Below are 144,179 nucleotides of genomic sequence, written 5' to 3' on the forward strand. Positions count from 1 at the left end.
TTCTATCCAAAGCCAATAATTATATGCATATTCTAGTTACTGGGCAGGAGTAGTAACCAGATTAAATCGGGTACGTTTTTTATCCAGCCGTGAAAATACTGCCCCCTAGCCATAACAGGTTAACCCACTGTATGCCATCATTGTAAAAAGGGTTTGTTCTTAAATAAAGGTTAAATACATTTTTTTACATAAAATTCTCCCACCCCTATGCAGCGTACTCACGAGTACCACATTTTTGCTTTTCTTTGGCGGTAGCACACTAGGGACATGTCGGCCGTGAACACAAACTTAGAGGAATTGATAGGCCTGTTCCATTTATTCAACTGCTGAGGTGGGAGCTCTGGCTTGTTTTTTCATACTGTTCCTACCATCGTCAGCTTCCTCTTGAGGAGCTCCTGTCCCATCTTTTGGGAAATAAAGAAGTTATTGCATGTGATGTTGGGGCCACTGTGTCCCTGTGTCACGTCCAGGACAACCTGCATGCCTTGGTTCTTCTCAGGGGCTCCTCCATCTGGCTTCCCTGTATACACTTGCAAGTTCCACGCATATGATGAAGCAGCATCACAGGCAGCCCAGATCTTGATTCCATATTTTGCGGGTTTAGACGGAATGAACTGTCTGAAGGGGCAGCGGACCCTAAATGGCATAAACTGCTCATCAACAGTAATGTTGGGCCCAGGGTTTTAAAACAGGGGAAAGCAGTCCACCTACTTGTCCCACACTGACCTGATTGCAGCTAGCTTGTCTCTCTGCCGCCGAGCTAGTCTGGTGTCTCGGTTATCGAAGCGGATAATCCTGGAAACAAAGTGGAAATTTTCCAGAGACATTGTTGCACAGAAAAGTTCTCTGTCAGTTTCTGAATCCCACAGGGATTCTGTAGATTCACATTGGATCTGAAAACACCAGCAAGGATAAGACCCCCAAAGTATGCATGTAAATGAGTTTGGTCCATCTCCTTCCATCTCTTTCCAAAAACACGCCTTCCCTCCAAGTTTGTGCAGTCCAGAATTATTTTTTTGGATGGTGTCTGGGATGAACAGTTCAAAAGAAGACTTTATGTTGTGTACATAAGGAACCTCCATCCACGTCGGCCCTGGTTACATCCTTATCACATTGGCAACCGGGGTGTCTTAAGCCTTGTCCAAGAAGACCATTCATTTTCAAACATTTTTAACATCCATATTTCTCCAGCCTGACGGGCTGGTCCTGGGGCTGGCGGCTGACGGGCTGGTCATGGGGCTGGCTGCTGACGGGCTGGTCCTGGGGCTGGCTGCTGATGGGCTGGTCCTGGGGCTGGCTGCTGACGGGCTGGTCCTGGGGCTGGCTGCTGACGGGCTGGTCCTGGGGCTGGCTGCTGATGGGCTGGTCCTGGGGCTGGCTGCTGACGGGCTGGTCATGGGGCTGGCGGCTGATGGGCTGGTCATGGGGATGGCGGCTGATGGGCTGGTCCTGGGGCTGGCTGCTAACGGGCTGGTCCTGGGGCTGGTTGCTGACGGGCTGGTCCTGGGGCTTGTTGCTGACGGGCAGGTTCAGGGGCTGGCGCCTGAAGGGCTGGTCCTGGGGCTGGCTGCTGAAGGGCTGGTCCTGGGGCTGGCCGCTGAAGGGCTGGTCCTGGGGCTGGCTGCTGAAGGGCTGGTCCTGGAGTTAGCTGAGGGTCAATCTCATCCTCTTCGTCCAACTCACTGTCAGACTCCGAATTGACAGAGACATGATCATCATATTCATAAAATGCTTAATGTTGCAAGGTGGAAGGCGCTCCTTCCACACTAGCTTCTCTATCTTCAAAAATCTTTCTAAGGCCCTCTGAGCAGAGATTATTTTTGCCATACTGATTGATTGTGGTAATGAGCCACACATGCAAAGCTATTTATTTGTTGTTTCCTTCCTCCAAGTTGCACCTGGCTGGGGTAGAGAGTTTTACAATGTATTGGAATAATGTATTGAAGTAATGTATTGTAATAACATTGAAAAGGTTCCTGCAAGACATTGTGTAGTTTCACACGCTACAAAGGGTTAAGAGTATGAGATAAACGGGAGACGGGCAGACAAGGCAGGGAGACAAACAGGTTTTGGTGCTATATTGAAACAGCAGGCCCAGGGAAGACGAAGACAGAGTGTAGGCACACAACAAACATTTGTTTCATTTGTAATTGTTTTCACCTACACACACACACACACACACACACACACACACACACACACACACACACACACACACACACACACACACACACACACACACACACACACACACTTCAACACTTTTATTACCCTCTGGTCCAGTGGACCAGAACACCACATATGTAATTTAAATGTGTAGGGGGGTCCAGTGGACCAGAACACCACATATGTAATTTAAATGTGTAGGGGGGTCCAGTGGACCAGAACACCACATATGTAATATAAATGTGTATGGGGGTCCAGTGGACCAGAACACCACATATGTAATATAAATGTGTAGGGGGGGGTCCAGTGGACCAGAACACCACATATGTAATATAAATGTGTAGGGGGGGGGTCCAGAGGACCAGAACACCACCTATGTAATATAAATGTGTAGGGGGTGCACAATTTGCACACAATGAAAATGTGTTATTTGTCACAGAAAATGACCAAAAAATTATAATTGTATAATTTTTCTTTTAGTAAACATTGAAAATGGGTTCAACAGACCTGAACACCACACAAGGGTGAAGCATCCTCACACCAGCTCTACACACCCTGCTGGCTTGCTAACTTCAACTGTGGTCTCAACCACATGGAATGCAGCCTAGCAGATACTGTTGTGGGAATCTACCTCTACGTTGTTATTATCAGAACATTAAAGTCTTTCCCTACTATTGTAAGTGAGATAGAAAGGCCTTGCTGGGTGCAACGTACTTCAACATCTTTACATACTCTTATAATTGAGATAGAAAGGCCTGGGCGGGTGCAACTTGTCAAGAAGGTAAATGCCTGGGCAACACCCTATCATGCAGTGGCATGCAAATATAACACTGGTATCTATCTATCTATCTATCTATCTATCTATCTATCTATCTATCTATCTATCTATCTATCTATCTATCTATCTATCTATCTATCTATCTATCTATCTATCTATCTATATGTATGAGCAGTACTCACTGACAATACTTCCTGAAACAGGAGGTAAAAATGTATAACATAGTTTCACAATATTAACATTCAGTGTATCAAAATATATGATCATACACAGAGAATGTGATCAATATTTAGTAATATACACACACAACTTTCAATCAGTATAAAAAAAATTTTTTTTAGAATTATTGATACTATAAGAAAGTTTTCTTTGTCTTTATCCATGGTGATGGATCACTAATGGGTTTTACAAGTGTGTTACCTTATTTTTATACCCCAGTGAAACAGGAAGCCATGAAAGGTCACAATACAGTTCCTTAGACTGAGATTAAAAGTAGAATGTTAATCCAGATAACATTTTGTTGGATTTAATTTATAAGAATTGTTAGGACTGCCAATATTTTCAGATCTGACTGTAATTTATTAAGGTCCCAGCTAGCACATTTGGTTCCTTGTAAGTTGTGGGAACGTTTGTTTTTGTATTGGTTGTGAGAAGGAAGCCATACGTTTCCTGACTGGAAAAACAGAACGTTTTTATGCGTTCTGAGAACAGAAGCGAACATATCACCTGTTCTGGAAATGTTTCTTTTTAGGATGCAGGGAGGTTCTGAGAACGTCTTACTATGGTTCCAGGGAGGTTCTGAGAACGTCTTACTATGGTTCCAGGGAGGTTCTGAGAACGTCTTACTATGGTTCCAGGGAGGTTCTGAGAACGTCTTACTATGGTTCCTTGAAAGTTTTCGTGGGAGGTTTTATTAACGCTCAGAGAATACACATTTTAGATCATTTTGAGATTTTTGAGTTTCCCCACTTGCGCCAGCGAATAGCTAGCTTTTCGCGTGGCGCCGACTGGTAAGACAATTTAGGAGGGCGGTCACATGTGCTAGCAAGGCAGAGGTACTCGCCAAGCAAGCAGCGTGACGTCCTTAAGGGCTGAGACACAACATTGTTGTTGGAATGCAGTGGGAATTTACCATTCCCTTGTTATTCAACATCTGTTTCCTCATTTCATTACTATTATTACTGAGGTAAAAAGGCCTAGGGCGCTGCAACTGGGCACGAAGATACTATTATTACTGAGGTAAAAAGGCCTAGGAGGGTGCAACTCAGCAAGAAGATAAATGCCTATAGGCCACACCCTCTCATGCAATGCCATGCAAATATAACACTGGCTTACAAACTTCTACATGCCAACTTCAACATGAAGAGGACCAGAGTGTCACAGTATCTAACGAAGGTGGCGCCCCTCCTCGGTCGGGCGGCGCTTGGCGGTCGTCGTCGCCGGCCTATTAGCTGCCACCGATCGTTGTTTCTGTGTCTTTTGGTTTTGTCTGTCTATCCCGCACCTGTTTTGTGTTTGTCATTAGTGGGGTGTTATTTAGTGTGTATTTTCAGTTGGGGTTCTCGTGCGGGATTGTTTATTGTCCACTCAGGACAGTTGCGAGTGTAAACTGTTATTGTCCATTATATTGCCGGGCTGCGCCCCGTGCGCTTTTTTTTCAGTGCGCTTATTTTGGGAAGGTGTTTTCCCCTGGCGGACTTCGCCACGCGCCCTGTGCCCTACGGCTATTGCGTTTTGCTATTATTATTAAAACACAGTTGCTCCGGCCCTCTGTCTCCTGCTCCTGATTCCACATCTCCACTGGTCCTAGACAGCCGTGACAGAATCCCGCACCCGAATGGAGTCAGCAGGAGCAGAAGCGCCGTCCATGGCTGAGCAGTGTCTCTCAACACGCCAGCCTCCTCCACCGCCTAGGCTCGGCCATGGACCAGGTGTTGGCCCGGTTGTAGAACTGGGAGAGAGGTGCTTCCCCAGCTGGACCAGCTCCGGTCCCTCGCCCTGCGCCCCTACACACACACCCTGAAGCGGGCGCCGGTGGTATCCGGATTACTCCTCCCCGGGAGTTCGATGGGACGGCCGCTGGGTGCAAGGGGTTCTTGCTCCAATTGGAACTATACCTGGCGACCGTCCGCCCCCCCCTCCGACGAAGAGAGGGTGAGCGTCCTCGTCTCCTGTCTCACGGGTCGAGCCCTGGAATGGGCCAATGCGGTCTGGGATGGCCCAGACTCGGCTCGGGCCGACTACCCTGAGTTCACCCGCCGCTTCCGGGCGGTTTTCGATCATCCCCCGGAGGGCAGGGCGGCGGGTGAGCGGCTATTCCATTTGAGACAGGAGACGAGGAGCGATCAGGATTTCGCCCTGGAATTCCGGACACTCGCCGCTGGATCGGGGTGGAACGAGCGGGCCTTGATAGACCACTATAGGTGTAGCCTTCGCGAGGACGTCCGCCAGGAGCTGGCCTGTAGGGACAACGCCTCCACCCTAGACCAACTGGTGGATTTGTCCATTAGACTGGACAACCTGCTGGCTTCCCGGGGACGTTCCAGTCGGGGCCTGTTCGTTCCGCCTCCCAGTCCCCCCGCTCCACAGCCCATGGAGATAGGGGGGGCTGCGTCGAGGAGGACCGGAGGGGGGGGGGGGGTCTCTCCTGCACCCGATGTGGACGCAGAGGATACACTGTGGACCGGTGCTGGAGTGGTCCCCCCGGGAGTTCGGAGGGCAGGCAGAGCACTACTTCGACCCCCCAGGTGAGTCCGCACCAGCCACACCCAGAGCCCCCTGTCGACCACATGTACACCTCTGTTTGTTTTCCTGATTTTTCCCCTCACTTCCAGTATAAGGCACTAGTCGATTCAGGTGCAGCTGGGAGTTTTATGGATCGTGGGTTAGCGAAGAGGTTAAGGATTCCCCTGGTTCAGCTGGACCACCCCTTCCCCGTGCACGCCCTAGATAGTCGACCGCTAGGGTCAGGCCAAGTAGAGGAGGTCACAGTGCCACTGGTTATGCAGACGTGGGGGGGTCATGAGGAGCGTATCAGCCTGTTCCGCATTGACTCCCCAGCGTTTCCGGTGGTACTGGGAATCCCCTGGCTAGCCACACACAACCCTCAGATTTCATGGAGACAGAGGGCTCTAACGGGGTGGTCGAGGGAGTGCTCAGGTAGGTGCATAGGAGTTTCCATCGGTGCGACTACGGTGGAGAGTCCAGACCAAGTCTCCACCGTGCACATTCCCTCAGAGTATGCCGATTTGGCTATCGCCTTCAGTAAGACGAAGGCGACTATATTACCCCCCCATCGACGAGGGGATTGTGCGATAAACCTCCAGGCCGACGCGGTTCTTCCTAGGAGTCACGTGTATCCTCTGTCTCAGGAGGAGACAGTGGCTATGGATACATACGTCACTGAGTCCTTGAGACAGGGATACATTCGGCCATCTAAGTCCCCCGTCTCCTCAAGCTTTTTTTTCGTGAAGAAGAAGGAGGGAGGTCTGCGCCCGTGCATTGACTATAGAGGTCTAAATGCTATCACAGTGGGTTTCAGTTACCCGCTACCTCTCATTGCTACGGCAGTGGAGTCATTTCACGGGGCGCGCTTCTTCACGAAATTAGATATCTGGAGCGCATATAACCTGGTACGTATCCGAGATGGAGACGAGTGGAAAACCGCATTTAGTACCACATCGGGCCATTATGAGTACCGCGTCATGCCGTATGGATTAAAGAACGCTCCCGCTGTCTTCCAATCCTTTGTGGACGAGGTCCTTCGGGACATGCTCGGGCAGGGTGTGGTGGTGTACATCGATGACATCCTGATTTGCTCCGCCACACGCGCCGAGCATGTGTCCCTGGTGCGTAAAGTGCTTGGGCGGCTGCTGGAGCATAACCTATACGTCAAGGCTGAGAAATGTGAGTTCTCCAAACGAGCTGTCTCATTTCTAGGATATCGCATTTCCACCTCGGGGGTGGAGGTGGAGTTTGACCGCGTGACGGCTGTGCGTAATTGGCCAACCCCAACCACTGTGAAGGAAGTGCAGCGGTTCTTGGGGTTCGCTAATTATTATCGGAGGTTTATCCGGGGTTTTGGCCAGGTGGCAGCTCCCATTACCTCACTGATGAAGGGGGGGCCGGTGCGGCTACGATGGTCAGCAGAGGCGGACAGAGCCTTCCATCGTCTGAAGGTTCTGTTTACCAACGCACCTGTCCTGGCGCATCCGGACCCCTCTTTGCCATTCATAGTGGAGGTGGACGCGCCCGAGGCTGGGGTAGGAGCTGTGCTATCGCAGCGCTCGGGCGTTCCTCCGAAGCTCCGCCCATGTGCCTTCTTTTCTAAGAAGCTGAGCCTGGCGGAGCGCAACTATGATGTGGGGGACCGGGAGCTGTTAGCCGTGGTCAGGGCTTTGACGGTGTGGAGACATTGGCTTGAGGGGGCACGTCACCCTTTTCTCATCTGGACCGACCACCGTAACCTGGAGTATATTCGGGCAGCGAGGAGGCTTAATCCCCGTCAGGCGAGGTGGGCCATGTTTTTTACGAGGTTTAACTTCACTCTCTCGTACATTCCAGGTTCCCGGAACCGGAAGGCTGACGCACTGTCGCGTCTCTACGACACCGAGGAGCGGACCATCGATCCTACTCCCATACTCCCTGCTTCCTGTCTGGTGGCACCGGTGGAATGGGAGGTGGATGCGGACATCGAGTGGGCGGGTCGGTCAGAACCCACTCCACCTCAGTGTCCCGTGGGCCTGAAATATGTTCCGCTTGGTGTTCGCGATCGCCTGATCCGATGGTCCCACACTCTACCCTCCTCGGGTCATCCTGGGGTGGAACGGACAGTGCGGGGCCTGAAGGGAAGGTACTGGTGGCCCACCTTGGCTGAGGATGTTCGGCGTTATGTCTCTTCCTGTTTGGTATGCGCTCAGTGCAAGGCTCCTAGGCACCTGCCTCGAGGGAAATTACAGCCCCTCCCCATCCACAGCGGCCTTGGTCTCACCTCTCGGTGGATATCCTCACGGATCTCCCGCCGTCCCAGGGGAATACGGCGATCCTGGTCGTTGTGGACAGGTTCTCTAAGTCCTGCCGTCTGCTCCCAGGGTGCATTTCAGATATAAATATACATTTTGGATCTTCGTGATTTGGACAGTTCTAATCTTACCGTGATCAAGTATAGAGGAAAACACATATTATGACTTTAAATGGAGGGGATATATTGTATAACATAAATACAATGTAACTTCAATATCCTTGTTGTAGGAAGTGCATGATTTTGGGAGTGGGAATGCTGCACAACAACATTTTGTCATTCGGAAAGTATTCAGCCCCCTTGACTTTTTCCACATTTTGTTACATTACAGCCTTATTCTAAAATGGATGTGATTAATGTTTTTCCACATCAATCTACACACTATACCCCATAATGACATCACAATACTTCATAATGACATCACAATACCCCATAATGACATCACAATACCCAATAATGACATCACAATACCCCATAATGACATCACAATACCCCATAATGACAAAGCGAAAACTGGTTTTTAGAAATGTTAGCAAATGTATAAAAATATATATATACACATGTATTTACATAAAGCTCCTGTCAAAAGTTTGGGACACACCTACTCATTCAAGGGTTTTTCTTTATTGGTACTATTTTCTACATTGTAGAAAGATAGTGACGACATCACAACTTTGAAATAACTCATATAGAATCATGTAGTAACCCATAAAATTGTTAAACAAATCAAAATACATTTAACATTTGAGATTATTCAAAGTAGCCACCCTTTGCCTTGATGACAGCTTTGATCAGTCTTGGCATTTTATCAACAAGTTTCACCTGTAACACTTTTCCAACAGTCTTGAAGGAGTTCCCACATATGCTGATAACTTGTTGGCTGATTTTACTTCACTCTGCGGTCCAACTAACCCTAAACGATCTCAATTGGTTGAGTGATTGTGGAGGCCAGGTCATCTGATGCAGCACTCCATCACTCTCATTCTTGGTCAAATAGTCCTTACACAGCCTGGAGGTGTGTTGGGTCTCTGTCCTGTTGAAAAACAAATTATAGTCCCACTAAACACAAACCAGATGGGATGGCGTATCGCTGTATAATGCTGTGGTAGCCATGCTGGTTAAGTGTGCCTTGAATTCTAAATAAATCACCAACAGTGGCACCAGCAAAGCACCCCCACAGCATAACACCTCCTCCTCCATGCTTCACGGTGGGAACCACACATGTGGAGATCATCCGTTCACCTACTCTGCGTTTCACAAAGACACGCCGTTTGCAACCAAAAGGACAGACTTCCACCGGTCTAATGTCCATTGATTGTGTTTCATGGCCCAAGCAAGTCTCTTCTTTTTGGTGTCCTTTAGTTAAATAAAGGTTAAATAAATAAATAGAAAATGTAATTTGTGTCCTTTAGTAGTGGTTTCTTTGTAGCAATTCGACCATGAAGGCCTGATTCATGCAGTCTCCTCTGAACAGTTGATGTTGAGATGTGTCTGTTACTTGAACTCCGTGAAGCATTTATTTGGGCTGCAATTTCTGAGGCTGGTAACTCTAATGAACTTATCCTCTGAAGCAGAGGTAACTCTGGGTCTTCCTTTCCTGTGGTGGTACTCATGAAAGCCAGTTTCATCATAGCGCTTGATGGTTTTTGCGACTGTACTTGAAGAAACTTTCAACGTTTTTGAAATTGTCCCGGTTGACCGACCTTCATGTCTTAAAGTAATGATGGACTGTTGTTTCTCTTTGCTTATTTGAGCTGTTGTTGCCATAATATGGACTTGGCTAAAACACATTTATTATTGGTAGCGCAACCTCAACCTCTAAATGTGTGTGTGTGTGTGTGTGTGTGTGTAAGCATGTAAGGTTAATGTTTGAATTTGTGCGTGTGTGTGTCTGTACAGTGTCTTCTTTCCTTAGCGCTGCTCTGTTCCTGTATTACTGAGTGGTAGATGGACAGTTCTCTGTTTCCCTCTCTCCCTCTAGGACAGGTGATCATTCGATATAAGAAAAATGTATAAAAATAATTTCAATAAAAACATGTGAATGAGTAAATTAATTGATTTAATCCTTCCACCAGATCATCCACTAACTGTACACATACTGAGTTGCTCCCCCCTTTTTCCCTCAGAACAGCCTACAATTTTTGGGGCATGGACTCTACAAGGTGTCAAAAGCGTTCCACGGGGATGCTGGCTCATGTTGACTCCAATGTTTCGCACAGTTATATCAAGTTGGCTGGATGTCCTTTGGGTGGTGGATCATTCTTGATATATACACAAAACTGTTCATCAGAATTTTCTGTCAGTGCAACAGGTCAAAATAACAATGGTTACAAGGTGGGTTTTTTACTTTAGAAGGTGCCTATTCAGCATGATGGAATACTGTATCATCTGATGTGTCTGAAGGAGAATTCTTTATAGGACTGATGGAATGTCCGCTACCAAGTTTTTTTCCCCTCATGTTTATCAATTATAGTGTATCTCTCCATTTGAGGCAAGTGCCTTAGGAGAGCAGTTAAAGTTACCCGGATCCAGCTGTTAAGGGAGCTCCCAAATTAAGTGAGGCCTGCCATTTTGTTTGACTTACCCTAACATTTTTACAATATACACACCAGCTCCTAGATACAACCCACCTCAAGCGTCCCACCCTAGTCAACAGCCAGTGGAATCGCGTGGCGCGAAATACAAATACCTCAAAAATGCTATAACTTCAATTTCTCAAACATATGACTATTTTACACCATTTTAAAGACAAGACTCTCGTTAATCTAACCACATTGTCCGATTTCAAAAAGGCTTTACAACGAAAGCAAAACATTAGATTATGTCAGCAGAGTACCCAGCCAGAAATAATCAGACACCCATTTTTCAAGCTAGCATATAATGTCACATAAACCCAAACCACAGCTAAATGCAGCACTAACCTTTGATGATCTGGTTTTTGATATAAATATGAACTTGATTGAACAAAACATGCATGAAAAGTCCAATATAAACCTGATTCACAAAATGTTTGAAATATCTGTAAATAATGTCTTAGGTACAGAAAAACAAACACTCACGTTTTTCAACAGAATCGGCAGAATGAATACACCCTGACCACACAGTTCATTTTCATAGCAGCTACATAAAAACACCATGATCAGTTTGCTCTCTCCTCCTCTCACCTTTTTCCTTCGCTTGTGAACTTCAACACATCATCTGTCTGTGAACAGGCAAAAAAACCTTTCCAAGCCAAACCTTCATATCATTACCACAAACCGCTACACACAGCCTACATCGTTGTCACCATATTAGCTAACGTCATACTCAACATAGCTACTAGAACTAATGCGTTAGTAAACCCGCTACTTTCATGCAAAAACAGTGTACAGTCAGCAAGCAGTTTAGCAATGACACCAGCAGGCCCCAGTGGCAATAAATTAATTAAACCAAAGAAGAAGAATTCCAGTCTTTGATAGCCATAGCCAGTTAGCCAACATAGCATCTCTCTGTTTGAGCAGGGTGAGTACATTTGATACACATTTGATACACTGCATGCTAGCTAGCTGTAGCTTATGATTTCAGTACTAGATTCATTCTCCGATCCTTTGATTGGGTGGACAGAGCTCTGATAGGTTGGAGGATGTCCTCCGGAAGTTGACATAATAACTGTGAAAGTCTATGGAAGGGGGTGAGAACCATAAGCCTCCTAGATTTTATACTGAAGTCAATGTACCCAGAGGACGATGGAAGCTAGCTGTCCTTCGGCAACACCATGGTGCTACCCTACAAAGTGCGGTCGAGACTACAGTAGAGCTGGTTTAATAAGTTATTTGGTGATGTGAATATATTTAGTATAGTTTTATCTATAAATGATACCCTTTTTAACGTATCACTATTTTTTTTATACATTTACTGAGTATGACCTGAGTGGTCATAGATGGACAGAGTTCTTTCTTTCTTTCTTTCTTTCTTTCTTTCTTTCTTTCTTTCTTTCTTTCTTTCTTTCTTTCTTTCTTTCTTTCTTTCTTTCTTTCTGTGACTCACAGAACCAAAAATCTCAAATTTGTACTCATCAGACCAAAGGACAGATTTCCACCGTTCCAATGTCCATGGTTCGTGTTTCTTGGCCCAAGCAAGTCTCTTCTTATTATTGGTGTTCTTTAGTAGTGGTTTCTTTGCAGCAATTCCACCATGAAGATTTGATTCACACAGTCTCCTCTGAACAGTTGATGTTCAGATGTGTCTGTTACTTGAACTCTGTAAAACATTTATTTAGGCTGCAATTTCTGAAGCTGGTAACTCTAATGAACTTATCCTCTGCAGCAGAGGTAACTCTGGGTCTTTCTTTCCTGTGGCGGTCCTCATGAGAGCCGGTTTCATCATGATGGTTTTTGTGACTGCACTTGAAGAAACGTTCAAAGTTCTTGATTGACTGACCTTCATGTCTTAAAGTAATGGTAGACTGTCATTTCTCTTTGCTTATTTGAGCTGTTCTTGCCATAATATGGCCTTGGTCTTTTACCAAATAGGGCCATCTTCTGTATACACACCCTACCTTGTCACAGCACAACTGATTGGCTCAAAAGTTAAGGAAAGAAATTCCACAAATTAACTTTTAAGAAGGCACACCTGTTAATTGAAATGCATTCCAGGTGACTACCTCGTGAAGCTGGTTGTGAGAATGCCAGGAGTGTGCAACACTGGCTACTTTGAAGAATTTCAAATATATAATTTGGAATTGTTTAACACTTTTTTGTGTGTTGTGTTATTTCATAGTTTTGATGTCATCACTATTATTAAACAATGTAGAAAATAAAATAAAAATAAGAAAAACCCTGGAGTGAGTAGGTGTCCAAACTTTTGACTGGTACTGTACATTTGCAAACATTTCTAAAAACCTGTTTTCGATTTGCCGTTATGGGTATTGTGTGTAGATTGATGAGGAAAAGCATTAATTTAATCCATTTTAGAATAAGGCTGTAATGTAATAAAATGTGGAAAAAGTCAAGGGGTCTGAATACTTTCCGAACGCAATGTATGATGGTGTACATAAAATGTTTTTGTGCAGTATTCCCACTCCCAAAATCATGCACTTCCTACAACAAGGATATTGAAGTTACATTGTATTTATGTTATACAATATATCCCCTCCATTTAAAGTCATTATATGTGTTTTCCTCTATACTTGATCACGGTAAGATTAGAACTGTCCAAATCATGAAGATCCATAATTTATATTTATATCTGAAACGCACCCTGACTACCACATGAGGGCGCCAAACATAAAGACATGTTGATATCAGCAGTCAGCCTGCATTAATTCACCCCTACCTGCCTCAGCTCCTCATAGACACTCTCTCCTAGCCGGTTCACCCAGGTGGGATGATGGATGGCGCCCCAAGAGGGGGTGTACAGTCACGTCTGCTCCTGCTCTTCCCCCCACCCTGGCGCATGGGGGCGCCAGGCTGTCCTGCATCACGCACTCCTTCTATCCATTAAGCACACCTGCCTTCCCTCATCACGCACAGCAGCGTTATTGGACTCACTCATCTGTTTATTTCCTCCCCTATATTTGTCAGTTCCTTTGCTTTGTTCCCTGTTACTCCATTGATTGTCTTTTGTTTGTGTTACCTGTTTGCTGACGCTGTTCCTATCTCGTTCCATGTCCGTTATTCATTAAATGTTTTACTCCCCCGTACCTGCTTCGTCTCTCCAGCGTCATCCCATATGACAGTAAGTTTACACCCACCCAGCTCCTATGGAGTGTCAACGGCTAAATCAAATATGAGCGTGATGTTTTCAATAATCACTAACCCATGCTGTCAGTACATATCAGAACACATATATAACCTGCGGGAAAAGTCATGTTTGCGCTTTTTCATAATAGTGTAGGTTAACAGCAAGGACAAACAGATATGACGATATACCTTGTTCATATCGATATCAAACGATATCTATATCATACAGAAGGATCAATATTGATGCCCACCACTAGTAACATATGGTACAGAAGGATCAATATTGGTGCCCATGAGTAACATCTCTGTAATATAATGTCATCGCTGTAACATGATATCATGAATAACAGGAAACAGTGTTTAAAGTACCATGACTAACCCGGTGGTCCTCTGCTCCTCTTCAGGTTGAAGTTGGCATGTAGAAGTTGGTAAGCCAGTGTTATATTTGCATGCCACTGCATGATAGGGTGTTGCCCACAGGCATTTACCTTCTTGACAAGTTGCACCCGCCCAGGCCTTTCTATCTCACGTACAATAGTAAGGAAAGACTTTAATGTTCTGCCAATAACAACGTAGAGGTAGATTCCCACAACAGTATCTGCTAGGCTGCATTCCATGTGGTTGAGACCACAGTTGAAGTTAGCAAGCCAGCAGGGTGTATAGAGCTGGTGTGAGGATGCTTCACCCTTGTGTGGTGTTCAGGTCTGTCAGACCCATTTTCAATGTTTACTAAAAGAAAAATTATATATTTTTTGTCATTTTCTGTGACAAATAACACATTTTCATTGAGTGCACATTGTGTACCCCCCTACACATTTATATTACATATGAGGTGTTCTGGTCCACTGGACCCCCCTACACATTTATATTACATATGTGGTGTTCTGGTCCACTGGACCCCCCTACACATTTATATTACATATGTGGTGTTCTGGTCCACTGGACCCCCCTACACATTTATATTACATATGTGGTGTTCTGGTCCACTGGACCCCCCTACACATTAATATTACATATGTGGTGTTCTGGTCCACTGGACCCCCCTACACATTTATATTACATATGTGGTGTTCTGGTCCACTGGACCCCCCTACACATTTATATTACATATGAGATGTTCTGGTCCACTGTAGTCCCCTACACATTTATATTACATATGTGGTGTTCTGGTCCACTGGACCCCCATACACATTTATATTACATATGTGGTGTTCTGGTCCACTGGACCCCCCTACACATTTAAATTACATATGTGGTGTTCTGGTCTACTGGACCCCCCCTACACATTTATATCACATATGAGGTGTTCTGGTCCACTGGACCAGAGGGTAATAAAAGTGTTGAAGTGTGTGTGTGTGTGTGTGTGTGTGTGTGTGTGTGTGTGTGTGTGTGTGTGTGTGTGTGTGTGTAGGTGAAAACAATTAAAAATGAAACAAATGTTTGTTGTGTGCCTACACTCTGTCTTCGTCTTCCCTGGGCCTGCTGTTTCAATATAGCACCAAAACCTGTTTGTCTCCCTGCCTTGTCTGCCCGTCTCCCGTTTATCTCATACTCTTAACCCTTTGTAGCGTGTGAAACTACACAATGTCTTGCAGGAACCTTTTCAATGTTATTACAATACATTACTTCAATACATTATTCCAATACATTGTAAAACTCTCTACCCCAGCCAGGTGCAACTTGGAGGAGGGAAACAACAAATAAATAGCTTTGCATGTGTGGCTCATTACCACAATCAATCAGTATGGCAAAAATAATCTCTGCTCAGAGGACCTTAGAAAGATTTTTTTGAAGATAGAGAAGCTAGTGTGGAAGGAGCGCCTTCCACCTTGCAACATTAAGCATTTTATGAATATGATGATCATGTCTCTGTCAATTCGGAGTCTGACAGTGAGTTGGACGAAGAGGATGAGATTGACCCTCAGCTAACTCCAGGACCAGCCCTTCAGCAGCCAGCCCCAGGACCAGCCCTTCAGCGGCCAGCCCTTGAACCAGCCCGTCAGCCACCAGCCCCAGGATCAGCCCTTAAGCAGCCAGCCCTTGAACCAGCCCGTCAGCCACCAGCCCCAGGATCAGCCCTTAAGCAGCCAGCCCTTGAACCAGCCCATCAGCAGCCAGCCCCAGGACCAGCCCGTTAGTAGCCAGCCCCAGGACCAGCCCATCAGCCGCCAGCCCCATGACCAGCCCATCAGCCGCCAGCCCAATGACCAGCCCATCAGCAGCCAGCCCCAGGACCAGCCCGTCAGCAGCCAGCCCCATGACCAGCCCGTCAGCCGCCAGCCCCAGGATCAGCCCGTCAGCAGCCAGTTCCAGGATCAGCAACCAGCCCCAGGACCAGCCCTTCAGCAGCCAGCTCATCAGCAACCTGCGGAAGGAGAAATATGGATGTTAAAAATGTTTGAAATTGAATGGTCTTCTTGGGCAAGGCTTGAGACACCCCGGTTGCCAATGTGATAAGGATGTAACCAGGGCCGACGTGGATGGAGGTTCCTTATGTACAGAACATAAAGTCTTCTTTTGAACTGTTCATCCCAGACACCATCCAGAAAATCATTCTGGACTGCACAAACTTGGAGGGAAGGCGTGTTTTTGGAGAGAGATGGAAGGAGATGGACCAAACTCAATTACATGCATACTTTGGGGGTCTTATCCATGCTGGTGTTTTCAGATCCAATGGGGAATCCACAGAATCCCTGTGGGATTCAGAAACTGACAGAGAACTTTTCTGTGCAACAATGTCTCTGGAAAACTTCCACATTATTTCCAGGATTATCCGCTTCAATAACCGAGACACCAGACCAGCTCGGCGGCAGAGAGACAAGCTAGCTGCAATCAGGTCAGTGTGGGACAAGTAGGGGGACTGCTTTCCCCTGTTTTACAACCCTGGGCCCAACATTACTGTTGATGAGCAGTTTATGCCATTTAGGGTCCGCTGCCCCTTCAGACAGTTCATTCCGTCTAAACCCGCAAAATATGGAATCAAGATCTGGGCTGCCTGTGATGCTGCTTCATCATATGCGTGGAACTTGCAAGTGTATACAGGGAAGCCAGATGGAGGAGCCCCTGAGAAGAACCAAGGGATGCAGGTTGTCCTGGACATGACACAGGGACACAGTGGCCACAACATCACATGCAATAACTTCTTTATTTACGCAAAAGATGGGACAGGAGCTCCTCAAGAGGATGCTGACGATGGTAGGAACAGTATGAAAAAACAAGCCAGAGCTCCCACCTCAGCTGTTGAATAAATGGAACAGGCCTATCAATTCCTCTAAGTTTGTGTCATGTCCGACATGTCCCTAGTGTCCTACGTGCCAAAGAAAAGCAAAAATGTGGTACTCGTGAGTATGCTGCATAGCGATGGGAGAATTTTATGTAAAAAAATGTATTTAACCTTTATTTAAGAACAAATTCTAATTTTCAAATGATGGCATACCGGAGAACAGTGGGTTAACTGCCTTGTTCAGGGGCAGAATGACAGATTTTGTGGCCAGAAACATAAAAAACCCGAAATCATAATGGATCACAATGCCAGAAAAGGAGGGGAGGAAAATTTGGACAAGATGGTGACTGGCTACAGCTGCAAAAGAAGAACCCTACGCTGGCCACTTGTGATATTCTCCAACATCTTGGACATCTCGGTGAACAACACATTTGTCATCTGGATGGCGTTGTACCCAGATTGGAACAGATGGAAGATCCAGAGGAGACGGCTCTTTCTCGAGGAGTTGGGCATGGCATTGGTAAGACCTCAAATCCAGAGGAGGCAACATATCCCAAGGACTCCAGCTTCTGCAACCATCGTGAGGAGGATTCAGGAGGAAGATGCTGGTGTCACATCCGCCCAATCCATTATTAACTACTGAACATGCAGCAGCTACTCTTCCTGGGGTCCATTAACTACTGAACATGCAGCAGCTACTCTTCCTGGGGTTAATTAACTACTGAACATGCAGCAGCTAGTCTTCCTGGGGTCCATTAACTACTGAACATGCAGCAGCTACTCTTCCTGGGTTCCATTAACTACTAAACATGCAGCAGCTACTCTTCCTGGGGTCCATTAACTACTGAACATGCAGCAGCTACTCTTCCTGGGGTCCATTAACTACTGAACATGCAGCAGCTACTCTTCCTGGGGTCCATTAACTACTGAACATGCAGCAGCTACTCTTCCTGGGGTCCATTAACTACTGAACATGCAGCAGCTACTCTTCCTGGGGTCCATTAACTACTGAACATGCAGCAGCTACCCTTCCTGGGGTTCACTAACTACTGAACATGCAGCAGCTACTCTTCCTGGGGTCCATTAACTACTGAACATGCAGCAGCTAGTCTTCCTGGGGTCCATTAACTACTGAACATACAGCAGCTACTCTTCATGGGGTCCAGTAACTACTGAACATGCAGCAGCTACTCTTCCTGGGGTCCATTAACTACTGAACATGCAGCAGCTACTCTTCCTGGGGTCCATTAACTACTGAACATGCAGCAGCTACTCTTCCTGGGGTCCATTAACTACTAAACATGCAGCAGCTACTCTTCCTGGGGTCCATTAACTACTGAACATGCAGCAGCTACTCTTCCTGGGGTCCATTAACTACTGAACATGCAGCAGCTACTCTTCCTGGGGTCCATTAACTTCTATGGGCTTCTATGGGCTACTCAACAGCCAGTGGAATACCGTGGCGCGTTATTCAAAAAGCTTAGAAATGCTATTACTTCAATTTCTCAAACATATGACTATTTTACACCATTTTAAAGACAAGACTCTCGTTAATCTAACCACACTGTCCGATTTCAAAAAGGCTTTACAACGAAAGCAAAACATTAGATTATGTCAGGAGAGTACCCAGCCAGAAATAATCACACACCCATTTTTCAAGCTAGCATATAATGTCACATAAACCCAAACCACAGCTAAATGCAGCACTAACCTTTGATGATCTTCATCAGATGACAATCGTAGGACATTATGTTATACAATACATGGATGTTTTGTTCAATCAAGTTCATATTTATATCAAAAACCAGCTTTTTACATTAGCATGTGACGTTCAGAACTAGCATACCCACCGCACACTTCCGGTGAATTTACTAAATTACTCACCATAAACGTTCACAAAAAACAAAACAATTATTTTAAGAATTATAGATAAAGAACTCCTTTATGCAATCGCTATGTCCGATTTAAAATAGCTTTTTGGTGAAAGCACATTTTGCAATATTCTGAGTAGATAGCCCAGCCATCACGGGCTAGCTATTTAGACACCCACCAAGTTTAGCCCTCACCAAAGTCAGATTTACTATAAGAAAAATGTGATTACCTTTGCTGTTCTTCGTCAGAATGCACTCACAGGACTTCTACTTCAATAACAAATGTTGGTTTGGTTCAAAATAATCCATAGTTATGTTCAAATATCCTCTGTTTTGTTCGTGCGTTCAAGACACTATCCGAAAGGTAAAGAAGGGTGACGCGCCCGACGCGTTTCGTGACAAGAAAATTCTAAATATTCCATTACTGTACTTCGAAGCATGTCAACCGCTGTTTAAAATCAATTTTTATGCCATTTTTCTCGTAAAAAAAGCGATAATATTCCGACCGGGAAACCCTGTTTACGTTCAAAGAGAGAGAAAATAAAAACATGGGGTCGCCTCGTGCACGCGCCTCAGTCTCATTGTCCTCTGATAGACCACCTACCAAAGGCGCTAATGTTTTTCAGCCAGGGGCCGCAAAGACATCATTCAGCTTTTTCCCGCCTTCTGAGAGCCTATGGGAGCCGTAGGAAGTGTCACGTTACAGCAGAAATCCTAAATATTGTATTGATTAGACAAAGTTTGTCAAAGGGGGAAAAAAGAGGTACATTCCATACAACTTATCAATTACAATGAGACTTACAAACCCGCAGGGACAACGACACAAATATTCAACAGGACTACGACCCAATCAAAAGCTCTCAAATCGCACTGTACATTTCATTAAAAAAAAAAAGTTGTGTTTTCAAAAGGAAACTTACTTATTCAGATCGCAATAAAGACTAAATTAGAAGTTGAATTGGGGGACGCAGGATCCAACCTCTAATCATAAAATAACCAGTCCAGGTCCAAGAGGAACTGAACCAACCAGGACTAAAGCTCAGATTTTAAAATTAGACTGTGCAAGCGTCCCACCTAGCCCATATAGGTTAATGCCTTCCTTGCCTGGTCCGTGAGTTATGGTGGGCAGCCCTCTCTTGGCAGGTTTGTTGTGGTGCCATATACTTTTCATTTTTTAATAATGGATCTAATGGTGCTCCGTGGGATGTTCAAAGTTTTGGATATTTTTTTATAACGCATCCCTGATCTGTACTTCTCCAAAACTTTGTCCCTGACCACTTTGGAAAGCTCCTTGATCTTCATGGTGTAGCATGCTTGGTGGTGCCCCTTGCTTAGTGGTGTTGCAGACTCTGGGGCTTTTCAGAAGATCTCTATATATCTGTATATAGATCTGTCTGTATATATACTGAGATCATGTGACACTCAGAGTGCAAAGAGGTGGACGTTATTTAACTAATTATGTGATTTCTGAAGGTAATTGGTTTCACCAGATGTTATTTAGGGGCTTCATAGCAAAGGGGGTGAATACATATGCACGCACCACTTTTCCGAGAGATAATCTACTCCTTTATGCAACCACTTTGTCAGATTTCAAAATAACTTTACGGAAAACGCACATTTTTCTATATTCTGAGTACAGAACTTAGCCTTCAATGCTAAGCTATATAGTTAGCCTACAACCACGGCGTCGACAAATCTCTAAAAATATGTTCAAAATATTTTCTTACCTTTGCTGATCTTCGGCGGAATGCACTCGGAAGGGCACCCACTTCCACAAGAAAGGTTCATTTGTTCTGCAAAGTCCATAATTTATGTCCAAATACGTCCGTTTTGTTGACCCATCCAGAACACTTTACAATGCCATGTGGTGTGGACGCAAATCCATAGACGAAATTGTCAAAAGTTCCATTACCGTTTGTAGAAACACGTCAAACGATGTTTACAATCAATCCTTTAGGGTATTTTTTTACGTAAAATTGCGATAATTTTACAACCGGGCAATAGGTATTCATCCCAGAAGAAAAATAAAAAACAACGAAGCCAAGTGCACGCGCGTCATAAGACACCTGTCCTCAGACTGGCCAGTGATTGACTGAGCCACAATTTTCTGCCCGGTAACAGGTGACGGATGAAATCAGTTCCTAAAGATTGTTGACAGCCAATGGAAGAGTTAGGAGGTGCAACGTAAATCCTATGTCACTGTAGTTTTTCAAGGGATTCAAAAGAAAAACTACATTTCTAATTTCTCCCACTTCCTGATTCAATTTTTCTCAGGTTTTTTGCCTGCCATATGAGTTCTGTTATAATCACAGACACCATTCAAACAGTTTTAGAAACTTCAGAGTGGTTTCTATCTAAATCTAATAATAATAATAATACTAATAATGTGCATATTCTATTTTCTGGGCCAGAGTAGTAACCTGTTTAAATTGGGTACGTTTTTCATCCGGCCGTGAAAATACTGCCCCCTAGCCCCAACAGGATATTATTAAGTAATTAATTTGCATTATATTGCATTACATAAGTATTTGATCACTTACCAACCAGTAAGAATTCCGGCTCTCAGAGACCTGTTAGTTTTTCTTTAACCTCTCTTGGGTAGGGGGCAGTATTTTCACGTCCGGATAAAAAAACGTACCCGATTTAATCTGGTTATTACTCCTGCCTAGTAACTAGAATATGCATATAATTATTGGCTTTGGATAGAAAACACCCTAATGTTTCTAAAACTGTTTGAATGGTGTCTGTGAGTATAACAGAATTCATATGGCAGGCCAAAACCTGAGAAGATTCTATTCAGGAAGTGCCCTCTCTGACCATTTCTTGGCCTTCTATAGCCTCTTTATCGAAAACAGAGGATCTCTGCTTGTAACGTGACATTTTCTAAGGCTCCCATAGGCTCTCAGAAGGCGCCAGAATGGGGAATGATGACTCTGCAGTCCCTGGCTGAAAAACAGTAGCGCATTTGGAAAGTGGTCGATCTGAGAACAATGACACGGGCGCGCGTGTGCACATGAAGACACCATTTTCTTCTTTCTGTCTTTGAACGAAAACAACGTCTCCCGGTCTGAATATTATCGCTATTTTACGAGAAAAATCGCATAAAAATGGATTTTAAACAGAGTTTGCCATGCTTCGAAGTACGGTAATGGAATATTTTGAATTTTTTTGTCACGACATGGGTCCGCAGGTCACCATTCGGATAGGGACCTGAACGCACGGACAAAACAGAGGATATTTGAACATAACTATGGATTATTTTGAACCAAAACAACATTTGTGGTTGAAGTAGAAGTCCTGGGAGTGCATTCTGACGAAGAACAGCAAAGGTAATCCAATTTTTCTTATAGTAAATCTGAGTTTAGTGAACGCCAAACTTGGTGGGTGTCAAATTAGCTAGCCCGTGATGGCGAGCTATCTTCTCAGAATATTTCAAAATGTGCTTACACCGAAAAGCTATTTTAAAATCTGACACGCGATTGCATAAAGGAGTTCTGCATCTATAATTCTTCAAATAATTGTTATGTTTTTTGTGAACATTTATAGTGAGTAATTTAGTAAATTCACCGGAAGTTTAGCTGTGGTTTTGGTTATTGTGACATTATATGCTAGCTTGAAAAATGGGTTTGTGATTATTGCTGGCTGGGTACTCTCCTGACATAATCTAATGTTTTGCTTTCGTTGTAAAGCCTTTTTGAAATCGGACAATGTGGTTAGATTAACGGGAGTCTTTAAAATGGTGTAAAATAGTCATATGTTTGAGAAATTGAAGTTATAGCATTTTTAAGGTTTTTGAATATCGCGCCACTCGATTCCACTGGCTGTTGACTAGGTGGGACGATTTCGTCCCACATACCCGAGAGAGGTTAAGAAGCCCTCCTGTTCTCCACTCATTACCTGTATTAACTGCACCTGTTTGAACTCATTACGTGTTTAAAAGACACCTGTCCACACACTCAATCAAACAGACTCCAACCTCTCCACAATGGCCAAGAACAGAGAGCTGTGTAAGGACATCAGGGATAAAATTGTAGAGCTGCACAAGGCTGGGATGGACTACAGGACAATAGGCAAGCAGCTTGGTGAGAAGGCAACAACTGTTAGAAAATGGAAGAAGTTCAAGATGACGGTCAATCACCCTCGGTCTGGGGCTCCATGCAAGATCTCACCTCGTGGGGCATCAATGATCATGAGGAAGGTGAGGGATCAGCCCAGAAATACATGGCAGGACCTGGTCAATGACCTGAAGAGAGCTGCGACCACAGTCTCAAAGAAAACCATTAGTAACACAATACGCCGTCATGGATTAAAATCCTGCAGCTCACGCAAGGTCCCCCTGCTCAAGCCAGCGCATGTCCAGGCCCGTCTGAAGTTTGCCAATGACCATCTGCATGATCCAGAAGAGGAATGGGAGAAGGTCATGTGGTCTGATGAGACAAAAATATAGTTTTTTGGTCTAAACTCCTCTCGCCGTGTTTGGAGAAAGAAGAAGGATGAGTACAACCCTAAGAACACCATCCCAACCGTGAAGTATGGAGGTGGAAACATCATTTTTTGGGGATGCTTTTCTGCAAAGGGGACAGGACGACTGCACCATATTGAGGGGAGGATGGATGGGGCCATGTATCGTGAGATCTTGGCCAACAACCTCCTTCCCTCAGAAAGAGCATTGAAGATGGGTCGTGGCTGGGTCTTCCAGCATGACAACGACCCGAAACACACAGCCAGGGCAACTAAGGAGTGGCTCCGTAAGAAGCATCTCAAGTTCCTGGAGTGGCCTAGCCAGTCTCCAGACCTGAACCCAATAGAAAATCTTTGGAGGGAGCTGAAAGTCCGTGTTGCCTAGCGACAGCCCCGAAACCTGAAGGATCTGGAGAAGGTCTGTATGGAGGAGTGGGCCAAAATCCCTGCTGCAGTGTGTGCAAACCTGGTCAAGAACTACAGGAAACATATGATCTCTGTAATTGCAAACAAAGGTTTCTGTACCAAATACTAAGTTCTGCTTTTCTGATGTATCAAATACTTATGTCATGCAATAAAATGCAAATGAATTACTTAAAAATCATACAATGTGATTTTCTGGATTTTTGTTTTAGATTCCGTCTCTCACAGTTGAAGTGTACCTATGATAAAAATTACAGACCTCTACATGCTTTGTAAGTAGGAAAACCTGCAAAATCGGCAGTGTATCAAATACTTGTTCTCCCCATATATATATATATATATATATATATATATACACAGTGAGGGAAAAAAGTATTTGATCCCCTGCTGATTTTGTACGTTTGCCCACTGACAAAGAAATGATCAGTCTATAATTTTAATGGTTGGTTTATTTGAACAGTGAGAGACAGAATAACAACAAAAAAATCCAGAAAAATGCATGTCAAAAATGTTATAAATTGATTGATCAAATACTTTTTTCCCTCACTGTAGTAGTTTGCAAGTATAAACACCATGGGATCATGCAGCCGTCATCCCGCTCAGGAAGGAGATGCGTTCTGTCTCCTAGAGATGAACGTTCTTTGGTGCGAAAAGTGCAAATCAATCCCAGAACAACAGCAAAGGACCTTGTGAAGATGCTGGAGGAAACAGGTACAAAAGCATCTATATCCACAGTAAAACAAGTCCTATATCGACATAACCTGAAAGGCCACTCAGCAAGGAAGATGCCATTGCTCCAAAACCACCATAAAAAAGCAAGACTACGGTTTGCAATTGCACATGGGGAGAAATGTCCTCTGGTCTGATGAAACAGAAATAGAACTGTTTGTCCATAATGACCATTTTTATGTTTGGAGGAAAAAGGGGGAGGCTTGCAAGCCAAAGAACACCATGACCCCAAGCATACTTCCAAAGTTTTAGCAAAATGGCTTAAGGACAACAAAGTCAAGGTACTGGAGTGGCCATCACAAATCACTGACCTCAATCCCATAGAAAATGTATGCGTAGAACTGAAAAAGCATGTGCGTGTAAGGAGGCATACAAACCTGACTCAGTTACACCAGCTCTGTCAGGAGGAATTGGCCAAAATTCACCCAACATTGTGGGAAGCTTGTGGAAGGCCACCCAAAAAGTTTGACCCAAGTTAAACAATTTAAAGGCAATGCTACCAAGGACTAATTGAGTGTATGTAATCTGACCCACAGGGAATGTGATGAAAGAAATAAAAGCTGAAATAAATTATTCTCTTTACTACTATTCTGACATTTCACATTCTTAAAATAAAGTGGGGATCCTAACTGATCTAATACAGGGAATTTGTATTTGGATTACATGTCAGGAATTGTGAAAAACTGAGTTTAAATGTATTTGGCTAAGGTGTATGCAAACTTCTGACTTCAAATGTATGTATGTATGTATGTATGTATGTATGTATGTATGTATGTATGTATGTATGTATGTATGTATGTATGTATGTATGTATGTATGTATGTGTGTGTATGTGTGTATATGTGTGTGTGTGTGTGTATGTATGTATGTATGTATGTATGTGTGTGTATGTATGTATGTGAGTGTATGTATGTATAGGTGTGTGTGTGAGTGTGTGTGTGTGTGTGTGTGTGTGTGTGTGTGTGTGTGTGTGTGTGTGTGTGTGTGTGTGGTGTATATATATACTGCTCAAAAAAATAAAGGGAACACTTAAACAACACAATGTAACTCCAAGTCAATCACACGTCTGTGAAATCAAACTGTCCACTTAGGAAGCAACACTGATTGACAATAAATTTCACATGCTGTTGTGCAAATGGAATACACAACAGGTGGAAATTATAGGCAATAAGCAAGACACCCCCAATAAAGGAATGGTTCTCAGGTGGAAACCACAGACCACTTCTCAGTTCCTATGCTTCCTGGCTGATGTTTTGGTCACTTTTGAATGCTGGCGGTGCTTTCACTCTAGTGGTAGCATGAGACGGAGTCTACAACCCACACAAGTGGCTCAGGTAGTGCAGCTCATCCAGGATGGCACATCAATGCGAGCTGTGGCAAGAAGGTTTTCTGTGTCTGTCAGCGTAGTGTCCAGAGCATGGAGGCGCTACCATGAGACAGGCCAGTACATCAGGAGACGTGGAGGAGGCCGTAGGAGGGCAACAACCCAGCAGCAGGACCGCTACCTCCGCCTTTGTGCAAGGAGGAGCAGGAGGAGCACTGCCAGAGCCCTGCAAAATGACCTCCAGCAGGCCACAAATGTGCATGTGTCTGCTCAAACGGTCAGAAACAGACTCCATGAGGGTGGTATGAGGGCCCGACATCCACAGGTGGGGGTTGTGCTTACAGCCCAACACCGTGCAGGATGTTTGGCATTTGCCAGAGAACACCAAGATTGGCAAATTCGCCACTGGCGCACTGTCCTCTTCACAGATGAAAGCAGGTTCACACTGAGCACGTGACAGACGTGACAGAGTCTGGAGACGCCGTGGAGAACGTTCTGCTGCCTGCAACATCCTCCAGCATGACCGGTTTGGCGGTGGGTCAGTCAAGGTGTGGGGTGGCATTTCTTTGGGGGGCCGCACAGCCCTCCATGTGCTCGCCAGAGGTAGCCTGACTGCCATTAGGTACCGAGATGAGATCTTCAGACCCTTTGTGAGACCATATGCTGGTGCGGTTGGCCCTGGGTTCCTCCTAATGCAAGACAATGCTAGACCTCATGTGGCCGGAGTGTGTCAGCAGTTCCTGCAAGAGGAAGGCATTGACGCTATGGACTGGCCCGCCCATTCCCCAGACCTGAATCCAATTGAGCACATCTGGGATATCATGTCTCGCTCCATCCACCAACGCCACGTTGCCCCACAGACTGTCCAGGAGTTGGCAGATGCTTTAGTCCAGGTCTGGGAGGAGATCCCTCAGGAGACCATCCGCTACCTCATCAGGAGCATGCCCAGGCGTTGTAGGGAGGCCATACAGGCATGTGGAGACCACACACACTACTGAGCCTCATTTTGACTTGTTTTAAGGACATTACATCAAAGTTGGATCAGCCTGTAGTGTGGTGTTCCACTTTAATTTTGAGTGTGACTCCAAATCCAGACCTCCATGGGTTGATAAATTAGATTTCCATTGATTATTTTTGTGTGATTTTGTTGTCAGCACATTCAACTATGTAAAGAAAAAAGTATTTAATAAGATTATTTCTTTCATTCAGATCTAGGATGTGTTGTTTAAGTGTTCCCTTTATTTTTTTGAGCAGTGTATATATATATATATATATATATATATATATATATATACAGTCCAAGTCAAAAGTTGACACACCTTCTCGTTCATCGGTTTTTCTTTATTCTTTATTTTATTTGTACTGTTATCTACACTGTAGAATAATAGTGAAGACATCAAGACTTTGAAATAACACATATGGAATAATTTAGTAACCAAAGAAGTGTTAAACAAATTAAAAATATGTATATAGACATGGATTGTGTATGTGTGCCATTCAGAGGGTGAATGGCAAGACAACATTTTTAAGTGCCTTTGAACTGGGTGTGATAGAAGGTGTTTGTGTCAAGAACTGCATCGCTGCTGGGTTTTGCATGCCCAACAGTTTCCCGTGTGTATCAGGAATGGTCCACCACCCAAAGAACATTCAGCCAACTTGACACAACTGTGGGAAGCACTGGACTCAACATGTGCCGGCATCCCCGTGGAACGCTTTTGATACCTTGTAGAGTCTGCGCCCGACAATTGTTGGCTGTTCTGATGGCAAAAGCGGGTGCAACTCAACATTAGTAAGGTGTTCCTAAAGTTTTGTACAGTCAGAGTATGATCTGGTGGAAGGATGAAATAAATGAATTTACTCATTAAAACTTCTTAAGGCTAGGCATCCCTGTGAAACTGGAGGGTGCGCAATTCAAATACATAATCATAAAAATGATGGATATTAAACATTTAGGAACATACAAGTGTCTAATATTGGTTACAAGCTTAAATTCCTATTAATCTAACTGCACTGTCTGATTTACAGTAGCCATTACAGCAAAAGCATGCCATGCGATTGTTTGAGGACGGCGCCCCACATCAAAATATTTTTCCACCAGCACAGGTTTCATAAACTCACAAGTAGCAATTAAATATTCACTTACATTTTGAAAATCTTCCTCTGATTTGTCATCCAAAGGGTCCCAGCTATAACATGTAGTGTTGTTTTGTTTGATAAAATCCTTCTTTATATCCCAAAAAGTCAGTTTAGTTGGCGGCATCGATTTGAGTAATCCACTATTTCAACATGCAGAGAAATCAATCCAAAAAGCTACCGCTAGACTTATTTAAAACAAGTCAAAATATGTTTCTATTAAATCCTCAGATACCCTAAAATGTAAATAAACTATAATATTTCATTTGGAAAGAAGTATGTTCAATAGGAAAGCGATATTAGCAGGTGCCCATCCTCTTCGTTGCGTGCGCATACACGAATTTCCAAGTCTGTGTCCCAGTACTAAAACTCAAAATTCTTCCTCGTTTTGGAAGAAACAAGCCTAAACCTTGAACAAAGACTGTTGACATCTAGTGGAAGCCATAGGAATTGCAATCTGGGAGCTGGATTTGGATATGCCCCTATACTTTCCATTGTATGAGCATTGGCTCTCAACAAAAAAGAAATCTGGGTTGGTTTTTCTTTGGATTTTCACCAACAATATCTATTGTGTTATAGTCTCATACATTATTTTAAAATGTCTACAAACTTCAGAGTGCTTTCTATCCAATGGTACCAATCATATTCATATACTGGCTTCTGGGCCTGAGTAACAGGCAGTTTACATAGGGCACGCCTGTCATGCGGAAATTGAGAAAAAAGGACCTATGTTTTTATGAAAAAAATTATATCCAACTATCTATCACCAGTCTTGGAGAGAGAGGGAGAGAGATAGGGAAACAGAGATGACTGTCCATCTACCCATCAGTAATACAGGAGCAGGTAAGAAGACACTGGTATAGCCACTCACTCACACGCACAAACTCAAACATATACCTTACATTCTTTCGCACGTGCACACGCACACGCACACACTTTTGGAGGTAGTGGTTGCGCTACCAATAATTAATAATTGGAGCAAATTCGGAGCTCATGTTCTACCAACAATGACACACTCACAGACGCCGACCTGGAATGGAATCCTGACATCAGCTGCTGTATTCACTCTAGAACCATTGATTTTATGCTTAATTTTTCTTACTATGTAAATCTGTCAGGAGAAAACATCTGGTTTCTAACTATCCTCGCTCCTCACCATGTAAATCTGACAGGAGAAAACATCAGGTTTCTAACTATCCTCACTCCTCACCATGTAAATCTGACAGGAGAAAACATCAGGTTTCTAACTATCCTCACTCCTCACCATGTAAATCTGACAGGAGAAAACATCAGGTTTCTAACTATCCTCACCATGTAAATCTGACAGGAGAAAACATCAGGTTTCTAACTATCCTCGCTCCTCACCATGTAAATCTGACAGGAGAAAACATCAGGTTTCTAACTATCCTCGCCATGTAAATCTGTCATCGTCATCCAGACCATAAATTCTGATATAAAACCCTCTATTTTTCTCAGTCCACTCGTCAGGATTGGAACTTCACACGTTATACCCAGAAGGGTGAAAGTGTTAACAGGAGTTACGTTTGGTACTTCCCAAAGAGAAAGGGTTTGATCTATTCATTTAAGAACAGGTTTACATAGAAACCATAATGTTAGCCAAGTTGTTTTGCTTGTAAATCCAGGAAATAATTAAAGACACAGAAATTAGGCGTGATAAGGACAACTATTGTCTAATTGTTTGAAATCAGTGGAACCAACATGAATATAAAACATGCACACAGAAAAAATACAATAGTTTATACAATGGAGAATTGAAATATTGGCCAAGTGCCAGTCGGGCAACCTTAGCTTTTTCTGATTGGTCAATTCTTGGAAGCAATACCATCTGTTTATTTGCTAGCCAGAGCAATTCTTCTGATTGTGGAAGAGCACAGCAAACTGTAATATTCATAATGCAATATCCATAAGAAAATACCGTTTTACAGTTCACACAGTTTCATTCTTTGATTTTATTATCTAAATGTTTTTTATTTTATTGTAGCTCCTTTGTTGACAATTATTAGATGTGTTCATTCATTCTGTTATTGCATTAATACAGTTTAAACAGTAGTTGTTTGGGAGAAGTTTCAAACATAGAGTCATATTGGAATATGTCTGACAAGAGGAACAGTCCTGCCCAGTGTGAAAGCCAACACACACAGCCAAACACACACAGCTCCCTGTATTCTACAGCTGCACTGCTACAACTTCACCTAGAGAAGAGAGACAGAAACAAACAGATTTAAGGGACAGGACAAACAAGACCAAAGAACGATAACACATCTTATCTGAAAGGCTCTCATGACATAGCTGTCTCGATAGAGTCACTACGAACCAAATACTGACTGGCCATAGGATAGTTTGGGGCCAGATGGGCTGGTCCATTATTAAGCCCAGTGGGCTGGTCTAAATTGGGAGTTTTGCAAAGAATAACTGTTTTGGGAGAGGGTCAGTGTGTTAGAAAATACAAGTAAATGTTGAAAAGAAAAACAGTCACATTATCAGTCGTACACAATCCTCGACTGATTTCAATACAAGATAAACATGTCATAAGTAAATACGTCACTCACGCTAACGTCAGGTCCAGACTCCACAGACCACAGGTTGGGTTGATCCTCCACTTCCTCCTCGTCACCAGTGGGAAACCAACTAGGATAATATTACACAGACGGATTAGATTACATCAGATATTCATTGATTTATAGAATTTATTTGATATTAAAAGTATTAGGACACTCCAGCTGGAGACAACATTATATATGACGTCAGTTATATTACGCTGCCAGCTAGTAATACAGAGATGAACATCACAGAGGTATTTAACATTAACCTCTTACATCTAGACGTTCCGCTAGCGGAACACCTGCTCCAATATCCAATGATGGGCGTGGCGCGAATTACAAATTCCTCAAAAATACAAAAACTTCAATTTTTCAAACATATGACTATTTCACAGCATTTTAAAGACAAGACTCTCCTTTATCTAACCACACTGTCCGATTTCAAAAAGGCTTTACAGCGAAAGCAAAACATTAGATTATGTCAGCAGAGTACCAAGCCAGAAATAATCAGACACCCATTTTTCAAGGTAGCATATAATGTCACAAAAAACAAAACCACAGCTAAATGCAGCACTAACCTTTGATGATCTTCATCAGATGACAACCCTAGGACATTATGTTATACAATGCATGCATGTTTTGTTCAATCAAGTTCATATTTATATCAAAAACCAGCTTTTTACATTAGCATGTGACGTTCAGAACTAGCATACCCCCCGCACACATCCGGTGAATTTACTAAATTACTCACGATAAACGTTCACAAAAAGAATAACAATTATTTTAAGAATTATAGATACAGAACTCCTCTATGCACTCGATATGTCCGATTTTAAAATAGCTTTTCGGTGAAAGCACATTTTGCAATATTCTCAGTAGATAGCCCAGCCATCACGGCTAGCCATTTAGACACCGACCAAGTTTAGCCCTGATCAAACTCCGATTTACTATTACAAAAGTTTCATTACCTTTGTTGTCTTCGTCAGAATGCACTCCCAGGACTGCTACTTCAATAACAAATGTTGGTTTGGTCCAAAATAATCCATCGTTATATCCGAATAGCGGCGTTTTGTTCGTGCGTTCCAGACACTATCCGAAATGGTAAAGAAGGGTCGTGCGCATGGCGCAATTCGTGACAAAAAAATCTAAATATAACATTACCGTACTTCGAAGCATGTCAACCGCTGTTTAAAATCAATTTTTATGCAATTTTTCTCGTAGAAAAGCGATAATATTCCGACCGGGAATCTCCTTTTCGGCAAACAGAGGAAAAAAAATCACAAAGACGGGGGCGACCAGGTCACGCGCCTAAGCCCAGAGTACCTTGATAGGCCACTTGAGAAAGGCGATAATGTGTTTCAGCCTGGGGCTGGGATGACGACATTCAGGTTTTTCCCGGGCTCTGAGCGCCTATGGACGACGTAGGAAGTGTCACGTTAGAGCAGAGATCCTTAGTAAAAGATAGAGATGGCAAAGAAGTTCCAGAAATGGTCAGACAGGCCACTTCCTGTAAAGGAATCTCTCAGGTTTTGACCTGCCATTTGAGTTCTGTTATACTCACAGACACCATTCAAACAGTTTTAGAAACTTTAGGGTGTTTTCTATCCATATATAATAAGTATATGCATATTCTAGTTACTGGGTAGGATTAGTAACCAGATTAAATCGGGTACGTTTTTTATCCAGCCATGAAAATACTGCCCCCTAGCCATAAGAGGTTAATACAGAGATCACCTGGTTAATGTGATACACGTGTTCTACTGTAGTGTTTCACTGAGAGCCTGAAATCCAGACCTGTTTTGTGCTAACATCCCAGCTAGCTCATAAAGTTGAGCCCCTTGTCCTATTTGTGCTTGGACTTTAAAAAAGTTAAGCCAAAAAAGATAACACTGTTATTAAAAGTATTATTGAAACATTCAGTGAAGGTTTTAAGGAAGTTTAAAAAAAAGTAAAAATAACCTATAATTCTGTCTCTGAGCGTTAAAAAAAACTCCCAGGAAAACTTTCAGGGAACGTTCTCAGAACCTCCCTGGAGCCATAGTTAGACGTTCTCAGAACCTCTCTGTAAGCATAGTAAGACGTTCTCAGAACGTCCCTGGAACCATAGTAAGACGTTCTCAGAACGTCCCTGGAACCATAGTAAGACGTTCTCAGAACCTCCCTGGAATCATAGTAAGACGTTCTCAGAACGTCCCTGGAGCCATAGTTAGATGTTTTCAGAAACGTCCCTGGAGCCATAGTTAGACGTTCTCTGAACCTCCCTGGAAGCATAGTAAGACGTTCTCAGAAACCTCCCTGCAACCTTAAACTTAATGTTCCCAGAACAGGCTAAGTTTTCACTTCTGTTTTCAGAATGTTTAAAAAACGCTCCGTTTTACCAGTCAGTAAAGTTATGACTTCCTCCCTAGAACCAATGGTAAACCAAACATGCATGTTCCCACAACTTTCAATAAACCAAATGCGCTAGTTGGGATTACACTTCTTGTACTCCATGTCATATACCAAATTATGTTGACAAGGAGTAGAATGTTATCACAAAATAGATTGGTGCCCAGGCTAAAGAGATCCGTAGGGTTGAGAGCCTGTTTTGAGAGGGAGACCTGGCAAGACTTGTTTAGCTGGACCAAGCTAACTGTAGACTTAGAAAACAGGACATGGATAACTGTAAACTTAGTCAGCAGGACCAGGCTAACTGTAAACTTAGTTAGCAGGACCAGGCTAACTGTAGAAATAGATAGCAGGACCAGGCTAACTGTAGAATTAGATAGCAGGACCAGGCTAACTGTAGAATTAGATAGCAGGATCTGGCTAACTGTAAACCTAGTTAGCAGGATCATGCTAACTGTAGACTTGGATAGGCTAACTGCACCTTGAGGTGAATAGAGCCTTCTCGTTGATCATCTGGACTCTGAAGATGTTGACAGCCTTATAGACATCTATCACATCCTGGTACTTCTCCAGTAGAGGCCTGGAGAGAGAAACAGGTTAGAAAAGAGTCACTCCACAATATCACCACACTTGACAAGATTAAACACAACAACGTGGACTTGAGACACTATAAACTTCCATAGGCTATAAACCTCAAGATACCTCATATCATCAATATCAATCAGCATACCTCATATCATCAATATCAATCAGCATACCTCATATCATCAATATCAATCAGCATACCTCATATCATCAATATCAATCAGCATACCTCATATCATCAATATCAATCAGCATACCTGATATCATCAATATCAATCAGCATACCTCATATCATCAATATCAATCAGCATACCTCATATCATCAATATCAATCAGCATACCTCATATCATCAATATCAATCAGCATACCTCATATCATAAATATCAATCAGCATACCTCATATCATCAATATCAATCAGCATACATTATATTGTATCAGTTGTAATACATTATAATATCCTCAATATACCTGTAATATGTCCCTGACTCGTCCTTCTGGTTCCTCTGGTCTGACTTCATGTCTTCTTCCCCCAACTGGTAGCAGGGGCATGGGAAGAGGTTTAGCCCGGGGTAGAGGCAGGGCCTGGGGCCTGGTCTGGTCCTCTCTCCCAGGGGCAGGTTCTTTGCCAGGAAAGGTCTTAGCAGGGCTCTGGGCAGCAGAGACACCAGCCAGTAGATGGGCTCCTCATTCACAATGTCATGGAAGCTCTGGAGGTACTGACGCACGGCTGCAGAGGGCTGGATGGAGGACAGGTTCTGTAGGCAGGAGGAGGAGGAGGAGGAGGAAGAGAGACAGGGAGTTTACTATGTGGTTATGGAAGGTGTGAAGGTACTGAAACACGGCTGCAGAGGGCTGGATGGAGGACCGGTTCTGTAGGCAGGTGGAGGAGGAGGAGGAGGAGGAGGAGATGGAGGTAGAGGAGAAGAATGAGGAGGAAGAGGATATGGAGCAGGACGAGGAGGAGGAGATGGAGGTAGAGGAGAAGAATGAGGGGAGGAGATGGAGGAAGAGGAGGAGGAGATGGAAGTAGAGGAGGAGGAAGAGGAGGAGGAGGAGGAAGAGGAGATGGAGGTAGAGGATGAGGAAGAGGAGGAGGAGATGGAAGTAGAGGAGAAGAATGAGGAGGAGGATATGGAGGAGGAGTAAAAGGAGAAGCAAAATCTAATTTACATTTTATTTTGTTACAGGCTCTGAAATCAACTGGTGTTGACTTTACCGTGAAATGCTTAAGAGCATTCCCAATGATCCACAGTTAAAACATAATAACAGAAATGAAAGTAAAAGGAGGAATAAAATACAATAAACAAGAATGGATCTATATACAGGGAGTACCAGTACCAGATCAGTGTGGAGCTATCTACAGACCCAGATATATCTCTGCTGCAGAGGATAACTTTATTAGAGTTACCAGCCTCAGATTGCAGCCCAAATAAATTCTTCAGAGTTCAAATAACAGACACATCAGAACATCAACTGTTCAGAGGAGAAATAAAAGCTGAAATAAATCATTCTCTTTACTATTATTGTGACATTTGACATTCTTAAAATAAAGTGGTGATCCTAACTGACCTAAGACAGGGAATTTTCATTAGGATTAAATGTCAGGAATTGTGAAAAACTGAGTTTAAATGTATTTAGCTAAGGTGTATGTAAACCTCCGACTTCAACTGTATGTATGTATGTATGTATGTATGTATGTATGTATGTATGTATGTATGTATGTATGTATATATATATATCTAAATAATATATGTCTATACATACAGTACCAGTAAAAAGTTGACACATCTACTCGTTCAAGGGTTTTTCTTTATTTGTACTATTTTCTACATTGTAGAATAATAGAGAAGACATCAAAACTATGAAATAACACATATGGAATCATGTAGTAACCAAAAAAGTGTTAACCTGTTGGGGCTAGGGGGCAGTATTTTCACGGCCGGATAAAAAACGTACCCGATTTAAACTGGTTACTACTCTTACCCAGAAATGGGAATATGCATATAATTAGTAGATTTGGATAGAAAACACTCTACATTTTCTAAAACTGTTTGAATGGTGTCTGTGAGTATAACAGAACTCATATGGCAGGCCAAAACCTGAGAAGATACCATGCAGGAAGTGCCCTGTCTGACAATTTGTTGACCTTTATTGGGCATCTCTATCAAAAATACAGCATCTCTGCTGTAACGTGACATTTTCTAAGGCTTCAATTGGCTCTATGAAGGCGCCAGAAAGTGGAATGAGAGCTCTGCAGTCTCTGGGCGAAAAACAGCAGTGTTTGTGAGTGGTCAGGCTGGGAACACTGACACTGGAGCGCGCGTGCACGAGAGGACTACATTTTTTTCTTTCTCTCTTTGAACGAATACAACGTCGCCCGGTTGGAAAATTATCGCTATTTCATGAGAAAAATCGCATAAAAATTGATTTTAAACAGCGTTTGACATGCTTCGAAGTACGGTAATGGAATATTTTGAATTTTTTGGGCACGAAATATGCCCGCGCGTCACCCTTTGGATACTGACCTCAACGCACGAACAAAACGGAGCTATTTCAATATAAATATGGAATATTTCGAACCAAAACAACATTTGTTGTTGAAGTAGAAGTCCTGGGAGTGCATTCTGACGAAGAACAGCAAAGGTAATCCACTTTTTCTAATAGTAAATCTGAGTTTGTTGAGGGCCAAACTTGGTGGGTGTCAAATTAGCTAGCCGTGATGGCCAGGCTATCTACTCAGAATATTGCAAAATGTGCTTTCGCCTAAAAGCAATTTTAAAATCTGACACCGCGATTGCATAAAGGAGTTCTGTATCTATAATTCTTAAAATAATTGTTATGTATTTTGTGAACATTAATCGTGAGTAATTTAGTAAATTCACCGGAAGTTTGCGGTGGGTATGCTAGTTCTGAACATCACATGCTAAAGTAAAAAGCTGTTTTTTGATATAAATATGAACTTGATTGAACAAAACATGCATGTATTGTATAATATAATGTCCTAGGAGTGTCATCTGATGAAGATCATCAAAGGTTAGTGCTGCATTTAGCTGTGGTTTTGGTTTTTGTGACATATATGCATGCTTTGAAAATGGCTGTGTGATTATTTTTGGCAGGGTACTCTCCTGACATAATCTAATGTTTTGCTTTCGTTGTAAAGCCTTTTTGAAATCGGACAGTGTGGTTAGATTAAAGAATCCCATCAGTGATGAAATATGCTCCTTAATTTCTGGAATCACTGAGGTGGCATCATAGTCAGTAGTGTCAACAAATTCATGCAGGTTCTCGAATGAATCAGTATTTCCTTCATCAAGTCGCCTGCCCCACATTGCAAGCTTTCGAGTGAAAGAGCTGATCTTGTCTGTGACCTGAGGGAGGTGTTTATCTTTCCCTTGAAGCAGTAGATTTAGTTCATTTAGCTTTCCAAATATGTCACTCAGGTAGGCCAGTTTGGCAGGAAGTTCTCATCACTACATTTTTCTGCGAGGTCATACTTGTGTTCCTGCTCCGAAAACATTCTTATCTGCTCTCTGAGCTCAAAAACTCGGGACAAGACTTTTCCTCGTGACAGCCACCTTGCTTCACTGTGAAACAGCACAGCTTGATGTTCAGCTCCCATCTCCTCACAGATAGCAGTCCAGCATTTTGAATAGCTCTTCAGCTGTGGCTCTGTCTCTGACATATTTACAAAAAAGTAGATCCTCACACCGGGAGTTTGTCATGTCAAAACGTACATAAGCAATAAACAAACAGTCTTTGTTGCTGTCAGTTGCTTCACTGTAAGGTAAAACGTTTGTCTTTGAGTTTATCTACCAGCTGTTCTTTAAGATCGTTAGCAATGTTATTTATACGTCTGGCGACAGTGTCATTGGACAGAGGGATAGTTTTTATTTTTGCAGCACTTGCGTCATCCAGCATGACAGAGACCATGTCTAATGCTGCAGGCAGTATCAGCTCCTCTGCTATGGAGTGGGGTTTTTTGCACTGAGCAATTTGGTACGCCACCTTATATGATGCTAACAGTGCTCGCTGGTTTACTGAAGTAGCATTCACAAAGCGGGACGATTGTTGGCAATATTCGGCACGTTTTCGCTGAAAAAAACTCAAGCGGCTTATCAGTGTGATTGGGGTGAAATGTCTTTAAGTGACGCCTTAATTTATTTGGCTTCATGCTGTCCGCTACCAACATTTTTAGACACAGTAAACATACCGGTCTTTCCTCGTCTCCCACCGTAGTCACAGTGAAGCCAAGCGCTACATACGCTTCGTCATATTTCCTCGTCTTAGCTTTCGGGAGACTTACGTTTGTCTCATTATCTCCGTCTCTCTCCGCCTTTCTTTTCATCCCTGTTAAATATTTTTCCATGGTGTCTCTTAAGGGTTTGTTATCTGCACTTCATATCTCCTGCTCTGTGCTGCGTGCTCTTGTTCGGTGCAAAAAAACCCTACTCCCTGCGGCAAAAAAAAGCATGTTCCCCCCCTGGCATCGCCTCGAGGTCCTCCAGGGGGCGCGCCCCACTATATGAGAAGGACTGACTTAGTGTATGTAAACTTCTGACCCACTGGAATTGTGATACAGTGAATTATAAGTGAAATAATCTGTCTGTAAACAATTGTTGGAAAAATTAATTGTGTCATGTACAAAGTAGATGTCCTTACCAATTTGCCAAAACTATAGTTTGTTAACAAGAAATTTGTGGAGTGGTTGAAAAATGAGTTTTAATGACTCCAACCTTGGTGGCGTATGTAAACTTCCAACTTCAACTGCAGTATGCAATTGTCCTATAGTGGACAATTGTTGTTTTAGGGAAGTAGCCTAAAGACCAATAAAGAAAATGTCTATAAAGTTTTGTGTATACTACACATGGAAACAAATGTAATAGTGTTTTGTAATTTATTATAGCAGTTTTTTAGGGCACGTATGTCACGTCCTGACCAGTAGAGGGTGTAGTTGGGTCAGGACGTGGCAGAAGGGAGTGAGTGTTTTATTGTTTCATTTAATTTTGGCCGTGTGACTTCCAATCAAGCACAGCTGTAGAGGGTTGTGGTTGATTGGGAGTCACACATAAGTTGCCTACGTTTCCGTTGTGTGGTGTGGGTAATTGTGCTTGTCACTGTTGTTGCACCTGACAGGACTGTGTTGGCTGTCAGTTTTGTTGTTTTGTGAATTGTATGGTGTTCGTAACATTAAAAATGACGAACCCTAACTCCGCCGCATTTTGGTCCACTTCTTCCATAGACAGCCGTTACAGAACCACCCACCAAAGGACCAAGCAGCAGAAGAGGAGGAAGCCACAGGAGAGAAAAAGGGAACAATGGACATGGGAGGACGTCCTGGACGGCAAGGGAGCCTTCACCTGGGAAGAGATCCTGGCCGGAAGGGATCGCCTCCCATGGGAACAGGTGGAGGCACTCAGGAGAGTGGAGGCAGCTGGACAGAGGAACCATCGGGAATGTTACGCTGGAACACGGTTGGCTAGGAAGCGCGAGAGGCAGCCCCAATAATTTTTTTTGGGGGGGGCACATGGGACAGTCGGTGGAGCTGAGGTCGGAACCAGAGCCAGTCGGGATGACATTGGAGGTGAGCGAGGGATATGAGACAGAGACTGTGACGGGGTTAATGGGAAAATTAGGAGAGAGAGAGATGAGAGAGCTGCTAGTGTGGTGCATAAAGTACGGTATTCGCCCTAATGAGCGTGTCGTGGGTATGATGTCACCTGAGGCAGCTCTCCATACTCGTCCTGAGGTGCGTGCTGGTTGTCTGGTAAAGACTGTGCCTGCGCCCAGAAACAGGCCTCCTGCATGTCTTCCCAGCCCTGCACATCCTGTACCTACGCCCAGAACCAAGCCTCCTGCATGTCTTCCTATCCTGGTCAAGCCCGTGCCTCCTCCACGGACCAGTACTCCAGTGGGTCTCCCTATCCTGGTCAAGCCCGTGTTTCCTCCACGGACCAGTCCTCCAGTGGGTCTCCCTATCCTGGTCAAACCCGTGTCTCCTCCACAGACCAGTCCTCCAGTGGGTCTCCCTATCCTGGTCAAGCCCGTGTCTCCTCCACGGACAGTCCTCCAGTGGATCTCCCTATCCTGGTCAAGCCCGTGTCTCCTCCACGGACCGGTCCTCCAGTGGGTCTCTCCACCCTGGTCTCTCCTGTGCCACCTCCTCAAGCCAGGCCTCCGTTATGTCTCCCCAGCCTGGTGAATCCTGAGTCGGAGCTGCCCGCCAGTCAACAGTCGTCGGAGCTGCCCGCCAGTCAACAGTCGTCGGAGTGGCCAGACTGCCCTGTTCTGCCAGAGTGGCCGGACTGCCCTGTTCTGCCAGAGTGGCCGGACTGCCCTGTTCTGCCAGAGTGGCCGGACTGCCCTGTTCTGCCAGAGTGGCCGGACTGCCCTGTTCTGCCAGAGTGGCCGGACTGCCCTGTTCTGCCAGAGTGGCCGGACTGCCCTGTTCTGCCAGAGTGGCCGGACTGCCCTGTTCTGCCAGAGTGGCCGGACTGCCCTGTTCTGCCAGAGTGGCCGGACTGCCCTGTTCTGCCAGAGTTGCCCGCCTGCCCTGATCTGCCAGGGTGCCCGGCCTGTCAGGATCAGCCCGAGTGGTCCTCCTGCCCTCCGGTCCAGCCCGAGTGGCCCGCATGCCTTCCGGCCCAGCCCGAGTGGCCCGCATGCCTTCCGGCCCAGCCCGAGTGGTCCGTCTGCCAGGGTCAGCCCGAGTGGCCCGTCTGCCCGGCGCAGCGATCGGCGCCAACAGAGTGGGCGACGCCGAAGGTGGAGCGAGGTCCACGTCCTGCACCTGAGCCACCTCCAGGATAGGTGGGTTGGGGAGGGAGGGTGTAGCACAGTGCCGTCGGTGACGGCAGCCACCCTCCCTTCCCTCCCTTATTGTTTAGGTGTTCCTTTTTGTTGGGGATTTTTTTTGTGTTTTCCTTTTTTTAGGTGCATCCCGGGGTCTGCACCTTGAGGGGGGGGGTACTGTCACGTCCTGACCAGTAGAGGGTGTAGTTGGGTCAGGACGTGGCAGAAGGGAGTGAGTGTTTTATTGTTTCATTTAATTTTGGCCGTGTGACTTCCAATCAAGCACAGCTGTAGAGGGTTGTGGTTGATTGGGAGTCACACATAAGTTGCCTACGTTTCCGTTGTGTGGTGTGGGTAATTGTGCTTGTCACTGTTGTTGCACCTGACAGGACTGTGTTGGCTGTCAGTTTTGTTGTTTTGTTAATTGCATAGTGTTCGTAACATTAAAAATGACGAACCCTAACTCCGCCGCATTTTGGTCCACTTCTTCCGTAGACAGCCGTTACAACGTAAATGTGGCTCATTTGGCCAACATCCCTCTGGCAGCACCAGGTTGGATCTGAATGCATATGGGTTTCTCAAATATCTGGTAAATTAAAATCTTCCCTATCATGTTGTCCGGCACCAAATTTTCTTAAAGGAATCTCTGAAATGGCATATTGATTATATGAAGATTTTATAATATTCCCATGAAAATCTGTCACCAATTGGCTGGAAACCTAGCTATAAACAAACTAAATTCCAATTTAGGGAAATATAATTGTAACGCTAAAAGACTATGAACTGAACTGAATGATCTAAAGGGAGTCAAAAAGGGAAAAGATAGAAGATATTATTGATTTACCTTTTGGCGGTGTGTCTACATACACCAAAACTTGGGTAACCAAAATTAAACTTGAATTTAACCAAAACAAAAAAGGTTAAATAAGGGTCATTGAAAACATTTATGGTAGGTTTATTAAATTGATAAATCATCTACGTTCCAGTTGCTTTTAAGTCCTCTTAAATTATTTTTTTAATATATATTATCTTAAATTGTATATTAAGATATATTTTCTTAAATTGTATATTTAGATATATTATCTTAAAATGTATAATTAGATATATTATTTTAAATTGTATAATTAGATATATTATCTTAAATTATATATTAAGGGTGATTGTTATAACAGCTTCTTACCAGGTGTGGTGGAGTTTGGTTCTGGGCCTCCTTCAGAGACTCCTGGTAGCGTTGATGTGTTCTCTGGAGAAACTGCATGATGTCTGGAGGACCCTGGACTGTTCTGATCAGCACCTGGCTCGCACACACGCATACACACATTTACACACACAGAGCAACTTATCTTAAGATAGCTAGCGATGACAACCACGTATCACAGTCATAGTAAGTAAAACTTTATGATATTCGTTCTATTAAATTTATTTTCTTGTCACCTGCAGCATGGTGATGACTCTGTCCAGGTATAGCAGCTCCTGGTGGCAGAAGTCAGCATAGCAGTGGGCAGGCAGACGTCTGGAATACATCCCTCTGAGGAAGGCGGTGTCGAGGGTCTCATCTGCTACTCTCTCACTGGTCTCCCACAGGACGTCATAAATACTCACCTCTTCAACCAGCTCTGGGGGAGGGAGGGGAGAGAGAGAGAGAAATATATATATTTTTGTTTGTATTGCTTTGGTGCAGTTTTCACAAGTATGTGGTACATTTTAGCAACGATTAGTACAAAATCCAAAACAGATCATCAAAAAGACAGTTGTTTCAAAACTCTGAGTACATTTTCAATTGACTATTACAACACACAAAATCATACAGACACTTTTTCACCAAAACGTAGTGTTTCATCTAGAAATACATGTTTCACATTGCAATACATGTTCATATAAAGAAATTGCTTTTCACAATGCAACCCTCACTTTACTTAAGATATGATTCTCTTCTCATTTGTTAAAATACATTTTACTATCACTCTAATATATGCCATTCATGTAGCAGGTGCTTTATCCAAAGTTTTGGTATGTGACCCCAGTGGGAATCAAAACCCACAACTCTGGTGTTGCTAGTGCCATGCTCATACTAATTAAGCCACACAAGACACGATACATAAATACAATGAAATACATTTAATGATATCAATCCAGAACTACAGTACCAGTCAAAAGTTTAGACACACCTACTCATTCCAGGGATTTTCTTTATTTTTACTATTTTACACATTGTATAATAATAGTGAAAACATCTAAACTAAGAAATAACACATATTGAATCATGTAGTAACCAAAAAAGTGTTAAACAAATCAAAATATATTTGATATTTGAGATTCTTCAAAGTAGCCACCCTTTGTCTTGATGACAGTTTTGCACACTCTTGGCATTCAGCTTCATGAGGTAGTCACCTGGAATGCATTATAATTAACAGGTGTGCCATGTTAAACGTTAATTTGTGGAATGTCTTTCCTTTTTAATGCGTTTGAGCCAATCAGTTGTGTTGTGACAAGGTAGGGCTGCTATACAGAAGATAGCCCTATTTGGTAAAAGACCAAGTCCATATTATGGAAAGAACAGCTCAAATAAGCAAAGAAAAACGACAGTCAGTCATTACTTTAAGACATGAAGGTCAGTCAATGTGGAACATTTCAAGAACTTTGAAAGTTTCTTCAAGTGCAGTCGCAAAAAGCATCAAGCTCTGTGATGAAACTGGCTCTCATGAGGACCGCCACAGGAAAGGAAGACCCAGAGTTACCTCTGCTGCAGAGGATAAGTTCATTAGAGTTACCAGCCTCAGAAATTGCAGCCCAAATAAATGTTTCACAGAGCTCAAGTAACAGACACATCTCAACATCAACTGTTCAGAGGAGACTGAGTGAATCAGGCCTCCATGGACGAATTGCTGCAAAGAAACCACTACTAAAGGACACCAATAAGAAGAGACTTGCTTGGGCCAAGAAACACGAGCAATGGACATTAGACCGGTGGAAATCTGTTGTTTGTTCTGATGAGCCCCAATTTTTGATTCCAACCGCCTTGTATCTGAGACGCAGAGTAGGTGAATGGATGATCTCCGCATGTGTGGTTCCCACCATGAAGGAGGAGGTGTGATGGTGTGGGGTTGCTTTGCTGGTGACACTGTCAGTGATTTATTTTGAATTCAAGGCAAACTCAACCAGCATGGCTACCATATAATTCTGCAGCGATGCTCCATCCCTGGTGTGAACTTAGTGGGACAATAATGACCCAACACACCTCCAGGCTGTGTAAGGGCTATTTGACCAAGAAGGAGAGTGATAGAGTGCTGCATCAGATAACCTGGCCTCCACAATTACCTGACCTCAACCCAATTGAGATGATTTGGGATGAGTTGGACCGCAGATTTAAGGAAAAGCAGACAAGTGCCCAGCACATGTGGGAACTCCTTCAAGAATGTTGGAAAAGCATTCCAGGTGAAGCTGGTTAAGAGAATTCCAAGAGTTTGCAAAGCTGTCATCAATGCAAAGGGTGGCTACTTAGAAGAATCTAAAATATATTTGGATTTGCTTAATACTTTTTTGCTTACTACATGATTCCATATGTGTTACTTCATAGTTTTGATGTCTTCACTATTATTCTACAATGTAGAAAATAATAAAAACTATATCAGGCTTCTATTTGCAATTCCAAAAATGTTTTTCACCAGGTGCATTTACTGTGATGTGGATGAGAACCTATGGCCAAATGCTCCAGACAGGCTTGATGCTAACTAACGCCTGCTAAACCTTGTTTCTTTCATTCATTCATTTAATTTGTATCATCTGATTACAGTACACCTATGTTGTAATGATATCGGAACAATACATTTATGTCTTAATTTCCCAAAGACTATTCCATATACTATTTGAACTCTTCCAGGCGTGTTTTGAGACAGGCATTATTCCTTCTGTTTAGTACAAATCCATAATCAAGCCGTTCCAAAAATCCTCCAAAAAGGACCCTAAAATCACATTGAACCATAGAGGGATTGGTCCCATTAGCACTGTGTGTAAATTGTATTGCTGCATTCTAAATAACAGGCTCTGCCACTATCTACAACAGTCTGGTCAGCTTGCTGATGAATAGAATGCTTTAAGAAAGCCAGAGTGTTTGATGTGATTTTTTTTGTTATGTAACTTCAATTGATGGACCGGTGCGTCAATCAACTCCAGGGGGTGAAATAGCTTGCCTCAGTTTTTTTTATTTTCAAGCGGAAAATATATTTTGCTGAAGGGAGGGCCATCCATTTTCATTTCAGAGAGATTTGATTTTCGCCATGTGACATTATTATAAATAATGTTTACTCCCTAAGTTGAGAAAATGTCATTATGTTTTGGTGATTAAATCAATGTTCTCATTGTATTTTACTGTAAACATATATTTTGGATCAATGGTTGTGTGGTGAGAGATGTCTCCAAACAAAAATGGATGCTCTATAAAAAGGTTTTGAATAGAAGACTGGCTGCATTGCAACTGTTACCAGTTTGGAGTTTTGTACTAAGAGTTCTGAAAATTCCACACATACTTGTGAAAATAGCACCAATGTGAGTAAGAAAATAAGTAACTAGATAGTCATTTTCCATGAAGGTAACCTGTGGGGTTGCTTTAACTCAACAAGTATTGTTGTGGCAGTGGAACAAATGTTAAAACGCTTTATTTAAGCAAAGTAATGAAATATAGTCAAAAATAATAACAAATACACCAATATCTGGTCTGTTTACTTTGATGGACTACTATGTGAATCTTATTACTTTGGAGTGTGGGGCAGTTAGGTCACATATTTCATCACTAACAACTATAGTCAGACTACTACACTTCCACTCATAAGGAATTAGAAAAGTTTTAGGATATTATTTAGGGAGGAAATATGATTAAAGTTACGTCATTTAGCAGATGCTCTTATCCAGAGCAACTTACAGTAGTGAATGCATACATTTCATTTCATACATTTTTATTTCTTTATTTCCTGTATTGGCCCCCCATGGGAATCGAACCCACAACCCTGGCGTTGCAAACACCATTGCAAACACCATGCTCTACCAACTGATCCACAGGGATATGGTGCATCTAATGGAAGTAGTTTAGAAGTTTGTTAGTGTTACATTTTATTTGGCTGGTTTAGTAGAGGGAGTGACTGTTGAAGAAATAGTTGATAGTAGCGTTCAGTGGGTAGTACGAGTAGATAGATATTAGTAGATAAATGTTAGATATTACTTGTTAGATATTAGTAGTGGTAGATAAATGTTAGATATTAGTAGTAGTAGATAAATGTTAGATATTAGTAGTAGTAGATAAATGTTAGATATTACTTGTTAGATATTGGTAGATATTAGTAGTGGTAGATAAATGTTAGATATTACGTGTTAGATATTGGTAGATAAATGTTAGATATTGGTATATATTAGTAGTGGTAGATAAATGTTAGATATTACTTGTTAGATATTGGTAGATAATGGTCGATATTAGTAGTGGTAGATAAATGTTAGATATTACTTGTTAGATATTGGTAGATAGTAGTGGTAGATAAATGTTAGATATTGCTGTACTGTCGGAACAAGAAGCACACGCATTTCGCTACACCCACAATAACATCTGCTAAACACATGTATGTGACCAATAACATTATATTTTATTTCATTTTTTGTTGTTGTTCTGAATGCAGTTAGACGGTTGAGCCCTCGGACTATCAACCTCGTGCTATCTTCAATCTGCACAGACAACTAATGACCTTTTACACACTATCTGCTAACTGCCACGGACACAAGAATGATGTATTCTTCTATAAAAGCAGAGACCCGACTACGTTTGTTAAGTTTTCAACTGAACAATTCTTGGTGATGGTTGATTGCTTCATTTTTGCAAATCTTATAAAATTGTTGTTTGAAAGAATCTGCAGTCTCTCTCTTCCTGTAGAACTGCTACCACAGGTAAGTGGGTTAGAGATGTTAAAATTAGCATAATGCATAATCAGTCTTAATTAGAACATTCTAAAAGTTCTATAGCAGTTAATTCAACAGTGGGAAGTTAGCTACATTAAACTAGTTCTATAGCAGTTAATTCAACAGTGGGAAGTTAGCTACATTAAACTAGTTCTATAGCAGTTAATTCAACAGTGGGAAGTTAGCTACATTAAACTAGTTCTATAGCAGTTAATTCAACAGTGGGAAGTTAGCTACATTAAACTAGTTCTATAGCAGTTAATTCAACAGTGGGAAGTTAGCTACATTAAACTAGTTCTATAGCAGTTAATTCAACAGTGGGAAGTTAGCTACATTAAACTAGTTCTATAGCAGTTAATTCAACAGTGGGAAGTTAGCTACATTAAACTAGTTCTATAGCAGTTAATTCAACAGTAGGAAGTTAGCTACATTAAACTAGTTCTATAGCAGTTAATTCAACAGTAGGAAGTTAGCTACATTAAACTAGTTCTATAGCAGTTAATTCAACAGTGGGAAGTTAGCTACATTAAACTAGTTGATGCAGTTAATTCAACAGTGGGAAGTTAGCTACATTAAACTAGTTCTATAGCAGTTAATTCAACAGTAGGAAGTTAGCTACATTAAACTAGTTCTATAGCAGTTAATTCAACAGTGGGAAGTTAGCTACATTAAACTAGTTCTATAGCAGTTAATTCAACAGTGGGAAGTTAGCTACATTAAACTAGTTCTATAGCAGTTAGTTCAACAGTGGGAAGTTAGCTACATTAAACTAGTTGATGCAGTTAATTCAACAGTAGGAAGTTAGCTACATTAAACTAGTTCTATAGCAGTTAATTCAACAGTGGGAAGTTAGCTACATTAAACTAGTTCTATAGCAGTTAATTCAACAGTGGGAAGTTAGCTACATTAAACTAGTTCTATAGCAGTTAATTCAACAGTGGGAAGTTAGCTACATTAAACTAGTTCTATAGCAGTTAATTCAACAGTGGGAAGTTAGCTACATTAAACTAGTTCTATAGCAGTTAATTCAACAGTGGGAAGTTAGCTACATTAAACTAGTTCTATAGCAGTTAATTCAACAGTGGGAAGTTAGCTACATTAAACTAGTTCTATAGCAGTTAATTCAACAGTGGGAAGTTAGCTACATTAAACTAGTTCTATAGCAGTTAATTCAACAGTGGGATGTTAGCTACATTAAACTAGTTCTATAGCAGTTAATTCAACAGTGGGAAGTTAGCTACATTAAACTAGTTCTATAGCAGTTAATTCAACAGTAGGAAGTTAGCTACATTAAACTAGTTCTATAGCAGTTAATTCAGCAGTGGGAAGTTAGCTACATTGAACTAGTTCTATAGCAGTTAATTCAACAGTAGGAAGTTAGCTACATTAAACTAGTTCTATAGCAGTTAATTCAACAGTAGGAAGTTAGCTACATTAAACTAGTTCTATAGCAGTTAATTCAACAGTGGGAAGTTAGCTACATTAAACTAGTTATATAGCAGTTAATTCAACAGTGGGAAGTTAGCTACATTAAACTAGTTCTATAGCAGTTAATTCAACAGTAGGAAGTTAGCTACATTAAACTAGTTCTATAGCAGTTAATTCAACAGTGGGAAGTTAGCTACATTAAACTAGTTATATAGCAGTTAATTCAACAGTGGGAAGTTAGCTACATTAAACTAGTTCTATAGCAGTTAATTCAACAGTGGGATGTTAGCTACATTAAACTAGTTATATAGCAGTTAATTCAACAGTGGGAAGTTAGCTACATTAAACTAGTTATATAGCAGTTAATTCAACAGTGGGAAGTTAGCTACATTAAACTAGTTCTATAGCAGTTAATTCAACAGTAGGAAGTTAGCTACATTAAACTAGTTCTATAGCAGTTAATTCAACAGTGGGAAGTTAGCTACATTAAACTAGTTCTATAGCAGTTAATTCAACAGTGGGAAGTTAGCTACATTAAACTAGTTGATGCAGTTAATTCAACAGTGGGAAGTTAGCTACATTAAACTAGTTGATGCAGTTAATTCAACAGTGGGAAGTTAGCTACATTAAACTAGTTCTATAGCAGTTAATTCAACAGTGGGAAGTTAGCTACATTAAACTAGTTCTATAGCAGTTAATTCAACAGTGGGAAGTTAGCTACATTAAACTAGTTCTATAGCAGTTAATTCAACAGTGGGAAGTTAGCTACATTAAACTAGTTGATGCAGTTAATTCAACAGTGGGAAGTTAGCTACATTAAACTAGTTATATAGCAGTTAATTCAACAGTGGGAAGTTAGCTACATTAAACTAGTTCTATAGCAGTTAATTCAACAGTGGGAAGTTAGCTACATTAAACTAGTTGATGCAGTTAATTCAACAGTGGGAAGTTAGCTACATTAAACTAGTTCTATAGCAGTTAATTCAACAGTAGGAAGTTAGCTACATTAAACTAGTTCTATAGCAGTTAATTCAACAGTGGGAAGTTAGCTACATTAAACTAGTTCTATAGCAGTTAATTCAACAGTGGGAAGTTAGCTACATTAAACTAGTTATATAGCAGTTAATTCAACAGTAGGAAGTTAGCTACATTAAACTAGTTCTATAGCAGTTAATTCAACAGTGGGAAGTTAGCTACATTAAACTAGTTCTATAGCAGTTAATTCAACAGTGGGAAGTTAGCTACATTAAACTAGTTCTATAGCAGTTAATTCAACAGTGGGAAGTTAGCTACATTAAACTAGTTCTATAGCAGTTAATTCAACAGTGGGAAGTTAGCTACATTAAACTAGTTATATAGCAGTTAATTCAACAGTGGGAAGTTAGCTACATTAAACTAGTTGATGCAGTTAATTCAACAGTGGGAAGTTAGCTACATTAAACTAGTTCTATAGCAGTTAATTCAACAGTGGGAAGTTAGCTACATTAAACTAGTTGATGCAGTTAATTCAACAGTGGGAAGTTAGCTACATTAAACTAGTTCTATAGCAGTTAATTCAACAGTGGGAAGTTAGCTACATTAAACTAGTTCTATAGCAGTTAATTCAACAGTGGGAAGTTAGCTACATTAAACTAGTTCTATAGCAGTTAATTCAACAGTGGGAAGTTAGCTACATTAAACTAGTTCTATAGCAGTTAATTCAACAGTGGGAAGTTAGCTACATTAAACTAGTTATATAGCAGTTAATTCAACAGTGGGAAGTTAGCTACATTAAACTAGTTCTATAGCAGTTAATTCAACAGTGGGAAGTTAGCTACATTAAACTAGTTCTATAGCAGTTAATTCAACAGTGGGAAGTTAGCTACATTAAACTAGTTATATAGCAGTTAATTCAACAGTAGGAAGTTAGCTACATTAAACTAGTTATATAGCAGTTAATTCAACAGTGGGAAGTTAGCTACATTAAACTAGTTCTATAGCAGTTAATTCAACAGTGGGAAGTTAGCTACATTAAACTAGTTCTATAGCAGTTAATTCAACAGTAGGAAGTTAGCTACATTAAACTAGTTGATGCAGTTAATTCAACAGTAGGAAGTTAGCTACATTAAACTAGTTCTATAGCAGTTAATTCAACAGTGGGAAGTTAGCTACATTAAACTAGTTATATAGCAGTTAATTCAACAGTGGGAAGTTAGCTACATTAAACTAGTTCTATAGCAGTTAATTCAACAGTGGGAAGTTAGCTACATTAAACTAGTTCTATAGCAGTTAATTCAACAGTAGGAAGTTAGCTACATTAAACTAGTTCTATAGCAGTTAATTCAACAGTGGGAAGTTAGCTACATTAAACTAGTTCTATAGCAGTTAATTCAACAGTGGGAAGTTAGCTACATTAAACTAGTTCTATAGCAGTTAATTCAACAGTGGGAAGTTAGCTACATTAAACTAGTTATATAGCAGTTAATTCAACAGTGGGAAGTTAGCTACATTAAACTAGTTCTATAGCAGTTAATTCAACAGTGGGAAGTTAGCTACATTAAACTAGTTCTATAGCAGTTAGTTCAACAGTGGGAAGTTAGCTACATTAAACTAGTTCTATAGCAGTTAATTCAACAGTAGGAAGTTAGCTACATTAAACTAGTTCTATAGCAGTTAATTCAACAGTGGGATGTTAGCTACATTAAACTAGTTCTATAGCAGTTAATTCAACAGTGGGAAGTTAGCTACATTAAACTAGTTCTATAGCAGTTAATTCAACAGTGGGAAGTTAGCTACATTAAACTAGTTGATGCAGTTAATTCAACAGTGGGAAGTTAGCTACATTAAACTAGTTATATAGCAGTTAATTCAACAGTGGGAAGTTAGCTACATTAAACTAGTTCTATAGCAGTTAATTCAACAGTGGGAAGTTAGCTACATTAAACTAGTTCTATAGCAGTTAATTCAACAGTGGGAAGTTAGCTACATTAAACTAGTTCTATAGCAGTTAATTCAACAGTGGGAAGTTAGCTACATTAAACTAGTTCTATAGCAGTTAATTCAACAGTGGGAAGTTAGCTACATTAAACTAGTTCTATAGCAGTTAATTCAACAGTGGGAAGTTAGCTACATTAAACTAGTTGATGCAGTTAATTCAACAGTGGGAAGTTAGCTACATTAAACTAGTTCTATAGCAGTTAATTCAACAGTAGGAAGTTAGCTACATTAAACTAGTTCTATAGCAGTTGATTCAACAGTAGGAAGTTAGCTACATTAAACTAGTTCTATAGCAGTTAATTCAACAGTGGGAAGTTAGCTACATTAAACTAGTTCTATAGCAGTTAATTCAACAGTGGGAAGTTAGCGACATTAAACTAGTTCTATAGCAGTTAATTCAACAGTAGGAAGTTAGCTACATTAAACTAGTTCTATAGCAGTTAATTCAACAGTGGGAAGTTAGCTACATTAAACTAGTTCTATAGCAGTTAATTCAACAGTAGGAAGTTAGCTACATTAAACTAGTTCTATAGCAGTTAATTCAACAGTAGGAAGTTAGCTACATTAAACTAGTTGATGCAGTTACCAAAACAGCTGTATAGTTTGACTGGTAAAAGTTATTTCTGTTCTAATTTTAGATTTGAATAGCAGAGTAGACTAATAATATGCTCTACGTTTTTGTCGAAGCTTCTGGGAAAGGGGTCAAAATAGCTGATTAGTGTCAAAGTCACATTGTTTTGAGTGAACAGAATGTTGGAAGTCAGATTTAAAATGGGAGATTTAAATAAAGGGAGCTTTATAATGTTGAAGATATCCCATTAAAGAGGAAGAGATTTTCTAGGAGGAAAAAAAGCTTAATAGTTTAAAAACAATTCCAGACCGGTCAACACGTTTTAAAGGGAAATGCGTTCACAAGTGTCATTAATCATCAGACAGCTGTCATCTTCTTAATGTCAGAGTGCCATTCAACAAGGAGCTGCACCTGTAACTAACCACTATCAGACATCAGAAACTTCTTGATCTCTTCATCTGTCAAGCCTAGGCAATGGGACAAAACAATTCCTACCTCTCTCATGTGCTTTTTTCTGACTTGGTAATGCTGCTAAACCAGATCTAAAAGAAAATGAAAAAAAATACATGAATGTAATTTAGTGTTAATATGGTCTCTGTAAGAACATGTCCAGATACAAGACAGTGTTATCCTGCTACCTTGTCTCCATAGAACACACATAGAACCTCAGCTCTCCACAGGACACGTCATTCCAGCCCTGCCCACCTGTTGTCAAGGCAACAACAAATCACACTTCAGTTATTTCAATGTGCTCAGAGTGTGTGTGCGTGTGTGTGTGTGTGTGTGTGTGTGTGTGTGTGTGTGTGTGTGTGTGTGTGTGTGTGTGTGTGTGTGTGTGTGTGTGTGTGTGTGTGTGTACCTCCAGTGTGTAGCTCCATACAGTTCTCCCCCTGTCCAGAGTTACTGGGCTCATCCTCCTCCCAGTAAACATCGTCAACAGCTGAGCCGTCACTCCACAGCCACATCCCCTCCTTATCACAGAAAAACATTGATTGGTTGATTAATTGATTGAAACCACTTCTTTTTGTTTTTAAACCTGTAGACATTTGACAGATTGATTGACAGACTGACTGACTAATGAATTATTGACCCAGTTTACCTGAGCTGCGTCGTAGCCTCCTATCCAGACCGGCTGGTATGTGTGTCTCCTGACCAGATCCTGGACAAACATCTGTTGACCAGGGCTGTGAACCGACACCAAGTTCCCTCTGTGCTGGGAGCAGTACGACTAGAGGGACACCCAGAAAACACTGTTAGCCCGCTGAGCTAAAGCCCAGGCATTACCTCAGGGAGCAAAGATCAATGCAGGCTAGAAATTGACATTTCCTGAAGTAAATGTGTGCTTGCTAGTCTTGAAGTATCAATGGTTGTGAAATAGTAGTAGTAATTAATAATTGTCTCTCCCTGTTACAAGTGTTACCTCTGCAGTGGCCCAGGTGGCCCAGACGGGGTAGAAGGAGAAGCAGCGATGCTCATTCTGATGCCACCCGGCTGGGCATGGTGACTGGGAGTCCACCCCTTCCACCTCCTCCTCTGTAGTGTTCACCACCCCCGAGGCAGCATCCACCCCTGGAACAACAACTACACACACCGACAGTATGTACTGTTAAAGAGCTGTGGTTGACTTAGTTTACCTGGTACATTAAAGCAATTAATGGAATAATCCCAAAAGTGCAAACTAAGCTAGACCAAGTAGCACCTCAAATACTTTATAGCATTTAGAGTTGTGTTTGACCAGATACAATGCAATTTTACAGTTAACAAATTGACAACAGACTTTCAGCATGCTTATAGAGGTGGACATTGAACATGTACGACGCTTACAAAAATGGTTGATGATTGGCTGAGTGAAAATCATGATAAAAAGATTGTGGGAGCTGTTTTGTTAGACTTCAGTGTGGCCTTTGACATTATCAATCAAAGTCTGATACTGGAAAAACGTATGTGTTATGGCTTTACACCACCTGCTATATTGTGGATAAAGAGTTACCTGACCTGCCTAGTTAAATAAAGGTTACATGGTTTTTTAATTACAGAACACAGAGGGTGTTCTTTATCATTGAATTAAACTATTTACACACACACTGTTTCATTTCAAGTTTCAACTTTTATATTTGCCAGTTGCGAGGTGCAGAGCCATCACTGCCCAACAAAGCAGCAGAGACATCCTACCAACCGATCTACAGAGGAAACAATGATATTATATTACATAACAACATAGCTTTACATTTAATAACCTTTAATAGTGTTAAAGGGATCATGAATACCATTTTAACGTCTCTGTGTGCATTATGAAGGAAGGTAGTGGTTGTTTCACGAGCAAATGCTATCTAGCATTAGCACAATGACTGGAAGTCTCCAGGTACGGTAGCATTGCTAATGTACCTGTAGACTTCCAGTCATTGCGCTAGAATCGTACATTATGCATTTAACATAACTTAATTTAAAATGACATTGCATAACATGACAAAACATAACACAACTTTTAAGTGACATAAGTTAACATGACATAAGAGAGCAGCTCCATCTGTAACATAGTACATTACCTGTACATAGATCAGAGAATGTTGAGAGTACCTGAGCTAGCCAGTAACACTGTGACAGTAGTAGTAGCTTGGTCCTGGTAGGATAGCTCAGAGCATCTGCTCTTTTCTACCTGCTTCTGGCTTGGATTAGTCACTGTTGAGGAGGAGGAGGAGTGAATTCAGATGACGTGAGGAGAAGAGATGAGGAAATGATATGGTACTGCAGAACAGCAACCAGCCCATATCGTCCTCTCTACACTAGTGGTTGTGTCCTAAAAGCCTCAGCCCTGCCCCCCCGCGACGTCCTCCACCTGCTAGCTCCCACCCGCTGCAGACTAGAATCACATCAACATCCTGCTAGTTCTAACAACACATCTCCTGTTCTGACAGACTAGAATCACATCAACATCCTGCTAGTTCTAACAACACATCTCCTGTTCTGACAGACTAGAATCACATCAACATCCTGCTAGTTCTAACAACACATCTCCTGTTCTGACAGACTAGAATCACATCAACATCCTGCTAGTTCTAACAACACATCTCCTGTTCTGACAGACTAGAATCACATCAACATCCTGCTAGTTCTAACAACACATCTCCTGTTCTGACAGACTAGAATCACATCAACATCCTGCTAGTTCTAACAACACATCTCCTGTTCTGACAGAAGACACAGAGCAAACCCCTCAGACACGCACTAACCTTAAGTAAGGTCACACACTCGCTCTCTCGCTGTATCACACTTACATATTATAGTGCATGTTAATGTACAAAGAAACTTGGTTGCAAAAAAAAAACATCTTTGCATCTCAACAAATTATTATTTAAGATTGAAAAAGGACTTCGGGCTACACTTGAATGTCTAAAACCAGATGGATCGTTTGACAAATGATGATGGACCTGCAAATTGATTTTGACAAACAAATCAGTCCAAAAACGGTCTCTCTCTTTCAAAATCCCCATGTGGCCCTTAAGCCAAAATTACTATTAAACCCACCCTGATGTAAAGGGACAAGAGGAGAGAGAGAGTGAAAGTCAAATCAAATCAAATCGTATTTGTCACCTGCGCCGAATACAACAGTTGTAGTACACCTTACAGTGAAACGCTTACTTACAGGCCCTAACCAACAGTGCAGTTTTTAAGTAAAACATTGCGTGAGTGAGAGAGAGAAGAGGGAGAGAGAGAAAGAGAGGGAGAGAGAGAAATAAAGAGAGGGAGAGAGAGGGAGACTTTCTTTACTGATACATTCTCATTTCATTTCATTAAAACCTCCCCACACTCCCACCCCACTTTAAAAACAAATAGCTAATGTGCTGCATAATCACATGTACAGATGGAGGGAGAGAGAGAGTGAGAGAGTGACAGAGAGAGACAGAGAGAGACAGAGAGACAGAGAGAGAGAGAGGGAGGAGAGAGAGACAGAGAGAGAGACAGAGAGACAGAGAGACAGAGAGAGAGAGAGGGAGGAGAGAGAGACAGAGAGAGAGACAGAGAGACAGAGAGGGAGGAGAGAGAGACAGAGATACAGAGAGATGGAGAGAGAGAGCTAAAGGATCAGCCCCCCAGCTACACCACCTCCAGCTTAGACACAGAGCTTCTACAGGACCAGATCAACCAGTGCAGGACCCAGCTGAAGAACCGTCCGGGCTGGGGGCCTCCCGCCGGGAGGAGGCCCCTGGGAGAGAGCCCCCAGCGCTGGGGGTAGGCCACCGGGGGAGCCCCCAGCGCTTGAGGAGGTAAAGGCCACCATGAGGAGAGAGCCTTACCACAGCGCTTGAGGAGGTAAAGGCCACCATGAGGAGAGAGCCTTACCACAGCGCTTGAGGAGGTAAAGGCCACCATGAGGAGAGAGCCTTACCACAGCACTTGAGGAGGTAAAGGCCACCATGAGGAGAGAGCCTTACCACAGCGCTTGAGGAGGCGAAGGCCACCATGAGGAGAGAGCCTTACCACAGCTCTTGAGGAGGTAAAGGCCACCATGAGGAGAGAGTCTTACCACAGCGCTTGAGGAGGTAAAGGCCACCATGAGGAGAGAGCCCCGCAAAGACTTTCATCCCCGTACCATTCAGAAAGTCAACGCTGACATCACCAGAGGGTGTGGCCTACTCCCGAACGTGCACATTGCTCACCACCCAACAGTCACCCGAGAGCACCTGCATGACCACTCCCACCTGAGGAAGCAGACAGTTGGGATATTTACCAAGTCTCTAAAGGACGTGGTACTTGGTAGACAAACACCCCATGACGCACTGGACAGAGGATCACCCAGAGACCCCCAACCAGACCCAGCGCACCCCACAGTCCCCACCCACCACCAGAGTATCATCACCTCCATCAGCTTAGCCAGACTGGACCGGGCCCAGCCTATTACCCTGCAGCAGACCACCACCTCTACCAGACCAGAGAGGAAGCCCCCCTGGCCCAGACCTGGCCCCTGTCCACTCCACAAGGACCAACGCAGCTACACGGAAGTCCTCAGAGGACAGGAGAACTCTGTAGGATTGAGTGAGATTAAACAGCTCCTCCAATACATCTGCACTAAACTGCACTATGCGCACAAACACACAGCTATTGTACTAAAAGTTTACTTACTATGGCCCATTTATTGCTTTACCTCCTTACTCCATTTGCACACACTGTATATAGATTTTTCTATTTTGTTATTGACAGTACTTTTGTTTATCCCATGTGTAACTGTGTTGTTGTTTTTGTCACACTGCTTTGCTTTAACTTGGCCAGGTTACAGTTGTAAATGAGAACTTGTTCTCAACTGGCCTACCTGGTTAAATAAAGGTGAAAAAAACAAACCCCCCCAAAAAACAGCATTCCACCTGCCACAATCAACAGCCTGATCAACTCTAGGTGAAGGAGATGTGTGAGGCAAATGATGGTTACACCAGATACGGACTAGTTGTCTGATCCACACCCATACCTTTTTTAAAGTTATCTTTGACCAACAGATGCATATCTGTATTTGCAGTCATGTTGAATCCATAGATAAGGGCCTGATGAATGAATTTACATTGACTGGTTTCCTTATAAGAACTGTAACTCAGTAAAATCTTTTAAATTGTTGCATGTTGAGTTGATATTTTTTGTTCAATGTAGTATTAATGAAACTATTTGTTTTCATATTATAATTTTGTGTACGTATTTGGTTTTTATGTATTTTCAATTTTAACTTGTCATCTTCAATCATTTTAAATGGATTTTATACATCTGTGGTTGTATTGTGTTTTTACATTGTCAAATCTAATCCTCTAGCGGGTCACGGAACACACCTTCCACGTTGTTCATTATTTTCCATTGAACCCATAGCCCCTGGTTGATTATCCCTCACATAACATTGATTAGATGGTATGACTTGAATTGAAGGATTTTCCCTTTTGCCTTGACATTGGCAGGATGTTTTTACACAATGAAGGGAATCCTCCATATTACCTTTTTAAAAGGGTATTTTTCTTTGTTTTCTTACAGTTTACAGTATATGTATTGTGGTTAGGGGTTGTTTCTGGACAGGAATGCCAGGTCCACTTTGACATTATGCTGAAGTTTTTCTTAATGGAAATTCAGTCCACCACTGTGTCTTGTCTGATGTACAAATCTATAGATGGAATCCATTTAACATTCCCTATTTCTCCACTAAACCACTGGTTTGTTACTCATACACCGCATATCGTTGTAACAGGGGAGATGTTGTTTTTAGTTAGGCTATAGAAAATATAACAAGTAGTGAAATAACACAAACATTCTGAAAGCGGTTAAATATTTATTTCAAGAAAAATACACATAATCGTATTTTTTAAAAAAACATTTGAGATTTTTCCCAATAATCAACATACACAATAGTTAGTCTACAGAATACAGGATGAATAAGGTAATAAAAATATATATATTTTCCTATAAGTGAAGAATATTATTATCCCTAAACTACAACAGTGACTGATATATATAGTACATTAAAAATAGTAGTTTTATGTTAGTGAATATATTTCATGAAAATAAAGGAAAGCCGCACACTCTAGGAGCTCAGATGCAAAAATGTAATATCCAACGTTTGGACAGCCAAGCTGTCTTCATCAGGGTATAAACAAAGTGTATGTTTTATGTATTTATGTCAGTGTATATATTTCACCAACAGAAAATGAATGGCGCCAGACATCTGTATACCCAATGTGACATTTTATGCCTTTCCCTAACAAACCTCAGTGAAGCAATACCTGAAATGAACCTAACATTAACCATCATCAATAACGTTTTTTTTTGGCCGGTTGAATATCCAATTCCTAGTCCTATACATTGGGACGAATTTCAGCATAGTTTTTAATGACAGAAGAGAAGCGAATGACTTTGACCTCATTGGTTTTGGTCTTCTTGTCATCCCACTGGTACTCTGGAGACAACAGCTTGCTGGGCTTGTTGTAAAGCAGGTACCTGTTGAGGTGACTCTCCTCCTGCCAGGCAGCCTCGATGGAATTCCTCGCGTCCTCTTCAAGCTGGTTCCGACAAACCTTTGTTAGTGTGTACACATCCTCCACGGACCCTCCGAACACAGCCCCGGCGTAGTAGTAGTCTCCCTCATCCATGGGGATGTAGGCTGTCGAGGCTGGGCGCCGTTCATATGTGAAGAGGTCACGGGTCGCCTGGTAAAACCATGGGTGAATCACAGCAACCAGCCTGCCCAGAGACTCGGCCCCCCAGCGAGCGTGGAACTTGCTGTCCACGTCCAGACAGAAGATGTAGTCGCCCTCCCTGCTGATCTGATGTTCGATGGCTGTCTGAATGATCTCCATCCTCCGGGCTGATATCTCCTGCCAGCGGTAAAGGGTACTTAATAGAGAGTTGGGCCACCACCAGCCACCTTGGGCCACCACCAGCAACCTTGGGCCACCACGAGCCACCTTGGGCCACCACGAGCCACCTTTGGCCACCACCAGCCACATTGGGCCACCACCAGCCACCTTGGTCCACCACCAGCCACCAGAACAGCTCTAATGCACCTTGGCAAAGATTCTACAAGTGTCTGAAACTCTATCGGAGGGATAATTTGGTGTTTTGTTGATGGTGGTGGAAACACTATCTCAGGCTCATTTGGATTGAGATCTGGTGACTGGCATATGGTTTACATCGTTTTCATGCTCATCAAACCATTAGGTGACCACTTGTGCCCTGTAAATGGGGGCATTGTTGATCTGGGGGCATAGCCACGGTAGCAAAAAGAATGACTGAAATAATGGTCAGCCCAGCCTTTTTATACATGACCGTTAGCATAATGGGATGTTCATTGCTTAATTAACTCAGAAACCACACCTGTGTGGAAGCACCTACATTCAATATACTTTGTATCCCTCATTTACTAGTGTAGAAGGCTTAACAATCCTTCTTTAACCTGTCTCCTCTCCTTCATCTACACTGATTGAAGTGGATTTAACAAGTGACATCAATAAGGGATCATAGCTTTCACCTGGATTCACCTGGTCAGTCTGTTATGGAGAAAGCACGTGTTCATAATGTTTGTACACTCGGTGTTGTTTCAGTGTTGTAAAAATATTGATCGTTTAATTTCCCTTTTGAATATTTGGGAAAAGTTGTAGGCTACTCACTTTCCAACGGCAAACACTGTTGTTACTATGGTGAGGTTCATGGACTTGTAGATTATGTCGACGAGGTCAGGGTCAAAGGTTCCTTCCCAGACGATGGGTGCCAACCATGGGGTGACTGCCACCACATCAGTACGACTAAAGAAACAGAACAAGATCAAGCCTGACTGTGTGGTACTGATTATGATCTCAATGTTTACAGATATACAGATCAAGCCTGACTGTGTTGTACTGATTATGATGTCAATGTTTACAGATATACAGATCAAGCCTGACTGTGTTGTTCTGATTATGATCTCAATGTTTACAGATATACAGATCAAACCTGACTGTGTTGTACTGATTATGATCTCAATGTTTACAGATATACAGATCAAGCCTGACTGTGTTGTACTGATTATGATGTCAATGTTTATAGATATACAGATCAAGTCTGACTGTGTTGTACTGATTATAATCTCAATGTTTACAGATATACAGATCAAACCTGACTGTGTGGTACTGATTATGATCTCAGTGTTTACAGATATTCAGATCAAGCCTGACTTTGTGGTACTGATTATGATCTCAATGTTTACAGATATACAGATCAAGCTGGAATGTGTGGTACTGATTATGATCTCAATGTTTACAGATATACAGATCAAACCTGACTGTGTGGTACTGATTATGATCTCAATGTTTACAGATATTCAGATCAAGCCTGACTGTGTGGTACTGATTATGATCTCAATGTTTACAGATATACAGATCAAGCTGGAATGTGTTGTACTGATTATGATCTCAATGTTTACAGATATACAGATAAAGCCTGACTGTGATGTACTGATTATGATCTCAATGTTTACAGATATTCAGATCAAGCCTGACTGTGTGGTACTGATTATGATCTCAATGTTTACAGATATACAGATCAAGCTGGAATGTGTGTTACTGATTATGATCTCAATGTTTACAGATATACAGATCAAGCTGGAATGTGTGGTACTGATTATGATCTCAATGTTTACAGATATACAGATCAAGCTGGAATGTGTTGTACTGATTATGATCTCAATAGTTTTGCAATTAAAGGCCCATGAAAAGATGTGTGGTATACTAGGCTACACGCTGATGTGGAAGTTAACAATGATAAGTAACTAACATAAGATAACAACACTACTCATCCCACCAAGACACTGGGCTGCTTGTACAATAGCCTGGGAGAACAAAACGTAATTCATTAGTTAATGAAGATATGGGCTGATGTTATTGCTCTCTCAAAAAAAGGTGCTAGTACCAAAAAGGGGTTTTAACTTCACTGTAAGGGAAACCTTTTTTGGGCTGTGGAGAACCTTTTTATTCTTTCTTTGGATAATAATTCATTAAAAAATGCTATAATAGGATAGTAGTTCATTTTTTTTATTTTATTTTGTTTCACCTTTATTTAACCAGGTAGGCAAGTTGAGAACAAGTTCTCATTTACAATTGCGACCTGGCCAAGATAAAGCAAAGCAGTTCGACAACATACAACAACACAGAGTTACACATGGAGTAAAACAAACATACAGTCAATAATACAGTAGGAAAATAAGTCTATATACAATGTGAGAAAATGAGGTGAGATAAGGGAGGTAAAGGCAAAAAAGGCCATGGTGGCAAAGTAAATACAATATAGCAAGTAAAACACTGGAATGGTAGATTTGTAGTAGAAGAAAGTGCAAAGTAGAAATATAAATAATTGGGTGCAAAGGAGCAAAATAAAATAAATAAAATAAATAATTACAGTAGGGGAAGGGGTAGTTGTTTGGGCTAAATTATAGATGGGCTATGTACAGGTTCAGTGATCTGTGAGCTGCTCTGACAGCTGGTGCTTAAAGCCAGTGAGGGAGATAAGTGTTTCCAGTTTCAGAGATTTTTGTAGTTCGTTCCAGTCAACCCAGTCTAATCTAGGTTGCTTTTAAAAAAAATGTATAAGGGTGGTTGCGATAATAACATTTGTATAATTTCCGTGTAGTTTTTTAATCCACGTGGTTTCACCCTTGGATGTAAACATGAGGTTTGTGGAGAACTGATTTGGGGGGTTGGTAATTAGGTAGTGGTGTGTTCTCCAGAGGCTGTGAGATTTAGTTACGTTAAGACCCTTTAAGTTAGAGTGATTGAGGTTTGTAAAGTTAACATGAGCACTCAACCCACTGCGCCTTGGTCCCTTTCATACGACGACCGTTACACCTGCATCGAAATCGCTAAGCAGTTTATTTTGAAGCAGTGTGCCGATGCTTGTATCGCTTTATCGTAAACATGTGTTCAATGACGTCCAAAGCTTCGAAAACAACCACCTGATTGGTTTGGTATTGGTTTTGGTGGAAGACAAAAAGTCTACACTACGGCGTGTGCCACGTCATTTATAATCATTTGACGATTAAACGATGAAATGTTTGTGGAGGACTGACATGGGGTTGGTAACTTTTGAATTAGTAATTCATTTGATTAATATTACGGTGTTTTCTATTCCATGAAAAATGAAAAAACCTCTGGGTTTCTGTTAGGATGGAACGGAAAATGTGGCGCTGTACAACGTGACGGTCGGCAGTACAGTACTGGGCTATTTAGCTAAAGAAACCCTGTGTAGTGCGGACAGGAGACCGGGGTTCAATTCCCTGACGGGGAAGAAGGAGTAGGATGTCCTTGTAAATAATCATTTGTTCTTAACTGATTCCATATGTGTTATTTCATAGTTGTGATGTCTTCACTATTATTCTACAATGTAGAAAATAGTAAAAATAAAGAAAAATCCTGGAATGAGTAGGTGTGTCCAAACTGGTACTCTACGTAACTCAACATTTGTATTATGTATCTCGACAGAATAGACAGATCAGAGCAAATGGCTGTCACACTATCTAATGTCACATAAGACAATTTTTTTTATTTTTTTATTTAACCTTTATTTAACTGGGCAAGTCAGTTAAGAACAAATTGTTATTTACAATAACAGCCTAGGAACAGCCTAGGAACTGCCTTGTTCAGGGGCAGAATGACTAAACTTTACATTGTCAGCTCAGGGATTAGATCTAGCAACATTTTCGGTTACTGGCCCAACGCTCTAACCACTACCTGTCGCCACAAAATGTATGTATCTTTCCAAGATTGACGAAGTGTAACATGAAAAAGGAATTTGAAGTAAATGGCAACCAAAGTCAAAGTCAAAGTCATTGTGGAAAAAGAGGATCTTAACAGTGACCTCCAGGCTCTTCCACATCAGGGAACACATAAATATGGAGAGGTTGAAAATGTCAGTGAAGATACTTGCCAGCTGGTCAGCGCATGCTCTGAGTACATGTCGTGGTTATCCATCCCGGTCCTGCAGCCTTGTGAATGTTAACCTGTTTAAAGGTCTTACTCACATTGGCTATGGAGAGTGTAATCACACAGTTGTCCGTAACAGCTGGTGCTCTCATTCATGGTTCAGTGTTGCTTGCCTCGAAGCGAGCATAGAAGGCATTTAGCTTGGTTGTTAGGCTCGCGTCACTGGTGCAGCTTGCGTCTGGGTTTCCCTTTGTAATCCGTAATAGTTTCCAAGCCCTGACACATCTGACGAGCAACAGAGCCGGTGTAGTACGATTCAATCTTAATCCTGTATTGATGCTTTGCCTGTTTGATGGTTCGTCTGAGGGCTTTGTGAGATTTACGGATTAGTGTCCCACTCTTTGAAAGCAGTAGCTCTAGCCTTTAGCTTACTGCAGATGTTGCCTTTAATCCATGACTGTTGTTTAGGATATGTACGTACGGTCACTGTGGGGACGACGTTGTCGATGCATAATCCAATCAGTGCAAAACAGTCCTGAAACTTACTGTTTGCTATGGACAACTTCCGTATCGCTGGTACATCCTGTTTGAGTTTTTGCTTATAAACAGAAATTAAGAGGATGGTGTTATGGCCAGATTTGCCAAATGCAAGGTGAGGAAGAGCTTTGTATGTGTCTCTGTGTGTAGAATAGCGGTGATCTAGAGTTTTTTTTTTTGCATGTTGTTTGTTGATAAATGGATTTTGTCTGCTTGAGATTGGAGTCTGCGGTTTGATGGCTGGTCTGGTGGAATATTTAACTGTTTGTCTGTGTCCTTGTGTTCGGGGAGGGGAAGGGGTTGGGTCTGGGTTGGCAGTTAAATGTGCAAGAGATTTTCATCCATGTGGATAAAAAAAACTACATTTAAATTCCACTAATTGTTTTGTTCTAGAAATTGTTGCTGATGTACTCAGAGCCAGATTCATTGCGGTGAAGAAACTAACGCCCATGGGCGGGGCGTAGAGTTTGGCCAGGAGCATGGAGTTTGGGTTGCCAGCCAAATGGTGAATGATGGGACAGTAAAATACTGATACACACCTTTCTGGAGAGACGATGTTCTGTACTCTGCTCCTGAATATGGGCTTACTCAGGCTGTATGAGTAGAAAGACATAGTACAATGATTAATGACAGCTATGGCTGTACAGTATACATAATACACATACAGTATCTGTGTAGCTCTTAGTGATGGGCACCGATATGGAAACTCTATATCGATGTCAGTTGCATTTTTTTCAAACTGATATCAATGTCATATCGATTTTATGAAGTCCAGACAACTGCATGCTGATTTCCCATTAGGACAACTGGGAATTTTCTGTCGGCATAACTTTATTTCAACAAACATAATTGTTAATGGATAGTTCATGGATAGCCTACTCACAGACACAATGAGAGAACCAATACATGATGGTTTAACCTTAATACACATTGGAAACTGTTGAGCATGAAAAACCCAGCAACGTTGCAATTCTTGACACAAACCGGTGAGCCTCTCACCTACTACCAAACCCCGTTCAAAGACACTTAAATCTTTTGTTTTTTCCATTCACCCTTTGAATGGCACACATATGCAATCCATGTCTCAATTCTCTCGAGTCATAAATCCTTCTTTAACCTGTCTCCTCCCTTTCATCTACACTGATTGAAGTGGATGTAGTAAGTGACATCAGTAAGGGATCATAGCTTTCACCTGGATTCACCTGTCAGTTTATGTCATGGAAAGACAGTGTCCTTAATGTTTTGTACACTCAGTGAGTAAACGCAGCATGTAAAGTGTTGGTCCCATGTTTCATGAGCTGAAATAAAACATCTCAGAAATGTTATTTCTCTCAAATGTTGTGCACAAATGTGTTTACATCCCTGTTGGTGAGCATTTCTCATTTGCCAAGATATCCATCCACCTGACAGGTGTGTCATATCAAGAAGCTGATTAAAGATCATTACACAGGTGCACCTTCTGCTGGGGACAATAAAAGGCCACTCTAAAATGTGTAGTTTTGTCACACAACACAATGCTACAGATGTCTCATGTTTTGAGGGAGTGTGCAATTGGCATGCTGACTCCACCAGAGCTACTGCCAGAGAATTGAATGTTCATTTCTCTAACATAAGCCGCCTCCAATGTTGTTTTAAAGAATTTGGTAGTACGTCCAACAGGCTCCAAGTGTGAGCCAAGTCAGGAAGAACTGGTACTCACTAAGCAAGTAGTGTGACGTCCGATACACACATATGGTTTTGATTAAGTATTGTAGTTTGTTAAACCATTTTTTCACAAAGTGAAAACAACCAAAACAAATGGAAAAAATACTATGGAACAAATAATCAAACCTTGATTTCACTATAGCAAACAAACTGTAAGAAAATGCCCCTTTTTTATGCATGCCATTGTGATAACAACAGACTGATCCAAATTGCTAGTTGGGTCATGGGGTTGGGATTTTCTGATGGGTCTGGGTTTGTTGGAACCAAAGCTAATGGTTGTTGGTTTGCTCTTAGTGGGACTATAATTTGTTGGTTTTATCCAGTTGAACCTCTGAACCAGTTTGAAAGCAATGGGAAGCTTGTTGATGGCCCATCAGCAGGCCGTTAAGTATGCTACGTTGAAGGCCTATGAGATGGTTTTGTTCCTCCAGGAACAGTCATGTATGCTCTCTTTCATAATAGTGTAGGGTAACAGCAACTATGAACCAATATCACAATGTGACTTGTTCACATCCTTATTGGTGCTCACCATTAGTAACTGTGTACAGTACATCTCTGTTATCCTGTCTGGGCTAGGGGGCAGTATTTTCACGGCCGGATGAAAAACGTACCCAATTTAAACAGGTTACTACTCTGGCTCAGAGACTAGAATATGCATATTATTAGTAGATTTGGATAGAAAACACTCTGAAGTTTCTTATACTGTTTGAATGGTGTCTGTGAGTATAACAGAACTCATATGGCAGGCAAAAACCTGAAAAAAAATCCAACCAGGAAGTGGATTGTAGTTTTTCAAGACTGGGCCTATTCAGTATACAGTGACTTAGGGTTCAGTTTGCACTTCCTAAGGCTTCCACTAGATGTCAACAGTCTTTAGAACGTGTTTCAGGCTTTTGCAGTCAACAGAGAGCGATCAAGACCTCCTGGAGTCTGATGACCGAGAGAATGACAGGCCACAATTACGCTCATTCACGTGAGGAGGTAGCTGTGTTCCAAAACGTTTTTCAAGACACTGGAATCGTCCGGTTGGAATATTATTGAAGTTCTAAGTTAACCTCTATGGGCTAGGCGGGACGTAATCGTCCCACCTACGTAACAGCCAGTGTGAGATTTTCAAATACCTTAAAAATCCTATTACTTCAATTTCTCAAACATATGACTATTTTACAGCATTTTAAAGACAAGACTCTCTTTAATCTAACCACACTGTCCGATTTCAAAAAGGCTTTACAACGAAAGCAAAACATTAGATTATGTCAGCAGAGTACCCAGCCAGAAATAATCAGACACCCATTTTTCAAGCAAGCATTTAATGTCACAAAAACCCAGAAGACAGCTAAATGCAGCACTAACCTTTGATGATCTTCATCAGATGACAACCCTAGGACATTATGTTATACAATACATGCATGTTTTGTTCAATCAAGTTCATATTTATATCAAAAAACAGCTTTTTACATTAGCATGTGACGTTCAGAACTAGCATACCCCCCGCAAACTTCCGGGGAATTTACTAACAATTTACTAAATTACTCACGATAAACGTTCACAAAAAGCATAACAATTATTTTAAGTATTATAGATACAGAACTCCTCTATGCACTCGATATGTCCGATTTTGAAATAGCTTTTTGGTGAAAGCACATTTTGCAATATTCTAAGTACATAGCCCAGCCATCACGGGCTAGCTATTTAGACACCCGGTAAGTTTAGCCTTCACCAAAATCAGATTTACTATTACAAAAGTTTGATTACCTTTTGTTGTCTTCGTCAGAATGCACTCCCAGGACTTCTACTTCAATAGCAAATGTTGGTTTGGTCCAAAATAATCCATCGTTATATCCGAATAGCGGCGTTTTGTTCGTGCGTTCCAGAAACTATCCGAAATGGTAAATCAGGGTCGTGCGCATGGCGCATTTCGTGACAAAAAAATTCTAAATATTCCATTACCGTACTTCGAAGCATGTCAACCGCTGTTTAAAATCAATTTTTATGCAATTTATCTCGTAAAAAAGCGATAATATTCCGACCGGGAATCTCCTTTTCGGCAAACAGAGGAAAAAACACAAAGACGGGGGCGGCCAGTGCACGCGCCTAAGCCCACAGTCCCTTGATCGGCCACTTGAGAAAGGCGATAATGTGTTTCAGCCTGGGGCTGGAATGACGACATTCAGGTTTTTCCCGGGCTCTGAGAGCCTATTGGAGCCGTGGGAAGTGTCACGTTACCGCAGAGATCCTTTGTAATGGAATGAGATGTCAAAGAAAGACAATAAATGGTCAGACAGGCCACTTCCTGTGAAGGAATCTCTCAGGTTTTGACCTGCCATTTGAGTTCTGTTATACTCACAGACACCATTCAAACAGTTTTAGAAACTTTGGAGTGTTTTCTATCCAAAGCCAATAATTATATGCATATTCTAGTTACTGGGCAGGAGTAGTAACCAGATTAAATCGGGTACGTTTTTTTATCCAGCCGTGTCAATACTGCCCCCTAGCCCTAACAGGTTAAAAAGGCCCTAAAGATTGATGTTTTACAACGTTTGACATGTTTCAACGAACGTAAATATAACTTTTTGTCGTGAAATTTTCGGTGCGCTTCCTACATTTGGAATAGCTTACTGAACGCACAAACAACAAGGAGTTATTTGGACATAAATTATGGACTTTATCGAACAAAACAACATTTATTGTGGACCTGGGATTCCTGGAAGTGCCTTCTGATGAAGATCAAAGGTAAGTGAATATTTCTAATGCTATTTATGATTTTAAATGACTCCAAAATGGCGGGTATCTGTATAGCCTGGTGTATTTTTCTGAGCGCAGTACTCAGATTATTGCAAAGTGTGCTTTCCCCGTGAAGCCTTTTTGAAATCTGTCACAGCGGTTGCATAAAGGAGATGTTCATCTATAATTCTTTGAATAACAGTTTAATATTTTATCAACGTTTATGATAAGAATTTTTGTAAATTGCTGTGCTGATTCACAGGCAGTATTGGAGGCAAAATATTTTCTGAATGTCACGCGCCAATGCAAAATGCTGTTTTTTTATATAAATATGAACTTTATGGAACAAAACATACATGTATTGTGTAACATAATGTCCTAGGAGTGTCATCTGATGAGGATCGTCAAAGGTTAGTGCTTCATTTCACTGTGTTTTGGGTTTTATTGACACATGTCCTTGCTTGGAAAATGGCTGTGATTATTTTTGTCTATGTACTCTCCTAACATAATCTAATGTTTTGCTTTCGCTGTAAAGCCTTTTTGAAATCGGACAATGTGGTTACATCAAGGAGACGTGTATCTTTAAAATGGTTTAAAATAGTCGTATGTTTGAGAAAGCTGAATTATTACATTTTGTTGTTTTTCAATTTGCCGCCCTGATATTTCACTGGCTGTGTCCCGCAAGTGGGACGCTACCGTCCCACCTAGCCCATAGAAGTGATGTCATCTCTGAAAATGATCTAACGGGTAACATTAAGGAAATAGAAAGGAGTGTTTATTAAAAGTATCAAGTACCATGACTTGTTGCGAGAATTTCTCAGTTTATATCAAATCAAATTTATTTATATAGCCCTTCGTACATCAGCTGATATCTCCAAGTGCTGTACAGAAACCCAGCCTAAAACCCCAAACAGCAAGCAAAGCATGTGAAAGAAGCACGGTGGCTAGGAAAAACTCCCTAGGAAAAACTCCCTAGAAAGGCCAAAAACCTAGGAAGAAACCTAGAGAGGAACCAGGCTATGAGGGGTGGCCAGTCCTCTTCTGGCTGTGCAGGGTGGATATTATAACAGAACATGGTCAAGACGTTAAAATGTTCATAAATGACCAGCATGGTCAAATAATAATAATCATAGTAGTTGTCGAGGGTGCAACAAGCACGTCCGGTGAACGGGTCAGGGTTCCATAGCCGCAGGCAGAACAGTTGAAACTGGAGCAGCAGCACAGCCAGGTGGACTGGGGACAGCAAGGAGTCATCATACCAGGTAGTCCTGAGGCATGGTCCTAGGGCTCAGGTCCTCTGAGAGAAAGACAGAAAGAGAGAAAGATAGAATTAGAGAGAGCATATTTAAATTCACTCAGGACACCGGATAAGACAAGAGAAATACTCCAGATGTAACAGACTGTCCCTAGCCCCCCGACACATAAACTACTGCAGCATAAATACTGGAGGCTGAGACAGGAGGGATCAGAAGACACTGTGGCCCCATCCGATGATACCCCCGGACAGGGCCAAACAGGCAGGATATAACCCCACCCACTTTGCCAAAGCACAGCCCCCACACCACTAGAGGGATGTCTCCAACCACCAACTTACCGTCCTAAGACAAGGCCGAGTATAGCCCACAACGATCTCCGCCATGGCACAACCCAAGACAGGAAGACCACGTCAGTGACTACACCCACTCAAGTGACGCACCCCTCCCATGGACGGCATGGAAGAACACCAGTAAGCCAGTGACTCAGCCCCTGTAAAAGGGTTAGAGGCAGAGAATCCCAGTGGAAAGAGGGGAACCGGCAAGGCAGAGACAGCAAGGGCGGTTCGTTGCTCCAGCCTTTCCGTTCACCTTCACACTCCTGGGCCAGACTATACTTAATCATAGGACCTACTGAAGAGATAAGTCTTCAGTAAAGACTTAAAGGTTGAGACTGAGTCTGCGTCTCTCACATTGGTAGGCAGACCATTCCATAAAAATGGAGCTCTATAGGAGAAAGCCCTACCTCCAGCCGTTTGCTTAGAAATTCTAGGGACAATTAGGAGGCCTGCGTCTTGTGACCGTAGCGTACGTGTAGGTATGTACGGCAGGACCAAATTGGAAAGATAGGTAGGAGCAAGCCCATGTAATGCTTTGTAGGTTAGCAGTAAAACCTTGAAATCAGCCCTTGCCTTAACAGGAAGCCAGTGTAGGGAGGCTAGCACTGGAGTAATATGATCAAATTTTTTGGTTCTAGTCAGGATTCTAGCAGCCGTATTTAGCACTAACTGAAGTTTATTTAGTGCTTTATCCGGGTAGCCGGAAAGTAGAGCATTGCAGTAGTCCAGCCTAGAAGTAACAAAAGCATGGATACATTTTTCTGTGTCATTTTTGGACAGAAAGTTTCTGATTTTTGCAATGTTACGTAGATGGAAAAAAGCTGTCCTTGAAACAGTCTTGATATGTTCTTCAAAAGAGAGATCAGGGTCCAGAGTAACGCCGAGGTCCTTCACAGTTTTATTTGAGACGACTGTACAACCATCCAGATTAATTGTCAGATTCAACAGAAGATCTCTTTGTTTCTTGGGACCTAGAACAAGCATCTCTGTTTTGTCCGAGTTTAAAAGTAGAAAGTTTGCAGCCATCCACTTCTTTATGTCTGAAACACAGGCTTCTAGCGAGGGCAATTTTGGGGCTTCACCATGTTTCATTGAAATGTACAGCTGTGTGTCGTCCGCATAGCAGTGAAATTTAACATTATGTTTTCGAATGACATCCCCAAGAGGTAAAATATATAGTGAAAATAATAGTGGTCCTAAAACGGAACCTTGAGGAACACCGAAATTTACAATTGATTTGTCAGAGGACAAACCATTCACAGAGACAAACTGATATCTTTCCGACAGATAAGATCTAAACCAGGCCAGAACTTGTCCATGTAGACCAATTTGGGTTTCCAATCTCTCCAAAAGAATGTGGTGATCGATGGTATCAAAAGCGGCACTAAGATCTAGGAGCACGAGGACAGATGCAGAGCCTCGGTCTGACGTCATTAAAAGGTAATTTACCACCTTCACAAGTGCAGTCTCAGTGCTATGATGGGGTCTAAAACCAGACTGAAGCGTTTCGTATACATTGTTTGTCTTCAGGAAGGCAGTGAGTTGCTGTGCAACAGCTTTTTCAAAAAAATTTGAGAGGAATGGAAGATTCGATATAGGCCGATAGTTTTTTATAATTTATGGATCAAGATTCGGCTTTTTCAAGAGAGGCTTTATTACTGCCACTTTTAGTGAGCTTGGTACACATCCGGTGGATAGAGAGCCGTTTATTATGTTCAACATAGGAGGGCCAAGCACAGGAAGCAGCTTTTTCAGTAGTTTAGTTGGAATTGGGTCCAGTATGCAGCTTGAGGGTTTGGAGGCCATGATTATTTTCATCATTGTGTCAAGAGATATAGCACTAAAACACTTTAGTATCTCCCTTGATCCTAGGTCCTGGCAGAGTTGTGTAGACTCAGGACAATGGAGCTTTGGAGGAATACCCAGATTTAAAGAGGAGTCTGTAATTTGCTTTCTAATGATCATGATCTTTTCCTCAAAGAAGTTCATAAATGTATTACTGCTGAAGTGAAAGCCATCCTCCATTTGCAAAGGCTGCTTTTTAGTTAGCTTTGCGACAGTATCAAAAAGAAATTTCGGATTGTTCTTATTTTCCTCAATTAAGTTGGAAAAATAGGATGATCGAGCAGCAGTGAGGGCTCTTCGATACTGCACGGTACTGTCTTTCCAAGCTAGTCGGAAGACTTCCAGTTTGGTGTGGCGCCATTTCCGTTCCAATTTTCTGGAAGCTTGCTTCAGAGCTCGTGTATTTTCTGTATACCAGGGAGCTAGTTTCTTATGACAGATGTTTTTAGTTTAGGGGTGCAACTGCATCTAGGGTATTGCGCAAGGTTAAATTGAGTTCCTCAGTTAGGTGGTTAACTGATTTTTGTCCTCTGACGTCCTTGGGTAGGCAGTCTGAGAATTTATAGCATGACTTTTAATGCTCCTTGGTTGGGGTCTGAGCAGATTATTTGTTGCGATTGCAAACGCAATAAAATGGTGGTCCGATAGTCCAGGATTATGAGGAAAAACATTAAGATCCACAACATTTATTCCATGGGACAAAACTAGGTCCAGAGTATGACTGTGGCAGTGAGTAGGTCCAGAGACATGTTGGACAAAACCCACTGAGTCGATGATGGCTCCGAAAGCCTTTTGGAGTGGGTCTGTGGACTTTTCCATGTGAATGTTAAAGTCACCAAAAATTTGAATATTATCTGCTGTGACTACAAGATCTGATAGGAATTCAGGGAACTCAGTGAGGAACACTGCATATGGCCCAGGAGGCCTGTAAACAGTAGCTATAAAAAGTGAGTGAGTAGGCTGCATAGATTTCATGACTAGAAGCTCAAAAGATGAAAACGTCATTGTTTTTTTTTTGGTAAATTGAAATTTGCTATCGTAAATGTTAGCAACACCTCCGCCTTTGCCGGATGCACGGGGGGTATGGTCACTAGTGTAACCAGGGGGTGAGGCCTCATTTAACACAGTAAATTCATCAGGCTTAAGCCATGTTTCAGTCAGGCCAATCACATCAAGATTATGATCAGTGATTAGTTCATTGACTATAACTGCCTTGGAAGTGAGGGATCTAACATTAAGTAACCCAATTTTGAGATGTGAGGTATCACAATCTCTTTCAATAATGGCAGGAATGGAGGAGGTCTTTATACTAGTGAGATTGCTAAAGCGAACACCGACATTTTTAATTTTGCCCAACCTAGATCGAGGCACAGACATCAACTAACCTGGTGTTCCTCTGGTCCTCATCAACTGGGATATGTATTTTGGAAGTGTCAAACCAAACCCTGTGAATAAGAATCAATCAGAAAATCCACATCACATTATAGCTTCATTAGGGTGTAATAAATTAACAGAAACTTGAGCTTACATGTTTTGCCTTTCATTGAAGTGGTTGAAGACCATATACCTTTGGGGAGAGAGGAGAGAATCAGTTCAAGTCTGTCATGGAAGCATTTCAGCCCACTACGCTATGAAACCACACGCTATTACAGAGACTGACATTATGCAAGGATTTAGGAACATCATAGTTTTCCCTAAATATTGCAAATCTTTGGAAGATACTATCTTTATTAAGACCAGAATTATGCTATTTACACTTTGTAGTCAACTTTGGCCCTTGAATCAATGTTTGACTAATATTGATGCCACGGGATGATTTCAACCAGTGAAGTTGTTTTTCTGGTTCAGATCCTCTATGAGGTGGGTATTGCAAGTATACTTTAAGGTGGGACAAATTAGCACGCAAAGTACACTTAGTTGACATGAAATAGTACAAAAACACTACTTGAATTCTACTTTAAATGTAGGTGTCCCAAAGTAACACCATTTAAGTAACATTAAATACATGCATAGTATATAAAAATACAACCATGAAAAGTATACTGACATAGTACACCAAAGCTAGATAAAGTGCACCTTTAGTATACATGGGATATGCTAGCAACATTACTATTTGCAATTATCTTTCAGTGCCACTACAAATTCACCGACTGTATATAGAGAACACTCAAATAAAATCTTTCAAGTACAGTTTAAGGTGGGTAGATAAGGTGGGTATTACAAACACTTTTAGGTGGGTCAGTATACTTTACTCAGTACACTTAGTTGACATGAAATTGTACTATAACATCACTTTAATTCAACTTCAATTTATTTAGTACAGATTTAGCTGTTCCAAAATAACACCATTTACATACACACATAGCACATGCATAGTAATTACATAAAATATAGAAAAACACATACCCCAGAAGCAAGAAGATTCCAACAATGATAAGGAGAACAAACTGCTTTACATTTGAACTGAAACGCATTGTTCCTCCAATAGTGACAGCAAATATTTAGCTTATGCTACACTAGAAGCAATGTCCAATCAAATGAAGATATCTCAAATGAAACTAGTGGATCTAATCAGCACGCCTAGTCAAATGAGGAGGAGGAGCCTCAGTCCTTTGAACTGTACCTCCATGGACATATACACACATCACCACGGTAACCCACACCCAAACCAGAAATAACCTGAAAATAGAGTCCTTTACCAACCAACCCTAACCACTTGTACATGTAGTATCCATCCAAATAAGAAAGTAGAGTCAAATAAGGTCAAATATGACCAAATAAGGTCAAATAAGGCCTCATATTTAGCATTAATTAGGATTCCTAATGATCTACTCTTCTCGGGGACCAAACAGGAAACAACACAACAAATACATAACCTACATAATATACATAGCACTACATTTACATTACAATGTAGTCATTTAGCAGATGCTCCCATGGATTGGCAACAAGTGTAATATTAAATAACTCTTTCACCAGTAAGTAAATCCTTGGCGAGAACTTAGGTCCTAGTTAAAGTTATTTGTTTTAAGTTAAAAAGTCAGATATCAAATGTACATTCTGTCCTTTGTTTGCAAATACAGGTTTCTCTATCTGGTCATCTCTCCCTTATCCCAGTCTCAGGGGCTCTTAAAGGGGGCAGACACCCATTTAACATGAACATCACATCCCTCCTAACTTCTCAAAGACAAAACCTTTTGGACATTTGTTCAACAGCAGTAATAATAATAATAATAGTAAATAGATGGTAAAATGTACATGAACTACAATTTATGAGACTTGCTTTAACTCTAAAAGTATTTTGTGGTAATGGTATTTGAGATTCTTCAAAGTAGCCACCTTAGCCACCAGTAGTTTGCCTTGATGACAGCTTTGCTCACTCTTGACAAGGGAAAACCCTTGAATGAGTATACATTCATTCATACAGCCAGAAGAAGACTGGCCACCCCTCATAGCCTGGTTCCTCTCTTGGTTTCTTCCTAGGTTTTGATTTGATTTGAGTAGGTGTGTCCAAACTTGATTGGTAATGTATATAGTTATGTTTGATACAAGTTTTAAAGAATTTAAAGTTAGGATAGCCTGAACCTGTGAACGTTGTTTTGGTGTATCTAACTTGAACAGTTCAAGAGTTACAATTATTGTTGCTAGGTAATATATGCTGATTTATGCACATTTATGTACTTATAATTTATAGCGCAGACCAGAGCTAGTGTGAGCCAGACCTAGCTAGTTACGCCCAGGACCAGAGCTAGTGTGAGCCAGACCCAGCTAGCTACGCCCAGGACCAGAGCTAGTGTGAGCCAAACCTAGATAGCGATGCACAGGACCAGAGGTAGTGTGAGCCAGACCCAGCTAGCTATGCCCAGGACCAGAGCTAGTGTGAGCCAATCCTAGCTAGCTTTGCCCATGACCAGAGCTAGCACAGAACAGAGCAGTACAGTGCATTTGGAAAGTATTTATACCCCGTGACTTTATGGAGTCAAGTAAGGTCAAATATGATAGCCTCATATTTAATAATAAATATTTATATTATTTATTAGGATCCACAATTTCACAGAACAAAAATATAAAACGCAACATGCAAGAATATCTACATTACATTGCAGTTCATATAAGGACATCAGTCAATTGAAAGAAAGAAATTTGTCCCTAATCAATGGCTGTGCGAAGACGCTGGATAGTGGTGGGAACTGGAACATGCTGTCGTACACATTGATCCAGAGCATCCCAAAAATGCTCAATGGGTGACGTGTAACAGGGCTGGTTGTGTTGCCACTTGCCTTTAAAGAAAGGTGTATTTAATGTTCAAGCATTCTTATTGGTTGGTTCAATTCCGATGACAATAAGGCGTGTTGTTATTGGCCCCACTTGCAGATTAGGGGAGATAGCGAACATCAGGTCTCGCCAGTATGAAAATGTGATGCAAGGGGTCACGTTCTGAATACTGGTTTTCTATTGGTGCATTTTAACATTTTGTTTACAAGGTTGCTGTACATTGCTGATTTATACATGTGTGGGTATATGGTACCTGTTAGGGATTGAGGGGCTTTCTGGGATGTTCTTTGGTATATGATTGCTGTATTTAAGTGTGTTAGCTAGCATGCTAGCATGCACCGATGTAATGGTCACATAAGCCCACTGCTAACACAGTTGTTTTCATGCTACAGATTTTACCATCGACAGCCATCAACATCATTAAGCCCGGCACAACTAACATGCTGTTTCCTATTTAACAACAGATAATAAATAATGCTCAACTGGGACCACTGGCTGGGGTGATTTATTTGAACAAAACACAACACAAGGAGAGTACGTTTAACATCTGTTACACATGTCAATCCAGAGCATCCCAAACATGCTCAACGGGTGACATGTCTGGTGAGTATGCAGGCCATGGATGAACTGGGACAATTTCAGCTTCCAGGAATTGTGTACAGATCCTTGTGACATGGGGCCGTGCATTATCATGCTGAAACATGAGGTGATGGCGGCGGCTGAATGGCACAACAATGGGCCTCAGGATTTTGTCAGGGAACCTCTGTGCATTTAAATTGCCTTTGATAAAATGCAATTGTTTTCACTGTCCGTAGCTTATACCTACACATACCATAACCCAACTGCCACCTTTGGGCACTTTGTTAACAACGTTGACATCAGCAAACCGCTTGCACACATAACACCATACACATTGTTGTGCGGTAGTGAGGCCAGTTGGTGGCTTATGGAAGAGAAATAAACATTAAATTCTCTGGCAACTGCTCTGGTGGACATTCCAGCAGTCAACATGCCAATTGCACGCCCCCTCAAAACTTGAGACATCTGTGGCATTGTGTTGTGTAACAAAACTGCACAATTTATAGTGGCCTTTTATTGTCCCCAGCACAAGGTGCACCTGTGTAACGATCATTCTGTTTAATCAGCTTCTTGATATGCCACTCCTGTCAGGTAGATGTGTAATCTCGGTAAAGGAGAACTGCTCACTAACAGGGATGTAACCACATTTGAGTCTAGCATTGGAGAGAAATACGTTTTTTGTGCATATGGAACATTTCTGGGATCTTTTATTTCAGCTCATGGAACCAACACCTTACATGTTGCGTTTATATTTTTGTTCAGTGTACAAGGGCTGCATCTCCTCATCTCTCCTTTGACCCAACGACACACCATTCTGAGTGCACACCAGCGGGGAACATAGTCAAAAACAACACATCTTACAAGTCCTACATTCACGGACTGAAACCTATCATTGGGGTTATGTTAAATGTATTATCGTGGACATAATAATCAAGAAATATTTTAGCTCCTGCCACCTTTGGGCACTTTTTTCACAACGTGCTAATCTGTTCCAAGCAGAAACAGTCTCACATACATTTACACAACAGTTATATGGTTTCAGGGTGGAATACTTTAGTCATTATCTTTAAACATATAAATTCCTTTATCACATACATGCGCTGAGACGTGTCATACGCACAGCGTAGTTGGACAGGCTGGCCATAGCTAGCTGAAATACAAGAGGAAAGAGGAGCAGCAAACATCGGTCAAATAGTTAGGGTTAGTTGACAACGTCACGAAAACCACACACTCGCTACAATGGGGAAATACATTTGTATTGTCGTATTTCTGGATGGCCAGATATCGTTTCTATTGGCTTATATTGGACCTAAGCTTGTCGCCTTTGTGACAACGATTCCTAATGGTAGAGCAGAGGCATGAGCATCTCGTAATTAAAGAAGATCTCAGTTTTATCACCTACCACAGTGTAGGAACATAAAATCTAATCAGTTAATTCACCTGCCCTACCCGGAACGTAATAATATTCCACCTGCCCTACCCAGAACGTAATAATATTCCACCTGCCCTACCCGGAACGTAATAATATTCCACCTGCTCTACCCAGAACGTAATAATATTCCACCTGCTCTACCCAGAACGTAATAATATTCCACCTGCCCTACCCAGAACGTAATAATATTCCACCTGCACTACCCAGAACGTAATAATATTCCACCTGCCCTACCCAGAACGTAATAATATTCCACCTGCTCTACCCAGAACGTAATAATATTCCACCTGCCCTACCCAGAACGTAATAATATTCCACCTGCCCTACCCAGAACGTAATAATATTCCACCTGCCCTACCCAGAACGTAATAACATTCCACCTGCTCTACCCAGAACGTAATATAGATTCTTTCCAGACAAGGCATTTTTTTAGTTGCTTGCATCTTTTTATTCAGACCTTATTTGGAAGTACATAAAGGTCGTGACGGCAGTAATGACGATAGTTGCTCAGAGAAACTCCATTCTTTGGAAGCTAATTCCCATATATATTTTGACAGTATTAAGCTTGAAAAGCTGGTGAATGTCAAATTAAAAGGCTGCTTCCTGGGTTTAAAATGGAACTGACTGCGTTTTAGAAACATGAAATCATATTAAAATCTGTTCATTTACAACCCAGGAATTTCTGACAAGAGAGCACTTAGATTTGGTAATTTTCACGGTTTCATAAATTCATAGAATGTTTGGGAATTATGTATAGTAAGTCATTTGTGAAAATTCCATAGCAATATAGAGTGGGAAAGTGGCCTTGCGTTTGGACAATTTAATAGACACTGCAGTAAATAAACCATCTTTCTTGTCCAGGACCAGAGTCTATGCAGACTGGTGCACCATAGCCAATCAGAACTACAGTAGGACTATATACAAACATGCCATTTGCACACAGGCCTGTCATCATTCACTATGAACTGGACTGTGTTTACAGGCAGTAGGGCCTGCCATCATTCACTATGAACTGGACTGTGTTTTAACAGGCAGTAGGGCCTGCCATCATTCACTTTGAACTGGACTGTGTGTTAACAGGAAGTAGGACCTGTCATTATTCACTATGAACTGGATTGTGTGTTTACAGGAAGTAGCAACAGAGCGACTTTAGATCAATAGAACACATTCACCAAAAGCCACAAAATACACCTGAATGGATTTCTGTTAATATGTAAATACCATGGGAGTCCTCTTACATTTGGGAACTTTTATAGTCCTGTTGATCAAACAATCATGACAAGGTAGGCTATCTTTTCCTATATGCACATCGACAACAAGATCAACAACTAATGCTAGTCAGAGCAAGATTATCTCAAATCTAATGGAGGAACATTAGATAAACCCTCTCAAACTGTTTCAGCAAGTTGGTCATCAAAACTGCACTGATAAGCGACGGGGAATTGTAGTGTCCTCGTCCTTCTGCTGCTTGTCCCAACCAAGCACCCAGGCTAACTGGCCAAAGTTGGGCGGCAGGTAGCCTAGTGGTTAGAGTGTTGGGCCAGTAACCGAAAGGTTGGTGGATCAAGTCCCTGAGCTGACAAGGTTAAAAATCTGTTGACAAGGTAAAAATCTGCCCCTGAACAAGACAGTTAACAAACTGTTCCTAGGCCGTCCTTGTAAATAAGAATTTGTTCTTAACTGACTTGCCTAGTTAAATAAAGGTTAAACAAAAAATAAAAGTTGGCTAGCTAGCTACACAAATGAGAGAACACCTCACTCTGACCTTTTGACTCACCCCAGAATGCAAACACCCTTGTTAGGCTGTTTGCATGTTATTTAGCATGTTTGTGACTAACTTACTTTCATTGCCTACATTTACTGACACCAGTCATATTCAGCAGGTGTTGCATTGGTAAATTCATCAGTTATTTTGCGCTCTGGTGAGAGTGCTCTGAAATCGAAGTAGATAGTCAAGAGTGAATTTGCAAAACGCAAGAGATATGCTAACTGGATAACAGTCGTTCAATTTCAGAATAGCTAAACGATTAACATGTCTTGCTAGCTAACCAAATGACACCTGCATCCCCATCTCTGTAGCCACCAGCCATTCAGTCACTCACCCACTCCTCCGATGACATCCTCCTAGCAGCTAGCTATCTAGCTAAGTTCAGTCTCTGTGTTTTAGCTTGCTACATAAATAGATACGCTAGCCTATCAGCCACATTTTAACTGACTTGTGATCACTGGCCTTGGCCTTGCTAGTTTGATTGTATTGACATTCCCAGCCTTAGTTACATTCGTCAAATTCTGTCCAAAATATTGAGTCTTTGAAAGTGAAACAGTATATATCGAATGGAGGCAGGAACAATGTACCAGGGCAGCTGTAATTTACATTGTGATAGCAATATGTTTTGGCCGACCAAAAACAATGCCTTCATGTGTGTCATGGAATGTTGAGTCAAATATAACCTATTTGTAAAACCTGGTTTCTGAGCATAAACTGAGAATTTGATATTTTTGACTGCAAAGTAGTTAAAACGCTGTCAGTTCCACTTTAAACAGTCCAAGGGACACTCACCAAAAATGTGTTGTTCCTTGACCCAAGTAACAAAACTGCAAAAGGTCAACAACATCACCGAGATAATGTTATGAATTTATACAACGGGTGGGTCTAATCCTGAATGCTGATTGGTTAAAAGCGCATTCCAGCCGCTTTTACTGAGAATTTGTCTATTTCACAAATTACCACCGGCTAAATCTATCACGTTAAAATGCCTTTTTATGCTCTTAAATCTGTGAAGAAGGGCAAAGCACCTGGAACAGATAGTCTTTCTGTGGAATTTCATTTACACTTTTGGGAACATTTAGAGGGACCCATATTCAACATGTTCCAAGAATGCCTTGCTAAGGGTGAGCTGGTTACTATCATTAAACAAGGGATTATTTCCTTAATACCAAAACCTGATAAAGATCCCATTTTCATAGATAATTGGAGACCTATTAGATTATTTAATACAGTTTATAAACTGATAATTTTAGCATAAGCTAATAGACTTAAAATGGGCCAAAAACCACCTTATTAATGAAACCCAAATTGGTTTCATGAAATGTCGCCACATCAGCTGTAACGTTAGTTTAGTTTTAGACTTGATTGTTCGCGCTGATTCAGTTGACTCCGACAGTATTATAATATTCCTCAACTTTTGTAAAGCATTTTATACAATAGAACACAAGTCCCTAATACATTCGTTGCACACGTTTGGTTTCGGTAGTAGGCACCAAAGATAACCCTGAAGGAGCTGCAAAGCTCCACAGCAGAGACTGGAGTATTTGTCCATCCGACCACTTTAGGACGTACACTTCACAGAGCTGGGCTTTATGGAAGAGTGGCCAGAAAAATGTAAATGTCTTGGAATGGCCTAGTCAAAGCCCAGATTTCAATCCAATTGTGAATCTGTGGTATGACTTAAAGATTGCTGTATACCAGCGGAACCCATTCTTCTTGAGGAGCTGGAGCAGTTTTGCCTTGAAGAACGGGCAAAAATCCCAGTGTCTAGACGTGCCAGGATTATAGAGACATACTCCAAAAGACTTGCAGCTGTAGTTGCTCTACAAAGTATTGCATTTTGGGGGGTGAATAGTTATGCACGCTCAAGTTCTGTTTTTGTCTTATTTCTAGTTTGTTTCACAATAAAAAAATATTTTGATCTTCAAAGTGGTAGGCATGTTGTGAAAATCAAATGATACAAACCCCCCAAAAAGTACATTTTTATTCCAGGTTGTAAGGCAACAAAATAGGAAAAATGCCAATGGCGGTGAATACTTTCACAAGCCACTGTAGTTCACAGGTTGGAGAGGCAAGCACTAAGATTTAGACAAACCCCAACAAATGCTAGGCTAGAAGAATGTGTAAATAATGTCTAGACGCATCCAGGAGCCAAGCAACCCATTTTTATGTAAATATCAATTTGATCAATGCCTTGTGGGGGGAAATGTAATACCATCAAACCTTTGCCACCCCGAAGTGGACACATTTTTGGTCTGGCCCCTGGGCTGGGGAGACAAAGCCTATGCAATCTTAGTCTACTTCTCTGCTATTCAAATATGAAATCGGAACATTCAAATCATATTGTATTTGTTGCATGCGCCGAAAACAGGTGTAGACCTTACAGTGAAATGCTTACTTACAAGCCCTTAACCAACAATGCAGTTTTAAGAAAATCCCTAAAAAAAAGTAAAAGATAAGAAAAACAAATTATTAAAGACAAGCAGTAAATAACAATAGCGGGGCTATATACAGGGTGTACCGGTACAATGTGACAAAATGAGAGGGCACTGGTGTCGAGGTAATTGAGGTAATTATGTACATGTAGGTAGAGTTCTTAAAGTGGCTATATAGATAATAACAGAGTAGCAGCAACGGTGAAGGGGGGGGGGGGGGGGGGGGGCATGCAAATAGTCTGGGTGGCCATTTGATTAGCTGTTCAGGAGTCTTATGGCTTGGGGGTAGAAGCGGTTTAGAAGCCAACCAGAATCAAACCATACAGATGTTTTAGTAACTACATCAACTCTATTTGCTTTCCACTTTTTAAAACAACTGAAATGTTGACCACTTTCCCAACACGTAGAGGGTATTAGCTCTTTGTATATTAATCTGCTATTCAAAACATGAAATCAGGGCAGATATAACATCTACCAATGAAGATGTTCAGATCTTTTAGTAACTGTATCAAATTATTTTGGTTAAAAATAAGTTGTTTAATATATCTCAAAATGGAAGGCTTCATTTGCCATTTGCGTCACTTCAAAGTGATGAAAAATGAAGTTTTTGTGAGTTAAGCACAGCAGCTTTGTTTACAAGCTGCTAATAAATGGTTCATATAATATTGATTGTAATAACATGAACAATAAAGTAAACAGTAAAGTAATCCTTGGGATTACTCAAAATCAGTAATGTAATCTGATTACTTTTTTGGATTACTTTCACCAATACCTTTTAAAAACATTCATCTGATATGTCATTATTTCATTTAGTAGCCTGACATGCCGTTTTCCTGTTTGGGGACTAGCGTGAGGGCATAAAGGTCCTATAATTAATATGTTCTGTAGTGAGAGCGTAAACATAGTCACGTAGTAGAAACATGAGTAGTCTAATCATCTTCATTCAACGTGTACTAGACTATGATGGTAGGATTCAAGAAAATGACTTGACAATAAGTCTGTAACGTAACTAAATATTGAAAAACTCAAGGGGTCTGAATACTTTCTGAATGCAGTGTATATTTGTCAGTTATTCTGATTCTTAAATAATACTAGTTGTATACATGCTTTCAAATATTATGAGTTGTTTAAAAACATGAATCTAAAGATTAGTGTAGAGTGGGGTATATCCCAAAACATTTCATAATCACTCCACACCACTTTCACAAACTACAGTGTAAAAAACTACATCAACAACACCTGTATCACAAACTACAAAACAACTACTTCGTCATTTAATATCTATAAACACCTATATACATTAAACAAATCCAACAATACTTATATGTGACTTGTTTCAAGAAACTAGGCGTAAGTCCCGTGTCACTGCTAATAACATGTATTTGTTTTTAAATCAAAATGCGTTTTGGGACAGAAATGCCTTCTAGAACATGTGAACTTTCATGTGCCTTAAGTCTCCTCGCTGCCCGAATATACTCCAGGTTACGGTGGTCGGTCCAGATGAGAAAAGGGTGACGTGCCCCCTCAAGCCAATATCTCCACACCGTCAAAGCCCTGACCACGGCTAACAGCTCCCGGTCCCCCACATCATAGTTGCGCTCCGCCAGGCTCAGCTTCTTAGAAAAGAACGCACATGGGCGGAGCTTCGGAGGAACGCCCGAGCGCTGCGATAGCACAGCTCCTACCCCAGCCTCGGACGCGTCCACCTCCACTATGAATGGAAAAGAGGGGTCCGGCTGCGCCAGGACAGGTGCATTGGTAAACAGAACCTTCAGACGATGGAAGGCTCTGTCCGCCTCTGCTGACCATCGTAGCCGCACCGGCCCCCCCTTCATCAGTGAGATAATGGGAGCTGCCACCTGGCCAAAACCCCGGATAAACTTCCTATAATAATTAGCGAACCCCAAGAACCGCTGCACCTCCTTCACAGTGGTTGGGGTTGGCCAATTACGCACAGCCGTCACACGGTCACACTCCACCTCCACCCCCGAGGTGGAAATGCGATATCCTAGAAATGAGACGGCTCGTTTGAAGAACTCACATTTCTCAGACTTGACGTATAGGTTATGCTCCAGCAGCCGCCCAAGCACTTTACGCACCAGGGACACATGCTCGGCACGTGTGGCGGAGCAGATCAGGATGTCATCGATGTACACCACCACACCCTGCCCGAGCATGTCCCTAAGGACCTCGTCCACAAAGGATTGGAAGACAGCGGGAGCGTTCTTTAACCCATACGGCATGACGAGGTACTCATAATGGCCCGATGTGGTACTAAATGCGGTTTTCCACTCGTCTCCATCTCAGATACGCACCAGGTTATACGCACTCCTGAGATCCAATTTCGTGAAGAAGCGCGCCCCGTGAAATGACTCCACTGCCGTAGCAATGAGAGGTAGCGGGTAACTGAAACCCACTGTGATAGCATTTAGACCTCTATAGTCAATGCACGGGCGCAGACCTCCCTCCTTCTTCTTCACAAAAAAGAAGCTCGAGGAGATGGGGGACTTAGAGGGCCGAATGTATCCCTGTCTCAAGGACTCAGTGACGTATGTATCCATAGCCACTGTTTCCTCCTGAGACAGAGGATACACGTGACTCCTAGGAAGAACCGCGTCGGCCTGGAGGTTTATCGCACAATCCCCTCGTCGATGGGGGGGTAATAGAGTGGCCTTCGTCTTACTGAAAGCGATAGCCAAATCGGCATACTCTGAGGGAATGTGCACGGTGGAGACTTGGTCTGGACTCTCCACCGTAGTCACACCGATGGAAACTCCTATGCACCTACCTGAGCACTCCCTCGACCACCCCGTCAGAGCCCTCTGCCCCCACGAAATCTGGGGGTTGTGTGTGGCTAGCCAGGGGATTCCCAGTACCACCGGAAACGCTGGGGAGTCAATGAGGAACAGGCTGATACGCTCCTCATGACCCCCCCACGTCTGCATAACCAGTGGCACGGTGACCTCCACTACTTGGCCTGACCCTAGCGGTCGACTATCTAGGGCGTGCATGGGGAAGGGGTGGTCCAGCTGAACCAGGGGAATCCCTAACCTCTTAGCTAACCCACGGTCCATAAAACTCCCAGCTGTATCTGAATCGACTAGCGCCTTATACTGGAAGTGAGGGGAAAAAGTAGGAAAAAAAATGGAGGTGTACAAGTGGTCGACAGGGGGCTCTGGGTGTGGCTGGTGCGGACTCACCTGGGGGGTCGAAGTAGTGCTCTGCCTGCACTCCGAACTCCCGGAGGGACCTCTCCAGCACTGGTCCACAGTGTGTCCTCTGCGCCCATATCGGGTGCAGGAGAGACCCCCCCTCCGGTCCTCCTCAATGAAGCCCCCCCAATCTCCATGGGCTGTGGAGCGGGAGGACTGGGAGGCGGAACGAACAGGCCCCGACTGGAACGTCCCCGGGCAGCCAGCAGGTTGTCCAATCTAATGGACAAATCCACCAGTTGGTCCAGAGTGGAGGTGTTGTCCCTACAAGCCAGCTCCCGGCGGACGTCCTCGCGAAGGCTGCACCTATAGTGGTCTATCAGGGCCTGCTCGTTCCACCCCGATCCAGCGGCGAGAGTCCGGAATTCCAATGCGAAATCCTGAGCTCTCCTCATCTCCTGTCTCAAATGGAATAGTCGCTCACCCGCCGCCCTGCCCTCCGGGGGATGATCGAAAACCGCCCGGAAGCGGCGGGTGAACTCAGGGTAGTCACCCCGGGCCGAGTCTGGACCATCCCAGACCGCATTGGCCCATTCCAGGGCTCGACCCGTGAGGCACGAGACGAGGACGCTCACCCTCTCTTCGTCGGAGGGAGGGGGGCGGACGGTCGCCAGGTACAGTTCTAGTTGGAGCAGGAACCCCTTGCACCCAGCGGCCGTCCCATCGAACTCCCTGGGAGGTGAAATCCGGATCCCGCCGGCACCCGCTTCAGTGGGTGTGGGTAGGGGCGCAGGGTGAGGGACCGGAGCTGGTCTGGCTGGGGAGGCACCTCTCTCCCAGCTCTCCAACCGGGCCAACACCTGATCCATGGCCGAGCCTAGGCGGTGAAGGAGGCTGGCATGTTGGGAGACCTGCTCAGCCATGGATGGCGCTTCTGCTCCTGCTGACTCCATAGGTGATGGTGCGGGATTCTGTCACGACTGACTTGGACTAGTGTAGAGGCGGAATCAGATGCAGGAGACAGAGGTGCTGGAGGTGAGTGTCTTTTAATAAATCGACACACACAAAAGGCCGTAAGGCACAGGGCGCTACATACAGTCTGCCTGGGAAAAACACATTCCCATAAAACACGAAAAATATTATCACACGGCACAAAAAGCAAGGGGCGCAGCCCGGTAAATCTTCTGACAAAACTGTCAGTGAAAATGTACAAATCACGTCCCACCGTCCTGAGTGGACAATAAACAATCCCGCACAAAACCCCAACTGAAAACACACACTAAATAAGGCCCCACTAATGATAGACACAAAACAGGTGTGGAACAGACAGACAAAACCAAAAGACACAGAAACAACTATCGGTGGCAGCTAATAGGCCGGCAACGACGACCGCCGAGGGGCGGCACTTTCGTTGGATCCTGTGACAGTTACCTGTCTGGTTATTTTAATTTCATTACAGACTCTCATAGCCATCACACCAGAGCCAGTGTTTCCAATATCAGACCGCTGCACTATAGGAGCCTGGCTGGAAAAAGCTATTTCCTTAACACTTGTGCAGAGGAATGGAGTTGTGTACCAAAACAGATCAAAATCCATCCATAAGTTATTAAGTTATAAGGCAAGCCTTAAGGAATGTTTTAAGACAGAACAGGCTAAGAGAAAGTATAATATTCTGAACAAAAATATAAACACAACATGTAAAGTCAAAGATCCCAGAAATGTTCCATACACACAAAAAGCTTATTTCTCTCAACATGTTGTGCACAAATTTATATGCATCCTTGTTAGTGAGCATTTCTCCTTTGACAAGATAATCCATCCACCTGACAGGTGTGGCATATCAAGAAGCTGATTAAACAGCATGATCATTATACAGGTGTACATTCTGCTGGGGACAATAAAAGGCCACTCTAAAATGTGCAGATTTGTCACACAGCATAAAGCCACAGACGTCTTAAGTTTTGAGGGAGCATGCAATTGTCATGCTGACTGCAGGAATGTCCAACAGTGCTGTGGCCAGATAATTTAATGTAAACTTCTCAACCATAAGCCACCTCCAATGTCATTTTAGAGAATTTGGCAGGACATCCAACAGGTCTCACAACTGTAGAACATGTCTGACCACACCTGCACAGGAGCTCCACATCCGGCTTCTTCACCTGCTGGATCATCTGAGACCAGCCACCCGGACAGCTGATGAAACTGTGGGTTTGCACAACCAAAGAATTTGTGCTCAAACTGTCAGAAACCGCGTCAGGGGAGCTCATCTGCGTGCTCGTCGACCTCGCCGGTATTTTGACCTGACTGCAGTTCGGCATTGTAACTGACTTCAGTGGACAAATGCTCACCTTTAATGGCCACTGGCAGCTGGAGAAATGTGCTCTTCACAGATGAATCCTGGTTTCAACTGTACCGGGCAGATGGCAGACAGCGTGTTTGGTGTCGTATTGGTAAGTGGTTTGTTGATGTCAACGTTGTGAACAGAGTGTCCCACGGTGGCAGGGGGGTTATGGTATGGGCAGGCATAAACTACAATGAACACAATTGCATTTTATCAATGGTAATTTGAATGCATAGAGATACCTTGACGAGATCCTGAGGCCCCTTGTCGTGCCATTCATCCGCCGCCATCACCTCATGTTTCAGCATTATTATGCACGGCCCCATGTCGCAAGGATCTGTACACAATTCCAGGAAGCTGTGCATGTCTCAATTCTTCCATGGCCTGCACACTCACCAGATATGTCAATCAGTGAGCATGTTTTGGGATGCTTTGCATCAACAGAATTCCACATGCCACAATCAACAGCCTGACCAACTCTAGGCGAAGGAGATGTGTGAGGCAAATGATGGTTACACCAGATACTGACTAGCTGTCTGATCCACACCCATACCTTTTTTAAAGTTATCTTTGACCAACAGATGCATATCTGTATTTGCAGTCATGTTGAATCCATAGATAAGGGCCTGATGAATGAATTTACATTGACTGGTTTCCTTATAAGAACTGTAACTCAGTAAAATCTTTTAAATTGTTGCATGTTGAGTTGATATTTTTTGTTCAATGTAGTATTAATGAAACTATTTGTTTTCATATTATAATTTTGTGTACGTATTTGGTTTTTATGTATTTTCAATTTTAACTTGTCATCTTCAATCATTTTAAATGGATTTTATACATCTGTGGTTGTATTGTGTTTTTACATTGTCAAATCTAATCCTCAAGCGGGTCACGGAAGGCACCTTCCACGTCGTTCATTATTTTCCATTGAACCCATAGCCCCTGGTTGATTATCCCTCACATAACATTGATTAGATGGTATGACTTGAATTGAAGGATTTTCCCTTTTGCCTTGACATTGGCAGGATGTTTTTACACAAGGAAGGGAATCCTCCATATTACCTTTTTAAAAGGGTATTTTTCTTTGTTTTCTTACAGTTTACAGTATATGTATTGTGGTTAGGGGTTGTTTCTGGACAGGAATGCCAGGTCCACTTTGACATTATGCTGAAGTTTTTCTTAATGGAAATTCAGTCCACCACTGTGTCTTGTCTGATGTACAAATCTATAGATGGAATCCATTTAACATTCCCTATTTCTCCACTAAACCACTGGTTTGTTACTCATACACCGCATATCGTTGTAACAGGGGAGATGTTGATTTTAGTTAGGCTATAGAAAATATAACAAGTAGTGAAATAACACAAACATTCTGAAAGCGGTTAAATATTTATTTCAAGAAAAATACACATAATCGTATTTTTAAAAAAAAAACATTTGAGATTTTTCCCAATAATCAACATACACAATAGATAGTCTACAGAATACAGGATGAATAAGGTAATAAAAAATATATATTTTCCTATAAGTGAAGAATGTTATTATCCCTAAACTACAACAGTGACTGATATATATAGTACATTAAAAATGGTAGTTTTATGTTAGAGTATATATTTCATGAAAATAAAGGAGAGCCGCACACTCTAGGAGCTCAGATGCAAAAATGTAATATCGAACCTTTCGACAGCCAAGCTGTCTTCATCAGGGTATAAAACAAAGTGTATGTATTTCACCAACAGAAAATGAATGGCGCCAGACATCTGTATACCCAATGAGACATTTTATGCCTTTCCCTAACCTTAACCCAAACCTCAGTGAAGCAATACTTGAAATTAACCTGACATTCACCATAATCAATAAAGTTTTTTTTCGGCCGGTTGAATATCCAATTCTTAGTCCTATACATTGGGACGAATTTCAGCATAGTTTTTAACCTGTTGGGGCTAGGGGGCAGTATTGACACGGCCGGATAAAAAACGTACCCGATTTAATCTGGTTGCTACTCCTGCCCAGTAACTAGAATATGCATATAATTATTGGCTTTGGATAGAAAACACCCTAAAGTTTCTAAAACTGTTTGAATGGTGTCTGTGAGTATAACAGAACTCAAATGGCAGGCCAAAACCTGAGAAGATTCCATGCAGGAAGTGGCCTGTCTGACAAGTTGTGTTTCATCTTGGCTCTTTTTATTGAAGACTGAGGATCTTTGCTCTAACGTGACACTACCTACGGCTCCCATAGGCTCTCAGAGCCCGGGAAAAAGCTGAACGATATCGAGGCAGCCTCTGGCTGAAACACATTATCGCTTTTGGCAAGTGGCCAATCAGAGTACTATGGGCTTAGGCGCGTGCCCGAGTTGACCAAATGCTTTATTTTCTTTCGTCTGTTTACCTAAACGCAGATTCCCGGTCGGATATTATCGCTTTTTTATGAGAAAAATGGCATAAAAATTGATTTTAAACAGCAGTTGACATGCTTCGAAGTACGGTAATGGAATATTTAGATTTTTTTTGTCACGAATTGCGCCATGCTCGTCACCCTTATTTACCCTTTCGGATAGTGTCTTGAACGCACGAACAAAACACCGCTGTTTGGATATAACTATGGATTATTTTGAACCAAACCAACATTTGTTATTGAAGTAGAAGTCCTGGGAGTGCATTCTGATGAAGACAGCAAAGGTAATAACATTTTTCTTATAGTAAATCTGACTTTGATGAGTGCTAAACTTGCTGGGTGTCTAAATAGCTACTGAGAATATTGCAAAATGTGCTTTCACCAAAAATCTATTTTAAAATCGGACATATCGAGTGCATAGAGGAGTTCTGTATCTATAATTCTTAAAATAATTGTTGTGCTTTTTGTTGTGCGTTTATCGTGAGTAATTTAGTAAATTCACCGGCAGTCACATGCTAATGTAAAAAGCTGTTTTTTGATATAAATATGAACTTGATTGAATAAAACATGCATGTATTGTATAACATAATGTCCTAGGATTGTCATCTGATGAAGATCATCAAAGGTTAGTGCTGCATTTAGCTGTGGTTTGGGTTTATGTGACATTATATGCTAGCTTGAAAAATGGGTGTCTGATTATTTCTGGCTGGGTACTCTGCTGACATAATCTAATGTTTTGCTTTCGTTGTAAAGCCTTTTTGAAATCGGACAGTGTGGTTAGATTAACGAGAGTCTTGTCTTTAAAATGGTGTAAAATAGTCATATGTTTGAAAAATTGAAGTTTTTGCATTTTTGAGGTTTTTGAATAACGCGCCACGGGATTACACTGGCTGTTACGTAGGTGGGACGATTTGGTGCCACCTACCCTAGAGAGGTTAATGACAGAAGAGAAGCGAATGACTTTGACCTCATTGGTTTTGGTCTTCTTGTCATCCCACTGGTACTCTGGAGACAACAGCTTGCTGGGCTTGTTGTAAAGCAGGTACCTGTTGAGGTGACTCTCCTCCTGCCAGGCAGCCTCGATGGAATTCCTCGCGTCCTCTTCAAGCTGGTTCCGACAAACCTTTGTTAGTGTGTACACATCCTCCACGGACCCTCCGAACACAGCCCCGGCGTAGTAGTAGTCTCCCTCATCCATGGGGATGTAGGCTGTCGAGGCTGGATGCCGTTCATATGTGAAGCGGTCACGGGTCGCCTGGTAAAACCATGGGTGAATCACAGCAACCAGCCTGCCCAGAGACTCGGCCCCCCAGCGAGCGTGGAACTTGCTGTCCACGTCCAGACAGAAGATGTAGTCAGCCTCCCTGCTGATCTGACGTTCTATGGCTGTCTGAATGATCTCCATCCTCCGGGCTGATATCTCCTGCCAGCGGTTTGAACCTGGGACCTGGATCACACTCAAATGTCTCCCCTGGGACAGGTTCACTGATGGAACATCATCGGGACGATCAGTGAAAACATAGTAGCGCACGTTGAAGTCGACCATGAAGTGCTTCTCTGCTGTCTCCAGGAAATCTTGGAGAAAGCGGACGTATCTGTCAGAATTTAAAGACACACAGGTAACTGACAAAATATAGGAAACATCAACATAAAGGGTACTTAATAGAGAGTTGGGCCACCACGAGCCACCTTGGGCCACCACCAGCCACCTTGGTCCACCACCAGCCACCAGAACAGCTCTAATGCACCTTGGCAAAGATTCTACAAGTGTCTGAAACTCTATCGGAGGGATAATTTGGTGTTTTGTTGATGGTGGTGGAAACACTATCTCAGGGTCATTTGGATTGAGATCTGGTGACTGGCATATGGTTTACATCGTTTTCATGCTCATCAAACCATTAGGTGACCACTTGTGCCCTGTAAATGGGGGCATTGTTGATCTGGGGGCATAGCCACGGTAGCAAAAAGAATGACTGAAATAATGGTCAGCCCAGCCTTTTTATACATGACCGTTAGCATAATGGGACGTTCATTGCTTAATTAACTCAGAAACCACACCTGTGTGGAAGCACCTACATTCAATATACTTTGTATCCCTCATTTACTAGTGTTTTCCACTATTTTGTCAGTTACCTGTACATAACATAAGGGTTTAAGGTGCCTTGCTCAAGTGCACAATGGCAGTATCAGGCTCCTGCGATTCTGATGCCAGAAACCCTCTGTAACTGTATGGTCATTCTCATAGGACTGTATAGGACATACTCAACCGTTTCTGAACAGAAATTACAGTCTACCAGGAAATAAACAAAGTACAGTTATTCAAATCTTAGCCAAGCTGTGAATCATGACATCATGATATTGTATTACCTGCCATGTGACATTAGCTGGTTATGTCCTCATACACTGAGTGGTTTTTCGTTGTCTTGCCCATTCACCATCGGAATGGCACACATACACAATCCATGTCTCAATTGTGTCGAGGCTTAACAATCCTTCTTTAACCTGTCTCCTCTCCTTCGTCTACACTGATTGAAGTGGATTTAACAAGTGACATCAATAAGGGATCATAGCTTTCACCTGGATCACCTAGTCAATCTGTTATGGAGAAAGCACGTGTTCATAATGTTTGTACACTCAGTGTAGTTTCAATGTTGTAAAAATAATGATAGTTTAACTTCCCTTTTGAATATTTGGGAAAAGTTGTAGGCTACTCACTTTCCAACGGCAAACACTGTGGTTGCTATGGTGAGGTTCATGGACTTGTAGATTATGTCGACGAGGTCAGGGTCAAAGGTTCCTTCCCAGACGATGGGTGCCAACCATGGGGTGACTGCCACCACATCAGTACGACTAAAGAAACAGAACAAGATCAAGCCTGACTGTGTGGTACTGATTATGATCTCAATGTTTACAGATATACAGATCAAGCCTGACTGTGTTGTACTGATTATGATCTCAATGTTTACAGATATACAGATCAAGCCTGACTCTGTGGTACTGATTATGATCTCAATGCTTACAGATATACAGATCAAGCCTGACTGTGTTGTACTGATTATGATCTCAATGTTTACAGATATTCAGATCAATCCTGACTGTGTTGTACTGATTATGATCTCAATGTTTACAGATATACAGATCAAGCCTGACTGTGTTGTACTGATTATGATCTCAATGTTTACAGATACACAGATCAAGCCTGACTGTATTGTACTTATTATGATCTCAATGTTTACAGATATACAGATCAAGCCTGACTGTGTTGTACTGATTATGATCTCAATGTTTACAGATATACAGATCAAGCCTGACTGTGTTGTACTGATTATGATCTCAATGTTTACAGATATACAGATCAAGCTGGAATGTGTTGTACTGATTATGATCTCAATGTTTACAGATATACAGATCAAGCCTGGAATGTGTTGTACTGATTATGATCTCAATGTTTACAGATATACAGATCAAGCTGGAATGTGTTGTACTGATTATGATCTCAATGTTTTTGCAAATAAAGGCCCTTGAAAAGATGTGTGGTATACTAGGCTACACGCTGATGTGGAAGTTAACAATGATAAGTAACTAACATAAGATAACACCTACTCACCCCACCAAGACACTGGGCTGCTTGTACAATAGCCTTGGAGAACAAAACGTAATTCATTAGTTAATGAAGATATGGGCTGATGTTATTGCTCTCTCAAAAAAAGGTGCTAGTACCAAAAAGGGGTTTTAACTTCACTATAAGGGAAACCTTTTTTGGGCTGTGGAGAACCTTTTTATATCTTCTCTTTGGATAATAATTCATTAAAAAATTGAATAATAGGATAGTAGTTCATTTTTTTATTTTGTTTTGTTTCACCTTTATTTAACCAGGTAGGCAAGTTCAGAACAAGTTCTCATTTACAATTGCGACCTGGCCAAGATAAAGAAAAGCAGTTCGACAACATACAACAACAAAGAGTTACACATGGAGTAAAACAAACATACAGTCAATATTACAGTAGAAAAATAAGTCTATGTACAATATGAGCAAATGAGGTGAGATAAGGGAGGTAAAGGCAAAAAAAGACCATGGTGGCAAAGTAAATACAATATAGCAAGTAAAACACTGGAATGGTAGATTTGTAGTAGAAGAAAGTGCAAAGTAGAAATATAAAATAAATAAAATAAATAAATACAGTAGGGGAAGGGGTAGTTGTTTGGGCTAAATTATAGATGGGCTATGTACAGGTTCAGTGATCTGTGAGCTGCTCTGACAGCTGGTGCTTAAAGCCAGTGAGGGAGATAAGTGTTTCCAGTTTCAGAGATTTTTGTAGTTCGTTCCAGTCAACCCAGTCTAATCTAGGTTGCTTTTAAAAAAAATGTATAAGGGTGGTTGCGATAATAACATTTGTATAATTTCCGTGTAGTTTTTTAATCCACATGGTTTCACCCTTGGACGTAAACATGAAGTTTGTGGAGAACTGATTTGGGGGGGTTGGTAATTAGGTAGTGGTGTGTTCTCCAGAGTCTGTGAGATTTAGTTACGTTAAGACTCTTTAAGTTAGAGTGATTGAGGTTTGTATATTGTTTTGTGTTTTCAGTGTTCTATATTAAAAGTTAACATGAGCACTCAACCCGCTGCGCCTTGGTCCCTTTCATACGATATATTATTGAATACACAAGAATGGTGTATAATAAAAGACAAGTTTACAGTTCTTATCTAAACATAAGAGAACAGACATTAACCAAAAGACCCAGAGTTCTGGGCACAAAACAAATAATACAAAACAAGACATACAAAACAAGGACAGGTAGAAAAAAAAATAATAATAATAAAAAAAAATTAAAAAAGGGTCGATGTAGCCCCCCCACTTATACCCCACTTTATCCCCCCTTATTCCACCCTATTCCCCTCCCAACTGCTCGGGTGGCGGGGCCAGCACACGCTGCCCAAAGGTAGATTACCGTATGACAATGAAGAGTGCGTTAAGTGCAAATTCACAGAGCCGCCTGGTCCAAGTAAGAGAGGAAAGGCTGCCAGATTTGATCAAATGTTGATAATTTATTGTTCAAAATATATCTAATTCTTTCTAAGTGTACAGTGTTTGCCAATTCGCTGAGCCATAATTTGGTAGAGGGCGCTTCCCTCTTTTTCCAAAACAACAAGATTAATTTTTTTGCCGAAATGAGACTGTAAGAGATGAGTTGTTTTTGGGAGTTGGTTAATCCGTTTAGGGAATCGGACACTCCCAGGATTATCAGAAGCGGGTCTGGGTCTATTGAAGTCTCCAGAACTTCAGAGAGGACCCCAAAAATTCCACACCAATACCCATACAAGTTAGAGCATAGGGCAAAGCAGTGGAGTAGTGTACCCTGCTCAGCCTGACATTTATCACACATAGGGGATGTACCAGGAAATATCCTATGCAGTTTGGTTTTGGAATAGTGTAATCTGTGTAATACCTTGAATTGTATGAGACGATGTCTGGAGTTAATGGAGCAGGTGTGGATATACACCAAGCTATCTTCCCAGTCTGCCACCGAAATGTCAGTACCTAGTTCTTCCTCCCATTTTTCCTTAATGGCATCAGTAGAGGGTGCGCTAACAGATTGAAAAGCATCATATATACGAGATATCAGTTTGTCTGAGGTGGGGCATATTTGTATGCATCCGTCAAACGTGGAAGGTTTAGCATTCCCAAATGTTGGGAGGTATTTTCTAACATAGTCTCTAATCTGTAGGTATCTGAAAAAGTTACTTCTGGGAAGATTATAAGTTTCCCTCAGCGATTCAAAGGAAGCAAAGGTTCACCCTATATATAAATCCCCTATGGTACTTATCCCCAACTCTCCCCACCGCTCAAAGGTGTTATCAAGGTTAGAGGGGGCAAAGGAGGGATTCCTGGCAACAGGAAGCATGAACGATATTGGTCTAAGATCAAAGTGGACTTTAATTTGCTTCCAGATTCGGACTGTGCTATGTATAATAGGATTGTTACGGTAAAGTGACATCTCCAGATTGACAGGTGACAAAATCACAGCACCAATAGAGAAGGGGTGGCACTCCTCTCGCTCCATACTAAGCCAGCTGGATGGCGGGAGTGCGTCATCCAGCAGAAACGTAACAGCGCGGAGGTTGGCGGCCCAGTAGTAAAATATAAAGTTTGGGAGAGACAATCCTCCTTCCATCTTGGATTTACAGAGGTGTTTTTTACCTATCCTGTGTGTTTTATAATCCCAGATGAAAGGATTGATAATAGAGTCCAGTTGTTTATGAAAGGATTTAGGTATGAATATTGGGATGTTCTGGTATAGGTAGAGCAGTTGTGGGAGGAAGACCATTTTAATGGCATTAATTCTTCCGAGCAGAGAAATTGGGAGAGTTCTCCAAAATTGTATGTTTGCCTTAAGTTTTTGCATCAGGGAGGGGAAATTCTCTTTAAATAGTAAGGAGTATTGTTTGGTAACTACAATTCCAAGGTAGGTAAATTTATCTGAAGATAGCTTAACTGGAAGATGTTCTAGCCAGGAGGTGTTTTGCAACCGAATGGGCATTAATTCACTCTTGTTCCAATTTATTCTGTATCCCGAGAAGGTACCAAACAAATTAATCACCTCTAGAATAGCTGGAATACTATCTTGGGGTTCTGTTACATAGAGGAGAATGTCATCTGCGTATAGGGAAATCTTATTTAGAGTATGTTTAGTATTATAGCCGTGTATTGCTGCATGAGATCTGATCGCTTGAGCGAGAGGTTCAATAATTAGGGCGAAGAGCATAGGCGACAGCGCACAACCCTGCCTTGTCCCTCTGTGAAGGTTAAATCGGGGCGACAATGATTGGTTAGTGAGTATTCTCGCACAGGGGTTCCTATATAAAAGCTGGATCCACTTTATGAACCCATCTCCAATATTAAATTTCTGTAGGACCTTGAATAGATAGGGCCACTCAACTTGGTCAAAGGCCTTTTCAGCGTCAAGAGATATAACGGCTAGGTCCACGTTAGGTAACCTCTGAGAATACATAATGTTGAATAGGCGCCTGAGATTGAAGAATGAGTTTCTGTTAGGGATAAAGCCGGTCTGGTCTGAATGGACCAATTTGCCAATTAAAGTGCTCAGCCTGTTAGCCAAAGTTTTTGCTAAAATCTTTTGGTCTGTATTAAGGAGGGATATTGGTCTGTATGACCCTACCTCTTCCGGATCCTTACCCTTCTTATGTATAACTGTAATAAACGCCTCATCCAAAGTGGATGGGAGCACTCCATCCTCGTTGGCCTGAACCAACATTTTGTGTAGGTAGGGAGAGAGCATGTTGCTGAATGTTTTGTAGAATTCACTCGGGTATCCATCTGGGCCCGGGGTCTTGCCACTCTTTAGAGATTTTATTGTTTCTGTAATTTCTTCAAGAGATATTTCCTTATTCAGGAAGTTAGAGTCTTCCTGGTTCAGGGCAGGAAGATTACAGTTCTCCAAAAAGTTTTGCATAATTAAGGGGTTAGGATCCGCTTTAGATGTATATAAAGTCTCATAAAACTGACGGAATCTGTCATTTATGTCTTTGGGGGAAGAGAGTAATTCCCCAGATGCAGATTTAACTTTGTGAATCATTCTTACGAAGTTGTCTGGCGAGTAGTTTGTGTGGTTTGTCACCAAACTGAAAATATTTTTGCTTGGCATAGAGAAAAGATTTAGCAATTTTAGCAGAGAGGATCTGATTGTATTTCAATTTTAAAGACATAATTTTTTTTATGTTTCTCCCTAGATGGGTGTCTAGCATTCTCCCTATCCAGTAAGTGAATTTGTCCCTCCAATTCTACCAATTCTCTTCTGTTTTGCCTACTCCTGGCAGTCTGAAAGGAGATGATACAGCCTCTCAAATAAGCCTTCAGTGTTTCCCACAATAATGCTGGGGAAGTCTCTGTGTTGTCGTTGGTATCAAAGAAAAATGTAATTTGATCTTTAAGATGTTCACAGAATGTTTGTTCTGTGAGGAGCTGAGGATTCAACCTCCAGACCCTCTCGTTTGGTACGATGTCACCCAATCTCAGGGAGAAGGTGAGTGGACTGTGGTCAGAGATTATAATATCATGATACCTCACATTACAGGTATAGGGGAGTAGTTTAGCATCAACCAAAAAGTAGTCAATTCGAGTATAAACATTGTGAACATGAGAGTAAAAGGAGTATTCCCTACCCGTAGGGTTAGAGATCCTCCATATATCAAATAAGTTCGCATTTTTTATGTAGGTATTGAAGAATTCGCTTGAATAGGAGGTAGGGGTTCGCCGGGTAGAGGATCTATCCAAATATTGGTCTAGTACACAGTTGAGGTCTCCTCCAATGACCAGGTTAGTATGGGAGATATCTGGAATCAGGGCAAGGACTCTTTTGAAAAAAGAGGGGTTATCAATGTTTGGCCCATAGATATTAAGTAGAGTTACAGAAGTAGAGTGGATCTCTCCTATTACGATCACATAACGACCCTCTTTGTCCACAATAGTGGTTTTATGTTGAAAGGGAATTCCTTTCCATACCAGAATCGCTGTGCCTCTCGTTTTGGCAGAGAAGTTAGAGTGATACACTTGCCCCACCCACTTACATTTAAGTCTGTTATGAGAATTGTTTTTCAGATGGGTTTCTTGCAAAAATATAATATCAGACGAGAGTGCTTTCAAGTGGGCTAGGACCTTGCCTCTCTTAATTGGTTCATTTAAACCCTTGACATTCCAGGAAGTGAATGTAAGCCCCGCCCTCCTCTCATTTGTAGTTCCTATGGTGGCCTGCATAGCATGTAAGTTACTAAAAAGGTAAGAAAGTGCACCAAACTATCACGATCAGCATATGTAGCACCTACACCCGAGCAGTATCCAACCCACCCCTCCCCCCTGCAAGCACCTTTACTCTCCACCCTATTCCCCTACTTACCCCAACATTTACCCCTCCCATCAACCCACATTTAACAGGCATACACAAAAAGGAGAGAAAAAAAACATGAAAATAAAAATAATAAACACATTGTCTGGCCGATGCCAAAAAAGCACGGCGCGACCTCGAACAAGAGGTAAAACAAAAATAAAATCCCAACTGTACGTTCACCTCTCATTATCCTAGAACTTCTACTAACATCTGAACTGAGGAGGCTCCCGCGATTAAAGTGTTCAATTAGCATCTATTAAACCTAAACAGAATAAGTTGCAACTTAAACATATTGTGCACTTAAGCTTCATCTTGGGTCAATCCCTGAGAAAAGCAAGATATAGCATCACAAGATTACATTGCTAAGCAATGCCGGTCTAAACATAAACCATCCGCAACCGAGATAGACAGCAGTACAATTACATATTGTGGGTTAGGAGATGGGAACAAGGATTTCGATAAATTGAACGTACCCCCCAATAAAAAAAAAAAAATAAAAATAATAATAAAAAATACATTTTTTCCCCCTTCTAAAAAAACAATAGTGATATATATATACACATACACATACATACACATACACATATATATACACATACATACATACATACATACATACATACACACATACATACATACATACCTATATACACACACACATACACATACATCCATCCATACACATACCCACTTGTACATATACATACATACATACATACATACATACATACATACATACACACACGTGCCCATATATACACACACACACACGTGCATACCTACCTACACACACCCATGCGCAAGTATATACACGCATACCCACATACGTACACACGTGCATACATACACACACACATACACTTATGCACATACACCCAAAAATATATACTTATAGAAATAAATATTTAAAAAAATATATATATACACAGGTACACACACACACACACACACACATACACACGTCTACATACACACCCCAGAATAGTAATCTACACTAATTTAAAATATACACATACCTAATACTAAAAAGCTAAGAGAAAATAATAATAAAGTACACATAGTAATTACATGTACGCACACCTACACAGACACAAGCCCCACGGAGGTCTGGTGGGAATCTAATCGTGAGAGCGGACCAGGCTATGACAAAGGCAGAACAGCACAAAACATCAACTTGCTATCCAGGTGTCTGCGTCTGCCCCTTCCCAGCCATCACCCCCAGACCTCCGCAAGCAATAACTAACTGGTATGGTAATAGGAATAATGTAATAATTGAAAAATAAATAACGAAACAAAACAAAAATGGGGGAACATAAGTATATCCATCCGAAAGTGTCAATGATCAGACCTGGAAGGCCTCCCAAACAGGCACCACCACGAACCCAGTCGGAATTAAAGTGAAACTGACGTTAAATGAGAGCTCTAACCGCCCTCCATTGGTCATCTCAGCGTGTTACATGTTCGGCAAGCCCTGTCGAGACCGTTTAGTACGGTTTCACCCGTTATGGTATAGTATGGGTTCGAGTCCATGAGCAGACCCTAACACACAATGACAAGGCACTCTAACCTGTACGGGGGATTGGCGTATATTCCCGGATAAACTTCTCTGCGTCCAAAATCGAGGAGAGCCAAATCTTCTCTCCGGAAGGCGGGGTAATTCTTAGTCTTGCAGGGAAGAGCAAGGCTGGGCGAAGATGGAGTTTGTAGAGTTTGGTCATGACATCTCTGTAGCCGGCGCGGTGCTTTGCCACATCGGGCGCATTATCCTCGTAGACACGGAAGGGGTGCCCTTTATGTAACAGGTTGCCCCTCATTCGAGCCTCGCGCAGGATAAGATCCTTGGTCTTGAAACTGTGACAGCAGATGATTACTGGGCGAGGACGTTGGCCCGGTCGAGGCACTGGGACAAGGGCGCGATGTGCACGGTCCAGTTGGGGATCTGAAGCCAAAACATCCGATCCCATTGCATCCTTCAATAGCTTGGCGAAGAAGTCGGTGGGGCGAGAGCCAGCCTCTATCCCCTCTGCCAGCCCAACAACGCGAAGGTTCTGACGTCTGGATCGACCCTCCAGGTCGACCACTTTCACAGAAAGCCTCTGCACACTATCCTGCAATGACGTGCATAGCTTCTCCAACTCGTCGATCCTACCAGCGTTGAATTCAGAGGCTTTCTCAAGGTCCACAATACTCTGGCCCTGCGAGGCGACCGTTCGAATGGTGCTCTCAATTTTAGTGTCCAGTTCAGCAATAGTAGCCTTAAGATCCTCAGCTATAGCAACACGTAGTTCTCCCAAAGCCCGGGTAAGTTCTGTAAGTGTCACGTTGTTACCTGTGCCTTCCGCCATGTCTGTCTCGTTGTTTGGCGGGGAGTAGGCCTCCGAAGTGGATTTATTGTCCTTTGGTCGCTTATTACTCGGCATTTTCACATAGAAAGTTACAATATTGTATTAGAAAGAAACGTTTGTTGTAAAAAGTGCTATAAAGTAGGTTAAGTTAGATTATTTCGCAAAAAAGTTGCAGGAGCCTAATTAGGTAGTGGTGTGTTCTCCAGAGGCTGTGACATTTAGTAACGTTAAGACTCTTTAAGTAAGAGTGATTGAGGTTTGTATATTGTTTTGTGTTTTCAGTGTTCTATATTAAAAGTTAACATGAGCACTCAACCCGCTGCGCCTTGGTCCCTTTCATACGACGACCGTTACAGAACTTCCCACCACCAGCGGACCAAGCAGCGGGGCCCAGGAAGAGGAAGGATCCTGGGCCAGGGAGAGAAGGGAGTGGAGGACATTTTGGACATGGGAGGAGGTAATGGCAGGGGACAAGACCCTGCCATGGAAACAGGTGGAGACAGCGAGGGAGGAACGACGAAAGTGGAGCGAAGTGCGGGCCCAACGGAGGATGCATGAGAGGCAGCCCCAATACATTTTTTTGGAGGGGCACACGGGTAGTTTGGCTGGGCCAGGGTTAAGCCCCAAGCCAACTCCAGGTGCTTATCGGAGGCAGCTTGTTACAGGTCAGGCCCCGTGCTATGGGGTGATGCGCACGGCGTCGAGGCCGAGCATTCACAGGCCGGTGTGCGCGGTGCCAGCGCCCCGCATTTACCAGGGGGAAGCGGGCATCCAGCCAGTAAGGGTGGTACCATTACTGCGCTCAAGACCGCCAGTGTGCCTTCACGGTCCAGTGTATCCTGTTCCTGCTCCTCGCACTAGCCCTGAGGTGCGTGTATCCAGTCTGGCACATCCAAAGCCAGCACCACGCACCAGGCCTCCAGTGCGTCAGCCCAGTCCAAATCGTCCTGTTCCTGCTCCCTGCACTAGCCTTGGGGTGCGTGTATCCAGTCTGGCATCTCCAGTACTAGCCCCACACACCAGGCCTCCAGTGCGTCAGCCCAGTCCAACTCGTCCTGTTCCTGCTCTCCGCACTAGAACTTGGGGTGCGTGTCTCCAGTCTGGTACCTCCACTACCAGCCCCACGCATCAGGCTTTCAGTGCGCAGTCCCCGTCCAGAGCTTCCGACGACAGTACCCCGTCCAGAGCTTCCGACGACAGTGCCCCGTCCAGAGCTTCCGACGACAGTGCCCCGTCCAGAGCTTCCGACGACAGTACCCCGTCTAGAGCTTCCGACGACAGTGCCCCGTCCAGAGCTTCCGACGACAGTGCCCCGTCCAGAGCTTCCGACGACAGTGCCCCGTCCAGAGCTTCCGACGACAGTGCCCCGTCCAGAGCTTCCGACGACAGTGCCCCGTCCAGAGCTTCCGACGACAGTGCCCCGTCCAGAGCTGTCCGACGACAGTGCCCCGTCCAGAGCTTCCGACAACAGTGCCCCGTCCAGAGTGTCCGACGACAGTGCCCCGTCCAGAGCTGTCCAGACGACAGTGCCCCGTCCAGAGTGTCCGACGTGTCTGACGTCTCCAGTCTGGTGCGTGGGGCTGGTTTTCAGTGTTCTATATTAAAAGTTAACATGAGCACTCAACCCGCTGCGCCTTGGTCCCTTTCATACGACGACCGTTACACCTGCATCGAAATCGCTAAGCAGTTTATTATGCTTGTACAAGCATTATGCCGATGCTTGTATCGCTTTATCGTAAACATGTGTTCAATGACGTCCAAAGCTTCGAAAACAACCACCTGATTGGTTTGGTATTGGTGGAAGACCAAAAGTCTGCACTACGGCGTGTGCCACGTCATTTATAATCATTTGACGATTAAACGATGAAACGTTTGTGGAGGACTGATTTGGGGTTGGTAACTTTTGACTAGTAATTCATTTGATTAATAATACGGTGTTTTCTATTCCATGAAAAATAAAAAAACCTCTGGGTTTCTGTTACGGCTTGGTAGTCGTGGTGGAGGAATGAGGCGCAGGAAGCAGCGAACACAGGGTAGTGGTGTTTTTAATATACACTCACACAAAAACAAATGTTCCCAAACACAGGGGAGAAAACAAATACGGCGTAAAACAACGCCGACACGAACATAAGCTGTCTGACAAGAAACAATCCCGCACAACACGGAAGCGGGCCAGCTAAAATAAATAACCCCGCTAATTAACTAAACTGAACACAGGTGCCCAAAACCCAAAAAAGGGAAAACCAAAAAAGGGAATCGGTGGCAGCTAATAGGCTGGTGACGACGACCGCCGAGCGCTACCCGAGCAGGAGGGGGCGCCACCGTCGGTGGGAATCGTGACAGTTTCTGTTAGGATGGAACGGAAAATGTGGCGCTGTACAACGTGACGGTCGGCAGTACAGTACTGGGCTATTTAGCTAAAGAAACCCTGTGTAGTGCGGACAGGAGACCGGGGTTCAATTCCCTGACGGGGAAGAAGGAGTAGGCTGTCCTTGTAAATAATAATTTGTTCTTAACTGATTCCATATGTGTTATTTCATAGTTGTGATGTCTTCACTATTATTCTACAATGTAGAAAATAGTAAAAATAAAGAAAAATCCTGGAATGAGTAGGTGTGTCCAAACTGGTACTCTTCGTAACTCAACATTTTTATTATGTATCTCGACAGAATAGACAGATCAGAGCAAATGACTGTCACACTATCTAATGTCACGTAAGACAATTTTTTTATATTTTTTATTTAACCTTTATTTAACTGGGCAAGTCAGTTAAGAACAAATTCTTATTTACAATAGCAGCCTAGGAACAGCCTAGGAACTGCCTTGTTCAGGGGCAGAATGACTAAACTTTACATTGTCAGCTCAGGGATTAGATCTAGCAACATTTTCGGTTACTGGCCCAACGCTCTAACCACTACCTGTCGCCACGAAATGTATGTATCTTTCCAAGATTGACGAAGTGTAACATGAAAAAGGAATTTGAAGTAAATGGCAACCAAAGTCAAATTTAAGAATCATTGTGGAAAAAGAGGATCTTAACAATGACCCCCAGGCTCTTCCACATCAGGAAACACATAAATACTGGTATCAGAATCACTTTATTTGACAAATACATTTGCACATAGGCCTACCTGTAATGTAACTTAATGAATAGCTGCTGCCAGCAATACACAATGTACAAACAGAATACAGACACAAAGTCAACACATAAAACTCTGCAGTAAAGCTGATTGACAGTGAGGATATTTACAGACGGGAAATATCTGCAGACTCAAGCTCAACTGGTAGAACTGGTAAACTGTTGAACAGCAAACTTTAAAGCTGACAAAGTACTATGTGAAAAAGTCTAGTTACCTCGTTGCAGAAGAAGCTGTGGCCAGGCAAAGGCATATGTTTAGATTCTCACATTGATTTCTGATGTATAGACTCATTCTTTAGATAATATTACATTTATTTGGTGTTTTTTTACATTTTCATGACATTATCAATCATTTCAGATAGCTGTATGTATTCATGTGTTAAAGCTACATTCAAATCTTTTAATTTGACAAGTTAATTAATTTAACTCGTGCATTTTTTCCCAGTATGTCTTTACTCTTTTGGCCCGTTGTCGTCCCATCCCTCCTGACAGTCCCACTGCATGCTTCCAGAGGGAGGAGAGAAGAGGATTGGACTGGACTTCCATCCCTCTTGTGGCTCGTTTGTCTCTGTGTCCCATTGTTTGCATGTGTGTGTGTGTGTGTGTGTGTGTGTGTGTGTGTGTGTGTGTGTGTGTGTGTGTGTGTGTGTGTGTGTGTGTGTGTGTGTGTGTGTGTGTGTGTGTTTCACACCTCTGTGTGAAGCACTGTCCAGACATTGTCCAAATAATCGTATTCATTATGATGGAAAACTGCTCCTAGATCAGCACTCCTAATCTGAGATGCTTTGTGGACAGAGTTGATCTTGCTGCTGCTCTCTCTCACCTGGCCAGTTGTGAAGGGCCAGTTTACAATGCCCTTCACCTGCTACGTCCAGTATGGAGATGATGTGCTTAATGTCACCAGCAGGGAATTTGTAACAAAGTGTCATTTTTTTGTGTATTTATTTTGCATTACAGTAATGTAGATTTGTAAAATGTGTCAACTGTAATGATCTAACAGCAATATTGATCCCTTTATATTAATTATGTTATTCCCCACAGAGAAGATGAGGATTACCCCCCCACTGCTGTCTCTAATGCTGCCTGTACTGAAGGTTCAACCTCCATCACTCCACAAAGGCCCCAGTCCTCTTCCACTACCCCCACTGCGGGCACTGGCACCACTCCCCTCTGGTGCCAGTTCATCTCAACCCTCAGTTTCCTGTAATCCAACAATAGCTGAATTTGCAAAGCTAGCGAGCACCAATTCAGTTTCAGTGGTGTTTGCTATAATCTTTGCTACCCGGGTTAAATAAAGGTGAAATTAAATAAATAAAAGTTCCCTTGCGACAATTTAGCTTTTGCAACAAGACCATTAAATATATTTAATACAATGGTAGATGAGAGTGTAGTTCTGTTCAGTTTGGACTTCAGTTTATCGCTAACCTTATCATAGGGACTTTGAAGCACTAACTTACATCATCTGCATGCTGATTCCATCTTTGACGACGCCACATAAATGGAATAGGTACTAGCTAGCTTAATAGTTAATATTTGCGCGCTAGCTCTGCATATTCAGCTAGTGTGTGTGTGCGCGATTGACTGGATGAACCTCACGGCAGTTACGTAGCAAGCTAAGAAACTGGCAGTGGATCAAACCATTGTGAGGCAAAGGGCGGGGGGGGTCGCAATCTTTTGAAACTTAAAAACGCGCTACTAAGTGTCTATAATCAGCACAATTGCTTTCATTGCGTATTATTAATATTATTTAAATTACATAGTTATGTTTCAGTGATATATTGGGAAGGACAAATCATATTTTTCCCAGGATGGGGGGGTCGTGTGTCCCCCGTCCCCCCCGGGATTTCCGCCCCTGGGCAGTATGTGAATTGGAGTGGGTCCAGGGTGTCTGGGATGATGGTGTTGATCTGAGCCATGACCAGCCTTTCAAACGATTTCATGGACACAAATGTGAGTGCTACGGTGCAATAGTCATTTAGAAGGAAAAGGGGATTCTTAGTCGGTTGTACAACTGAATGCGTTCAACTGAAATGTGTCTTCCGCATGTAACCCAACCCCTCTGAATCCGAGAGGTGCTGGGGGCTGCATTACTCAACATCCACATCATCAGCACCCGGGGAACAGTGAGTTAACTGCCTTGCTCAGGGGCAGAACGACAGACGGCTTAACTTGGCGTTCTTGGGTATGGGGATTATGGTGGTCTGCTTGAAACATCTGGACATTACAGACTGGGCCATGGAGAGGTTGAAAATGTCAGTGAAGATACTTGCCAGCTGGTCAGCACATGCTCTGAGTACACGTCGTGGTAATCCATCCCGGTCCTGCAGCCTTGTGAATGTTAACCTGTTTAACCTGTTAGGGCTAGGGGGCAGTATTGACACGGCCGGATAAAAAACGTACCCGATTTAATCTGGTTACTACTCCTGCCCAGTAACTAGAATATGCATATAATTATTGGCTTTGGGTAGAAAACACCCTAAAGTTTCTAAAACTGTTTGAATGGTGTCTGTGAGTATAACAGAACTCATATGGCAGGCAAAAACCTGAGAAGTTTCTGAACAGGAAGTGGCCTGTCTGACAAGTTGTTGTTCATCTTGGCTCTTTTTATTGAAGACTGAGGATCTTTGCTGTAACGTGACACTTCCTACGGCTCCCATAGGCTCTCAGAGCCCGGGAAAAAGCTGAATGATAGTCATATGTTTGAAAAATTGAAGTTTTTGCATTTTTGAGGTATTTCAATATCGCGCCACAGGATTACACTGGCTGTTGAGTAGGTGGGACGCAAGCGTCCCACCTAGCCCATAGAAGTTAATTAATGCAAACACGTGTATGGTAAATATGTCGTTCGTATACGGTCTCGCTGTTACACCTCGCAGGGCAGACAGAGAAGAGAGCGTCCCATCCTATTGTTCTCTCTTATATACTCTGACAGTGATAGTTCCCGCTCAATGCTGGCCTGTCAGAGGGAGGAGGAGCGTGGTTTAAACTTGCTCATCCTATCGTCGGCGTGCAGGCTGGTCCCAGCCTCGTGACGCACTTCCTGTCGCCGGTTGTAGTTCTTGTCTTCAGCAGTTGACTTATCCGTAGTTTATATACTTAATAATGTAGCATAGCTTCTCCGGTATATTATATAAGTTATGCAAACAAATATCCAGTTTAACCCTAACAGTATATTTGTTGTGTAATTCATTGGCTTTGCCAGTTAGGAAGCTGAGATGTATTTGCTCAAGTTAGCTATCTTAGCTATTAGCTAATGTTTTAGTAGAACAGGCTAGCTCCCTGCAGAATCTAGACAATGGAGAATAAGATCTTAAAAAGTTATTCTGCTGTCCCCATAGGATAACTTTCTGAAGAACCCTTTTGTTTCCAAGTAGAACCCTTTTGGTTCCAAGTAGAAGCATTTTGGGTTCCATGTAGAACCCTTTCCACAGAGTGTTCTACATGGAACCCAAAATGGTTCTACCTGGAACCAAAAAGGGTTATACTATGGGGACAGCTGAAGAATCCTTTTGGAACCCTTCTTTCTAAGGGTGTATCTAGTTGTTGTTCTGATGGAACGTCCATATGACAGGCACAACATGATGATCATGTATTCAAGCATCTGAAGTGGAGGACAAAAGCCTGCTTTGAATGAGCAAGCTAGAACAATAACAACTAGCTATATCAGATAAACATGTTCAGGAAAAGCAGGGAGATGGCAAGCTTGTAGTAGTAACATTATTTGAAACCTCACATGCTCATAATATGTATCTGTGTTATATTTAAGCAATACGGCAGCTCAGGGGTTTGTTGTGAATGAACAATATACCACGGCTAAGGGCTGTTCCTAGCACGACACAACGTGGAGTGCCTGGATACAGCCCTTAGCCGTGGTATATTGGCCATATACCACAAACCCCCCCCCCCTCCCCAAGGTGCCTTATTGCTATTAAAAACAATTGCTATTGCTATTACAACAGTAAACAAGTAATATTGACTCATACCCGTGGTATACGGTCTGATATACCGCGGCTTGCTATCTGTCTCATGTTGTAACTATCATCAACATGAACAAGACTGAATTCTGTTGAATTGTCAACTGGTCTACATTCTTATTAGGAAGATGTTGCTGTTCAGAATGACATGTTTATGACTGTTGATTTTCACAGGAATCTCCAAAGGCTATGTTGAACGAGCACAACGGATGAAGGAGGGGGAGGAAAACGGACAGCTTCTTTCTACCACAACAAGTCATACAATGTTTGCTTCATGAATAATTAAATCAGAAATAAATACAGAATTATTTAAGTTTATTCTGTTTCTAATGTTTTTTATGCTGGATGTGAGTAATTTAGCAGGTCTATAGTATAATGTATTGTTTTGAAGCATTTATTAAATATCTATTCAGTCAAATCATTTATTTTATATTTGTGAAAATAATGTGTGTTTTGTGCTGTTTCTTTTTACATACTGAAACAGTCTCATTAGTTCTGAGCTAGACTGATCGAGGAAATGTCTACTGTAAATGTCTACTACCCTTTTTAAAATGTTGAATGAAATCAGCAGCGTTTTATAGTAGTTTGTTGCTACTGTCTAGTGAGGAAGTGGGCAATATGGAATACATTGGAGGAGGAAGGGAGAGTTAATGAGAAATCACAACTTGGACAACGTCAAGGAATGAGTAGGTAAATGTACATCCTATCAAAAGAAACGGTGCATAGGTAGCCTTAAGATAACATTAGATATGTGCATGTTATGTACTGGACAGACGGCTAGCCAGCTATTCTCAAAACATTGGATTACCAACTTGAGTGGTGACGTCTCAGTTTGCAGCACATTGTCACATGGACGTAGTTATACACTGAACAAAAATATAAATGCATCATGTAAAGTGTTGGTCTCATTTTTTTATGACCTGAAATAATAGATGGCTGACATTTTCCATGTGCACAAAAAGCTTATTTCTCTCAAATGTTGCACCCTGGTCCTTCCTCAAGCTGCCTCCTTAACAGTTTATAAATTCATTTTTAGAAAACATTTTAATTCAGCCTTTGTGGTTTGGAGAGTATAAGGATGATGATTGCTTTAATTTATATATCAAACAAATGGGGTTTTGGAAAAGTAGGTATTTTAGTCAAAACACCCCCATCTATTGGAGGTATTGTGTCTCTAGAATGAGTAGGAAATCACTGTTCAAGACGAATGCTGGAAGAACATATTGTTTCTATAAAATAATGAATAAACGATGGAAGGGATTTGTTTTCACATTGACTTATAGAAAAAATTCTATACATCAAATTTGTATAGAATGTTGATGTATAGAAATTGAAAAAGATAAACTGCATTTGTGGCATTGAGCTCTAGAATGGCTTTTGTTTGTCATCACAGGAAGTCTGTGGAGCGTCAGTCAGTCAGTCAGTTTGACCCTTTTCTGATATCAATGACAACAGAATTAGATTTTATTGGTCACAGTAAAACAAAAAAATATACATTCTGAATTAACACAATAAAAATAGCATTAAAAAAACACAATTAGAGCCAAATATGGATTACACAATGATTGAAGACACAGTATGCATCCCAGATGAGTACATGGCCCAGAGAGACAAATTTCACACATTTTCCAACTTTGGTGTGGCAAAGTCTAATGACAATTTTCATTAAGGTCCATGTCTGTGGGTTATGTTTTGGTATGACAACCACTAGTAGGAGGTAGATAAATGTGGTTATCACTGGCATTGGTAATTTGAACCAACAGGAATGAGGATATGCAATGTAATTTTGTATTATCAGGGAACAATATTTTCAAAATAAGGCAATTGATATGTTATTAACTTGAGATATGAAACAATGTATAAAATAATTGGAATGTTAACGACATCTCTATGGATCCACTTTGGGGGGGGGTGAAAGGTCATAACTGTATGCATTTTGCGGTATATTGATGAGACAAAATGGGCAGCTCTGGGATGTGCTTTATTATCACATCGTACCATAGATGATAACTACAACAAACTTTCCACAGAACAAGGAGACCCATTGGAAAAGATTCACAGAGGCATCATAGATTTAATAAAAAAATCAGTCACAACAGCCTATTTTCAAGTTGGCCACCATTAATTTCAATGTGGAGGAACTGAATAGATTTTTCAGGGCATAGATTAGCCTTTTTTGGATCGAACCCTTTTTTTCCAATTTTCGCCTAAAATGCAATACCCAAATCTAACTGCCTGTAGCTCAGTACCTGAAGCAATGATATGCATATTCTTGATACCGTTTGAAAGGAAACACTTTGAAGTTTGTGGAAATGTGTAATTAACGTAGGAGAATAGAACACATTAGATCTGGTAAAATATAAGATGATACAAAGAAAAAACATATTTGAAATGCAACAGAAAGGCCATTCTATCACTTAGGAGTCTAGGCACAATATATATTATGGCCACTAGATGGCAGCAGTGTATGTGCAAAGTTTTAGACTGATTCAATGATCCATTGCATTTCTGTTCAAAATGTTGTATCAAGACTGCACAAATGTGCCTAGTTGGTTTATTAATAAATGTACAAGTTCATAACTGTGCACTCTCTTCAAACAATAGCATGGTATTATTTCACTGTAATAGCTACTGTAAATTGGACAGTGCAGTTAGATTAACAATAATGTAATATTTCTGCCCATATCAGATATGTCTATGTCCTGGGATATTTTCTAATCACATTAGCCTACGTTAGCTCAACCGTCCCGCCGGGGACCCACCGATCCTGTAAATAATTGGTGTAATAAGACTAATAAAGACTGAAAGTGTGTGTTACTGTGAGGAAAATGATAAAAGATGTCCCAGTATATGTATTTAGGAAAATATTACCACAGCGTCTGCTAAATTACTCAAATGTAAATGAAATAATGGTAGAAATATTACAAAATGACGAAAATAACATCAGGTTAAGACGGGCTTAGGAGATCTTATACATTTGCTTCTTTGCTTGAGATAATATCAGTCATTGATAATTAAATAAATAATAAATTAAAGGTCAAATAAATTTCACATGACCTTTATCAATTATGAAGCCTTTCTGTGCTTAATGTGCATAAATGCTTTAAAAAAAATCACAAAATGTAACGTTAGCCGATGAAGATTATCTCATAGAACAAAACGTAGAACATTTCCTAAGCCTGTATTTAACAAATAAGTATTTTTCGGCAATAACAAAAACGCCATGTATTACCCCATAGGCTGTCGAACGAACCATGGTGGAGTTAGTGCCTACAAAAAATACGCCATTAATATTTATCTTTATCGCTGGAACAGGGAGCTGGCTGGATGAAGTGGCTACGGGCGTGGTTCAGACCCCCTGTCCGGGGAATGGCTTCGGCTACCTGGGTTGGCCCCAGCCCTCTCTGGGTGAATTTAGTAGCACCCCCTGGTGGCCTCGGGCAGGGGCCGGGCCCTCTCTCCAGCGGTCGCCCGCCTCCCTGGGTTTGTCCATCCCTCTCTGGCCCTCTCCCACATCTGCCTGGTGCAGGGAACTGGCTGGATGTAGTGGCACCGGCTGTAGTGGCCGTGGGTGGGTTGTCACCCCTCTCTGGGTGTTGGCCCCCCTCTCCCTGGGTTGGCCCCATCCCTCTATGGCCCCCTGTAGGGAGCTAGGTGGATGTAGTGGGTCCCCCTGGTGGCCCTGGGCGGGGGTCGGCCCCCCTCCCTGGGTCTTCCTCAGATCTCTGGCCCTCTCCACACAATTCCCTGGGGAAGAGAGCAGGGTGGTTGTATTGGCGCCCCCTGGTTCCTGTGGGCGGGGATTGGTCCCCTTCTCTCGGGGACGGCCCCCCCTCACTTGTTCGACCTCAGCCCTCTCCCCATATCTCCCTGGTGCAGGGAGCTGGCAGGATGTACTGGTGCCCCCTGGTTGCCGTGAGCGGAGGTAGGTACCCCTCTCTGGGGGTGAACAGGTGTAATGAATGTGTGTAATGAACACTGAACAGGTGCAATGAACACTGAACAGGTGCAATGAACACTGAACAGGTGCAATGAACACTGAACAGGTGTAATGAACACTGAACAGGTGTAATGAACACTGAACAGGTGTAATAAACACTGAACAGGTGTAATGAACACTGAACAGGTGTAATGAACACTGAACAGGTGTAATAAACACTGAACAGGTGTAATGAACACTGAACAGGTGTAATAAACACTGAACAGGAGTAATAAACGCTTAACAGGTGTAATGAACACTGAACAGGTGTAATAAACGCTTAACAGGTGTAATGAACACTGAACAGGTGCAATGAACACTGAACAGGTGTAATAAACACTGAACAGGTGTAATGAACACTGAACAGGTGTAATGAACACTGAACAGGTGCAATGAACACTGAACAGGTGTAATGAACACTGAACAGGTGCAATGAACACTGAACAGGTGTAATGAACACTGAACAGGTGCAATAAACGCTGAACAGGTGTAATGAACGCTGAACAGGTGCAATGAACGCTGAACAGGTATAATGAACACTGAACAGGTGTAATGAACACTGAACAGGTGCAATGAACGCTGAACAGGTATAATGAACACTGAACAGGTGCAATAAACTCTGAACAGGTGTAATGAACGCTGAACAGGTGTAATGAACACTGAACAGGTGCAATAAACGCTGAACAGGTGTAATGAACGCTGAACAGGTGCAATGAACGCTGAACAGGTATAATGAACACTGAACAGGTGTAATAAACACTGAACAGGTGTAATGAACACTGAACAGGTGTAATGAACTGTTGAAATGAATGAAATAAATGAATTTACTCATTAACATGTTTTTACAAATAATTATATCCAACTATCACCTGTCCTGGAGAGAGAGAGAGAGAGAGAGAGAGAGAGAGGGAGAGAGGTTTCTAACTATCCTCGCTCCTCACCATGTAAATCTGACAGGAGAAAACATCAGGTTTCTAACTATCCTCACCATGTAAATCTGACAGGAGAAAACATCAGGTTTCTAACTATCCTCACCATGTAAATCTGACAGGAGAAAACATCAGGTTTCTAACTATCCTCACCATGTAAATCTGACAGGAGAAAACATCAGGTTTCTAACTATCCTCACCATGTAAACCTGACAGGAGAAAACATCAGGTTTCTAACTATCCTCACCATGTAAACCTGACAGGAGAAAACATCAGGTTTCTAACTATCCTCGCCATGTAAATCTGACAGGAGTAAACATCAGGTTTCTAACTATCCTCGCTCCTCACCATGTAAATCTGACAGGAGAAAACATCAGGTTTCTAACTATCCTCACCATGTAAATCTGACAGGAGAAAACATCAGGTTTCTAACTATCCTCACCATGTAAATCTGACAGGAGAAAACATCAGGTTTCTAACTATCCTCACCATGTAAATCTGACAGGAGAAAACATCAGGTTTCTAACTATCCTCACCATGTAAATCTGACAGGAGAAAACATCAGGTTTCTAACTATCCTCACCATGTAAATCTGACAGGAGAAAACATCAGGTTTCTAACTATCCTCACCATGTAAATCTGACAGGAGAAAACATCAGGTTTCTAACTATCCTCACCATGTAAATCTGACAGGAGAAAACATCAGGTTTCTAACTATCCTCGCTGATCTATTCATTTAAGAACAGGTTTACATCGAAACCATAATGTTAGCCAAATTGTTTAGATTGTAAATCCAATAAATAATTAAAGACAGAATTTGAGGAAGACGTGATAAGGACAACTATACTCTAATTGTATAAAATCAGTGCATGCAACATGAATATAAAACATGAACACAGGAAAAATACAACAGTTTATACAATGGAGAATTCAAATATTGGCCAAGTGCCAGTCGGGCAATCTTAGCTTTTTCTGATTGGTCAATTCTTGGAAGAAATACCATCTGTTTATTGGCTAGCCAGAGCAATTCTTCTGATTGTAGAAGAGCACAGCAATGTGATTGGCTGTGTAATATTCATATTGCAATACCCATAAGAAAATACAGTTTTACATTTCACGCTGTTTCATTCTATGATTTTATTACCTAAATAGTTTTTTATTTTATTGTAGCTCCTTTGTTGACAATTATTAGATGTGTACATTCATTGTGTTATTGCATTAATACAGTTTAAACAGTAGTTGTTGGGGAGAAGTTTCAAACATAAAAGTGGAATATTGGAATATGTCTGACAAGAGGAACAGTCCTGCGCAGTGTGAAAGCCAACACACACAGCCAAACACACACAGCTCCCTGTATTCTACAGCTGCACTGCTACAGCTTCACCTAGAGAAGAGAGACAGAAACAAACAGATTTAAGGGACAGGACAAACAAGACCAATGAATGATAACACATTTTATCTGTAAGACTCTCCTGACATAGCTGTCCCAATAGAGTCACTATAAACCAGAAACGAACTGGCCATAAGAAAGTTTGGGGCCAGATGGGCCGGTCCATCTTTAAGCACAGTGGCTGGTCTAAATTGGGAGTTTTGCAAAGAATAACTGAAAATACATGTAAATGTTGAAAAGAAAACCTGTCACATTATCAATCATCACAGATCACTGCACCTGTACATAGCCCATCTGTAAATAGCCCATCCAACTACCTCATCCCCATACTGTATTTATGTATTTATCTTGCTCCTTTGCACCCCAGTATCTGTACTTGCACATTCATCTTTTGCACATCTATCCCTCCAGTGTTTAATTGCTACTTTGTAATTATTTCGCCCCTATGGCCTATTTATTGCCTTACCTCCCTTATCTTACCTCATTTGCAAACACTGTATATAGACTTTTCTACTGTATTATTGACTGTATGTTTGTTTATTCCATGTGTAACTCTGTGTTGTTGTATATATCGAACTGCTTTGCTTTATCTCGGCCAGGTCGCAGTTGTAAATGAGAACTTGTTCTCAACTAGCCTACCTGGTTAAATAAAGGTGCATTTTTTTTAAATATATGTGCACATTCCTCGACTGATTTCAATACAAGATAAATACGTCACTCACACTAACGTCAGGTCCAGACTCCACAGACCACAGGTTGGGTTGATCCTCCACTTCCTCCTCGTCACCAGTGGGAAACCAACTAGGATAATATTACACAGACGGATTAGATTACATCAGATATTCATTGATTTATAGAATTGATTTGATATTTAAAAGTATTAGGACGCTCCATCCGGAGACAACATTATATACTGCTCAAAAAAATAAAGGGAACACTTAAACAACACATCCTAGATCTGAATGAAAGAAATAATCTTATTAAATACTTTTTTCTTTACATAGTTGAATGTGCTGACAACAAAATCACACAAAAATAATCAATGGAAATCCAATTTATCAACCCATGGAGGTCTGGAATTGGAGTCCCACTCAAAATTAAAGTGGAAAACCACACTACAGGCTGATCCAACTTTGATGTAATGTCCTTAAAACAAGTCAAAATGAGGCTCAGTAGTGTGTGTGGCCTCCACGTGCCTGTATGACCTCCCTACAACGCCTGGGCATGCTCCTGATGAGGTGGCGGATGGTCTCCTGAAGGATCTCCTCACAGACCTGGACTAAAGCATCCGCCAACTTCTGGACAGTCTGTGGTGCAACGTGGCGTTGGTGGATGGAGCGAGACATGATGTCCCAGATGTGCTCAATTGGATTCAGGTCTGGGGAACAAGCGGGCCAGTCCATAGCATCAATGCCTTCCTCTTGCAGGAACTGCTGACACACTCCAGGCACATGAGGTCTAGCATTGTCTTGCATTAGGAGGAACCCAGGGCCAACCCCTCCAGCATATGGTCTCACAAGGGGTCTGAGGATCTCATCTCGGTACCTAATGGCAGTCAGGCTACCTCTGGCGAGCACATGGAGGGCTGTGCGGCCCCCCAAAGAAATGCCACCCCACACCATGACTGACCCACCGCAAAACCGGTCATGCTGGAGGATGTTGCAGGCAGCAGAACGTTCTCCACGGTGTCTCCAGACTCTGTCACGTCTGTCACGTGCTCAGTGTGAACCTGCTTTCATCTGTGAAGAGCACAGGGCGCCAGTGGCGAATTTGCCAATCTTGGTGTTCTCTGGCAAATGCCAAACGTCCTGCACAGTGTTGGGCTGTAAGCACAACCCCCACCTGTGGACGTCGGGCCCTCATACCACCCTCATGGAGTCTGTTTCTGACCGTTTGAGCAGACACATGCACATTTGTGGCCTGCTGGAGGTCATTTTGCAGGGCTCTGGCAGTGCTTCTCCTGCTCCTCCTTGCACAAAGGCGGAGGTAGCAGTCCTGCTGCTGGGTTGTTGCCCTCCTACGGCCTCCTCCACATCTCCTGATGTACTGGCTTGTCTCCTGGTAGCGCCTCCATGCTCTGGACACTACGCTGACAGACACAGCAAACCTTCTTGCCACAGCCCGCATTTGATGTGCCATCCTGGATGAGCTGCACTACCTGAGCCACTTGTGTGGGTTGTAGACTCCGTCTCATGCTACCACTAGAGTGAAAGCACCGCCAGCATTCAAAAGTGACCAAAACATCAGCCAGGAAGCATAGGAACTGAGAAGTGGTCTGTGGTCCCCACCTGCAGAACCACTCCTTTATTGGGGGTGTCTTGCTAATTGCCTATAATTTCCACATGTTGTCTATTCCATTTGCACAACAGCATGTGACATTTATTGTCAATCAGTGTGGCTTCCTAAGTGGACAGTTTGATTTCACAGAAGTGTGATTGACTTGGAGTTACATTGTGTTGTTTAAGTGTTCCCTTTATTTTTTTGAGCAGTGTATATGACCTCAGTTATATTACGCTGCCAGCTAGTAATACAGAGATGAACATCACAGAGATATTTAACATTAATACAGAGATCACGTGGTTAATGTGATACACATGTTCTACTGTAGTGTTTGACTGAGAGCCTGAAATCCAGACCTGTTTTGTGCTAACATCCCAGCTAGCGCATAAAGTTGCGGCCCTTGTCCTATTTGTGCTTGGACTTTAAAAAAGTTAAGCCAAAAAAAGCTACAACTTTTGTTAAAAGTATTATTGAAACATTCAGTGAACGTTTTAACGAACAAAAAAAATAAATCAAAATAACCAATAATTCCGTTTCTCTGAGCATTAAAATAAAACCTCACAGGAAAATGTTCGGGGAACCATAGTAAGACATTCTCAGAAACCTCCCTGGAACCATAGTAAGACGTTCTCAGAAACCTCCCTGGAACCATAGTAAGACGTTCTCAGAAACCTCCCTGGAACCATAGTAAGACGTTCTCAGAAACCTCCCTGGAACCATAGTAAGACGTTCTCAGAACCTCCCTGGAACCATAGTAGAACATTCTCAGAACCTCCCTGGAACCATAGTAAGACGTTCTCAGAAACCTCCCTGGAACCATAGTAAGACGTTCTCAGAAACCTCCCTGGAACCATAGTAAGACGTTCTCAGAAACGTCACTGGAACCATAGTAAGACGTTCTCAGAAACCTCCCTGGAACCATAGTAAGACGTTCTCAGAAACCTCCCTGGAACCTAAAACTTAACGTTCCCAGAACAGGCTTTCAGAATTCCGTTTTACCGTTCAGTAAAGTTATTGCTTCCTCCCCAGAACCAATGGTAAACCAAAAATGTACGTTCCCACAACTTCAACATCCAAATTCCCTGGTTGGGATTCCACTTCCTGTACTCCATGTCATATGCCAAATTATGTTGACAAGGAGTAGAATGATATCACAAATTAGACTGGCACCCAGGCTATGGAGATCCGTAGGGTTGAGAGCCTGTTTTGCGAGGGAGACCTGGCAAGACTTGTTTAGCAGGACCAAGCTAACTGTATACTTAGTAAGCAGGACCTGGCTAACTGTAGAATTAAATAGCAGGACCAGGCTAACTGTAGAATTAGATAGCAGGACCAGGCTAACTGTAGAATTAGATAGCAGGACCAGGCTAACTGTAGAATTAGATAGCAGGACCAGGCTAACTGTAGAATTAAATAGCAGGACCATGCTAATTGTAGACCTAAGTCGGGCTAATTGTAGACCTAAGTCGGGCTAACTGTAGACCTAAGTCGGGCTAACTGGAGACCTAAGTCGGGCTAACTGTAGACCTAAGTTGGGCTAACCGCACCTGGAGGTGAAGAGAGCCTTCTCGTTGATCATCTGGACTCTGAAGATGTTGACAGCCTTAAAGACATCTATCACATCCTGGTACTTCTCCAGTAGAAGCCTGGAGAGAGAAACAGGTTAGAAAAGAGTCACTCCACAATATCACCACACTTGACAAGATTAAACACAACAATGTTTTGTGAGTTGAGTTGAGACACTATAAACCTCCATAGGCTATAAACTTCAAGATACCTGTAATATGCCCCTGACTTGTCTTTCTGGTTCCTCTGGTCTGACTTCATGTCCTCTCCCCCCCACTGGTAGCAGGGGCAGGGGAAGAGGCTTAGCCAGGGGTAGAGGCAGGGCCTGGGGCCTGGTCTGGTCCTCTCTCCCAGGGGCAGGTTCTTTGCCAGGTAAGGTCTTAGCAGGGCTCTGGGCAGCAGAGACACCAGCCAGTAGATGGGCTCCTCATTCACAATGTCATGGAAGCTCTGGAGGTACTGACGCACGGCTGCAGAGGGCTGGATGGAGGACAGGTTCTGTAGGCAGGAGGAGGAGGAGGAGGAGGAAGAGAGACAGGGAGTTTACTATGTGGTTATGGAAGGTGTGAAGGTACTGAAACACAGCTGCAGAGGGCTGGATGGAGGACCAGTTCTGTAGGCAGACGGAGGAGGAGGAAAAGAGAATTACATTTATTTGTCACATGCGCTGAATACAACTGGTGTAGACTTTACTGTGAAATGCTTATGAGCCCTTCCAAACGATGCTGAGTTAAAAAATAATAACACAAATAAAAGTAACAGGAGGAATAAAATAAATGTGGAGCTATATACAGGAAGTACCAGTACCAGATCAATGTGGAGCTATATTCAGGAAGTAACAGTACCAGATCATTGTGGAGCTATATACAGGAAGTACCAGATCAATTTGGAGCTATATACAGGGAATACCAGCACCAGATCAATGTGGAGCTGTATACAGGGAACACCAGTACCAGATCAATGTGGAGCTATATACAGGAAGTACCAGTACCAGATCAATGTGGAGCTATATACAGGGAGTACCAGTACCAGATCAATGTGCAGAGGTATAAGGCATTTGAGGTTGATACAGTATGTACATGGAGGCAGGGTAAAGTGACTATGCATCAGGACAGATAATAGTAAGGTATTTGAAGTAGATACAGTTGAAGTCGGAAGTTTACATACACTTAGGTTGGAGTCATTAAAACTCGTTTTTCAACCACTCCACAAATTTCTTGTCAACAAACTATAGTTTTGGCAGGTCGGTTAGGACATCTACTTTGTGCATGACACAAGTAATTTTTCCAACAATTGTTTACAAACAGATTTATTTCACTTATATCTATCTCACTGTATCACAATTCCAGTGGGTCAGAAGTTTACATACACTAAGTTGACTGTGCCTTTAAACACTTGGGAAAATTCCAGAAAATGATGTCATGGCTTTGGAAGCTTCTGATAGGCTAGTAGAAAGATGAGGAAGGGAAGCGCTACTAAGGTACACAATAGTACATTTTGGTAGACAGAAGGTGCTCTTTGGCAAAAGGGGTGAATTGGTCATCAAAAAGAAAGGAGGACCAAGGCACTCTTCATATAATTAATTAAAATACCTTTATTTGTATGGCATGTTCAATAGAAAAAGTTTTAAAAATCCGACGTGTTTCGCCTGCATGGCCTTCGTCAGGGAGTACAAAGAAATAATACAATGTCCTCTTTTGAACAGCTTTTCCAATTAGCCATAATTTGAAGAGGGAGTGGTTACAAAATTGATTGGACACACCTAGTAAGCAATACTATGCACATTAAAAAGTGAAATACTGTAGCTATGTTATCATAAAAATACAACTCCAAGCTAGAAGTATCAGAACACTTAGAAAGGTAGTTCTAACCTTAAATATGACTGGGAGAAGTGTGAAGAATAAGAAAGAAATATATTCCATAGTACACTAGAACACAGCCAAACATGAACAACAACAGTCTAAACATAGCTGAGGGCAATTGAGCAAATTGTCCACTAGATGACAGCAAATGGACTTATCACGACCCTACAGGAAGGGTGGGAAATCCATATCTTCATTTAAACCAGGGTACTTAGTGGCCTGTAGTTTATAAATCCCAAAACTTTCCCTTTGGTTTAACTGTTTAAGAAGGTCCCCTTTTCTAATAGAGGCCGGAACATGATCAATACCCATAGCTTGTAGGGAGGCAGGGTTGCCATGGTGTAAGGACTTGTAGTGCCTTGCCATGGGGTAGTCTTTATTGCCTACCCGTATGGCATACTTGTGTTCCGCTAAGCAGTCTTGAAGGCGTCTCTTTGTCCATCCAATTTAGAACACCTTGCACTGTGGACATTCCAATCTATAGATGACATGAGTGGTTTTGCAGTTAATGAAATGCTTGGCGTTATACTCCATTTTGGAAGCTGTGTCAACAAAACACTTTTTCTGTGCAATATTTCTGCAATGGTTGCACTGGTTACATTTAAAAGAGCCCTTGGGTTTGTGGTCAAGCCAAGTTTTTTGACAGTCACCCAGAAGATAACTGTGGACTGATAGGCTAATTTACATCATTTGAGTCAATTGGAGATGTACTTGTGGATGTATTTCAAGGCCTACAAACTCAGTGCCTCTTTGCTTGACATCTATCCTGATGCCTTGTCACTTTACCCTGCCTTCATGTACATGCAGTTGAAGTCAGAAGTTTACATACACCTTAGCCAAATACATTTAAACTCAGTTTTTCACAATTCCTGACATTTAATCCCAGTACAAATTCCCAGTTTTAGGTCAGTTAGGATCACAACTTTATTTTAAGAATGTGAAATGTCAGAATAATAGTAGAGAGATTTATATATTTCAGCTTTTATTTCTTTCATCACATTCCCAGTGGGTCAGAAGTTTACATAAACTCAATTAGTATTTGGTAGCATTGCCTTCAAAATGTTTAACTTGGGTCAAATGTTTCGTGTAGCCTTCTACAAACTTCCCACAATAAGTTGGGTGAATTTTGGCCCTTTACTCCTGACAGAGCTGGTGTAACTGAGTCAGGTTTGTAGGCCTCCTCGCTCGCACACACTTTTTCAGTTCTGCCCACACATTTTCTATGGGATTGAGGTCAGGGATTTGTGATGGCCACTCCAATACCTTGACTTTTTTAACCTTAAGTCATTTTGCCACAACTTTGCAAGTATGCTTGGGTCATTGTCCATTTGGAAGACCCATTTGCGACCAAGGTTTAACTTCCTGACTGATGTCTTGAGATGTTGCTTCAATATATCCACATAATTTTCCTCCCTCATGATGCCATCTATTTTGTGAAGTGCACCAGTCTCTCCTGCAGCAAAGCACCCCCACAACATCATGCTGCCATTCCCGTGTTTCACGGTTGGTATGGTGTTCTTCGGCTTGCAAGCCTCCCCCTTTTTCCTCCAAACATAACGATGGTCATTATGGCCAAACAGTTCTATTTTTGTTTCATCAGACAAGAGGACATTTCTCCAAAAAGTACAATCTTTGTCCCCATGTGGAGTTGCAAACCATAGTCTGGCATTTTTTTATGGCGGTTTTGGAGCAGGGGCTTCTTTCTTGCTGAGCGGCCTTTCAGGTTATGTCGATATAGGACTCGTTTTACTATGGACATAGATACTTTTCTACCCGTTTTCTCCAGCATCTTCACTAGGTCCTTTGCTGTTGTTCTGGAATTGATTTGCACTTCTCGCACCAAATTAAATTCATCTCTAGGAGACAGAACGCATCTCCTTCCTGAGCAGTATGACGGATGCGTACCTTCAGGCGTTTGGAAATTGCTCCCAAGGATGAACCAGACTTGTGGAGGTCTACAATTTGTTTCTGAGGTCTTGACTGATTTCTCTTGATTTTCCCATGATGTCAAGCAAAGAGGCACTACGTTTGAAGGTAGGCCTTTAAATACATCCACAGGTACACCTCCAATTGACTCAAATGATGTCAATTAGCCTATCAGAAGCTTCTAAAGCCATGACATCATTTTCTGGAATTTTCCAAGCTGTTTAAAGTCATAGTCAACTTAGTTTATGTAAACGTCTGACCCACTGGAATTGTGATACAGTGAGTTATAAGTGAAATAATCTGTCTGTAAACAATTGTTGGAAAAATGACTTGTGTCATGCCCAAAGTAGATGTCCTAACCGTCTTGCAAAAACTATAGTTTGTTAACAAGAAACCTAAGTGTATGTAAACTTCCGACTTCAACTGTATATATGTGTATATATATGCACACACACACACACCACAACAAGACAGACAACACGACACTACATAAAGAGAGACCTAAGACAACAATATAGGCTACTGGTAAATGTATCAGTTGAAAAACGTTCTGGAACGTTGCAGATAGAAATTCTATGAATATTACCACCATTATTCCTTTTTCAACAGTCAGAGAGGGATGTTTATTCTTGATCCTGCTGAACACAGCCCTAGGTAGTTAAGCTATTTATTTGTTGTTTCCCTCCTCCAAGTTGCACCTGGCTGGGGTAGAGAGTTTTACAATGTATTGGAATAATGTATTGAAGTAATGTATTGTAATAACATTGAAAAGGTTCCTGCAAGACATTGTGTAGTTTCACACGCTACAAAGGGTTAAGAGTATGAGATAAACGGGAGACGGGCAGACAAGGCAGGGAGACAAACAGGTTTTGGTGCTATATTGAAACAGCAGGCCCAGGGAAGACGAAGACAGAGTGTAGGCACACAACAAGGGGGGGTCCAGTAGACCAGAACACCACATATGTAATTTAAATGTGTAGGGGGGTCCAGTGGACCAGAACACCACATATGTAATATAAATGTGTATGGGGGTCCAGTGGACCAGAACACCACATATGTAATATAAATGTGTAGGGGACTACAGTGGACCAGAACATCTCATATGTAATATAAATGTGTAGGTGGGTCCAGTGGACCAGAACACCACATATGTAATATAAATGTGTAGGGGGGTCCAGTGGACCAGAACACCACATATGTAATATTAATGTGTAGGGGGGTCCAGTGGACCAGAACACCACATATGTAATATAAATGTGTAGGGGGGTCCAGTGGACCAGAACACCACATATGTAATATAAATGTGTAGGGGGGTCCAGTGGACCAGAACACCACATATGTAATATAAATGTGTAGGGGGGTCCAGTGGACCAGAACACCTCATATGTAATATAAATGTGTAGGGGGGTACACAATGTGCACTCAATGAAAATGTGTTATTTGTCACAGAAAATGACAAAAAATATATAATTTTTCTTTTAGTAAACATTGAAAATGGGTCTGACAGACCTGAACACCACACAAGGGTGAAGCATCCTCACACCAGCTCTATACACCCTGCTGGCTTGCTAACTTCAACTGTGGTCTCAACCACGTGGAATGCAGCCTAGCAGATACTGTTGTTGGAATCTACCTCTACGTTGTTATTGTCAGAACATTAAAGTCTTTCCTTACTATTGTACGTGAGATAGAAAGGCCTGGGCGGGTGCAACTTGTCAAGAAGGTAAATGCCTGTGGGCAACACCCTATCATGCAGTGGCATGCAAATATAACACTGGCTTACCAACTTCTACATGCCAACTTCAACCTGAAGAGGAGCAGAGGACCACCGGGTTAGTCATGGTACTTTAAACACTGTTTCCTGTTATTCATGATATCATGTTACAGCGATGACATTATATTACAGAGATGTTACTCATGGGCACCAATATTGATCCTTCTGTACCATATGTTACTAGTGGTGGGCATCAATATTGATCCTTCTGTATGATATAGATATCGTTTGATATCGATATGAACAAGGTATATCGTCATATCTGTTTGTCCTTGCTGTTAACCTACACTATTATGAAAAAGCGCAAACATGACTTTTCCCGCAGGTTATATATGTGTTCTGATATGTACTGACAGCATGGGTTAGTGATTATTGAAAACATCACGCTCATATTTGATTTAGCCGTTGACACTCCATAGGAGCTGGGTGGGTGTAAACTTACTGTCACATGGGATGACGCTGGAGAGACGAAGCAGGTACGGGGGAGTAAAACATTTAATGAATAACGGACATGGAACGAGATAGGAACAGCGTCAGCAAACAGGTAACACAAACAAAAGACAATCAATGCAGCAGCAGGGAACAAAGCAAAGGAACTGACAAATATAGGGGAGGAAATAAACAGATGAGTGAGTCCAATAACGCTGCTGTGCGTGATGAGGGAAGGCAGGTGTGCTTAATGGATAGAAGGAGTGCGTGATGCAGGACAGCCTGGCGCCCCCATGCGCCAGGGTGGGGGGAAGAGCAGGAGCAGACGTGACTGTACACCCCCTCTTGGGGCGCCATCCATCATCCCACCTGGGTGAACCGGCCGAGACATGGGTGCTTGGGCAAGCCTGTTGGGGCGTGGGTGCCCGACGAACCGGCAGGAGCGTGAGAGCCTTGCGAGCCGGCTGAGGCAAGAGGGCCCGACAATCCGGCTGAGGCAAGATGCCTGTCAATCCAGATTCTGAGGGAGGCGTGACACAGGGCAACCTGACGCCCTCGAGCGCCGGGGGGGGAAGAGTGGGAGAATACGTGACACTTACATAATATTTGATGTAGCCGTTGGTACTCCATAGGCGCTGGCTGGATGTAAATCTTACATCATATTTTATGCTGATTATTTTGGGAAGCAAGGACCTAAATAAGCGACTGAATCAGTTTAGTAAATGTAGTGTCATTCCTTCTCTCAAGAATGTCCCAACTGTCCTCCTTTCATTGATTCATATCTGTTCTTTTCTACCAACCAGTCTAAACTGATGATCCATGGTGAATTGAGGAACATTATGGGACAGGCTGTGTCCCAAATGGCACCCTATTACCTATGGACCCTGGTCAAAGGTAGTGGACTGCACCATGTAGGGAATAGGGTGCCATTTGGAATGCAGACGGAGTCCCCTGACCACCCACTCATTGCTCTTTCTCTTAATCAGCATTTTTACCAGCTAGGAGAGAGTGTCTATGAGGAGCTGAGGCAGGTAGGGGTGAATTAATGCAGGCTGACTGCTGATATCAACATGTCTTTATGTTTGGCGCCCTCATGTGGTAGTCAGGGTGCGTTTCAGATATAAATATAAATTATGGATCTTCATGATTTGGACAGTTCTAATCTTACCGTGATCAAGTATAGAGGAAAACACATATAATGACTTTAAATGGAGGGGATATATTGTATAACATAAATACAATGTAACTTCAATATCCTTGTTGTAGGAAGTGCATGATTTTGGGAGTGGGAATACTGCACAAAAACATTTTATGTACACCATCATACATTGCGTTCGGAAAGTATTCAGACCCCTTGACTTTTTCCACATTTTATTACATTACAGCCTTATTCTAAAATGGATTAAATTAATGCTTTTCCTCATCAATCTACACACAATACCCATAACGGCAAATCGAAAACAGGTTTTTAGAAATGTTTGCAAATGTACAGTACCAGTCAAAAGTTTGGACACCTACTCACTCCAGGGTTTTTCTTATTTTTATTTTATTTTCTACATTGTTTAATAATAGTGATGACATCAAAACTATGAAATAACACAACACACAAAAAAGTGTTAAACAATTCCAAATTATATATTTGAAATTCTTCAAAGTAGCCAGTGTTGCACACTCCTGGCATTCTCACAACCAGCTTCACGAGGTAGTCACCTGGAATGCATTTCAATTAACAGGTGTGCCTTCTTAAAAGTTAATTTGTGGAATTTCTTTCCTTAACTTTTGAGCCAATCAGTTGTGCTGTGACAAGGTAGGGTGTGTATACAGAAGATGGCCCTATTTGGTAAAAGACCAAGGCCATATTATGGCAAGAACAGCTCAAATAAGCAAAGAGAAATGACAGTCTACCATTACTTTAAGACATGAAGGTCAGTCAATCAAGAACTTTGAACGTTTCTTCAAGTGCAGTCACAAAAACCATCATGATGAAACCGGCTCTCATGAGGACCGCCACAGGAAGAAAGAACCAGAGTTACCTCTGCTGCAGAGGATAAGTTCATTAGAGTTCCCAGCTTCAGAAATTGCAGCCTAAATAAATGTTTTACAGAGTTCAAGTAACAGACACATCTGAACATCAACTGTTCAGAGGAGACTGCGTGAATCAAATCTTCATGGTGGAATTGCTTCAAAGAAACCACTACTAAAGAACACCAATAATAAGAAGAGACTTGCTTGGGCCAAGAAACACGAGCCATGGACATTGGAACGGTGGAAATCTGTCCTTTGGTCTGATGAGTACAAATTTGAGATTTTTGGTTCTGTGAGTCACAGAAAGAAAGAAAGAAAGAAAGAAAGAAAGAAAGAAAGAAAGAAAGAAAGAAAGAAAGAAAGAAAGAAAGAAAGAAAGAACTCTGTCCATCTATGACCACTCAGGTCATACTCAGTAAATGTATTTTAAAAATAGTGATACGTTAAAAAGGGTATCATTTATAGATAAAACTATACTAAATATATTCACATCACCAAATAACTTATTAAACCAGCTCTACTGTAGTCTCGACCGCACTTTGTAGGGTAGCACCATGGTGTTGCCGAAGGACAGCTAGCTTCCATCGTCCTCTGGGTACATTGACTTCAGTATAAAATCTAGGAGGCTCATGGTTCTCACCCCCTTCCATAGACTTTCACAGTTATTATGTCAACTTCCGGAGGACATCCTCCAACCTATCAGAGCTCTGTCCACCCAATCAAAGGATCGGAGAATGAATCTAGTACTGAAATCATAAGCTACAGCTAGCTAGCATGCAGTGTATCAAATGTGTATCAAATGTACTCACCCTGCTCAAACAGAGAGATGCTATGTTGGCTAACTGGCTATGGCTATCAAAGACTGGAATTCTTCTTCTTTGGTTTAATTAATTTATTGCCACTGGGGCCTGCTGGTGTCATTGCTAAACTGCTTGCTGACTGTACACTGTTTTTGCATGAAAGTAGCGGGTTTACTAACGCATTAGTTCTAGTAGCTATGTTGAGTAGGACGTCAGCTAATATGGTGACAACGATGTAGGCTGTGTGTAGCGGTTTGTGGTAATGATATGAAGGTTTGGCTTGGAAAGGTTTTTTTGCCTGTTCACAGACAGATGATGTGTTGAAGTTCACAAGCGAAGGAAAAAGGTGAGAGGAGGAGAGAGCAAACTGATCATGGTGTTTTTATGTAGCTGCTATGAAAATGAACTGTGTGATCAGGGTGTATTCATTCTGCCGATTCTGTTGAAAAACGTGAGTGTTTGTTTTTCTGTACCTAAGACATTATTTACAGATATTTCAAACATTTTGTGAATCAGGTTTATATTGGACTTTTCATGCATGTTTTGTTCAATCAAGTTCATATTTATATCAAAAACCAGATCATCAAAGGTTAGTGCTGCATTTAGCTGTGGTTTGGGTTTATGTGACATTATATGCTAGCTTGAAAAATGGGTGTCTGATTATTTCTGGCTGGGTACTCTGCTGACATAATCTAATGTTTTGCTTTCGTTGTAAAGCCTTTTTGAAATCGGACAATGTGGTTAGATTAACGAGAGTCTTGTCTTTAAAATGGTGTAAAATAGTCATATGTTTGAGAAATTGAAGTTATAGCATTTTTGAGGTATTTGTATTTCGCGCCACGCGATTCCACTGGCTGTTGACTAGGGTGGGACGCTTGAGGTGGGTTGTATCTAGGAGCTGGTGTGTATATTGTAAAAATGTTAGGGTAAGTCAAACAAAATGGCAGGCCTCACTTAATTTGGGAGCTCCCTTAACAGCTGTATCCGGGTAACTTTAACTGCTCTCCTAAGGCACTTGCCTCAAATGGAGAGATACACTATAATTGATAAACATGAGGGGAAAAAAACTTGGTAGCGGACATTCCATCAGTCCTATAAAGAATTCTCCTTCAGACACATCAGATGATACAGTATTCCATCATGCTGAATAGGCACCTTCTAAAGTAAAAAACCCACCTTGTAACCATTGTTATTTTGACCTGTTGCACTGACAGAAAATTCTGATGAACAGTTTTGTGTATATATCAAGAATGATCCACCACCCAAAGGACATCCAGCCAACTTGATATAACTGTGCGAAACATTGGAGTCAACATGAGCCAGCATCCCCGTGGAACGCTTTTGACACCTTGTAGAGTCCATGCCCCAAAAAATGTAGGCTGTTCTGAGGGAAAAAGGGGGGAGCAACTCAGTATGTGTACAGTTAGTGGATGATCTGGTGGAAGGATTAAATCAATTAATTTACTCATTCACATGTTTTTATTGAAATTATTTTTATACATTTTTCTTATATCGAATGATCACCTGTCCTAGAGGGAGAGAGGGAAACAGAGAACTGTCCATCTACCACTCAGTAATACAGGAACAGAGCAGCGCTAAGGAAAGAAGACACTGTACAGACACACACACGCACAAATTCAAACATTAACCTTACATGCTTACACACACACACACACACACACACACACACACGTTTAGAGGTTGAGGTTGCGCTACCAATAATAAATGTGTTTTAGCCAAGTCCATATTATGGCAACAACAGCTCAAATAAGCAAAGAGAAACAACAGTCCATCATTACTTTAAGACATGAAGGTCGGTCAACCGGGACAATTTCAAAAACGTTGAAAGTTTCTTCAAGTACAGTCGCAAAAACCATCAAGCGCTATGATGAAACTGGCTTTCATGAGTACCACCACAGGAAAGGAAGACCCAGAGTTACCTCTGCTTCAGAGGATAAGTTCATTAGAGTTACCAGCCTCAGAAATTGCAGCCCAAATAAATGCTTCACGGAGTTCAAGTAACAGACACATCTCAACATCAACTGTTCAGAGGAGACTGCATGAATCAGGCCTTCATGGTCGAATTGCTACAAAGAAACCACTACTAAAGGACACAAATTACATTTTCTATTTATTTATTTAACCTTTATTTAACTAAAGGACACCAAAAAGAAGAGACTTGCTTGGGCCATGAAACACAATCAATGGACATTAGACCGGTGGAAGTCTGTCCTTTTGGTTGCAAACGGCGTGTCTTTGTGAAACGCAGAGTAGGTGAACGGATGATCTCCACATGTGTGGTTCCCACCGTGAAGCATGGAGGAGGAGGTGTTATGCTGTGGGGGTGCTTTGCTGGTGCCACTGTTGGTGATTTATTTAGAATTCAAGGCACACTTAACCAGCATGGCTACCACAGCATTATACAGCGATACGCCATCCCATCTGGTTTGTGTTTAGTGGGACTATAATTTGTTTTTCAACAGGACAGAGACCCAACACACCTCCAGGCTGTGTAAGGACTATTTGACCAAGAATGAGAGTGATGGAGTGCTGCATCAGATGACCTGGCCTCCACAATCACTCAACCAATTGAGATCGTTTAGGGTTAGTTGGACCGCAGAGTGAAGTAAAATCAGCCAACAAGTTATCAGCATATGTGGGAACTCCTTCAAGACTGTTGGAAAAGTGTTACAGGTGAAACTTGTTGATAAAATGCCAAGACTGATCAAAGCTGTCATCAAGGCAAAGGGTGGCTACTTTGAATAATCTCAAATGTTAAATGTATTTTGATTTGTTTAACAATTTTATGGGTTACTACATGATTCTATATGAGTTATTTCAAAGTTGTGATGTCGTCACTATCTTTCTACAATGTAGAAAATAGTACCAATAAAGAAAAACCCTTGAATGAGTAGGTGTGTCCCAAACTTTTGACAGGAGCTTTATGTAAATACATGTGTATATATATATTTTTATACATTTGCTAACATTTCTAAAAACCAGTTTTCGCTTTGTCATTATGGGGTATTGTGATGTCATTATGGGGTATTGTGATGTCATTATTGGGTATTGTGATGTCATTATGGGGTATTGTGATGTCATTATGAAGTATTGTGATGTCATTATGGGGTATAGTGTGTAGATTGATGTGGAAAAACATTAATCACATCCATTTTAGAATAAGGCTGTAATGTAACAAAATGTGGAAAAAGTCAAGGGGGCTGAATACTTTCCGAATGACAAAATGTTGTTGTGCAGCATTCCCACTCCCAAAATCATGCACTTCCTACAACAAGGATATTGAAGTTACATTGTATTTATGTTATACAATATATCCCCTCCATTTAAAGTCATAATATGTGTTTTCCTCTATACTTGATCACGGTAAGATTAGAACTGTCCAAATCACGAAGATCCAAAATGTATATTTATATCTGAAATGCACCCTGGGAGCAGACGGCAGGACTTAGAGAACCTGTCCACAACGACCAGGATCGCCGTATTCCCCTGGGACGGCGGGAGATCCGTGAGGATATCCACCGAGAGGTGAGACCAAGGCCGCTGTGGATGGGGAGGGGCTGTAATTTCCCTCGAGGCAGGTGCCTAGGAGCCTTGCACTGAGCGCATACCAAACAGGAAGAGACATAACGCCGAACATCCTCAGCCAAGGTGGGCCACCAGTACCTTCCCTTCAGGCCCCGCACTGTCCGTTCCACCCCAGGATGACCCGAGGAGGGTAGAGTGTGGGACCATCGGATCAGGCGATCGCGAACACCAAGCGGAACATATTTCAGGCCCACGGGACACTGAGGTGGAGTGGGTTCTGACCGACCCGCCCGCTCGATGTCCGCATCCAACTCCCATACCACCGGTGCCACCAGACAGGAGGCTGGAAGTATGGGAGTAGGATCGATGGTCCGCTCCTCGGTGTCGTAGAGACGCGACAGTGCGTCAGCCTTCCGGTTCCGGGAACCTGGAATGTACGAGAGAGTGAAGTTAAACCTCGTAAAAAACATGGCCCACCTCGCCTGACGGGGATTAAGCCTCCTCGCTGCCCGAATATACTCCAGGTTACGGTGGTCGGTCCAGATGAGAAAAGGGTGATGTGCCCCCTCAAGCCAATGTCTCCACACCGTCAAAGCCCTGACCACGGCTAACAGCTCCCGGTCCCCCACATCATAGTTGCGCTCCGCCGGGCTCAGCTTCTTAGAAAAGAAGGCACATGGGCGGAGCTTCGGAGGAACGCCCGAGCGCTGTGATAGCACAGCTCCTACCCCAGCCTCGGGCGCGTCCACCTCCACTATGAATGGCAAAGAGGGGTCCGGATGCGCCAGCACAGGTGCGTTGGTAAACAGAACCTTCAGACGATGGAAGGCTCTGTCCGCCTCTGCTGACCATCGTAGCCGCACCGGCCCCCCCTTCATCAGTGAGGTAATGGGAGCTGCCACCTGGCCAAAACCCCGGATAAACCTCCGATAATAATTAGCGAACCCCAAGAACCGCTGCACCTCCTTCACAGTGGTTGGGGTTGGCCAATTACGCACAGCCGTCACGCGGTCAAACTCCACCTCCACCCCCGAGGTGGAAATGCGATATCCTAGAAATGAGACAGCTCGTTTGGAGAACTCACATTTCTCAGCCTTGACGTATAGGTTATGCTCCAGCAGCCGCCCAAGCACTTTACACACCAGGGACACATGCTCGGCGCGTGTGGCGGAGCAAATCAGGATGTCATCGATGTACACCACCACACCCTGCCCGAGCATGTCCCGAAGGACCTCGTCCACAAAGGATTGGAAGACAGCGGGAGCGTTCTTTAATCCATACGGCATGACGCGGTACTCATAATGGCCCGATGTGGTACTAAATGCGGTTTTCCACTTGTCTCCATCTCGGATACGTACCAGGTTATATGCGCTCCAGATATCTAATTTCGTGAAGAAGCGCGCCCCGTGAAATGACTCTACTGCCGTAGCAATGAGAGGTAGCGGGTAACTGAAACCCACTGTGATAGCATTTAGACCTCTATAGTCAATGCACGGGCGCAGACCTCCCTCCTTCTTCTTCACGAAAAAAAAGCTTGAGGAGACGGGGGACTTAGATGGCCGAATGTATCCCTGTCTCAAGGACTCAGTGACGTATGTATCCATAGCCACTGTCTCCTCCTGAGACAGAGGATACACGTGACTCCTAGGAAGAACCGCGTCGGCCTGGAGGTTTATCGCACAATCCCCTCGTCGATGGGGGGGTAATATAGTCGCCTTCGTCTTACTGAAGGCGATAGCCAAATCGGCATACTCTGAGGGAATGTGCACGGTGGAGACTTGGTCTGGACTCTCCACCGTAGTCGCACCGATGGAAACTCCTATGCACCTACCTGAGCACTCCCTCGACCACCCCGTTAGAGCCCTCTGTCTCCATGAAATCTGAGTGTTGTGTGTGGCTAGCCAGGGGATTCCCAGTACCACCGGAAACGCTGGGGAGTCAATGCGGAACAGGCTGATACGCTCCTCATGACCCCCCCACGTCTGCATAACCAGTGGCACTGTGACCTCCTCTACTTGGCCTGACCCTAGCGGTCGACTATCTAGGGCGTGCACGGGGAAGGGGTGGTCCAGCTGAACCAGGGGAATCCTTAACCTCTTCGCTAACCCACGATCCATAAAACTCCCAGCTGCACCTGAATCGACTCGTGCCTTATACTGGAAGTGAGGGGAAAAATCTGGAAAACAAACAGAGGTGTACATGTGGTCGACAGGGGGCTCTGGGTGTGGCTGGTGCGGACTCACCTGGGGGGTCGAAGTAGTGCTCTGCCTGCCCTCCGAACTCCCGGGGGGACCACTCCAGCACCGGTCCACAGTGTATCCTCTGCGTCCACATCGGGTGCAGGAGAGACCCCCCCCCCCCTCCGGTCCTCCTCGACGCAGCCCCCCCTAACTCCATGGGCTGTGGAGCGGGGGGACTGGGAGGCGGAACGAACAGGCCCCGACTGGAACGTCCCCGGGAAGCCAGCAGGTTGTCCAGTCTAATGGACAAATCCACCAGTTGGTCTAGGGTGGAGGCGTTGTCCCTACAGGCCAGCTCCTGGCGGACGTCCTCGCGAAGGCTACACCTATAGTGGTCTATCAAGGCCCGCTCGTTCCACCCCGATCCAGCGGCGAGTGTCCGGAATTCCAGGGCGAAATCCTGATCGCTCCTCGTCTCCTGTCTCAAATGGAATAGCCGCTCACCCGCCGCCCTGCCCTCCGGGGGATGATCGAAAACCGCCCGGAAGCGGCGGGTGAACTCAGGGTAGTCGCCCCGAGCCGAGTCTGGGCCATCCCAGACCGCATTGGCCCATTCCAGGGCTCGACCCGTGAGACAGGAGACGAGGACGCTCACCCTCTCTTCGTCGGAGGGGGGGGCGGACGGTCGCCAGGTATAGTTCCAATTGGAGCAAGAACCCCTTGCACCCAGCGGCCGTCCCATCGAACTCCCGGGGAGGAGTAATCCGGATACCACCGGCGCCCGCTTCAGGGTGTGTGTGTAGGGGCGCAGGGCGAGGGACCGGAGCTGGTCCAGCTGGGGAAGCACCTCTCTCCCAGTTCTACAACCGGGCCAACACCTGGTCCATGGCCGAGCCTAGGCGGTGTAGGAGGCTGGAGTGTTGAGAGACCTGCTCAGCCATGGACTGCGCTTCTGCTCCTGCTGACTCCATTCGGGTGCGGGATTCTGTCACGGCTGTCTAGGACCAGTGGAGATGTGGAATCAGGAGCAGGAGACAGAGGGCCGGAGCAACTGTGTTTTAATAATAATAGCAAAACGCAATAGCCGTAGGGCACAGGGCGCGTGGCGAAGTCCGCCAGGGGAAAACACCTTCCCAAAATAAGCGCACTGAAAAAAAAGCGCACGGGGCGCAGCCCGGCAATATAATGGACAATAACAGTTTACACTCGCAACTGTCCTGAGTGGACAATAAACAATCCCGCACGAGAACCCCAACTGAAAATACACACTAAATAACACCCCACTAATGACAAACACAAAACAGGTGCGGGATAGACAGACAAAACCAAAAGACACAGAAACAACGATCGGTGGCAGCTAATAGGCTGGCGACGACGACCGCCAAGCGCCGCCCGACCGAGGAGGGGCGCCACCTTCGTTAGATACTGTGACACTCTGGTCCTCTTCATGTTGAAGTTGGCATGTAGAAGTTTGTAAGCCAGTGTTATATTTGCATGGCATTGCATGAGAGGGTGTGGCCTATAGGCATTTATCTTCTTGCTGAGTTGCACCCTCCTAGGCCTTTTTACCTCAGTAATAATAGTATCTTCTTGCTGAGTTGCAGCGTCCTAGGCCTTTTTACCTCAGTAATAATAGTAATGAAATGAGGAAACAGATGTTGAATAACAAGGGAATGGTAAATTCCCACTGCATTCCAACAACAATGTTTTGTCTCAGCCCTTAAGGACGTCACGCTGCTTGCTTGGCGAGTACCTCTGCCTTGCTAGCACATGTGACCGCCCTCCTAAATCGTCTTACCAGTCGGCGCCACGCGAAAAGCTACCTATTCGCTGGCGCAAGTGGGGACACTCAAAAACCTCAAAATGATCTAAAATGTGTATTCTCTGAGCGTTAATAAAACCTCCCATGAAAACTTTCAAGGAACCATAGTAGAACATTCTCAGAACCTCCCTGGAACCATAGTAAGACGTTCTCAGAACCTCCCTGGAACCATAGTAAGACGTTCTCAGAACCTCCCTGGAACCATAGTAAGACGTTCTCAGAACCTCCCTGGAACCATAGTAAGACGTTCTCAGAACCTCCCTGGAACCATAGTAAGACGTTCTCAGAACCTCCCTGCATCCTAAAAATAAACATTCCCAGAACAGGTGATATGTTCGCTTCTGTTCTCAGAACGCATAAAAACTTTCTGTTTTTCCAGTCAGGAAACGTATGGCTTCGTTCTCACAACTAATACAAAAACAAACCTTCCCACAACTTACAAGGAACCAAATGTGCTAGCTGGGACCTTAAAATCATATTTCCATTACAATCCACCTGTTTTGCTAGATATTTCACATACATTATAACACATCTATTTTTATTGGATTCAGAAATTTCACACAAATTCAAACTAATTCATGCATCCCAATAGATGGTCTCATCTAACATGTGCTCCTGATATTTGAATGAATCCTCCACCTTGCTCGGCGGTAGGTACTTGTCGTCTCATTGGTCTGAACTTTGACTCGGTCCGTATCTCACCATCTGCTCCGTTATCCATCTCTCTAGAGTTCTGGTGATTAAACCTCTCGCACACGGGACCAAACAACAACCACACAACCCAAACACACTCATACAGGTGAAAGCAGCCCATAATACAGTTCCTACAACACTTTTCCATTTCCCAAACATGAGCTGTGTTATCAGAAATGTACGTACAGCAATGAACCTAATCATTCTACCTACACCATCCTCTTTGCCCGTATCATTTCAAGAGTCAGTCTATTTTACCAGGTCATGAGGGAAGTGGCGGATATTTTTATTTATTGTCAACTACCAAAATAATATAGTGTTAAAGCCTTCACATATTTGATTCATAACTTTGTATTCATCTGGAACCTCCCTTAGGATGCCAATAGCATCCATTTATTCAAAGCTATTCCCGTCCTGGTCAAAACTCCTCCTGTGCCTTCTTTAGCCTCCTATAACTGGTCTCTGATAACTAATTCGAACTGGTTGAACCAATATCCCCAGGGCGCAAGTTCCTAACCACCCTTTGTGGTCATTTCTGTCGTATGCGTCCTTTGCTGGTACTAGCCCACCCTTCATCAGTTATAGGTGCTATGAGGTTACACATTTTCTCCTGTGCTTTCAAACCTAAGTCAGTCGCATCAACGATTACCTTTCCAGCCATTAAAATCATATTTTTTCTCGGTGCCCTTCTTGTATCTATAACACTGGCATTCATCCGGAATTTAGGTGAACCGAGGTGGGTTGGCTGAGTACTTCAATCTGGCCAACCCCAAATTCCTGTACAGTTGTCTGCTTCCCCAGGAAGTTGTTTAATGTTTACCTTAAATTCTACATCTTGATCTTCTTTGATTCCTTATTCTGTACGTCACTCATCAGTGTATTATATAGTTTATCTTCTACTTCTTCTCAATGACAATGGTATCCTATGATTAGTACCAGTAGGTGGTGGATCTGAATATATCAGAAAGATTAGACTATGATGCAGCTCAGAGTTTCTACTCTTCCCAAAAACCGTCAACCCTCTCCTGCCCTTAGTCTCTCTGCTTGGTACCACCCCATACTCACACCTCTAGGAGCACACACAGTGATGAACGGTCGGGATAGGAAATCTTTGTTAAGGAGGTAACCCCCGGACCTTGTTGGTTCTCGGTTCTTCTCCTAACTCTGTGTGTGATCAGCAGTGTTCATATGTGTACATACCTTCTTGCAGTGGGTAACGTGGACCCAAGTGACTCTCTCAGCTTTCCTAATGGCAAAGGCAATGGTTTAACAGCACCTGGTATGGGCCTTCCCAACGGGACTGCTTCCAGTTTTTTCTCCTCAGGGACTGGATCCACACCCAGTCTCCTAGTTGGATTGAGTGAATCACCTTCTCTTGTAATTCACCTGTTGGACACAAAATCTTGGACATACGGGTTTGGTTAACAAACAGTCTTCTCATGTGCTCTGCTAGTATTTCTTCAACTTCTATGTCTACCTGTTCTGGTATCTCTAACTCTGGCATTCTATAGGCTCTACCTGATTAGCTAAACTGTCATCCATCATTTAAAAAGATAGATCCCAGTATCAACACTAGGGATTATATCTTGTCCTAATATTTTAGCTACCATAATCATGTCCACCAAGTAAGTTGGGAACGCTTCTACCCATTTGCTATGCTTATCTGTTATTGTTAAACACCCCTTCTTCCCCTCAATTCGGAATAGTTCAATAAGTCCATTTCCAAATGTTGGAATGGAAATTCTACAAAAAATGTTTTTGTTCTAGTAGCATCCTATCCTGTTCTATCGCCTGCTCTACCATACTCCCCCTTTTTATACATGGCTCAAGCCATGTATCAATTTTACTGCATATCTAAACAATGTCTTTGGTAAGATCAGTAAATTATCCTTATTTCAGCCCTTCTCTTGTAGGATTGCCCCCTTTCATTTTACACATGTCCAATTCTCCCTGGGGCATTCATCCTTAGTTACCCTGTAACAATTCTCTACCAAGTGTCTTAAGATTTATCTGTGCTGCTTTGTGTGGTTTTAAATGCCTATGTGCTTGTCTGTGTAAATAGTTATATCTCTCCTGATAGAATTTACCAAACATAAACTTAAAATCAAAACTAAAATACATGCCAATGGAGCTGATAGGATATTAATACATGGAGTGACTATCTAAACGAACCTAACTAAATTATCCTTCTATCTTCTATTCTTATGTATTTTCTGTCTCTCCCAGTATTATTTCTGTCCTCACCTGTTTATAATTTAACTATGCTGGTCGTCACTCACTAACCGTTATCTAATTCTTCTGTTTCACTTTTATCTTCTCTTCCTTGCTTATGCTCTCCTCCTTCTACTTCCAACCCATCAAGGTCTCAGCATTGCAGGGGAGTACTAAATGTCTCATTGTCTTATTCCATAGCTACTTAAATGTATCTCAATACCCTCAATGATCCTGGATTACCTACAGATGTCATATATTCCTATCCTGTTGGCTTAGAATATATCCTAATGCTTGACATAAGTCTACCATTATTAAACTTACTCACAACAAAATATAATACTATTATATCAATTCCACAGCCTTGTTTTGTTAAATCTCTTACACTGCTTTCAACCACAGCTGACTTCCAAAGGGAAAATAAACGTATCTAGATCATGTAAAAAATATTCCTAATTATCAAATGATATTCACATAACATAATCAGATCAAAATGACTAATCTGAACTTCTCCACAAAGAAAAATTATTGTACCCTTATCGTCATTCTATCTTCTCATTGGTTCAAATTATCACTTGTGTCTAAGAACTTTAACTCCATCATAATTATCAGTTCTCCAAATTTCCTTAAAATCAATATCACCAATGACCTTAAATTCACCATCCAAATGGCTTTTCATTGCAGCTGATCAGACCACAAAAGGAAAAGTCACCAGAGGGGTAAAAAGTCATACCCCCTTTTCAGAACCGTGTTTCTTACTATATTAGACAAATGAAAGCTAATAACTTAATTTACATTTTGTATCTCAAGTTCCCAGAACATTCCCTATTAAAAGAATTTCACGTGCTTAATTAAAACTCAGAAAACAAAACTTCAAAATGCCATGTGTGTATACCCCTTTAAGATATCCTGTCCCTAGGAATTTTTCTCAAAAGAGCTAAGCGCTCCTTTTTCCATAAAATAACCACTTGGTCAGCATTTCCTCATACTACACCGATTCAGAAACCCAAAAATGAACTACAAACAAAACCTAAAAATGCTTATAATTCCATTGTACTCCCCCCAATCATTAGTTTTAAACTTAATTGAACATGCGCTACCCTTGGATACAATACTGTATTTCAATCTATGAAACCCCATATTTTAATGTACTATTTGACTAATTTGACCCAAGATTGCTTAAAACCTTAAAACCCCTTCAGTTTGTCTGCAAACCGGCCCATTCTGTTTGCTAGGAATACCCTGCCATTATACACAACTGTGTTTAATGTGCACCGTCCCTGTAAATATAAAATGAACTCCACCTGTACTTCACTTTAATGACTTGATATTTTTCCATGCAATGTTCAATTCACTGGTGTTACTAAACAATCAATACCACGAACCAATAACCAGAATTCATCACAAAACAAAACGCTTCTTTCCCGCCAAACATAGCCCAGCGATTACCTCTTTTCAAACAGCGTTCTGCCTTTCCTCTATCGCAAGATTAAAACCAATGTTCCAACTGTATCTCTCTTTCGGCTTCACACTTATGAAATGTCTATGACCTTATATGTACCATGTAAATCGCCAAATTTATATAATACTTAATACTACTCCCTTTAAACCTATCCGCTCATTATAATTCATTAGATTTCGGTAACTGTCTCTTCAATTTAAACTAAACAAGCCATCAAAACGTTCGGTTTATATCTTAAACAACCACTAACAACCTTAAGGTTCCATTCAAAACATAACAATTAAATTTCAGTCCCATAGAGCATGGGCTGGGATCCGAACCCGGGCCTCCCGCATGGCAGGTGAGAATGCTACCACTGAACCACCAATGCTATTGCTTAGAGCTGCAATTTCGGTGGTTGTGTCCTACTCGGTCACAATGTTTACAGGGTGTTTTACAGTTTCTGGCGAGATGTCCCGTTCTATCACAGTTAAAACACCGCTTCTCTTCGTCTCTGTCCGCGTGTCTCCCTGTTTTTCCCCTTCTGTCGACGGAGTCTCTGCTCCTCCCCGCTATTTCTCCTAGGGTTGCTATCAGGTACTCTGTTACCCCGACAGTTACTGTTAGATGCTCTATCTCAACCGATTCACTCTTTTTGCAGTTTCAACCTATTTTATTGCAGTGTTTACACAGAACTTCACATTCTCTAGCGAAATGACCCGGTTTGTTACAGTTAAAGCATCCATTTCTCCCTTTCTTTTGTCTATTCCTATCCGGTCTTTGGTTATGATAAACTAGTCTACTGAGGGCTCTGGGTTGTGCAGCACCACTTACACGCTCTCGACTCCTAGTTCTCATCATTATATCTCCCTCTGTTTCTATCCACTTTTTTAACCTGTTATGGCTAGGGGGCAGTATTTTCACAGCCGGATAAAAAACGTACCCGATTTAATCTGATTATTACTCCTGCCCAGAAACTAGAATATGCATATAATTATTAGCTTTGGATAGAAAACACTCCAAAGTTTCTAAAACGGTTTGAATGGTGTCTGTGAGTATAACAGAACTCATTTGGCAGGCCAAAACCTGAGAAGATTCTATACAGGAAGTGCCCTGTCTGACAATTTCTTGCCCTTCTTGATTATCTCTATCCATTACAGGGGATCTCTGCTGTTACGTGACACTTCCTACGGCTCCCATGGGCTCTCAGAAGGCAGCAAAAAGCTGAATCGTGGCTTTACAGGCTCTGGCTGAAAAAAAGTAGCTCGTTTGGATAGTGGCTGGTCACAGTACTGTGAGACGCAGGCGCATGCCCGAGTCGACCCCATGCTTTGTTTTCTTTCGTCTGTTTACCTAAACGCAGATTCCCGGTCGGAATATTATCGCTTTTTTACGAGAAAAATGGCATAAAAATTGATTTTAAACAGCGGTTGACATGCTTCGAAGTACGGTAATGGAATATTTAGAAATCTTTTGTCACGAAATGCGCCATGCTCGTGACCCTTATTTACACTTCAGAGAGTGTCTTGAACGCACGAACAAAACGCCGCTATTTGGATATAACTATGGATTATTTTGAACCAAAACAACATTTGCTATTGAAGTAGCAGTCCTGGGAGTGCATTCTGATGAAGAACACCAAAGGTAATCAAACTTTTGTAATAGTAAATCGGAGTTTGGTCAGGGCTAAACTTGGTGGGTGTCTAAATAGCTAGCCGTGATGGCTGGGCTATCTACTCAGAATATTGCAAAATGTGCTTTCACCGAAAAGCTATTTTAAAATCGGACACCTCGATTGCACAAAGGAGTTCTGTATCTATAAATCTTAAAATAATTGTTATGTTTTTTGTGAACGTTTATCGTGAGTAATTTAGTAAATTCACCGGAGGTTTGCGGGGGGTATGCTAGTTCTGAACGTGAACTTGATTGAACAAAACATGCATGTATTGTATAACATAATGTCCTAGGTGTGTCATCTGATGAAGATCATCAATGGTTAGTGCTGCATTTAGCTGTGGTTTTGTTTTTTGTGACATTATATGCTAGCTTGAAAAATGGGTGTCTGATTATTTCTGGCTGGGTACTCTGCTGACATAATCTAATGTTTTGCTTTCGTTGTAAAGCCTTTTTGAAATCGGACAGTGTGGTTAGATTAACGAGAGTCTTGTCTTTAAAATGGTGTAAAATAGTCATATGTTTGAAAAATTGACGTTTTTGCATTTTTGAGGAATTTGAATAACGCGCCACCTAGCCCATAGAGGTTAATCACCAGGACTCTAGAGAGATCGATGACGCAGCAGATGGTGAGATATGGGCCAATTCCGAGCTCCGATCAGTGGGATGGCGAATGCGGGCCTCCAGGCCAGGAAGATGGCTCCGTTTCTTTTAATCATGAGGAGCCAATGTTTGATGAACCAATTTTCAACGTTTTGATTGAATTTTCAACGTTTTGATAGACTGTTCCTTTAATGAAAATTATGATGAAAATCCTGAATCGAAGTTTCATAATTGGAAAGAGGCCTAGGACTGTCATTGATGGGTATAGGAGGAATAATTATGTATTAGTCTTGTTAAATCCTTGTATCACAATTAAATTCCATATAGCGTGTGATTATTGTATTTCCATATAGCGTGTGATTATTGTATTTCCATATAGCGTGAGATTATTAGTGATTACTTATAGCATGTGATCATCATGGTGAATTAGTGAATCATTTAAGGGTGGAATTGATAAGAGAATTATCTAATAAAAGTAAATTAATCAATAAACCATGATGAATTATTAGTCATACAGCAGGTTTAATGAATAATCAATGTAATGATCAATGTAGGGATCGATTAGTCTGATTAGTTCCGGAAAGTCCAGGAACCACTGGAGAGGGAAAGAAATGTGTGTATGCAATTAGTATAGCTACAGAAGCAGATGGTCAAGGGAGTAAAACCTCAGAGAGTTCTTAACCTTGAAGGAAAGGAACAGGCTGAGCCAGAAGGTGATAAACAGTGTGAGAAGTTTATGGGGGTTGCAGGTCACCAACGGATTGTGTGTAAATGCATGTGCGTAAGTAAGCAAGAACTATATAATGACTGTTTTGTTATCCTGACGCCAGAACGTTCTCTGAATAAAGCTACAGAAACCTTTTGCAGAAAGCTGAGTCCTTGCCTAATTATTTTAACCCATTGTCTTACAAACCTTGGGCATTAGTCAAGGCGAATTGATTATTGATTATTATCATCAAGATATAAAATTCCTTTAACATTTATCAATTAATTTGCTGTTTCAATGTTTAAATGTTTGATGGTGTAGAATGGTTTGATTTATTGATTTTGTTGATATCTGGTATTTGTCAAGTGTACGAACACCAAGTTTAGATAGGTGGGTTAGAAGCGGGGTGATTTATCAATTATTTTTGTGTTGGTCGGAAAATAAATACGGGGATAATACAGTAAAACAAAAACATGACTACCAGTGAAGAAGCGGAAAGAGTATTAAAGGCTCTAAAATCCACGCTCGAAATCAATGGAGGGAAGGAATGGAAGAGACGAGGAGAGAAACTCTGTATGGAATGGATAGAGGATGGTTGGGTATTGTCCCCTGATGGAGTTCCCACAGAAGGTGAGCCAGGTAGAATACTGGGAGCATTGAAGCTAATAAAGCTAATAATTATATGCATATTCTAGTTTCTGGGCAGGAGTAGTAACCAGATTAAATCGGGTACGTTTTTTCATCCAGCCGTGCAAATACTGCCCCTTATCCCCAACAGGTTAATGTTGCTGATCAATTTGAATGTATTATTATTTATTGATTATATTTTATTTTATTTTTCAGTATCAAATGGTAAAAAAATGTTTACAGTTTAAATAAGGCTTGAATTTTTTTTTTAATTTCAGGCAAATTGATGCACTTTAAGTCTTTTCTGTTACAGACTAAAAAACAATGTTAATAAAGTTATTCTTTGTTGTAAGTTGATCTATATTTCTTTCTTTTTTGTTTTTTTGTTTTCTTTAATGTTAATAAGGATACAATGTTATGCAGAGGTGTACTTATAACAATTTTATAGACAAATGATACTATTTACAGTTGCGGCGGAGAGTTGGGGGGCGCGGTTGGAATATTGTCCGGTTGGAATATTATCGCTATTTTACGAGACAAATACCATAAAAATTGATTTTAAACAGCGTTTGACATGCTTCTAAGAACGGTGATGGAACATTTTGGATTTTTTGTTCTCGAAATGCGCTCGCGCGTTACCTTTGGATATTGACCTGAACGCACGAACAAAACGGAGGTATTTGGACATAACTATGGATTATTTCGAACAAAATCAACATTTGTTGTGGAAGTAGCAGTCCTGGAAGTGCATTCTGAGGAAGATCAGCAAAGGTAATACAATATTTCTAATACTAATTCTGAGTTTAGGTGACCCCGAAGTTGGCGGGTGTCTGAATAGCTAGCTGTGATGGCTGAGCTATGTACTCAGAATATTGAAAAATGTGCTTTCTCCGTAAAGCTATTTTAAAATCTGACACCGCGGTTGCATAAAGGAGTAGTCTATCTATGATTCTTAAAATAATTGTTATGTATTTTGTCAAGGTTTATGATGAGTATTTTTGTAAATTCACCAGAAGTTTTTGGTGGGAAGTTTTTGATTTTAGAAACTTTAGAGTGTTTTCTATCCAACGGTGTTGCTTCCAGTTTTTTCTCCTCAGGGACTGGATCCACACCCAGTCTCCTGGTTGGATTGAGTGAATCACCTTCTCCTGTAATTCACCTGTTGGACACAAAATCTTGGACATACGGGTTTGGTTAACAAACAGTCTTCTCATGTGCTCTGCTAGTATTTCTTCAACTTCTATGTCTACCTGTTCTGGTATCTCTAACTCTGGCATTCTATAGGCTCTACTTGATTAGCTAAAATGTCATCCATCATTTAAAGAGATGGCTCCTAGTAAACCAACTCTAGGGATAATATCTTGACTTAATATTTTAGCTACCATAATCATGTCCACCAAGTAAGTTGGGAACGCTTCTACCCATTTGCTATACTTATCTGTTATTGTTAAACACCCCTTCTTCCCCTCATTTCGGAATAGTTCAATAAGTCCAATTCCAAATGTTGGAATGGATCTTCTTACAAAGAAATTGTTTAAGTAATTATCCTTTAGGTCATCACTCTTTCCTAACTACTCTACTATACTTCCCTCCCCTTGATACATTGCTTAGCCTATGTATCAATATTGCTGCATATCCATACAATGTCTTTGGTAGGATAAGTAAATGATCCTTATGTCAGACCTTCTCTTGTAGGATGCCCCCTTTCATTTTCCACATGTCCAATTCTCCCTGGGGCCTTCATCCTCAGATATTCTGTAACAATTCTCTGTCAAGTGTTTTATCTTCTTTAAGATTTATCTGTGCTGCTTTGTATGGTTTTAAATGTCTATGTGCTTGTCTGTGTAAATAGTAACTTTTCTCTCCTTTCTTATTTCACCGGTTCTAGTCAATGCTACTATTTCGGCCTACTGTGCAGAATAGCGTCTGAGCAATGGTTCAGTGTCTAACACCTGAAACCAACTAAGCTTTCATTTCCCTTTTAGTTAGGGTAACAATTACTTTCAACAAAATTATACTAATCTCCTCCTAGCGAATTTACCAAACATAAACTTAAAATCAAAACTAAAATA

General features: G+C 42.2%; 3 protein-coding genes and 1 long non-coding RNA gene across 4 annotated transcripts; all 4 read right to left on the bottom strand.

Annotated features, from left to right (window-relative positions):
* Positions 1-29,798: 29,798 nt before the first annotated feature.
* On the bottom strand, positions 29,799-53,786 carry LOC123743796 (uncharacterized). Its single transcript, XM_082978053.1, has 12 exons — positions 53,635-53,786; positions 52,509-53,268; positions 52,188-52,316; positions 51,948-52,059; positions 51,727-51,793; positions 51,584-51,630; positions 41,608-41,789; positions 41,354-41,467; positions 33,853-34,139; positions 33,279-33,377; positions 30,419-30,497; positions 29,799-30,061 (listed from the first exon to the last, which is right to left on the bottom strand). Exons 3-12 carry the CDS (start codon positions 52,257-52,259, stop codon positions 30,050-30,052), a joined length of 1,071 nt encoding a protein of 356 aa, XP_082834179.1. The 5' UTR covers positions 52,260-52,316; positions 52,509-53,268; positions 53,635-53,786; the 3' UTR covers positions 29,799-30,049.
* A 3,745-nt stretch (positions 53,787-57,531) lies between these two features.
* On the bottom strand, positions 57,532-63,652 carry LOC106592471 (globoside alpha-1,3-N-acetylgalactosaminyltransferase 1-like). Its single transcript, XM_082977237.1, has 3 exons — positions 63,579-63,652; positions 59,221-59,448; positions 57,532-58,606 (listed from the first exon to the last, which is right to left on the bottom strand). Exons 1-3 carry the CDS (start codon positions 63,650-63,652, stop codon positions 57,910-57,912), a joined length of 999 nt encoding a protein of 332 aa, XP_082833363.1. The 3' UTR covers positions 57,532-57,909.
* A 4,573-nt stretch (positions 63,653-68,225) lies between these two features.
* On the bottom strand, positions 68,226-73,726 carry LOC123736416 (uncharacterized). Its single transcript, XR_014392971.1, has 4 exons — positions 73,310-73,726; positions 72,432-72,470; positions 72,289-72,348; positions 68,226-68,764 (listed from the first exon to the last, which is right to left on the bottom strand). It is a non-coding gene; the product is annotated as an uncharacterized LOC123736416 (long non-coding RNA).
* A 3,370-nt stretch (positions 73,727-77,096) lies between these two features.
* Positions 77,097-92,919, bottom strand: LOC123738263 (globoside alpha-1,3-N-acetylgalactosaminyltransferase 1). The gene is made up of 4 exons (XM_082977238.1): positions 92,890-92,919; positions 91,998-92,132; positions 90,168-90,877; positions 77,097-77,155 (listed from the first exon to the last, which is right to left on the bottom strand). The coding sequence occupies exons 2-4, from the start codon at positions 92,036-92,038 to the stop codon at positions 77,097-77,099; spliced, it is 810 nt and encodes a 269-aa protein (XP_082833364.1). The 5' UTR covers positions 92,039-92,132; positions 92,890-92,919.
* Between the last annotated feature and the right edge of the window lie 51,260 nt (positions 92,920-144,179).

The sequence above is a fragment of the Salmo salar genome, chromosome 07, assembly GCF_965601325.2.
Source record: "Salmo salar chromosome 07, fSalSal1, whole genome shotgun sequence".
NCBI lineage: Eukaryota > Metazoa > Chordata > Actinopteri > Salmoniformes > Salmonidae > Salmo > Salmo salar.

Coding starts and splice junctions, on each gene's coding strand:
- LOC123743796 (XM_082978053.1), bottom strand. CDS start 52,259: ATGTTTGTCCAGGATCTGGTCAGGAGACACACATACCAGCCGGTCTGG. Junction 34,140..41,353: donor ACCAAACTCCACCACACCTG/GTAAGAAGCTGT, acceptor TCCTGCCTACAG/AACCTGTCCTCCATCCAGCC. Junction 33,378..33,852: donor GAGTCAGGGACATATTACAG/GTATATTGAGGA, acceptor TTCTCTCTCCAG/GCCTCTACTGGAGAAGTACC.
- LOC106592471 (XM_082977237.1), bottom strand. CDS start 63,652: ATGTCTTTCTACTCATACAGCCTGAGTAAGCCCATATTCAGGAGCAGA. Junction 59,449..63,578: donor AACATCGTCTCTCCAGAAAG/GTGTGTATCAGT, acceptor CATCATAATCAG/TACAACACAGTCAGGCTTGA. Junction 58,607..59,220: donor ACAGTGTTTGCCGTTGGAAA/GTGAGTAGCCTA, acceptor GGTGCATTAGAG/CTGTTCTGGTGGCTGGTGGT.
- LOC123738263 (XM_082977238.1), bottom strand. CDS start 92,038: ATGAACCTCACCATAGCAACCACAGTGTTTGCCGTTGGAAA. Junction 90,878..91,997: donor ACAGTGTTTGCCGTTGGAAA/GTGAGTAGCCTA, acceptor AAATTCTGACAG/ATACGTCCGCTTTCTCCAAG. Junction 77,156..90,167: donor CCACCTACGTAACAGCCAGT/GTAATCCCGTGG, acceptor ACACTGTGGTAG/GTGATAAAACTGAGATCTTC.